The sequence below is a fragment of the Aphelocoma coerulescens genome, chromosome 17 (genome assembly GCF_041296385.1).
Source record: "Aphelocoma coerulescens isolate FSJ_1873_10779 chromosome 17, UR_Acoe_1.0, whole genome shotgun sequence".
Taxonomy (NCBI): domain Eukaryota; kingdom Metazoa; phylum Chordata; class Aves; order Passeriformes; family Corvidae; genus Aphelocoma; species Aphelocoma coerulescens.
This window is the reverse complement of record NC_091030.1, coordinates 6207245-6313693: the sequence shown is the minus strand read 5'-3', so window position 1 is coordinate 6313693 and position 106449 is coordinate 6207245. Positions and strand designations below refer to the sequence as shown.

The window sequence follows — 106449 nt, the reverse complement described above, 5'->3', positions numbered from 1 at the left end:
GTCTTTGATTCAAAAGAGGTGATGACACAGTCTTTACTCTGTGCATCTCTTTTCTCTCCTGACTTTTCAGAGCCAGATCAAAAGAACATGGAAAAGGGCTGCTGGCCTGGCTCTGACCATCCCACTGGGCTGAAGGGTCACAGTGAACCCCCCAAACAGGAACTCCTGGTTTTGGATGCAGAGTCTAAGGGGAGTCAGCTGGGTTGGGAAAGTCTCACTAACAGACAAACACAAATCTTCCTCAACATTGATTTATTTTTAAATATACTACGCAAGAGAGACTGGAATAAAAAACAAATCAAAAAAAAAAAGGAAAATAGAGAAAGAGAGAAGAAAGAATTGAAGTCGTGTACAGAAACAATCTGTACTGGACTAAATTAAAGGGGAAACGACCCCCTTAAGTATCACAGAGAGGAAGGACAGAGCTATTTACACACTGTAAAAAAGACAAGTCTACAAAAGTGTGTAATAACGAGATACAAATGTATAATATAGTGGCACAATATGTTATCAAAGTAAAAACAGTACCTCCAGGAAAGAGACAATTCAAGGGTTGGGTTTTTTCTTACGTTTTTAAAGGCAGCCTGTGGCAGAAGTGTGTATTTTCTTTTGAACATTTGTCACGTGTCATGTCATGGCTGTTTGTGAGGGCGAGAAGTGGCGTGAACACACACGAGTGAACTACTAGAAATCATATACAAAACAAACAGTTCCAAAGAGAACAGCATAAAATACAATTGAAGGCAATTAGTGTTTAAGATACACAAGAGGGGTCACAAGTTACAGGGGAACAGAAAATGGGAAATGTGTTTTTCTCATGTTTGGAACTGTTAAGAGGAGTTAAATTGCACTGTTAATAGCCCTAAACCTTGTTCTTTCACTATTGTCATGAGTCACAGTTAGTTCCCAGCATTAATTGGGAAGGTCACAAGACCTTGGCAAGGAAGGCCAGGAGTCTTGCTGTCAGCATGTTGTGGCAGTTTCCTTGGGAGATGCACCCCAGAGAAGTGTCTGCAGTCTTCACAGATCCTTTTTTGATGCTGGATGGAACCATGCTGGCATGAAGGTAGAAATGCTTTTAACCCGAGTACTGGCACTGGAGCTCCTCCCAGGGGGTTCCAGTGGCACAGAAAGGCAGGCACCACAACCCCTCAAAGCACAGGGCTCTGAAGGAGGGCTGAGGCCAGACTCCATCTCCCTTCACAAAACAAAAAGTTGGAAATTCAACCGGAGACACAGCTGTGTCTCAGAGCTCAGCCCAACCCATCCCTTCCCACTGCCACCCTCCCAGCTGCCCAAGCTCTGCACCCTCCACCCCAAACACCAGCCCCATCAGTGTCAGACATCACGAGAGTGCCACAGCACATCCTCCTCCAGACCTTCTCCAGGCCTGTTCTGCTGCCGAGGGAGCTCTGCAAACAGGCTCCTGGGCTGTGACATCCAACACTGTGAGCCCAAGCAATCCACTGGAGCTGAAGAACATTGAGAAACTACTGAAAACACAGAAATGAAGGGTAGCAGGTGGAATCAGAGGAAGAATTTGGGCAATCATCACTTGTAGCATTCTGTCATTAAAAAAAACTTACATTAATAATTTTTCCCCCTTCCCTCCCAAGCACCAAATCTGTTGCATTAGTGTCAGGCAAATGTCAGACTTGGGCCAGGGCCATGTGCTGGGCAAACTCTCCCAAGAAATGCAGTGGGTATATTGCTATCCAAACACTCATCCTCATGTATAGGGGGGCAGAAGGAGGGGACAAAAAAGCAGTACAAAGTCCTCCTGAGGAGGATGGCATCTCTGTGTCCACCAGTCTGGCTTCAGTCTTAATGGTCTGTCCAGAACAATAAAATATTAATAAAAAGGCATGGTGTGACATCAGCATTTAGACTTGTAGTCCACAAGGCAAGAACTCCACAGATAAGACGATTACAATTATATGAAACACAGGGAATCTGAGTTCAGAGGGTGGGAAGTGCCTCCTGAACACAGCCCTGCCCTTTGGAGCTGGGGTGTCCATTCACAGTCTGTGTCCATGGCACAGCCCTAACCTGAACGCCCTGCTCCTTTGTCAGTCCACACATTACTCCCTCCACAGTTGGCTTTGGCCCATTACAATTGATTGATTCACTTGTTTTGTTTTTCAACCTGGTTTCTTGCTACCTCTGAACAATGTCGCTGATTTCTTTCACTGAGCTGAGCAGTTTGCTAAAGTCCTGGGTGGCCGCAGGGCCGCTGCCAGCGGTCGCTGGGCAGATCTGAAGCTCCCGTAGGTTGTTCTCCAGCTTATTGATGGCCTCCCGAAAGGCAAATTTGTTCCTCATCTGCTGAATGGAGTCCACGTAGCTCACGCAGAAGGTGTAGAGGTTCTTGCCAGCCTCCAGGACGGCGCTGTGGCTGGCCATTTGCTCAGAGTTCTTGCTGATGGCGAGCCGTAGAGCCTCGGTGCTTTCCAGCACCACCCCTTTGGTGATGGTGCCACTGGCAATCCTCTCTGGGGGCTGCCGGGTCTTCCGCAGAGAGACCCTGGTGGATATGAGGGGGATGAAGGCTGTGGATGATGTCTGGTCCCCGCCTGGGGCAGAGGGTGCGGATGAGGAAGAGGCAGCTGGGGTTGCTGTGCTCAGCAGCAGCTTTGTAGAGGACTGTGGCTTTGGTACAGAGGGGATCCCCAGCTTTTTCACACCTTCCCCTGACTGGTTTGGCTTGACAGCATCACTGCCTGCAGCCTCTCCAACCTGAGTCAACTGTTTGGATTTCGGCCCAGACACCACATCTGCTGCTGCTTCATGGCTGGGACTGTGAGAAACCTTCCCAGGCTTGGCAATGGAGGATGAAGACAGTGGGAGCGGAGGGGCTGGTTTCAGCTTCGATAACTTCCCTTTGTCCTTCCCTGCCGACTCCGAGGTCTGCTTGAGCCTCCTCAGGCGTGGCTCCTCAGAGGAAGCCCTGCTGGCCCCCACAAACCCAGCAAGGTTGGGTTTGGCAGCAGAACCTTGGTCCATCGTCACAGTGGTACCTAAGGCACTGGATTTGACTCCATCGTCCTTGTGGAGCCCACTGGAGGAAGGAGGCGCAGCAGGTTGCCTACGGCCAAGTTTTGGTGTCAGGGTGGGAGGGCTGGAACCAGGGCTCGACTCTGCATCTTTGAACACGTCATCAGTGGTCTCTTCATTCTTCTTAAGCAGCCGTGGAGGAGGGGTCACTGTTCCCCTGACAGCAATGTCAGTCTTGGCCTCATTCGCCCGCTTCCGAGGCAGTGCTGGCTTTTCACTTTTGTGCCCTCCAAAAGTGGAGGAATCAAACTGGCGTCCCGTGGACTGCAAATCCCGAGGCAGAGTCACGGATTTCCACTCTGTGTCCTTTGCTCCATGGGGCACACAGGAGGCTGAGCAGGACCTTAGGAAACGCTTGCTGGAGTTGGAACTGCTCTCCTCCTCACCAGCCACCCCTCGACTGCTGCTCATCGTGCTGGACTTCTTCCGTAAGTGGGGAGATAAGAACCCAGAGTTCCCTGCCACAACCCCGTTGGTGACACCAGCCCCGTTGCTTGGGCTCTGGAACTTGGAGAGGTCAGCTGTGTCTGCAGCAGGGGCAATGAAAGCTCCATTGCCAGCATCCCTGCACTCCTCCTCCCCACCCGCCCTGCGCTCCGAGTGTCCGTCCATCTCCCTGAAGGAGCTGCTCCGTTTTGGAGGGGTAGGGGCAGTTTTCTTCTTCTTCTTGATCAGGGCACTGAAGAGGTTGTGTTTTTTGTCTTTTGGAAGCAGCCGCTCATCTTCATTCAAACTGCTCTCCAGGGCCACCCTCTCCTTTCGTGGGAGCAAGGGAGAAATAGCAGGTTCATGATCCAGGGGGTCTGCATGAGAAAAGGACAGAGGTTTTGAGCGTTGGTCCAAGAGCCAGAATAACCCATTTTCTTACAGGATCAAACCACTGCAAGCACCTCCAAAAGGTGCAGGCTTTCTAAACAGAAACAACTTCAGAGCAGAAATAAAGTTACGTGCAGCCACACTCACTCCTAGACTGAACATGGTCTGTGATCCTGCTGCATCCATTCATTCCTGAGGTGGCTTGCCAAACTACTTTCCCTGTGGGTTTCTGACTGGAAGAGTGACATACAAACACTACATGTTTGTGTTCAGATTCCCATCCTCGCATCTGGAGACTTGTCTTAACTTGACATTGTGAAGAAGATAAATACAAAGAGGCCTTTGCTTTAGTCCCTGTGCTATTGCTGTCTTTTGAATCACTGACCCTCTGAATTAATAAGGCACCTCTGTAACCCACCTCCATCCCCAGGCTCCTCGTTCATTTTCCTGATGTCATCCTTTGTGGGGAATGGAAATAACTGTTTCATGAGCAGAAATCGAGATCAAAATATGACACTTCAGGTCATACCACTGCAAAGATGCTCAGCTTTGTACCGTAACAGAAAAGGGGCAGTACCAGCCTCCTTCAGCAGCACTGCAGCAGAGGGAAGCGATGGGGTGACCCTCTCTCCACTTACAAGCAGTACTTAAAAATGAATAATGGTTTATAATAAATTCATACAGAGTCCTGAAGGTCTCTGTGTCTGACTGACAGAGGGGCTTGTTCCTAGGCCAGGCACTCCAATGGCATTCTAATCCAAAGGAGGAATGCCTGCAGGGCAGCATATACATTTACAGCTTGACTAGGCAGCAAGAAGAGAGATGAAGCAGAGTCATAAGGAAGGATGCTTCTTAGTCACAAACTGGTGATCATCGTGCTATGGGTAGGATTTTGGCTGAGGAATGGATTTTGGCTGAGGGGAGAGAATTTGAAAAGAAACAGTCGTGTGCTTTGAGAAGACAACACGTTTGCACAGGAACTCTGCAGTTACACCATTCCCACAGGACTCAGGGGGACCTGGACAGCCAGAAGAGCCAGAAGGCCGTGGCCCTACTGAGTACAGACACAGTGGAGCTGCAGAAATCCAGAGAAAACTAGCAGCTAGCACTGAGGATCAGCTTCCAGCTGCTGGACTTGCTATGGAAACACTGACAATTGGAAGGGAAACTGCAATAAAACTTTATTGTGAAAAAAATTCTTTCACAGTAAAGAGTGAAATGACTCCCAGCATAATTTTAAAATCATATTATGCCTGCTGTACTTGAATTTCTCAAAGCCCTCAAGTATTTAAATGAAATTATTTTACTTCAAAAGCTTGTAATAATAGGCAATTCTATTTCCTATATATGGTAAATAACCTTCCTTCCCGAGTCACTGATACTTCTTTATCCAACATTTTAAATACCCCCTTTTTTCCACCCCCCCTTTGTCTAGGTGGACATTGGTTACTGAGCCATGTACTGCTGGGTGAATCTAACATTACACAGAAAAGGTCGGTCACAAGAATGGTCAGAGGAGGCAACCTCAGCAGGAGCTGGAAAAAACCCCACTGTATTTCATTTTACATTCTTGTTTGTCAAACACAGAGCTAGATACAAATCTCCTGTACTCATTCAGCTGTTTACCACTGCTTTTATTACCTCGGAATGGAAGGTAAGTGCCTGAAGAAACTGATTGGAAGTTTAATTTTATGGAAGAGTCTGTAAATACCTCTTTGTCCCTTGCTGAAATTATATTTGGTGCCTGCCAAGAGTAATACTCTTCTGTGCTGCAAGCACAAATCTGGTAGGATGGAACAGTGAAGAAACCTCCCTGATGGGGCTTGCTAAACCCTAGCTATCACCTTGCTTTAAATTATGCAGTGTGGTAGTGTAAAGTGGCTTGAACACAGCAGATTACCCAGCACTCAGATGCAGTGGGAGATCCCACTGATAGCTCCTGCCAGGGAATGGGAAGAGGATATGATCAGAGAGCTCTGTGCTCAGGGTCTGGTCTTTAGGGAGCTGCAGGCAACAGCCATTAAGCTAAAAAAACTCCAAGGGCTTCTCTAAGCAAAGGCAGGGAGAGCATCAGTCCCTCAGCCAGTTAAGGATTCACACTCCCAGCTGCTGTGTGTATCTGGCCCCAGAATTAACAACCTACCTTTCCAAAAACTAATAAAAGCAGTTCTGGACCCAGGACAGCAAACTCAGCAGCCTGTCACCCAGAAACACGGCGCTGGTACAGAGAGATGGCACCTGTTATTAGGCACAGCTTTGCCTACATGAGGGCCTGGAGCTAGATGTGCATTTTGTTTCCCCCTGTATTTCCTGAAGGAATAATGACTTTAATTAAAACCTACCACATTCCCCCTGGCCTCGAGCATGTGCAGTCTCCAAGCCCTCGTTGGCATCTTTGCTTTCAGCAGCTCTCCTCGATGTTCGCGTTTTGGTTGGCAACTCTGGGGCTTGGAGGAAATTGCTCACTACACTCCTCATGCCCTTCTTTCCCAATTCCTTCTCCACCTCTGCAATGCACAGAAGAAAAGCAATCATTGCAATCAACTGAAGATAAAAAACTATTGCTCTGTTTGGAATTAATAGCTCAAAAGAAAAGGAAACAACATGAAACAGGGGTTCCTTGGGGTTATTCAGCCATTTGGCCCTTTAAAATGAGATGTTTGCCCAGAAAAAAAACCCCACATGTAAACAAATAACTGCTTTCTACATCATTTATACCAAGTTGTATAACAGAGGACTGAGTTTCATTGCAAAGCAGTCTATGAATAACGGGCAGAGTTAAGGATGCAGTCAGCCCTTTCCCCACCCCAACAGGGACCCAGACCTACCATCGGATATGCTGGATTCCTGAAACATCGTTTCAAAGGCCTGATGGATCTCAGCAAAGGATGGTCTATCAGAAGGACTCCACTGCCAGCCTGAAAAAAACCCACACCACCACTCAAAACTTCCCTCCAGCAGCAGACACTCAGAACTCTGCACCAGGAGGAGCCAGAAATCACAGCTCCCTTCCAATACACTGAGATAAAATACTGACACGAAAATCTGATTTACAGGGTGCTGGGTGTCTGCAACCACTTTGGCTCAGTGACAGCTGCAGACACCCAGCACTCCCTAAATCAGGTTTTGGTGTCAGTGTGTGACAGTAGGTGCTGAGCACTGCTGGGGTAAAGTGCAGGGCACTGAGTCACGTATCAAAAGGCCACAGTGAAGAGTCACAAGTCCTGCAAGAAGCCAAATGAAGCTCCTGCTTCATCCTTGGAACACAAGCTTTTCTTTAAGTTGTCAGGAAAAAGAAGACAAAGGAAGCATGGAGATCCACAACAAATCTCCTCTTGGAGCCTGTGGGCTCCCAGTGGAGATGAACAGCTGGTTTCATAGCGTGTTCATCCTCCAGGGAACGCAGTTTTAAATCAAACACTTCCACACAGCACTGCACCTTCCCTGCAACTGGCAGGGGGTTCTCGTGCCTTGCTGTACATAGCCAGCTCCTTGCACTTTTACTGCACCTCTGCAAAGCTAAAAAGCAGCATTTGCAGGGCTAAGAAACACTTACATGCTCTCATGAGCTCATAAACTTTCTCAGGACAGCCTTCAGGACGCTCCATACGATAGTCCTTCTCCAACAGCTCATAGACTTGAGACAGGTCAATCCCAGGGTAAGGGGACATACCGTAGGTTGCAATTTCCCACAGCAGAACACCAAAGGCTGCAGTAGAGAACAAGAGGGAAGAAAAAAAGAAAGGGAGGAAAAAAATCAATAAGCTTTGTTTTCATCTTGAATTTGAGAGGATGTTTAGTGGGAGTAGTCACTACACAGTGCTGCACACTTAGACCAGCTCTGGATGGCTCAGATCCCATGCTCAGCAGCAGTTTAAATGTTAAAGAAGCGTAACAAGCCTCTCCATCAGCACAGACAAGTCTCCTGCGATATGACAGGGTAGAATTAGACTAATTTTCAATGTATCAGTTGTCTCAAACCTGAACGCCTTGAGATCCTTCAAGTCCTATTAGAGGCACAATTAAGAGACTTCACAGTGGATTAGCTGAAACTGCTTCACTGCTGCACTGCAGTCGCTCCCTCAGTGTGACAGCTCCTCTCATTTGCAACCTCTCCCCGGAGGACTCGCACATTTTAATAGCTCAGTGTTTTTGGGGTGCCCTTGTTTAGCTGTAGCGTGGTCTAGAAGGGAAATCTGGGAGGCAGCAGTGAGAGGAAAGTTTCAGCAGTTGCTACCAACGAGATACAGTGAGGGTGAGACAGTTTGGTCCCAGGGAAAGCTGAACAGGAAGGGGAGAGCACAAAAAGGGTCTTGGAACAGGCGAGGCATTCAAGTGGCAGCAGTCAGTGGGGATGCAGGTCAGCAGCAGGGTCAGGCAGCTAACCCAGGAGTCAGGCACACAGAGTAAACCCAATACCAGTTCAACAACCTGCATGTAATTAGTTCAGTCACCCTATTCTCTTCTTAACCTGAAGAGAAAGCGATTACAATTCTGCATAAGTAAGGAAATCACATCACATTACATGGCAACGCCACCAAGGGTAATTTACATTAGACATTTCTGTGCACAATTTTCTTTGATTGCTGTCTTGAGGCAGTGAGGTGAAAACATCTAAACCCTGGCGTGCCCAGCAGCAGCCCTGGCCTCCGGGGACAGCTGATCTCTGATGAGATCACAAAGTCCCCTGCCCCAACTCTGCTTCCCAAGGTTACATTAACCCTAACTAAAGATACCCCATATTCCTTTGGGATCTTTCCTCCCCTAAGTACTCTGCTATTGAAATGCAACAGGGATCCTGCAGCCACCACAGCAGTACAGCAACATCCCAAGACTGTGGCAGATACTCCGCAGCCCACACCACATGGAAACCCAAAGCAGCAGAAACACCTTGGTCAGCAAGCACATACTCCTTGAGAGGCTGTTTTGGCTTTTCCTCCCTCATCTACAAAACATTTTACACCAGCCATCTACCTAAAAGTTTCTTCAACATGAAGCCTTTCTCTGCACATTTTCCCCCAAACTGCAGAAAACTTAATCTCTGCTTCACTACTGTCTGTTGGTTTATATATAGAAGATGCTCAGGATATCATTTTCCAAGTGCCTTTGGGACCACATTCCACAAACTTCTATCTCATGTCACTGGGCACTTCTGAGAATTTGACCAACAGCTATGGCAGAGATACAAAACCCAAAGACAGGCTGATAAAAGTACAATGAGATTTTCTGTGGTCAGATTTGATACAATACAGCTCCATTTAGCTAAGCCTACTCTTATCACCAGCACTTCAGGGCTCTTCAATAACCATTTGTCATCAAATTTTCCCTCTGCTTCTCCTCATCTCATTCCAAAGATTATTCTTTTAAAATGCAGAAAGACGAGCTTGGAGCTATCACTAGACAGATACACACATAATTATTTTTTTTAACATAAAACGAACCAGATTCCCTCCTCCTTGAAGTAGTTAGAAAGTTTTTGGCTTTATAACAATGTATCACTTCATAGTCTTGTGCCAGGGCTCCATCAAGGCAGTAGCACTGGTGCCCTCCAGCCCTATTTCATACATTTCTATGAACACCACAGTATCCTTTACTTTCATATTTGCCAACAACTCGGATATATATAAAATCAGGTCGGCATTCTCTGTGCTCTGCTCTGAGACTGCTCAAGCAGAGATTAGGTCCTGCACTCTGACAAGCTCATAGAACAACGTGGCTCAAACCAAGAAACCTGCTGCTCCCTCCTGAAATGCTCCACAACGGCCTAATTTCACAGCCCTGGAAAAGAAGACTATCATCTGCATTCATCTGTCCATGCAAATTCTTACCCCAGACGTCGGATTTAATGGAGAACTTGTTGTAGGCCAGGCTTTCTGGTGCAGTCCACTTGATGGGGAATTTTGCTCCGGCGTGGGCTGTGTAGGTGTCACCCGTCATTAACCTGCTCAGGCCAAAGTCTGCCACCTTCACCAAGTGGTTCTCCCCTACAAGGCAGTTCCTGGCAGCAAGGTCCCTAAAAAGAAGACCAAAAATAGGCAATGAGAAGTCTTTACCATCTCACTTTTAGCGATAGCAAGGAAGCCTGCTGTTCCCAAAGAAACCTGGGCCTGTGTGATTATTTTGATCCAAATATTACACAGAAATTCTGGAGTTACATGCACACACACAAGAGGGAAAGTTATTTTCCATTCCGTCTTCGTAAGACTGTCATTCGAACTTTTTTTTTTTCTTCTAATTTGAAGTGAGAGCTTCAAGAAGCCCCCTCACTTTCAATAAAAGCTGCCACCCTCAGGATAAAAATATTTCAAAGAAATGTCAGTGCTCAAGTTATCAATAGCTGGGGATGAGCACTGAATAAACCGAGTTTCAATTCCTCACTTCTTGCCCACCTCTGTAGTGCTTCAGTCACCCCAGTCAACACCAGTCATTCTCCAGAACTCCTTTTCCAGTCTTTGCACAAACACCAGAGTTACCTCTTAGGTCTGCTCTTCCTTCTCCCTGGTGTACCACCTTTTACCACACAACTTGTTCACAATCAGCATTTGGCCTTGCAAACCTGCTGTAGCCTCTGCTATCAGTGCTGGCATTTTCAAACAACTGGGCAATAAGCAAATTTAACTTTTTCTCCACTTTTTTTCCACCACTGGCTCCACCCTGGCAGGTGAGAGATCTGCACATTGCATTTACCACCTCCCTGGCTTGTACATGCTGTTTGCATTCTTGGAAATGCTTCAGGAGGATAAAAATGTAAAGCACAGAAACACATTTCTCCTAATATTAGGTTTTGTTAAAAACACTTTTCCAGATTATGTCACATTGAACTAAAAATTGATTGTACCAGGAAGCTGCTGTGAGATCTTTAGATATGAGGCAGACACTGCTGTTTCTGTTGCTTGTTCTGCTCAATCGGAATAAATTAAAAACCAGAAAAAAGTACATCTTACTAGATGCCCATTTAAATTTCACGGTGTTTTTGAATGTACTTTCTTATCAATGCTGATTACTACAATGTGTATCTAAATAAAAGCTCCTCTCCATAATCAAATTCTTCCTTCTTCCTGATTCATTAAATGAGGTCAGAGCCCAGCATTTGAATCCATGGATGTGAATTGTGACAACTCTCTTCAAATAATTGGGTAGGTGGTTATGGGGCTGGCTGATAAGGAAAAACGCTACTATTTATTTTAGATAAATGGGTCATCAGAAGTAAGAGGAAATGAAATGAATGGCAGAGAAGACAAATGAGATTCACACAACGGAGTTTTTAAAGTTTACTTCCTGTGGGCTGAAGGGACAAAATCCTTTCAACAAAGCAAATCAAAGGCTGGAAATTTTAATTGGCAGCATCACTGTTCAATTTATTGACTGATAGCAGCACTTAACCAGGCCTTTCAAGCAGCAAAGACAACTCATCGCTTAGAGGAGCACCTAGAACTTTACACACGATCTTCATATTTGTCTCTGTGAAAAAAACCACGTGCTAATTCCATATTCCAGTTAATTGGGCAGGAAAGGTCATGCTACGACACCCGAGAGCATCTTGTACAAAGCTCAGCCACTCTCCAGCCCTGCCGCAGGATGTGTCATTATATTGCCAGGAGCCCATTTCTGCAGATGAGGAACGCAAAGCTCCAGCCGTAATTGCAGCACACTTTAAAGGTCAGAGTCCCTGAGACTTTTAAGACAGCAGACATGCTTATTAAAGTGAATACACAATCTGGACAATAGCAGGGAACAATCCCTGCAGCAGAAAACAAAGCGAACCAAACCAGAAAGAACAGGGGCTGAGGTGGTGCTCCGAGGGTGATTCTGCTGCAAGGACCTGCACATACCCAGCATTGCCAACTGCAGCTGGTTTGAAAGGCTGTTAGAAACAAGGAAGTGGCTTGTCTGGTTCATTAAAAGTCCATTACTTTGGGCTTAAATTTACATTTAAGGCCTTGCCCAAAATAGGTAAGTACTGATGTGTCTTTCACCTGCATCTTGCCTTTTTCTCCAAAGGCAAGACAAAAACCCTGAGAGAAAACCCATCCTTTGGACAGGTTAATAGACTGTGTCAGATATGCACTAGTGTGTTAAATATATGACACCAATCAATGCTGTGATAGCCTGAAAGGCAGGAAAATACATCATGGGGTGTCCTGTGCTTGAGATTCAAGGGTGCTCGCTGTCTTTCCTACCTGTGGATGAAGTTTTTCTTCTCCAGGTACTCCATGGCAGAGGAGATTTGAGTTGCCATGTACAGCAGCACCACAGCATTCACCTCCTGCCTGTTACACTCACGCAGGTAATCCAGCAGGTTCCCATACGTCATGAACTCTGTGATGATGTAGAAAGGAGGTTCCCGTGTGCACACCCCTGGGGAACAACATAAAGCTGACAATGAATGTTGGAGAATATCAGTGAATCTTCAGGTTTTGTCCTCAAGGGCAATTTATACCTCCAGAAGGCAGAAAAATGGGGCTCATGGAAAGAATGGATTCTGCTTGGAAGTGGTTAACAGAGGGGTTTAATTTTCTGCTTCAGGCTCTGGCAAATTAAACGTTAGGGAGACGAGATCATTAAAAATCATGTATTAGTGGTACAAATTGTGAATTTTGCCAGACAATAAGTGTCTGTATTTAACGCCTTGGTATGGTAAGCAGCTTATCTGCTCCTTAACATCCATATCACTGCACAAGGGTTTAGTTCAAATCCCTCTGCTTGGTATTTATCACTTACCTAATAATTGCACCAAGTTCGGATGCTTGATCTCCTTCATTACTGCAGCTTCTTTCAAGAACTCTTCCACTTCCATGGTATCCTCCTGCAGAACAATGGCAAAGCTTTGGCAAAGGCAGTGTACACAAAGGAGGAACAGATTTTTGCATGAGGACACAAAAAGAACTACAAACTGACAACATAAGCCACAGTTCTTGCAAGGTAATTTTTCCCTGTAGCCACAACACAAAGCCAGGGAGTTAAAAACCTTAATTTTTTGGTATGATTTTTAAAAAAAATATTTTTGTAATTCTTATACTAGCTGAGCTTTCTGGGGCAAGAAAATCCATATCCCTTTTGTGAAGGGACTCTCACAGATCACTCACGAGCTGAAAAGGAAAAACAAGCTTGTTCCTAACAGGAAAAAAAAAAAAAAAGATAACATGAAATAAAAAGTACAGAAAAGGAACAAGAACGAACACAAAAGAAAGGATATACCACAATCAAATGCTTGAGAGGCTGCTGAAATGCAGGCCCTTGGGTTCACTGGGCAGGAATAAGAAATCCCCTCTCTCAGTCAGGGAGGCACGACCGATGGCAGCCACTGTGTGACTGAAAGCCCAAGGTTTCACAGATTCATTTCTGGCATTTAGAGCCTGACCCATGACATATCCGTTCTGGGCAGACGTGTCACTACCAATTTGTTGGGTGCCATAAAGTTACTTGGCACAGCACAGAACCAAGGAAGACACTACCTTGCTCAAAAGACATATTTTTCTGAAGCAAATACACCCCAAATGGCCGGAAGGTCATTTCAAAGTGGTGCAAAAATACAGATCTATTCCTAAAGCAATGTTTCTTTCAATATCCTTTTTTTTTTTCATTGATGGATTAATGTTGACAGGCTACATGGACAAAGTGTTTTAAGGAAGGATTGGAAAGGATTTACTGCTGCTGGTGAGAACGATAACAGTGGGCTGCCACTGTGAGATCCAGCCAGCTCCCTGCTCTGCACTTAGCACTGAGAACATTTTTCCAACACTTCCATTCAATCATTTACTATTCATTGCCAATTAGCTTGATTGACAGCTGCGATTTGCTGAACACACTGTCAAAACTAATAGTCCAAAGGTCCTTGTGAGCAGAACCTTAAACTGTTCTCTTTGGCAAAGGAAACTGGGTTAATAATCCAGGTTGCAAAATTATCCTAAATACGCCTTTGTCTTATTCATGCTACACAAACCGTGGAAGGTTTGTCCTCTGCATAGCTGCTCCACAGTTTGAAATGTCTTACCTCTCAGTGACCACATTAATAGGAAGGACACATACAGAGAACCACTGTAGCAATGATCTCTCTGAAAACCTGATCTCGTGCAAAGGACCAAGCTTAACCGGCTTCCAGCTCCCACTGTACTAAACCATGGCAGAAATAGAACAGTTCTGGCTGTACAGCATTTTCCCAGCACAGCACAGGGCCATGCCATGGCATTAAGGGACACCAGGGTTACATGTTGCCTAATTTAAAACACAGGCTACTCTGCTGGGGAAAAAAATAAAGAAAAAAACATCCAAAGAAAAAGCAGAGGCAGTCCTAGTGGCGGCAGAGCTGAGGTGAGCAGTAAGAAATGTGCTGAGCTGACCAGCTCACAGCAGCTCAGCAATTAAATGGCCCTCAGGAGAACCCGCTGTGGCCACAGTCAAGATCGGCTGCACTTGGTCCAGTGCAGGTCACAGAGCTCCCTGTCCCCACAGCCACTGACTTTTGCTCCTGTCCAATTTGGGGGTAAAAACACAAATTCAGAGCGTGTCCTGTTATAACAGACCCTGATAAATACTGATGTGTACTGTACAACTCACAGAGCTGCCAGGGATGAATTTTAATAGGCAACATCTCAGCACCAAAACATGGTCTTGCCCTCTCCAGTTAAACACTGAGGAACAGCACGAGCTGCTTCGATCGCTCCTTCTCCAGCTCTGTGCCAGCCATGAGCTATGTTTAGACATTTGATAGAAAACTGAACAACAAATGGGTGTTCGTAAGCATCATTATTCAAAAAGATGCTGGAAGGACTTTTCTCCCCCTTTCTCTTTTAGTCTTCGCTCTCCTTTATCTTTTGTATAGAGATATTTGAGGTAGATGGGGAAGGAGCAAGAAGAATCATACAAAGTTTTGAAAAACATTCTCTCAAAGGAAAATAAAATGAGTCATCTGCAGATTTGGGAAGAAGCTGCAAAAGGCTTGTTTTTCCCAGTAGAACTGGGATATAAATGTGATTTTAAAATGTTTCCCAAAACTTTGAAGAAAGCTATAATCCCACCTGTCAGGCAGTAGACTAATGGATTTAAAAAAGGTGGATTATAAATTTGCTTTTAAGGATGGTTTTAGCGTGCATAATTGCAGGTTGAAGTGTTTCTCAACTCTCTTCTTGGTTGTTCTTACACTCCCCAGTGGAACATGCTGCTCCATACTACATTATGAGCCATTTTAGTTGTGTTTCATTAAATATTTATTTGATATATTTGAAACAGCCATGGTCTGTATTAAGGCTTCTCCTTTGCACAAACAGATTTGATGGGATAACATGTAATTTGTCTTTGTTGATGGGTTTTAGGGAGAAGAGAACAAAAGCAACAACTTCAGTTTGGAGCAAGATGAGAAGTCTGAAAGCATCAGGAATCCTCACACTGCAACCAGCAGCAGGAAGATGTTACTGCAAGCAGTGCTCCGGGAAAGAGCTGAGCTCTCCTCAGTATGAGCAGGTGTTTTGCTGATCCTGGTCACATCCCAGCTCACCTGCACCGCAAGGCTCCGAGCGATCCCGAGCAGGGACAACACTAGATGTCACTCGCTCCCTGTGCAAGCGGCACTTGGACTCCCCCGCTGGGAGCAGCAGCAGGAACCTCCAGAGTACAGAAAAGGCCAAAGTGAAAATACTTTCTGCAGCCATGGCAACCCAGAAGTACTGAGGCAGCCGCTGCTCGGAGAGCAAGGAAGAAGTATTTTCCCCAAAACCAAGGGAAGGTTCTTCCCCTGACACTGAAGCGTCTACACAGTTCTCTCCACTTCAAAATTTCCATTGCAAAAAAACCAAAAAGAAACAAACGAAACCCTCGGTTCTGTTTGTTTCTGCAAGACCATACCATGTCCCCATTCGAGGAGAGAGAACATGGTGTCAAGTTCGCATAAACTCCTATTAAGCAATCAAATGCAATGTGTGCAGATGGTGCCAGAAGATCTCAAGACAGTTTTATAAACATAGATGAATTAAGCAATGACCTTATGAACTCACAGAGCACTATTTGCATTTCAAGAGACAAGGAAACCAAGATGCAGAAATCAGGGAGCAGAGCCAGAAACAGAACTGATTATCCAGTTCTTCATTAAAGCCACTTATGAATTTTAATATACCTTAGCTTGCATACCCTTTTTCCTCCTCTTGTGTCTTTTGATAAGAAGCAGCTGTGAACAGTTGCTTAAGACTTCAGGAATACAGGGAGCTTGTCTTTTGGGAAAGATGCCACATAAGACAGAAAATCAAAACATGTAAAGCCTCCCTGAAGCACAGCCTTTGAATTTTATGTTGACTGACTCACAATCCACAGTTTTCCTTAATACACCAGCTTGTGCTGGTGTGTTCATCCGTGAACAGCTCACCTTTACCACACCCTGAATGCGAGACATGGCAGCACTACTTACTTTTCTAAGGTTTCATCCTTTCTCCAGTAAAAATTGTGCTGTTAACATCCTCCTTTGTTTAGATACGAGTGTTAGAGGTATCACATAAACGGTAAGAGGATCAAGCTCTTTCAAAAATACTCTATTTCCAGCCTACAGCACACAAAGGGAGGGCCACCATCAACACAAACACCTAACCAGAACTGCGGGCAGGCAGCTAGCTCGGACGTGCTTCCTGCTGGATGGGGAATGCTCCCAGATTGAGTCCTACCTTGAGAGTCTTCACAGCCACTGTCAGGTTGTACTTCTTCCAGACCCCTTCATACACCTCTCCATACTGGCCTCCACCCAGCTTGTGCTTCATGGTGATGTCGGTGCGCTCGATCTCCCACTTGTCGTAGTTGGGGGACACGCCGTAGATGGTGGGCTTGTTGCGCTTGGGCGCCGGGTAGTGCAGCGTGGTGATGAGCCCATCTGCCACGGTGGAGTGGTGATGGACCAGCTCTGCCAAGGTGTTGAAGCGGCTCTCTGAAGACACATAGAGCTGGGAACCAAAGGGGAAGGGAAAAGCTCGTTCAGGTAATGCCCTTCCGTCAGAGAGCTCGTGCACAGGAACTGCATCATAAAATTGTGAAAGCAAAGTGTGCCGTTGCTTCTACTCGAGCCGTGGAACTGTGAGCTCCACAAGCTCTGTAACCAGCTCCAGAGCCCAGAACAATCAATGCTTACATGGGAAAGGCATGGATTCAGGAGAAAATACATGCACTTTGCCAAAACAACAGGGCAGAAATGGCTGCAAATTGCACTAGACTGGCATGCTGTTGCTTGAGATGTCTTTTTTCAAAAAGCTGGTCGGTAGAGATTGTGGGACATTTCCTGGAGAGTATGGGGGGGTTGTCAGCCTCAGTGTCTCTATTTCACTATTACTATTTGGCTTATGACATTTTCACCTGTCTAAATTCTCCTTGAAGTGTCACTGGCAAACCAGAGTTTTCCCTGCTTTAGGCCTTGAGCTTCTGCAGAGGTTTAGCATGAAGTCAGGGAGCTGGTCTGCTCCTTTCCTGTGACGGGCACTGATCAATAGCACAGAAGGAAAATCATTACCACTGAATGAAAACCTGCTGCGAGGCGTGATAACCCATATTTGTTACCTCCTTAACACTTATACAGAAGATCCATTTTAAGCCTAAAATCCTGCTAAAGATAACGGACAACTGACTCCCTCCCACCAGAGCTGGGTGTTTCCAGTTTTCATCCTCAAGCCCAGTCTTCTGCCAGGCAAGGTGAAAAAAGCTAGAAATATAATTATGAGAAAAGTGCTGGTTACACCTGAAGGAAAGGGAAAAATCTTTGCATCAAAATGCATTTTGCATCACAGTCTAGCCTAAAACACGGAAGATGGAAGAACTCAATTTCTCACAAAGGACCAAGGTCTGGCAAGGGACAAGCTCACAGGAAGAACAGCACTATGTTGGTCACCCAAATTCCTGTCCAGTCCACACACTAGTCCTACTGCTCACATCACATGCCAACAGCTATGATCAAACTTCCTAAATGCTTCTGACATGCTGGATGTACACTCAACAGTTTCTGCATGTGCACTGGCCATCTGTTTGGGATTTCAGGCTGGGAAGTTGATGGGGCTGCCAGGCATCCAAAAATCCCAAGACTTGGGGTCAAATTCTGCTTCTTTCACCTACACAGAATTTTTGGATGGAAAATGAAAATGCATCTGTGAAGTTCCAGCAATAAGAGAGTTATGTCCAACAAAAAAGGGAGCTGCATTTGCAAGAGAAAAAAAATGTTTGCAAGAAGGGACAAAACCACCCTCAAAGTTGATTAAAGTCTTTGTACTCTGGAAAATAATGGCAACCTCCTGGGGAGCATGTACACAACTCTCTACCAAAATGAGTCAGATACTCTTTTGGTAAAATAACTGGAACAAATCTCATTTCAACATTATGGCTTAAAAAATCCCCTCAAAACCCCCTACAAAAACCTACAATGCTTTTCATGGTCAAAGATGTGAAATCACGTTAAAACCAGGTGTTCTGAGAATAGAAAAGTGACAACATAAGAGGCTTTTACAGCTGCTTGGTGTGAGTGACCAAGCATTAGCCAGTACAACCACAATTTAAAACAAGCCATGCCTGTTGGGGAACGACTTGAAGTACTTGCAGTGGTATGAGCAGTTCCCATGTTACACTGAGAATTAAAATCTAAAAATATGGATGTAGAAAAAGCTGAACTCCAGGATTACTTGGAAGTATTAGAGAGGCATGGAGAAGGAAGCTCCCCCATGGTTTTATGACAACTTATATCTCACGAAAATCAGAGATATCTGTATTTAATGTGACAGATTGTATGATCCTGTTATAGAAGGAGAAAGAAGCTAAATAAATGGCTAAAGGTTTCAGAGAAAACCTGTAGCAGAATGAGGACAGGACTCACAAGAACAGGCCACAAGAACAAGACTCTATGCCTTAACACTCAGAAAGTTTTCCATTTACATTGAGAAAAACTTCCACCAGTAAACGTGTTTATTCTGTAGGCAGGTTTTTTCTAACCTCTCACTGATGACATCCAACCAGAAAACCATGTGGTGCTGCTGACTTGTACTCTTAGACAGGTGACAGACCCAGCACCTGAGTTTTGTAGGGACTCACAGTTTGCTTCCTGGCTACACTGTTGAGACATTATTTGGTCAATTTTTGTGTATCAAACAAACCGTAAACACCAGTCCTGTTCCAAGGGGCTCTGCTTGCACAAATGGGCTGCTCATCTGCACTTCTGCCACCAGAACACATCTCTTTTTCCTGGCTGGAGTATTTTATACAGGTGGTTAAACTGGCCCATGCTAGCCTCACTGTATCCTGAATCCAATGGCACTCCCTCTCCCCACTCAGCAGACGAAACTGAACATCCACACCAAAAAATGAAGATTCAAGTCTGCATCCAATTCGGCCACTGGAGGATCCAAGAGACTCAAGCAGGACCCCAGTCCTGCTTCCTTCATGCTAAGGACAGCAGGATTTGAAAAACTGGCTGTTTATTCAGTTGGGTTACTCAATAGGAGGCTTTGCCTCAAGTACTGTCAAGTCAGGAAAACCAAGTCCTCTGTACCACGGAAGTGGTTTACCAGATGACTGGCTGTAGTGTGCCAGCCAAATCGAGAAAGGTCAGTTTTAATACCTTCCTTTAAAAAACCCCAACCAACAAAACAAAACATTAGAGGGTGGTCCAGAAAAATATGACCCATCAAAGTGGGAAATAGAGAAAAAATTCCCAGAGGAATTTTTTTAAGTTGTTGAACACCAATGCATTCAGTATAATTTGTACTAAAATTAAGATGTACAAACCTCTGCTCTGTTTCTAGTCCCTTCAATCTTCCCCCAGGAAAAAGTCTGGGTAAGGCTTTGCAATGCAGGACACACCACCATGCCGAGCAGCAGCTGCTCCCCGTGTTTCTCTAATACCTCTTTCTCCCGAAGCGTGTTCTGTCAGGCACAGGATATGATCCCACCAAAGCCATTCATCCTTACTGCAGCACAGGGAGATATTAAATTCCCTGGACAGGCTGACTAATGATACAGCAGGCTGGGAAGGCCCCAGGTGCTCAGGGCAGTGAAGGTAAGAGCTCTCCTCCAGCACAGCCATGATCTGCTGCGAAGCCGGTAATAAATAGAGTGCGACACGAGCAGCTCAGAGCAGGACCGGCTCCAGCAGCCTCCATCACGCAGAGGGACAAACAGGGATACTGGCTGTTTCTCTTCCCAGCTCCTCAGCTTTGACAGCCAGGGACAGGGTGCTGGAAGAGCACAGTGTCCCCAGCCCAGCCACACATCTGCTGCTAAGATGTCGCAATTCCCTGCCCAGCTCGTTAATGCAAATTGAAACCGATGAGGTTTAACACGCCAGGCTGCAAACTGCAGCACATGATGCATGGACGTGGCAAACTGCCCCTTCTGAAGGGATGCTGGCACTTGGCACAGCATCAGCAGGACTGTGGCTACCCCTTTGCTTGATCCTGCAATGCCCAAAAGCCACAGGTCTTGGTCACCCCTGCTGCTCAATTTTGTATTTCCAACTACCATGAGCTGCAGATCTGCTTTAGTGAATTGTTCCAACCTGCATTTTTTCTCAAAAACACTAATGCAAGCAACTTTGTGGAAAATGAACAGTTAACCTGGCTAACACAGGCCTGAAAGGATTACTGGAGCTCTGCAGAACTGTTTTTCTGGGATAAAGACAGCTCTGCTGGGATGAAAGCCTTCATATGCCAAACCCTGTTACAGCTCAAATGGAGAACACGTGCTATCTCCTCACGGACACACGCTTATTTACACCAACCCAAGAAGCCTTCGGTTCAAAATGTTCACATGTGAGCGCTGCTCATCTGCCAGCATCTATGGGAATAGAAGGAATATCCACTACACAGACAGGAGGAGGAATAATATTCTAGATTGCCACGTAGTCCTTCAAGTATGCTGCATGTCAGCACTTCACAGAGCTGATGCTGACCACAGAGAGTGTCTACATGGGAGGGAAAAGGAAGAATCAAAGCACCCTAAGTTGGAAATATGTTGCCTTAAATAACATGGTCAGAATTGCCTCAGTTACAACCCATTTGCTAAAGCAGACAAAAAGTATTTCATCACTGAATAAAATCTGGTTATCTCATTGGAGGTCTTAGAGTGCTGAGTCTGATGAACAGGAAACATGGTATACTGGTTCTCCGTATTTTCATACTAAAGATTCTGCTGTCAGCATTGCTGTAAGAAGAGCAAAGCTCTCATAGGACAAGGGAAAATTGGGCACAGTGGGCTGCTACTATACTTGATTACTTTTATTTTTTTCTTTTGAAGACATTTAATGGCACAGAATCTGTCATCTATTAGATGCTGGCAAGAAGAGCCTCAGCAGCCATGCTCCAGACCCACACGTCAACTTCTGCACAGGATCTAAAGAGACACTGCTTAAAATAGATTTGTTAAAAAACAACATTTTCCGAAATCCAATGCCAGTAGAAATGTTTCCATGAAATTAAAACAAAAATCTGTGGAAAACTACACTTTTATGCTAACATTTCTCTGCAGCATCCACAAAGCACAGCACTGCCACACTGCTACAGCACACAACAATCTAGGGGAAAAATGAAGGAACTGGGGACAAAGCCCATATAAAAGTGAAAGTGCCTACCCGTCTCCAATGATCACGCTGAAATACTGTAGAGAAATCAAAACAGTAGTTAAAAATACTGCAGAATAGCTCAGAAAGCATTTTGTCCCTAATATTTACAGGATTATTAGCAATAGGTGCTGGCTTTTCTGATTTGGCAGTCAAAGAGATAATCTTTTGAACACAGGGGACAAGAATTCCCAGAATCTCTTATTAGTGATCTATTAGATTCTGCTCTAATTTAACTCTACTATTTTCTCCCTGAAAGTGTTTTACTACTACTCTGTATTACACAGTTTGCTAAAGGAATAAAACTGCTTTGCCCCAGCCACGTCAGAATCTCACAGTCTACTGTAACTAGAGACGACGAGCCCCGTGACCAGAGTTCAAAACCACTCAGCTCGATTGCTACTGCTCGACCTGGTGCAAGGCCAAGTATCCCAGCAAGGTTTGCACAGCCTGGAGCCTACCTTGCCGTCGGAGGCAGTGTTGATCCTGTAGTGGTAGACCCTTCCCTCGTAGCGCAGGGAGATGGATCTCTGGCCGGGGCTGCTCTCGCTCTCCCGCACCAGGAAGCTGCCGTTGATGCCGCTGCTCAGGAGGTACTCGGCAGCGTTCCGTGACACCGGTCCGTGATACCAGGAGTGCTTCTCCAAGCTGTTCACAGGGGTGATGTAGTTGCTGGGGACCCAGCCCTGCCCGTTCTTGGTCTGTGCCTCGCACCACTCCCCATTGTGGTTGTAGCCCAGCACACGGAGCTTTTCGCCTTGAGAAAAAGAAAATGTGTTTAGGCATGGCAAGCCCAGGAGCTGAGGACAAAGATAGGTTCTTTCTGCGTAAATGATCTCCTATAAGAATAGGTATCTGACTCAGCAGGGAGCATGTGTTTCTCTTCAAGCTTGAGTGGACCTCTCCAAGCCAAATAAAGTCACACACTTCAGATTTTTAGGCTCTCCTGCAGTTCTGCACCAGCTCCAATACTGCTCAAGTTTAAAAAATGAATCAAGCAAATTTTGTTTGAATTGAGTCGGCTTGTTGGAGCTAGGAAAGAACTGGAGTGGATAAACAATAAAATAATTTCAATTAGGAAGGTAAGTAGATGTGACTTGGCGTACGTACAGTGTTTTCTTACTCAATCCTTCTGGTCCTTATATCTGTACAGCCATTTTTCATACAGGGACTGTGTTTTGGAGAACTGTGAAAATAAGAGGCCAGCCTCCAAAGTCAGCTTAGGTTACTTTCTCAGTTCACATTTTTGCTCCAAATGGAGACTTTAGTTTTGACAGACAGTTTTTTGCCCAGTGCAATAGAGACGGTTATAACCTTTAAAAAGGTTATGACTTTGTGAAATATTTGTATTTGTTTAAGATGATTTCCCACAGTAAAAAAAAAAATTCCACAGGGTTTGGTGTAGAACTTAATTATTTCACAGCAACTCTCCTTCCTACACCTTTTCCCACACTCCCCGTGGAATTCTGGCCAGTGACCTTACCTTTAGTTATGCTGAGAGTGTTGTCCCCACTCGCCACAAAATCATACAGTGCAACAAAGAGATGGGGGTCATTTTCACTAGGGCAGGACAGAAGGTTTTCCTTGGAGTTCCAGCGAGCTGCTTCGCTCAGACCCTGCGGCTCAAAGTCTGACACTACCGGTCTCTGAAGGGCTTCTGGAGGAGAAAGAGGGAGAGAAAGGAAAAAGCAGGTTCATTTTGGCTGATAAAAGCCATCTGGCCAACCCACGCACTCTGACTTTCTAAGTTGCATTGTTTCATGACACGTGTGCTCCTCGTGCGTCAGAGGACAGATATGGACAGTGCCTTAATGCAGATCTCCTGCCACATAGGCAGGATGCTCTAGTTCCAGAGCTGTCCCCAGCCTTGCCAGAGCCCCCAGCTCCTGCCTCCCAGGACATGCAGGAGAAGGAAAGCCCCTCTCCATCCCTCCAGTCAATGCAGCTCACGTAGGCTGTTTGCTGCCTGTAAATCCTTTGGCTCACACCTAACTGCTGGAATGGTTAGATTTGAAAACAAACCCAGGACCTTTAAAAGGTAAATCCCTTAATTATCCTATAAATGAAATGGCCAGAATGTGCAGCAGATGGAGCCAAGCAGGGTGAGATTTGCAAGACATGGTATTTAAGAAGGAGCTAGGTCTTTCTGTTCTTCACAGTATTTTTAATCATTTCTCTTCTTATTTGAGGACAAGGCAGTGTCTTTTTTGTTGCCCTCTCTCCGGCCCTTCACTCTCAAACCACAGCAGTTGAGCACATTTCTACATTTTTAAGAACCCTGAGACACCTCCAAAGACAGAGATTCCTGAAAACTGAGCTTTACAGATGAGTAAAAACCAACCTCCAAAGTTTTTTGTATACTGGAGCACATTAGGCATGTAACATTCAGTAAGTATCAGGCAAGCCCAAATACATCAGGGAATTTTACTACAGTTGTTCCTGCAAGTCCTTCCCTTTGGAGCATGATTCTAGAGTTTGGAGCAGAAATGCTCCAGATACACACCACCCCCAGATGTGCTAGCAGCACCATGCCTGACTGTGCTGGCACAGAGCCAGGACAATAAGTTGTGAAACTTGTATTTTGAAGGGTCATTCTCCATCTGGATGAGTTTGTTGAGTGAGGTCACAGTGTTGCACACAAACCATTGCGTCAGCACGGCTCTGGGGACAGGAAACACGGCACTGTCACACCAGCCCCTTGCGCCACAAACTGCCCTTCATTATACAGCATCAGCCCCCATCTGCTGAATCCCTCCTCTGCCAACAGGGCTCTGGACAGAGAAATCCCATGCCAAGTGTTTCCTACACTGTCAGGTCACCTGGGAGCACAGTACTCTTTTTATACTTGCAATACTCAGTAGCACTGTGCTGCTATACAGATGCAATCCCATCAAAATATGGTTTTAACGCTACTGTTTGTTTGGCCTGGAAATCCAGTATAAGCTGTGCCAGTAAACCAGTGAAGAACTGATGCAAGTGACACCAGAAAAGGCATGGAAGTTTAGTGTGGATGTGTCCAAAGTTCCAAATGGGGAAATGCCAAAAAAAAATCCCACCAACCCCCCCAAATTCAACCCTACGAATCCTAACAATACACATTATTTTCTAATATTATCTATTATCGTTGATAGTGAAAGTGCAAATAGTAGTGGTGGCCACTATTTACCCAAAGACAATCTGGCATCCTCGATGTGTTGGTCAGGTGACCACTGGTAAAGGCTCTCTGGGTGGTTATTTATGTACGTGAATACTACTGTATTCTTTGGAAAATATATATGACAAATGTGAGCAAAATAGCAAATACAGACACTGCTGGGGCTGTTTTCCTAGCTAAACTGCAACTGTAGGGAGATATATTTCCATAGTGAATCAGGGCAGTTAAGTAATTCCACTTTCTAAATGATTCCACAATCAGAAAAAGTCGTAGTGTGTTGGGTGGTTATTTTGAAGCACCTTGACATCCTGGCTTCCTCCTCCTGTGTCCTGCAGAAGAATGTATTTTAATAGCCTGGGTTTCCCTCAAGAGTGACAATGAGAAAAGAAACAGAAAATCCACTTTCAGAAATTAAGCTATAATCATTTTACTATGAAAACGCTTTGATCCTGTCAAGCCCATTAAGCTCCCTTATCAAACACAGGGCACTGCAGTGACTGGAGATACTCCAAGGAGTTACACCATCAGTGAACACCTGGAAGGAACAGACAGCAGAGCTGCAAGTGGCAGATACACAACCCCAGCGAGGAGCAATGCTGTGATGCTCTCCCCCAAATACAGGACAAACCAGCACTCGCTGCTCCGTGGGATGGACCGTAACCTCTGATAGAAAGGAAAGTGACTCCCACACGGGGCACTGATTCTACAGGAAGGCAGGAAATCCAAGGAAGGCTCCCCTCCAACTCCAGTGTGATTGCAGCCCAGCAGAGGATGGCTCAGGCGCAGACAGGGATGGGGATGTGGGAGCAAAGCCAAGGACTCCACAAGAATCCCTCTCTCATGCCCAGGCTGCGGCGAGGCTGGGACTGACTCATTACACACGGATGCCAAGGTATGTGCTTCGATTCAGCTGTGAGACAACACCGTGCCAGCCGCCAACAACACCCACGAGCTGCGGTACGGGAGTCAGGGAAGGCTGGTTTTGCTCGATGACATTCCTACAGACACTGACTCAGTGCCAACACCTGCAAAACCAAGGACCGGCAAGAGCAAGGGCTGTTAAAAACACAAATGACAACTTGCTAAGCTGGAAAACCACACTGGTCCTCCAGTGAAATCAGAGGATGCTCATACCCTCTGTCTCTCCCAGTCTGACCCTCCTGTGCAGCCACAGGCACCCCAACAGAGGTGTGCACTGTGTGTGAACGTGCCATGCAGGAGAGCACGATGGGGAGATGCCAAACACAACTCTTGGGCTGAGTGGGGCTGGTTTTTCCAGGAGGCAAGAACCCCAAGTTAAGAACTGGGGTGGGGAAGGTGGTGAATGACGCTTGAAGAGTGTCCAGAAAGGAAGGACAAGGCCCTGAGTCAACACAGAGCAGAGCGTAAAGGAAAGAGCAGAACTGTGGTGACCCAAGTGTAGCAGAAGCTTGATAGACCGTGACAAAACACACTTTTAAAGGTCTGGGCCCCAAGAGGAGATTGTCAGCAGACTGAGGACACAAAACCATGAAGCGAGAGAAGCAGACAGGACATATCCATCTGGGAGCCACGTACAGCCGGCTGTCAGCAGCGTTTATCCCTCTGAGCGATTCTCCAGCAAATCTGCCCAGACATTCCAGTCCTTCAGAGCAGGAATTAGACATTGCTATTCCTACATATTGAGGGTCTTTTTCAACACGCAGCTTCTTCACCTCCTACTGCTGGCTTTAACTACAGTTTTACAGCACTGCTGAGATCTTCAGTGGGCCAGATTCCTCCTAATAAATCAGCCTGGCTGCTGTACCTACAGGAGGCCATCCTGGCACGGCGATGGGGCAGGAAGCGAGCGTAATTCAATCTGTTATCGCTGCGCTGTCGTTCCTTCCACACATCCACTTTGTCTTGTGCTGCAACCCAGCAAGGCTGCAATTTATTACTCTGATCATGCCGTGCTCTGGATGACACCTGGGTTCCTGATAGGAGTCCTAAAGCGGCACTGTAATTCAGTTCTCCACTAACACCAACTAAATGATGACTCTTAATTAAAGCAGTGCGGAATTTGATATAAAATAACAGCAGCTTGTATTTTGAGGCATTAGCCATAAGAACGTCATCATTTCCCCCCAAATTAGGTTTTTACCAGAAGGTATTTATGCTTGTACACTAAAAGGTTTCATAAGTGTAACTATCTCCTGCTCATTACTGTTCATACAAAGCCATGAATCATTGTTAGGAGCTGTGCGAGAAGTTCTCAGATATGAACAATTCTGGTCTAGATCAACGCAAGCAGATTTCCTTCACAACGTAAGGGAAGGGCTGGAAAACAGGCAGGAGTACAGAATTACACTCAGCTACTCCATAGCTGACTGCGAGGCAGTCCCGAGGGAAGGAGGAGACCTCCTGTCTCCCTACAAAACAAACATCCTGTGGGCTTACAAACTGTGCTGGCATTTTTTCCACAAGGTTTGTAGAGCAAGGGAGTGCAGAGCACATCCAGTAATCTCTTTGGAAGCACAGCACATGCCACCTAAGCCTTCTCCTTCCTCTACAGTCCCTCTACTATTCTTTTCCCCCAGAAGAAATTATGATAAATGGCAGAATAGCAATGCAGATTTAATACTTCCAAATATTCCTGACTCTGAGCACATATGATGGAGCAGCTGCCTCTCTGTTCCAGTATTTTTCCTTAGTGGCCCTCACGGATAGACTATGGATGATGGAATATGGATTTAAAAATAAAATTAAAGAACCTGTAAACCAGATCTTTCCAAAAAGAAGCAAGGTTTTGTGATTTATTTCAGATCCAACCCTTTTGTGAGATCAGGTTCAGCCTCTCCCGTCACCCACTGCACAGCCCAGGCCACAGACCCTTCTGCAACAATGGCAATTGCTGGTTTTCCTGCTATTGGCTGATACTTGTAAAGTCCACCTTCTTAGAGCCAGCATGAGGATAAACACCACTTTTTAAACATTGAGTATTTATACAGAGATTAAGTAGTGCAGAAACTGATCCAGCCTCTTCCAACCAGCCCCATTCCCCTGAGTTGGGCCAGTCTCCCCAGCTGTGCTGCCCTTTTTCCCCTCCTGCAAGTGAAGCACCTTCCTCCTGCAGACAGGCTGCACTCCCTCCACATGGACAACAGGAATTTCCAGTGTTCCAAGTACCAAACACCAAGACTGCTGAATGTCAGCATGAGAGAACAAGGGCACCCGTGGCTCCTGCTGGATTGTCCAGGCTCAAACAGACCCTCACAGCCAACTGCAGTGCTGAATCTTGTCTGAGCACCCCTGGTGATGTGACATCTCTCACTCCTCCAAATGATGATTCCATCATCTCAGAAGTTTTACTGTTGTTTTTTGTTTTGTTGGCTTGTTTGTGGGTTGTTTTGTTGGGTTTTTCTGCAAGTTCACTCTTACACAGACCTGCAAGCTCTACCTGAGCTTATTCACTGAGTTTGTTCCATTTATAACCCCTTAGTGACATGGCAAACATCTTTCTCCAGCCAGCTAATCACAGTTGCAGATAGATGGAGTGGAACAGGGGAATGGCAGAAATTTGAACTTTCTTCCTAGATCTGCCACTAAGTTCTGCCTGACCTTAGACAATAACCTCTGGGAGAGGAAGGGAGAAGAGTAATCAGATTCAAGTGAACTTCAGTGACACATCAGTATTTCTGACAACTTCGCTTTTATAGCTTTTGGTTTTGTTTCCTTACTAAAGGAGCAGAAGTAGGGAAGTGTGCCTGATTCTGAGCCCTGGGCAGGGAAAGCACCAAGCAAGAATCATCAAGATTTACTGTTATATTCCCTTGTTTTACGAAGCAGCCCCACAGACTGCTCAGGGAAGACTGACATGACTGTGGATGATCTGTTTTAGGTCTGAAAACAGTTACAACTTTTCCTGTGAAATGATAATCCTTTCCTAACCACATCCCATGGGAAACCATAGCAAGCACCATCAGCCAGATTTTTTAGTAACGATGGAACAAATAAAAAACACTGGAACAAGCACAGAACTAAGAAGCCACTACGAAGCCAGAATGTGTATAATAGCAAGAATTCTACTGAGTGGTGGTAGATGAGAGGCCGTGAGGTGAGGAGCAAAAAACAGTCAAGGAAGAGAGGAAACAGAAGGGAGGCAGCAACTCCAGGTTTATGCATTTTCTCTCCCTAACAGGGTGACCAAAGCCCTGCCTGCTGATCCCAGTGACACTGGGGCAGATGAGTTGCTGTGCTGCTGATTTAGGTCTGGCTTAATATGTGCCCAAATGCATTACAAAAATCCCTCTCCAGGAACAGGGAAATGGCTACAGGTTGCTGCTCCTCCCCAGGCTTGTGTACTCTAGCTGAAAAAATAAACTAAAAAAAAAAGGAAAGCCAGTCTGACAGCTGGCAGGACAGGAGTCTTTTCAGTGAGAAAACAAAAGGACTTTACTAGTGTACCCAAAATGTTTTTTTTTTAACTTCACAGAGGACACTGACAGGTTTTAAACAAGGCTTTTGCCTTTCAGTGATAGAGCCAAGCCCAAAAAGGCAGCAAGACTATTTCAGCCCCTATTTGGGACATGGACACGTTCTGTTTTCCTGATCAGATTGGCAGCAGTACTCGCTCTGCCTCTTCCCTTCTACTCTTTACCCTTTCTTGGTGTGAAGTGGGTGAGGAATTATTCACTTTGGCAAAGGCAGAAAGGAGAAGGCAGATGAGAGAAATTCAGATCTGTCACATTTTAAAATAATATTTACTAGTGGGAATAGAAATGAGGGCAAAGAAATGCCCAGCTCAAACACCCATATGAAAACTCAGTCATTGTAAGAAGCAGTTTGAACTTATTTTTGATCAACTTAAGAGAAGATTTCAGCCTTTTCATGGAGCAGGACAGTCTGCCCTTGCACAGCAGCGCATGGCTATGGGCCATAGCACCTGCCAGCCCTCCACACCACACACAGAGCATCTCCCAACAACCCTCATTCCTGCAAACTAACAGAGCATAAAAGCCTTTCAGAAGGGACCACCATGAAAAGAAAAAACACATTTCTGATTATCTGGTCAAAGGACATCTACACCTACACATGTGCCTCACACCAAATCCAGACTCAGAAAAGTATTCTCAAAAAGTGTGTTTAAAAATACAACAAATAGACTTGATTTTGCTACATCCCATGCTATTCATCAATCAAGAATCAAGAACTGAATTGTTTCTGTTAACATATAAATACAAAAATAAGGAATTAAGTAAAAATTCAGCTATTCCCCTGGCTGCAACTGGTTTTCCAAGCACCTAATGGACCTTTCAGCCTTTAAGCCATTATGTTTAAGGTTTCCTGATCTATTATAGTAAAGAAACTTCCAGCTTTCCATACAATTAAGATAACAACAGCAGAGTTAAATCCTCCAATGATATCACCACCATCTCATTAATTCTTTCAGAAGCTTCACAGAGGCTGAGTGATGTGCATGGAAATGAACTGGCCACCACAGGCTGTTCACAGGGATCCAGGAGCAATGATCTGGAGTTTCTGACCCTTGACACAACCCTGTCCCCTTCTCATGATCTGCCAAGCTTAAAATAACAAATCCGAATGTCAAAACTTGTTACATTCTTAAGGGCAACACAAGAAAATGGATTTCACTTGTGCTTTTGGAATTCAGAAGTTTGGGACAAGCCATCACCATTCTTTTGGAGGAGTCCTCAACAATGATTTCAACTTCATAGTAATATTTCCAAGAAAGCAGCCCAAGAATACATTCAGCTTTAAAAAGGAGTAACAGAAAATCCTACTTCTTTAAACTTCTTTTTTCTCAGATGAGTCTCTCACCCTGCTCTCCAGGAGTTCACCAATCAGTTATGGGGGTTCTGGGCTGTCCATGACCTGACTGCCACATTAAATTTGCAGTTGCCACATTTGTACACTTTTAACACCCATTCTGACACTGCCTTTGGGCTTGCCCCATGCTGAGCTGAGAAGTGAGACTGAGCTACTTCGAGAGGTCATTTAAAAGTAGTTTCAACGTGCATTTCCCATTCCATCATTAAAAAAAAAATGCAACCACAGTCTCAGGGAAGCAAAAGGTGGAAATACTACAATATTAATTGTGTCCAACGTTCTTAACTCATACTGCCTATACGGCCAAGTCAAACCATGCTCTAATCCTATTATGCAACTGCATTGCAAATTGGGATGGGGGGAGTGGTTGTAATGAACACAAAAGAGAAAACTTGCAAAAAGAGTCAGGGCAACACCCTTGTAACATCATCCTTTAACATTCATTTCTGCAGAGGGAAATGAGGCCCCAGATGCTCTGCCTGTTCTCCCAGGGCTGTGCTGAAAGATCCAGCAGCACAGACAGGAGGCCCAGAACAGCTTGGAGCTCCTTCTCAACACACAGCCTGAGCAATACCAGAGGCAGGGGACACAGACAGAGGTTTTGTACACTCAAAAGATCACAGAAGAATTCAGTCACATAAAAACATCAAAATTACTCATGCATCTGCCCACCATTTGGTTTCTGAAACTTTAAGTAAGCAGAAAAAGTCCTCTGGAAACTGTTCTTTGATTTTAGAGAACAGAAAATTCCTCAGAGTCACTGAATGTATCCAATAAATACAGACTCTTGATCCAAAACTTCTTCAAGTGAGTTTGCCATGAGCAGCCATTTGTAGATCTTGAGATTCCTAACTTACTGAATTTCCGAGGGCCGTTTCTGCACTGAATATTTGAGAGTTGAGCAACAGCGACTTGCGATAGGCCCCTGGAAATCAGCTGCTGCCTTTCGTGCCTCTGATTTGATGAGTTAGCACGGTCCTCCTGGCAGGAGGATTATTTTTACTGAAACAACATCCAGCAACACAAAAGGAGTTGAAGGAGCCCGGACCAGTGGGATGGACACAGCCCTGGGGATGCTGCAGAGGGGCTGAACAGAGGGACCACAACGCTGTTCCACAGGCAGGGTGTGAAGCCACGACAGGGTGAAGATCTTGCTTCAGGTCACGCCAAGCAAGACCTCAGCCCCAAGTCCCCCCGCCCAGCTTTCCATCCAAACCAGCTGAGTCCATATGTTTAACATCACAGTGTCTGCAAGTAACCACGGGTGTGACTCAAAAATCACTTTTTAAAAGCAAACATGCAAGAAAATTTGGTTAAATAAATGCCTGTGGAAAGCACACTAAGAAGGGGGATATCCAAAATGGACCAAGGCACTACATATTAACGCACGCTGAAAATATTTTACCGATGGACTCATCTAAATTTTCTTCTTGAGTATGGAGTTGGGTTTTTTCACGTCCAAAATAAGGAAGATTCCGCCCCCCTCCCCCCCCCAGGAAAAAAAATATAAAGCTGAGGCCTGAAGATAGGGATTTGTTTATGGGCTCGGCAATAAGATCACTTGACATTTTACAACCATAAATGGTAGAGCCGCGCTCCCTCTGTAACTGCATTAATGAAAGGCACCTGGGTCCGCACGCCGCCGACACCGCTCGGTTTTTCACCCCCGCACGGGAAAGCCCAGCCTGAACCTGGCCAGTTCCAAACATCCCCCCAAACCTGGCCCCAACTTGCAATCGAGGGATGAAACTCGTGTCCGGGATGGTGGTGATGTGATCGGGTTGTGCCCCCCGGAGCACGTCCCAACCCCGGCCCCTGTGGGTACTCACCTTCCAGGTAGCAGCTAGAGGAGGAGGAAAGCCCCTTCTTCGATTTGCAACCCACCAATTTCAAGCAAATCTCCAACATTTTCATTTGTTAGAGTTTGGCTTCGGCTGTCTGGTTTCCCTTCCCCCCCCCTCCTTCAGCTTCTTCTGTGTGGAATTATCCGTTAGAAGTCTAAATTAAAAAAAAAAAAAAATCTAAAAAGATCCGGTAAAAGTCTAAAAAGTCCAGGAGAAGTCTAAAACATATGCAGGAGAAGCCTAAAACAAAATATCCAGGAATATTCGACGAAATCCAGCGCTCCGCAAAGCACTACAAGGGCGAGCCCGAGAGGCGGAAAATCCAGGGGCCCCGCACCTCCTCTCCCGGGGAGTTAACTCCAGCCATCTTCCCTCCTTCCCAACTCTTTTGGCGGGAGAGAGAGGAAGGGAGGGGGAAAAAAAAAATAAAAGAAAAAAGAATAAAAGCAGAAAGAAGGGAAAAAGCGAAGCCAACCAAGTTGGGCAGAGTCAGTGGTGCCGGCCGTGCGCGGCAGCCGCCGGGCGCTGCTGGGGCTCCGCTGCCAACAAAGGGCCCCTCAGCCGCCGCCGGCCTCCATGACATCAGGCAGCCAGCAACGCCCTCGCTCCTTAACCTCCTCCTGCCTGCGCCTCTCCCAGCGCCGCGGAGGCCGAGGGGGGAACCAACAGGTTCGGGAAAGCGCGGAAAAGGCGGGATGGAGGCGGGATGGAAGCGCGACGCCGCCGCGCTGGCGCTTTGTGCGCGGCCGTGCCGCCCAGGGAACCGCGGGCGCCCGGCAAAGTCTTCAAAGCGCGTCATTCCACAGCCCATTAAGGGGCTGTTCAAACACCGCGCCTGCAGCGGGGAGAGGCAACCCGAGAGCGATGCCCATTTGTAACCCGGCTCAAAAACGGCGGGGGAGATGCAGCTCCTTCCCAGGGATCCTGTCGTAGCATCTCTGCGCTAATTACAGGCACAGGGATTCAGGTTTCGGCTAATGCGGTTACACACGGAGGACGCTGCTCCTCTGGCACACGGGCCCAGAAGTTCTCACTCTCCCACTACCAACTCTTCTTTTCCCCTACAAACTGTGCCCTTCCCCTGCATGTTTCTCAAGACTACACGCCAGTTAATGCTCTCTGGTTATGCATTTTTTATAGATTGTTTTCTGGCATTATTGTGTGTCCTGTTTAAAACAGCCATCATTTTTGTTATATATATTATCTATCTATCTATCTATCTATCTATCTATCTATCTATCTATCTATCTATCCATCTATTCATCTATCCCTCTCTAAAGGAGACAGCATGTTGGGTATGTATACAATTGCATTCTTTCCACTCAAAAATCCTCTTTCACCTCCCAAAGCTTGGGGTGCTTTTGCTACTTGGAGCAAGAGGTGCTCAAGGGTGCAGAGTTCATTAGGGGCACAAAACACAGAGCCTGGGGAAAACGGCCTGGGAAGCTGATCCCAGCACAAACCACACCGCGACATGTGGAGTCCTTGGTGTGTCACACACAGAGTCAACAGAGCAGCAAATCTTCGTTTTTGTCCCTGAAAACTTGCCTTCACATCTGACAGTTTATTTTGGCAAGGTTACTGACTAGTGCTCATGGTCTTTTGCCCTCCAACGTTTTCAAACATTGAATACTTTAGGGGAAACTCTGCATGCTTCCAGCATCTGAGGTCTGTGCCTCCGAAACAGCAAACATTGCTCAGACTCTTTAAACATTATTTTACAGCATCACTTTGCCTCAGTCTTCTGATCCATGGGATGAAAACATGAAAGACAGCTGGGAAAAAAATCCTTGATCTCTCAACCCATACTGAACTGCAATAAGAGCATTTGCTTTTTTTTTTTTTTTTAATACCACAAGTCACATTTCTAGCAAAGAAATAACAGTAAGGACAGCATGATGTTCAAAGTGCTTTCACACTTTTCTCAGAAAACATGAATATTCCCATTCAATACACCAGAAATACACCAGGTAGAGAACTTCAACATTTCCTCAATTCAGACAGTTCAGCAAAGAGCTGAGGCTCCAGATCCCATCCTCACTGCTGGCAGCCTGCATGGACATTGGGAAGACAACAATACAGTTCTCCCCACCCTCTCCCATCCTCTCTCCACTTCTGGAGAATTTCTGTTTTATGGCAGCACCAGAGTTTTAAGAAAAACCAACACCTATCGACTTGTTCCTTGCCAGCCTAACAGGGAACTTGTGTGCAACTGCACTGGGGGAGGGAAAAAAAAACAGAAAGAAAAAAAGGAGGAGTTAAACACAGATTTGGAGGAGAAAGGTTACACAAATCACCGGAGGATCTCGGTCCTCACGTGCTTCAGTCCAGTGTCATGTTTAGGGAACTGGGATGAAATGAGGTTTTAAGAGCGGACCAAGCATCTTGCATGCAACTTCTTTTCCACGTGACGAGCATCCCCATCCCTATCCCACTCCTCCTGCAGCTGTAGGAACACAGAATCCCCAAAGCTTTCCCTGGCAGTACAAAGGCTGCCCCCCATGAACACCACCCACCCATTACAATTAAGGTTAATACAATGAGTGCCAGCAGAATTAATGCGGATTACATTTGTGATGAACTCCTGGGGTTCTTATTCCTGAAGAAGAATGCCTCATCTCAAATTAAATTAACCCACTTGCAGAAGACCCTCACTGTAGGAGAAACACATCCACTTGGGGAGTTAAACACAAAGAGCTATCCGGAATAACTTCCTCTATAGATAAACAAATTAATTCCCTTTATGCTTCCAGGCAGGCACGCTTGTGTGGTCCCTGTGCTACAAACATCATCCTTCAACGTTTCCTCTTTTGTGTCATGGCAAACTGAGCTGTAAATACTTTGAGCAAATACCCTCTGCCTTTCCTGAATGCCATGAAATTAACTGGTGATACAGAAATAAAAGCCGTATTGGTAGTGTCAAACAACATCTGCCACTCTTACTGCTGCCAGCTATTAATCCCTCTCACATTTGTTTGTCATATACACATCTTAGAACAAGATCAGTCATGAAACATGTGCAGATTTCTGGACTACAGTGACTGATGAAACCTTCGACTCAGGCTCTCTGCTGCAGAATGGCAAAACAATTTGGTTGGGAGAAGGCTCAGAAAGTCTCCAGTTCCAGCTCCTGCTCAGAGGGAGGCTATCTCTCTATATCAGGATTTTCCAGGCTCTATGCAGCTAAACTTTAACCGAGTCTGCTGGGCAGTTAAACACTTCTTATCCTCTCATTCCTACCCAGCTTTGCCTTGTTGCTAGTTTTAATTGTTGCTTCTCCTCCTCTTGCTGTGCACCTCTGAGAAGAGTCTTCCTAGCCACCAGTTGGGTGCTTATGAAAGCATTGGGACCCCTTCCATCCCCTCTCTCCCAACCAGGCCAAGGCAGCTCCCTCAGACCCAGGGGGCACTGCCGGCTCCAGCCCCTGCCAGGCTCCCCTCCAGGGTCTCGGCATCTGCTACAGGGGAAGGAGCTCCAGATGTGGCTTCACGAGAGCCAAAAAGAGGGAAATAATCACTTCCCTCGACCTGCTGGCTCTGCTCTCACTAATGCAATCCAGTATCCATTAGCCTTTATTGTTCATGCTCCTACAAGAGCATAAACCTATTTAGCCAACAGCCTTCGTTTGAGCTGCTTCTAGCAGGCAGATATTTTATTCTTTACATTCTTAATGCTACCCAGAATTTGAGGACAGATTTTCTTCCAAAAGAGAATGATCACACACACACACGACAGCAGCAGCGAAAGGACTGGACTCCATGTACAGAAAGTGAGTTTTGGCATGATCCCACGTGTTAGCAGCTGGAGTGAATTTTGTTGCGATACCATTAAAAACAGCTTGAGTGTTCGTCACCCATTTAAAATCTGAGCTTAATTTTGTTTTCAAATTCTTTTCTGAAACATGGAAAGTTAACAGAGTTTCAAGTCCCAAAGGCTGGGCACTTTTTGATAGGCACATTCAGCTGATTTGGTATGGAAAAAGTCACTTGAAATAGAAATATCACAAACCAGTGGTTAAAGCAAAGGAGTAAAGGAGCATGCCATAAAAAGAGCAAATTTTTGCTTACAGTTAAGTTACCTGTCCTTATCTTTCTCTTCTATAAATGCAGTTGAGAATTTCCCCACAGGTCATAAAGACTAACTCAGTGTCAGCTGTAAAACAGTTCTTTTGTCTCTGGAGCAAAAAAATGTCAAATCACATAATTTATGAGATGCATTTTTCGTAGTAAGTGGTAAGACTACATGTGATTTGGGGCATTCATAAGTCACTTTCTTTAGGATTAAAAATAGGTCCATACCACAGAACACTCCCATGCTACACAGCTCTCTTCTGATGGCATTTTTCACATAGTGGAATAACACATCCTCCCACCATTACCTGATAAAAAATATGTGCATGTGTATATGCAAATGATCAAAGAAGCCTATGTTGAAATCCATGAATGACCACAGCATGTGCTACAGATGCAGCTGTAACAAAGCTGGGCTTTGATCCGACAGCAACATTGCCTGGTTTCCTGGGGGCTAGTCCTGCTTTGTCTGACAGGTTCCAGTTTTCCTTTGGGTTTTCAGATCCTCCACCATTAAACAACTTCATCCACTCTTAGACACAAAGTGCCAAAGGCTTAGGAAGATAGTGCTGTCAGATAGAGAGGACTAGCAGCTTTAAAATCCTGGCTACTAAACTCTACCTTTTTGGCATGTGCAGCACAAAAACTTTGGTGGAGTCTTGTAGAGCTGTTTGCAGTGAATGCAACAACTTCAGTGAGTCGAGCACGTTGAGTTGTGAGAGCTTTGTTATGGTCGAGAAATTCCTTCTGCCAAAGAAAGCACAGCAGAAGGTGAGTCCAAGATTGACAGGCTTAGAGGTGAGTGCACATCCCACACCCAGCCAGCTAAAAGCCACCTCAGATTTAAGCAACTGTCTCCTGAGTCAGTCACCTCTTAGTCTTAACTGATTGTTCAGACACCTTGTAGCTATGCCAAAGGACAAGTGAAAACAAGTCTTCCAGGATACTCCAAGGTTCTTCACTTGCTGGGCTATGACAGCACTACCTAAGAAGGCAATGACATTTGGGATCTATTTGTAATATCTGCCACGTAATGAGCAGAGGGTGAGAAAAGTCCTTGCTGGTGTTCTCACACAGAATGTGCTCTACATCACCCCAGTAAAACTCTCCAAGTGTGTTCACACACACCTCAAGAGAAAGCCCAAGTGACCACAATACTGAGGGATCTCCAACTACCACCTAACTTGGTGAGCTCTAGGAATCCATAATGCCACTGGCATTAGGAATGCACACCCAGAAAAACAGGGCTGGCGTGGTTTAACCACTCTGCCCAGATGAACCTTTGTGCCAGAGATGTGTGTAAATGCCAGCCTGACTTTCTCCACCAATGCCCTAACTCAGAACCACTCCACCACTGCTGCCAGCATCTCTCTTCCAGCTTTTTATGTAGAAACCTTGGTCTCTCCTTTTCCAATTCACACACAAAACATTTTTACAGACTGCTGTTCTACCTTCCTGTTTAAGCTCTTCTCGAGATCCAGCTGACATGTTTACAACAGCTAGTTAAAACAGCATGTTAAAAACAAAAGCCTCTTGCTACTACTCTGACCATTCTACAATAGGTATTATTGTAAATAAAATAAAAAAAAACCCCACACATGGATTTGAACAAAGGCAAGTTAACACCTGAGGGCAAAGAGTGTTTTTCTTCCTTCGGTCACCATCCAGAACAGCATGAAAGGCCCTGCAAGAGCACAGAGAGGTATCTGCACGTACAGGGAGATATTAAACACTTCTGGTACTTGGACTTACTAAGTCCCACTCTCATAAGTAGAAACTTCAAAAAAACAAGAAAAGCCAGGTTACAAAAAGTCCACTGTACACATCAACAGAAAGGCCAAGGATTTTTGCAATAAAACATGTGCATTTGTTGGTTTTTCTTCTTGATTTAACAGATGTTTGTTATTTGCAATTTTCATGAGCAAAGGAGGCGGCTGGGAAGTGGTGGGATTTCAGAGATGGGATGTTCAACTGTTTGAAATTCCTTTCAAGCAACAGAGCAGAATCCTTATTTTTTTAAGGTAGTAACAAGACAGAAGGTACTACTAAATTCCTTCAGTGGTGATCCGTCTTCACAAACTACTAAATTCTTGCAATGGTGATCTGTATTCACTGTACTCATGTGAAAACACAAGACGGGTCATGAGCTCTGCTGGGAATTGCTTGGAGTATTAGCATTGGAAGCCTGCAAGGTTAAATTCAAGTCCAAAGAGGCTCATCACACATCACTGAAAAAGTTTTGGGCCTCTTCCACTGAATGCTTTTTGAAACATCTGCAAGCAAAGAAAAAAAAAGAAGCTTCTTGCACTTTTCAGATCTGAAAGAAATAGCAGTGTACCTTAAAGATACAAAAATTGCATAAATGCCTACTGACTGTAATGACTGAACTGCCATTGTCCAGGCAGTTTATTAAGGTTGCAAAAGAGTGAGCAGGGACTGGAAGTTCCTGTGCAATAGGTAGAATTCCATCAGTTTAGGGATCCTGCTGAAGTTCCAGTATTTTCTGCCAGCCTGGGGAAGAGAGAGATCACAGACAGCCAGGACACAATCAGAAAACATACATGCTTGGAAAGGATCAGCAAATAAATTTTAGAGAAATATCTTTGCCAAATACTGACTCAGATCTTGAGTGGGAGCATTTCCGTATTTCTTTTAAATGAAAAGGCAAGGAAATGCAGATGAAAAAGTAAAGGTGAAAGAAGAGGTTAAAATGGGGAGCTCAGGGCTGATGACTTTGTGGGCTTTTCTTGTGTAAGTCCAAGCACATCCGCAGGAAGAGCCAGAGGGACCAGTGCACAGACCAGTGAACAGGGGTTAGTCCTGGCAGCAACTAAGTGGTTAATTTCTTCCATTCAAGAGCTGAAAAATCTGCCAAAGCAGAAGAGCAGGCCTCGGAGATCAAATTACACATGAGGAGGGGGTGGAAGGGGAGAAGAAGAAAAGAAAACAAGTATTACTGAACCACTGCCGCATGAGACCCAGCGGGGATTAGGAGGAACATGAAGGAGGAGAGGTTTATCCAGGGCTGGCTGTAAACACACGCCTGATCCATGCCCGCACCTCGCCATTCCCACTGCGGGAACACTGACCTGTCCTGAGCCCCTGAGCACGGCCCAACGTGGAAAACCTTCTGGGCATCAGCTGCTGAATTCCAGCGATGGGACCAGCTGGAACTCCTTTCTCCTGCTGGCTCTCCCCACCCAGGCAAAGTGGTTGTGCTGCATTTTCTCTCCCAGCTGGAGAGTTTAGGCTGGGGCACGGATCTATGGACGTGTCCTGCACGCTTGCCGCTGCCACAAGTGTGGGAATCACCAAAGTACTTGAAAAGCAAAGGGCTAAAAGCCATGCAGAGGAAATAATAATGCACAAATAAACAAATAGTCCATCAAACCTAGTAGCAATTCAACTCCTTTGCCTTGAAGTTGATCACACAAAGGAGGTCTCACAGCAGTATTAACATTTTCACAGCCATTTCAGGGCAGGTGAAGGTTCCCTTCCTAGCCACACATCATTTCTGGCCTCACTCAGCTAAGCTTTTTCAGCACTGAATTCAGCAAAGATTATCATAATTTACTGAATTGCAGAAAATTTCAAGTAACACACGCACACAGCAACAGGAGAATAGGATAAATTCAATTGCAGAGATCATTTTTCTCTAGGGATCTAATCCTAGACAGTAAGTGCCTTTGCACACTATCAATATCAATGGGCAGAAACCTTTACAATGTACAGATATTTTGACACTGCAATGAGTGTGCTTTTTTCTCTTCTTTTAAATTATTTTTTTTTTAAACCAAGGAAAAAAACCCTCAAAAACCCAACCCAAACCCCCAAATGCCAGTGCCTTCTGTTCAGAAATTCCAGGTGTCACTAATACATCCACAGGGGAATACATATTATTTTGAGAAAGTAGTAGAAGCCCTTTATAACTATAGAAATAAAAAAGCATCCATATAAGCATAAAACCCACTATATAAAGCCATCTACAGTCACTTGATTTGAATTACACTATTTATCCACCCTCAGGATCTACTCTCAGCTTCCCTCAGATGTGCAGGTAAGTGCCTAGTGCTCCATAGCACTAATTGCTTATTATTCCCAGAGTAAGAAATTAAATATATACTCCCAGAAAGGAAAAGCTTCCAGTTAATTAGAACTGCCTGCAGCAATGGTTCCCTCCAAACAGTTCAGCATTTTATTTGGTTGTCAGGACACAATATAAGAAGTTTTAAGAATCCTGCTGGGACTATGACGTAAAGGCAGGACCATATTTTTTCCTGAGAAGGCTGGGGCCGACAGGAAGAAACTTCAGACAGAAATGAGCTACTTCACCATGAGGAAAGGCAAAAGTAAAATGTATATATACACTTCTGTCCTGGTCGAACTGGAGCAGGGATGCAGGAAGAGGTCTCTAATTTGCTCATGCACTGGTGAGCATAGATGGATGCAGTTCAAGTGCTGAACTCTCACAAAGGTTGAACGCTCTTTTCCAATTCCCAAACATAAAAACACATTGAAAGAAGCATTTTAATTTGGATTTTTTTGGAAGAGATAGGGAACATTCTCCCTAGGTTGCACCATTAAGACAAAGCAAAAGACTGATGCTGAATTCATAAGGGGCAAAAGTTATTAAGCTGAGCCCTTTCAGGATGAGTTTTTTTGGTATGCTTAATCATGCTTGTCATAACTGAACAGAGATTTAGAAAATGGCATGGGACTGTGCACTACCTCTGTATGTTTTCTGCCTTTCCAGGCAAAAGTGGAAAGATAAAGGAAGGTGTAAAAAAGAAATCCAGTAACCCCAAAAGTTCCTTTCTATTCACTCCCTCTTTACCTGCCCATCATTAATCACAGCCATTCCCAGAGCAGGTATGTTACATGTGGCCCGAGGTTTCCAGCTGATTCTGTCTACCCACATACCAGACAGAAAATAGGGAGAAGTGCCAAGTATCAAGGAGTAACAACCACTGGCACCCTCCAAGCCATCCCACCACGCTTCAAAGGGTGAGCTGGACACTTCTCTGATGTCAGGCTCAGCTGAGTCACTTCACTGTTCAGGGAAAGAAGAGGATCTTGAGGATGTCCACAAATATTTAAACAAACAAACACAAAACTAAAATACCTGTGAGTGCTCTGAAAACTTGCACAATGGAGCAGCAGGGCAGGAAGCAGGCAAGTGCTACAGACAAACACTGAGATGAGCTGGGAAGAAATCCTGCTGACACAGAGTGAGGGTCCTCAGCCAGTTAACCCCATCTAAACACAGAGTGCCTCTGTCCCACCTTTCCCATCTTCTCCCTTTTGCTGGCACTGCTGCTCACACAACCATGTGGTGACCCAGTTCAAGAATGTGAAGACTCTCGTCAGTGTATGTTCACACAAATAACAGTGCTGGCATCATGAGGGGGCCAGCAAAGCTGTTCCTTAATTCAAAATGCTGAGTAAACCATCTGTATTGACAAGATGCATAAACAGCTTAATCATACCAACCTTTCCTACTGAGAGAGCTACAAACAAATCCCAAAGAAATAACTGTGAATATAGAACTGGACCAGCTATAGATAGACTTCATCAATCATTCAGAGACCCTCAAATAGACCACAGTTATTCAGTGCTGGGAGATGTGCTTCCACCTGAAATGGAAGTATTTCATCCAGCCTGAGTAACTGGCTGCACTCCAGTCTGGATCTAGGGAATGCAGTGCCTCAAATTCCTAGAGAGCTGACAGATACCCAGATATGCAGCAGTGCTGCAATACAGACAACAGTCCCTGAAAACACAGCTTGGTGAGAAGCCCTCTGGAGTAAGAAGTGTCCTCTGCAGCTCCACTTTAAGCCTCTCCTGATTCAGGGGTTGTTCCATGAAGTTCTAGATAGAAGACACCACAACTCTGTAGTTTAAGTCACGGCCTTTCCTATTTCTCATTGATTGCCAGTCCATACTGAGGTCTGATGCCAGTGATATGCAAGTTCCTCTGCCTGCCCAGCCAAGTTAGAGATGTCATACTGAGTTATTACAAGAATAAAGACTAAAAATTAGTGAACTAGCAAAAGCAGCCTGGAACATACAGGAGAAGGAAGGCTCTTGGCTTGAACTGACATCAGGTGGGAATACCCAGAGGAAAAGTCAACAAACTGGTTTTTGTTAGGCCACACATCCTGATTTCCTCCTTTCCTTGGTTCAGCTCAGTCTTTGCAAGTCCAGCGTGACCAGAGGATTTTCAGATGGTGAAAGAGCTGCTGTGTTCCTCTAATCCCTCCCTCCCACATGCACAGCAGTCAGGGTGCCAGGAGAATCTATTTTAAAATTAATCTCAAAGCAGAAGAACATTCATAGAAAGAATCAGGACTAGAAATCTTCAGCAGCTTTGGAGTCAAGGGGGATGAAGCAAAGGCACTGCATGGACAGTAGAGGATATTGAGGAGGTGACATAAAAGGATTTTAAGCCATGTAACACACCATTTATAAAATGGAAAAACTCCAGAGACCATGTGATCTCTCATTTTTTAATTCTACCTGAAGTGTTTATAAAGGACATCACAAGGTCACTGGGAGGATTAGCAGGTTATTGTTTTGGAAAGAGCTGATGATGGCTTGGGTCCCTTTTGCTTACACTGTCAACCCCTCAAGCAGGGCCTGGATTTTAAGAAAAAAATACTTTTAGGAAAAATAAAGAAATAAAATAAGGGAAAATTAACTATTCTGCTTCATCATATGAATAGACATGCTATGATTTTATTTCCAACTCTTCTTTAGATTTCTCCTATCACTGTGGATAAACAATTACCTGACTTGCATCTCCGTTTTTTTTCCAAATGTAACTACTACAAATCTACAAACTACAAATCAAGTCCCAGCCTCAGGACCCACTGTTAGAAGGTACTGCATGAATGTGAAACATTCAGTAACACACCCAATACACCAACTTCCAGCTTATAAACCACACTTCTCATGTACTTCAAGGGGCACTCACATTCTTTCCATCAAGTGGGGCTGCCTCGTGGCTGTGGCACAGGGCAGGATTTTAAGACTCCTGATGTTGAACTTGAGGGAGGCTTTTCACAGCTCACCCAGGGCGTGCTCAGCATCACCAACACACCCTGCACCACCTGCGAAATGTCTGCACATGTAGCAATTCTAACAGACATGAAAAGGAGATAGTTCCAAGCACAACAGACAATTTTTTCTCCCCTTGCAGAGAAACACTTTGTTTGCATCCAAGAGAAAGGAGGTTTTCATGTGTTGGAGCATCAAGAAGCCTATCCTGGGAGGAAAACCAGGTATCCCAGGTGACAAGCTGTTCCACATAAATGTGCTGGGACTTTCTGGGGTCTCCTAGCACAGACAGAGGAATAACAGAAGCACACTGAGCTTGACAGCCTGAGGACAAAAGTGCTCCAAACCACTTCAGTCTTGAAAGCTTGAGGAGTCGACATCATGTTAATTGGAAGATACAAAGGCTTCCACAAATGCCTGTGAACACTGATTACTGCCCTTTTCTGAATCCACTCTCTTCCAGCTTCTTATAATATCATAAGAAAAAGCAAACATGAACAGCAATGAGGAACAGCCTATTCTGAAACCACTTCCAGGAACAGGGATTGTTTAAACAAAATACATTAAGTGAAACCATCTGTATTAAGGGTCAAACGCCATCTGAGGCTGAATGTGCAGAAATAGCCATTTTACAAAATTTGGGCAATTATCCCTTTGTTGTTTTTGTTTTTAACATGAATAATCAGTGTGTTGGAGGTGTTACCACGGGGTCAAAGCTTGAGGAAGGAATTTAACTCCGCAGCTCCCAAGCTGACGGTGCCAAGAAATTATTCCTGTTAATCTTGGTGCTACCCTCTCCCAGCGTGCTGGGAGAAAGGTTTGCTCAATCCCATGTACAGAGCATCCTCTCCCCAAGCAGGGTGGGGATCTGGCCATCCATGGCCCTGGATTGCTCCCCACAGAAGGGTCCCCATCCGGCTGCCAGACGGTCATTTGATCTGAATCACAAGGGATGCTGCTTTCACAAGACTTGCTGGCAAAACAGAGGTGACAGAAGAGGCTCAGAGAAGGACAAAAAAAAAGGCAATTTAAAGCTGCAGAGGCACCAAAGATGAGTTTTAAGTCGTTTCAGCAGGAAGCACTAGTGCTGGAACTCAGGGGGATTCACAGATGGTTGGCCATTGCTAAGGATAAATACTAAGCTAAAATATTTGACATTTACGTGGAGCCTATAAATGGGCATCGTGTATGAGACTGACACATTGTACTGTTTCAAATACATGTTGATCCTTTCCCACCCTAAATCCATCCAACTTACCTGAACTTTAATCAGAGCAGCAGGGGAACCTCAGTGCCTCAAAGCAAAGGGAACGGAGCAGATCTTGGACACTAAGCTCCTCAAGTATTTATTTAATATAAAGTGTGAACTGGTATCACTATTCAAAGGGAGAAAGTGCCACGGAGGGAAACCCTCCTTCAAAGATCCTGCTTATTGCAACAACTACATCTGAGTATGGCCTTAGTCACCTGCTGTGGATTTGATAACATCCAATTAACTGCAGAAATATTTCCGTATTCATCACTAGTGAAGTCAGACTGCAATCAAATGTTGCAGCTGCAAAGGCAAAAGCTCATTAATCATTTTTTCTGGAAACCAAGAAGGATGATGATGGAAGGGAAAACTAAGATTCATTTGTTTTCAACAAAACTGCTAGCAAGGAGGCCAAAAGAATACCAATTTCTAATTTTTTTAAATTAATATTTACATGCTAACATGTTAATGCCTGCCAGCTCTTTAAGTGGACAAGTATTTAATGGATCCAACATAAATGTATATGCCAGTTATCAGAAGTCAAATTGCACAGCTATGATGTAATGAAATAGCTTTGCTTTATGAGAATGAGGTCACAGGTTTGAAATATGGCCTTAGGTGTAAAAAAAAAAAAAAAAAAAAAAAATTCCACAGAAGTTGCAAAACTGTAATGCAATTACTTGCCTAAGCCTAATATTTTATAGAAATTTAAATTCAACTCTAAGATATAAATGAGTCATCGATTTGCATTAGGATGGCTAGGAACCATATCACTCTTCAATCAACATGAACTAATGAAGCTTTCCTGGTCTGAATAAAACAGCTAAACTGTAGCACTGAGGTGCATACACATCACAGTCACAAAATGCTTTTATGTTCTTGATAATAAAGTGTCAGAATAGCTCTGAGGGAGCCCAGGGACTGAGCTGCTCCTGCTCAAAAAAACCCCAGATGAATGGCAAAAGCCAGGTTTTCTCATTTTTCTTCATCCTCTCCAGAAACTCATTCTTTTATTTACAGAAAAGTCACTCTGGAAGTTCATCTTGCCTGTAAAGGGCCTGCTTGCTTTGATGCCTCCTACCCTGTCCTGCTCAGATAAACCAACAAAGTTCAGCACCTGAAGTTACTCTGTCCCTGCAGGGAAACAGCCTACCTGGAGGGGAGATTTTTCAGGACTTTTTGCTGTGTTCTACTACCTCTGCCGGGAGGAACAGCTTTGTTCTGCTAGCCTGGTAAATGAGGAAAACGGGCTCTCAATTCTGAAGCAGAACCAATAGGAAATATATGAAGCACAAGACGCTGTCTTTGACTTCCATGCTAGGCCACTTTCCCTCTTTTCTTCGTATTTTTTCCCTCCAGAAACAGACCATAAGGATTAATTCATCTTTGGGTTTGAGGCACCCAAACACTACAGTGGTTCACACCCCTGAAAGCTTTCAAATAAAACAACCAGCACACCAACATAGTTACGACAGACCCTGGCTGTTTCATCTACAGTAGGAACTGAAAGCACTTTAAGGAGGGTACACCTAATCCCTGAAATGTCCTGCTGTGGATCACTACTGGCTTTGAAGGAAGGAGATATACCATGTCCCCTTTGTCTAGCTGGGGGTGGACACGGACAAAGAGCAGCATCCACTGACAGCAAACCTCCCCATGGTGGTGACACAGCTCAGCGAGGACCTGGGCACGTCCTTACAAACCACACAAGGTTCTGTGACAGGACCTGGGGCATCTCCTGGGCCAGATGAGCTGGGCTAAGAGCAATCCCAACACAGCTGCACTGCAGCAACACGCAGCTCGTAATGCTGTGGAAACCATCCCAAATCTGAAGGCGGTTGAAAACGTTAAGGAAAAGGATGAGTGGGGGCCAAACCAAGAGGCTGCCCCCACCTTCCTTCCTGTCCCTCCCCATAAGTTATTCATTAACATACCAAAATACACATATCAATGAAGAATTCATGGAGATTCCCTGAATACCAAATTACTGAGTATAATGGCAAGGAGAACTTGCTTAACACCCCCTTCCAGTTCCACACCCTGTCCCGGGTGGATCACTCATAAAGCTCCACTTGTATTTTACAGCAGCAAAGTCCTTCCTGAACCCCTTCCTCACCAATGCCTTCGATGAGTGCAGACCATCTCTGAAGAGAGCAGCAGCCACAAATGCTGTATCTTTAAATCCATCCCCATTTCGTTTTCCGAGTTTCTGTTTGAGCTGTTACAGCTCCCTCAGGACTCCACTGACTCACTGCATTTTCGGGATGACGCAAGCATGCTCTTCTGCACGGCTTCAAAACAGGCTCCAAACATTTCCAGGCAGAAAGTGGCCACCAAAGAACCATGAAAATTAGGTGTTCTTCCTGAGCAGGCATCACCTCACGAAGCAGGGGGCAAACTTCAGTTCCTATCCTTATTGCAAATGGATTAATCACTGGCACTTCTCCCTGGGAATACTTCTAGGAAAGCTTATGTTTCCACTCTGAATCCTGTGGAAAATATTTTGGTCCTGACAGAACACCTACAAGCACTGGTTCACCACTTCCTCTGACCCATCTAGCTCTGCCCCTACTCCCATGGGCTTATAGTTCTAGCTCTATTATTGAGTGCAAACCTCTGCTCTCAAGCTGCACCCTTTCAAAGCACCCTGAAAATTTAAAATGACACTTAAATTTTCCAAGCTGATTCCCGCCCTCGCAGTTCTATCTTCCCAGCAAGGGCAGGCAGGTAAAAGAAAAGAAAATCTATTCCAGGAGGGAATGTTTAGGGAACAATCCAACAGGTTAAGCATACGTGCTTTTGGGTGGACTCTGTGAAGAGACCTGAAACCACCATGGGGAGAGATGCATGCAAAAAACACTGGATTGGGAAAAGCATTTTCCATGACTCAAGACTGAACTCTGTTTCTCTTCTTCTGAATCCCTTCACTCAGCTCTTTGTGTTCTCCCAGTCACTGCAAGTCAGCAAACAGCCCTTTTATGTACATTTTTTTTTATACAGGAATGGTAACAAAAGCAAAATAAACACTGGACTTCTGACTGATGTTTGCAGCTTGATAGCAAAGGCAGCTGAAAAATTCTGGTTTCTTGCTTGTAGCCTTCGGCTTTTATCCACTGTGAAAGATTTCACCATGATAAGAGAACTGGAAGTGACATAAAAATGTAAAACTGGATAATGAAGTGGAGAACAAATTTAGAGAGAAAGATGGGTGTCTTGTTTTATCATCTCCACTAACATCGGTAACACACATCTTAGGGAAAAGGCCTTCTTGCTGGAGAGCCTGCTCATTCCATTCAAGCCAAGTTAAGGAAGATAAATGTCTAAGACAAACCTGTTCACACTTCACTCTCTAGAGCAGAATGTGAAAAGCCTTTCCCTACCAGAGGGTTCCTGATTCCTGCCTTGCAGGGAGCACCTACCACTCATTTCCTCACACTGCAGAGTAACACGTGTTATCACAAACACTGCAATATCTGAGCCTAAGAATATGGAGCAGATGAGGAGCTTGGAGACACCAGGAGAAGAGCAGGCAGCAGGACGATGTACGTGCTAAGAAGTGCAGGATGGCTTCAGTGGGCCAAGAGTTCAGAAACCACAGCCCTGGCTCCATTACTACTTCAAAACGAGGACTTGGAAGGTACCTGCAAAACTTGCTTTAATCCTTATTTTCAGTCATTCATTTAAAAAAAAGCACACAGAGCTTTGCATTCTCTGTACAGACATTGGGAGCTTTATGTTAAACCACATGTGAAAAAGATATCTAGTGTTAATATATGCAAACAACTTTATTTAGATATAGATTTTTAAATTAGTATTTGCACTATCTTGGAAAGACAGAGGAGTGAGGATCCTGCCAGTTCTTAACAAAAAGAGCAGATTTTCTATCAGAAAAACACACTCGGTTTTACAAACTGTGAACTGAAAACTGCACACAAGGAATGCTTTTGCTCACTATCAAGTTACTGGTCATTTATCACATTTCTACAGCTAACTAAATTTCTTTTTCAAATTTTTTTGTGTCTCCTGGTTCACTCAAAGCAACAGAGAAATGAGCCACAGAGTCCTGATGTGGGATTAATGCATTGGTGTAGGAATCTGGCAAACTTTTAAACTGCTTGAAAGCTCTTTTCTTCCAATCAGACTGGATTGGCAGCCCGTGAACCAAGGACGCACTAAGGACAGCGATTAGAAAAGTGTCAGGAATTATGATTCAGAGAGGTGAATCACCAGCAGCTCCCCTGGGGGGTGGATTTGGGATAAGCATACCCAAACTGCAGCCCTATGCCAGATTACACAACCGCGGGCAGCAAGCGCAGGATCGTTTACTTGGAGACAGAACTCAGGTCCTCGTTCCCAATCCTCTCCCGGCGGAACAGCACAAGGCGCCTGCTGCTCTCGCTGGGTTGTTTCCACTTGCAGCCTGAGGTTTCTCTTGCCCAAAGCCCACACACCAGCACGGCCCCGCTGCCAAGCACGCGATGGAGCCCTGGCATGGAAGTTGGACTTGATCTTCTCAAGAGCTGTTTGTTATTCAACAGCCACAGATCAGCCAACTTCACTCTGACTTCACACGGGAAGAGCAGCAGTGGTGTGCTTTAATCCTGGTGTGCTCCACTCCACTCTTTCCATTGTAGACATTACCTTTGCACAGCACAGGCTTTGATTTTGCCCAATAGTTTTGCCTCTAAGAAAAGCACATCCCAAGCTCAGCACTAGGTCAAATAATCTGCAACACTTTCAGAAAGTGCGTTTGGTTTCATGGGAAGCTCTAAGATGCACTTTTATGAGGGGCCTTTGAATCACAGGTGTGCAAACAGGGAGAGAAATTCTGCAGCCCATATTTGAAGACAGGTGATGGCTTTTTGCTCAAGTAGGATCAATGGAATTTGGCCTGCAGTGCTTCATCCAAGCAGCCATCTGATCTCATGACTAAGTGCATGCAGAGCAATGGGGGTGGTGGGAAGGAAGAGATGCAGGAAGATGGAGCTCTTCTAGTAAACATCTGAGCTCTCTGGAATCAAGGCTGTGCTATTAAAATGAAGCCACTGCTGGTTTTCCAGTATCTTTCCCTCTGTTTATCTCAGTTGCCATGGCTCTCACTTGAATCATCTGCACAAATTGCATACACATGTCCCAGGCCACATTATTTCCACTCGCTCCACAGCTCCAGATCAACTTTCACTCACCTGGCAGCCGCTCGTGCCAAGCAGTGTCATCGTGGCCAGCGACGGAGCGCTGCTTCACGGACACCCCTGCTTGGAAAACGATGGCAGTTATTTCAAAAAGGCTGATTAATGTTTCAGGCATTGCAGAAAAGGGGAAGAACTCAGAAAAAATGGCCTCATGCTATCCTTCATGACCTGGGTTCCAAGAGAGTTGAGTCTCTGGTGTTGACACAACCAAGAGCTCTTCTGGAGCAGCTGGAGCAGGCCAGCTTTGAGCTGCTGAAGCTGCTCCCCTACTCCTCCAGTGTATGAGCAAGATTGAAAGGAATGGAGTCAAAATTCATCTCCCTGGCACATCAAGCTATCTAAATAATCCAGTATATTGTCCTCTGGCTATGGTTCTGTGCCACGTGTTCCAAACTAATTATTTACACAATCCAAAACTAGGCACCTACCAAAAAAGGGTCAGACCCTTGGTGCTGCTGATCCACAGCTCTGAGAAATACACTGTATTATGCTGGAAACTTGGAGCTTGACAAGGTAACCCTAAAGCATCCTACACCTGCAGTAAATAAAGATGTGTTTTCTGAGTGTTTCTCTTTGCATCAGAGAATTTACAGAAGGGAACCACGCCCTGCCTTAAACACAGAGCATGAAAACCAAGCTCTACCACTGCTGCCATGTCAAAATCAGGAATATGGAAGATTTCTGCCCTCTCCTCCCCCTTCCATCCTCTCCAGACCATTAAGAATCAGAAGGCGAGATCTGACGCTGTTTGAAAGCAGCAGCTGAGGCAGCACTGCAGACAGGATCCTCTGCCCAGACAGAGGATCTACTGCTGCTGGAGACAGAAAGACGGCTTAGAGAGACTGCTGTCCTGTGTCAGAGACAGACAGCAGACACCCACACCACCAGGACAGGCTGCTGCAGCTCAGGTTGCACAAAAACAAGTATCCCTCAGAGTTTGTCTTGGGAATGACTTTTTGCCTGGAACTGAGCAAGATGGAAACATAAGAGGACTGCTGTCATGGTTCCAGAAGCCAAATTTCCCCTGCTCACCTGCGTCCAGCCCGCAGCTCAGGGAAATCTCGCTCATCCAGCCAGTGCTGTGCAGGTACCTGTACTCCCCGAGCTCAGAAACAGCTCTGAGGTATCATGATGCTGAAAATGGAAAATCATTTTCTACAACACCAATGTTCCCGCCCTGGGAATTTAAGAAACGAGCAAAATACAACAAGGAAACTTCCACTGTAATGTTTAATCAAAACACTGTAATGTTTTAATCGAAGGTTGCATTAGGTGAGGAGCAGGCCCACCATCAAAATCTCTCTGTTGCCTTCAGCAATCCCATTAAGCTGGTTTATTCTAGAGGAAACTAGCCTTTACCAGGTTTTCTTTCTGTCTGTTTTATAATCCTGCGATAGAGCTGCAAATTAATAAAAACCACTAAAAGGGACAGTTGTGGCCTTGGCAGTGCAGGGTTAATGGTTGCACTTGATCCTGGAGGGCTTTTCCAACCTCAACAATTCCATAATTCTGTGAAAATCACTAGTACTTTGACTTTACTGGGTACCTCTGCAATTCTGCTCTGATCTGAACACAACACAAATTATCTCACTTTGCAGCACACCAGATTTCAGAACCCAAGAAAATTGATCCAAAATTCTTGAGATTACTGATTTGCTTCAGGACTATCGCTGCTAGAAAGGTTCTCCTGGCACCAGCAGCATGAAATCCACTAAAATAACTTAATACTGGATGGATTCATGAATGTTTCAACAGGCAAAGTGTTGCCGTAGAGCAGCACAAAAAGAGCAAACTTAATTTTTTATTTTATTCTACTGCTCTGACATTCTGGGAGAATTTTGCCAGATTTGAATGGAAAGAGAAGATAAAGTGGAATGATTCAATGAAGATATTCTGTGATTAGTCCAGTACAGTGTATGTGCTGGTCTCACCAGCTTCTACTGTGCAGGAAGATTGACAGATGAGCTTTCCCTGCTTCTCCCTCTATTCCTGGGTTAAATTTGGCTGCCAGTTATTAGGTGTGGACCAGCTACCATGCAGACACTACCCAGGAAACCTGCCTGAAACATATTTTCTTCACTTGAAAAAAGGCCAGCTAACAAATTCACTGTCTAGAATAAATTAGCAAAAACCTCACCAGCACCAGGATTGTGCTTTTGCATGGAAAGATGAGCAGCATGGCCTGAACAGCCTTTAAGACACTGCTCACAAGGTGTGAACGTGTGGATATGTGTCACCCCTGGTGACAACCTGAGACACATTGCAGTGATGGAGACCTGCCATTTACCGCGTTTGACTGCTCCACAAAAAAGTCCCACCAGCACATGATATTCCAGGGAGTGATTTAATGAGAACTGATAACATGGTATTTAGAGCAAACTGGCATTGAGGAGCTGAACCCCTGCACTCTATTTCACATGCAAACAAATCCCTGAACTGCATCCTCCTTTACTCTGAGATTTGCTGTGGAGAAACACACACTGGTCAGTTGAGCTCAAACCTTCCCTTTAGTGGTGATGATTTTATTTTAAAAGACTGTCACCAAGTGGCAGAGCTCCGAATGGCTGCACAAGGTCAGCAGAGCTGCAAACACACCATCAGCTGGAGCAAGACAACCAAAAATCCACTGTCCCAAGACATCTCAGCACGCTGAGGGAAATGTCGGGATAGGTCGTGCAACTAAACCAAAATAAGCCATGGAAAAAAAAAATTATCTCAGAAGGAAACTTCAAATACTGCGAGGTTTGTTCGTTCAGTATAAAAACTGGTAGATTCAGTTTCTGATCCTTTCCTTTGAAGCACAAAATTCACTGACAACAAAGCCTGATGACACTGTTTCATGTGAAACAGCCACCCTGGGGGCTGTAAAACAAAAAGAAGGAAAGACACAGCCTCCCACTTTAATCTGCAGTTTGAGTCAAAATGCAATGTTTTATACCTGACATGAAGTGATACAAGTTATTTTTAACTATTATACTTAGTGTTTTCCCAAAGCACTACAAAAGGCAATTTTTAAGAGTACATACATCTAAGCAAAGCAGGCATTTGAGGATTCATCTATTAATCAAGCTGGAGCCTGGCTGGTGAAGCTGCTGGCAAAACCATTGTGCCCACAGGGATGGGAGACATCCTCAGCTGCATCAGGCACACTGTGATCCGTATAGGAAGTACAGGATCGATTTGTTTCATCCCATACCTGTAAGTAGCCATCTGCACTACAACAGTAGCCAGGCTGTGCTTTTTGTTACTCCTCCAAGCAAAAACGCCACAGTTTCTCTTTTAAGTTGTTTATGATATTAATTCATTTGAAGTTGCGATTTCTCTACATGTAACTGAAGGTGAATAAAGACAGGGAAGGGCACTGCCAGGAACCACCAAGATTTACATCAACAACAACCAATTTTCGTGGGTTACTGCTTATATACAGACTATATCCAGAGAACAGAGACCATCAGAGCACACTGATGGAGCACGTGATACCCAAGTAGTCTCTTGACAACTGCTGTCAGTGCTTTAGAAAGAGCTTTGATGCACCATCATTAAAGCTACATCAGCTCGCTGGGTCTAAACTTGCAGCAAATCACAGAATCACAGAATATTCTGAGTTGGAAGGGACCCATAAGGGTCATCAAGTCCTGAAGCTTGCAGATAATTTAGGCTACCTGTGCCTGCTTTCCTGCTAGAAACGTACCTTCTAGTTTATTTGGGGAGTAAACTGAGTTAACATGGAATTTCCTTTGCACTCTCTATTCGTTACCCAGAAATCCAAAACAATGTTAAAGATCTGGGAAGACCTTCAAGAGTAAATTGGAGGTAGTGACTTTCTTGCAAGCCTCCCAGCACAAAGCTGATGTTTATTTAGGCCCGCTGTAGGGTTTTCTCTTCAATCAACAAAGTTTCCCGTCTCTCAGAAGTTACACAAGTTTGACAGATTTCCATCTTCTGTTCCAGGCTGGCAGGCCCAGCTGCAAAGGGCCTGGATTTACCAGCCTCCCACAAAGGAATTGCTCTGAACAAAGAGAAGATGGTGCCACATTTCTTCTGCAACTGACAGCGTAGCTAAAAACAGCATCACCTGAGAGAGGAAAACATCAAATCTGCAAACTGGAGTCTCTGCGCTTCTGCTGTGGCTGCGCAATGCAGTGAAAAACACAGTCTGCCAGGCTGAATGAAGCCTGGTATTTGTTACAGCACAACACACCTGCGTGCCAGGGCTGAAAACAGGTCAGTTTAGCTGCCCCTTGGCTGCTTCCAGCACCGGAGTTGGCTGCCACAGCCACAGGGAACCCATCAGACCCACACTCCAGGGCATTGACACAGACAAGGACATCTGTGGATTCAGGAGGCTGGGAGCACCAAGGAACCCAACTCATGCCACAGAACCCACAAAACAATGACTCCACTTTACTAATTGCTCTATTCTAGATCCCAAAAATGATGCAAAAGAAACAGCCGCCAGCCACGCCCTGAAATAACCCATCATTTCCACCATCCTTCTTGTCTCTCTCAAAAAATAAATCCTCCTGCTACAGCAAACTGATCTGGAAGCTTTACAGCTCCTGAAGGAAATCTTGCCTCATGCCTAGAGACCTTTAAAAAAGCACTGGCAGCAGAATAAATTATTTACAGTACTATTTCTGACAATATCATCTCCATAAATGATACAAGATTGAAGGGTTTAAAAATGTGTGCATGTGGCATAGAGCCCAAGCATGTGTCTGATAGAAATATTGATTAACTCTATTTCTACAGACTCTGTAAACAGTCTGATGAAAACAGAAACTGCAAGTAGATTGTTTTTTTTCCTTTGCTGTAAAGTAGGACAAAGCAATCACTCCACCCGTTCAAACTAAGCCAAATTAAAGCAGTTTTGGACATTTACAAAATATTTTCTCTTTAAAGCAATTCAATCTACATGTTGTTTACCTGATTCTAATTCACAACTTAGTCCATTTCCCCAGAATAACTCAGTCAGTCGAGGCTTCTGGCTTGCAGCAAGGTTCCTGCTGTTTACTTAAGTTTTCCAGCTGGGTTGAATGATATGCAAAGAGGTCTGAGGACTTGCTGGAGGTCATACAGAGAGGAAAGTCAGTTGGCTCCGCTGGCGTAATAGCCCTGCACTTTTACAGCTCCCAGGACTTTGCTCTAAGCACCAGGCTAACCTTCTCATCAAAAGATACTAAATCTGTTCTCAACATTTCAAACATTCCCCCGTTCTTAGGAAAAGGCACTTCCCTTCATAAAGAGTTCGAAGCAACCCTGCTAAAGGGCGCGATGAAAATCTGAAGGCACTGAGTGCACATGCTCACAATAAGAAAATTCAGTGGAAACTGCAAATGTGCAGTTTTCCATTTTCAACAGCAGAACTTCAAACTTACTTAGGCAAGTAATATAAAAGAAAGGAAGCTGAAGGGGATGTTTAAATAGAGCCTGCCTGACTATTTTGTTTAAAGGAACTATTTTCATTTTGGCTAGAATTTATAGGGCAAAACATCCCAGGCAATCCATAATGGCCATCAGCCTTCAATTCATCCCAGTCTGGACTCCCTGCACGACCAAGGACAATCCAATGCATTTCCCGATGCCTCTGTTCCTGCAGAGCCACAAGGAAGGTAGGGAGTCCTCCCTCAGGTTTTCTCACCGCTGCAATTCCACCAGGATAAACTGGTCTGCTAAGCAGGGCTCTGGAGCATTGGAATGGCTGCAGAGCTTTTGATTTGTGATGTTTGGTGGCGTTGTCCCCGAGCAGCAGCAGGGGCACCAACCACTGGAAGAGCAATTTACCTCTCTTGTGCCACTGCAAATGTGCTTGACATAAACAACCCCCCTCCCGCCAAAGCACTGACAAGACAAGGGCTGTAAACTCCTATTTGAACACAGCACTGACACTAAGAGAGAGTAACAATGATATTTTGGAGAAAAGGCATTTTGCTAGCAATTCAACGCCCACTCCCATCCATTGGGGCAGAACCATTACAATCCATTCTCCAAGAACTGCAGGGCTCTCCAGCAAAAGACCTTCCCACTTCATCGCTTCATCCCAACTGGCCTCTTGCCCTTCAACATTTATACTTCTGTCATCTAAAACCCACTGATTTTCACTTCCAAGCTCTTCAAATTCATGCCCTGATGTTCCTCAGCTCCTCTTCTCTTCCATCCCAGAATAATTCAGGCAATTGTACTTCTGAGATCTGCTCTGCCAGCTCAGCTGTTCTAATGCCCTCTGGCTCCAGTGTGGTTCCTCAGCCCTTTCTTTTGCTCCTCCATTGCACCAATATTGCATCAGCTCCCATTTCTCAGTTTAGTATTCTTTAAACTTTCTTCTTCTTTTCAACCTTCACAGTTTATTCTCTTTATTTTCTCCCAGTGTTCCTTACTCTATTCTCCTAATGGACATCACCAATTAAACCTTAATTATATCTCATACCAGCAGCTGTTCTCAGGCTGATGAGCACACTCTAGAAGAAAACCCAAGGCAAAAGGTCTTGCCTGTTAGACACTTTGCTATAATCCAAAGGTCACACATACAGACACATAACCCAGTAATTTACACTTACTCCAGCATTACAGGTGTCTTTTGCTGTTTAAATTACTTTAGAAGAGGTTACCCTACCCTTAACAAGGTTAAGTATCTTTGCATGGTGAAGACTGCACACATCTAAAGCTTGGCAAGCTGTGTTGCTAGGACAGCAGTGCTGGCTAGCTGGTTTACCACATCGGTGACAGGATGAGTCTTTTCTAGGTGCCATCCCCTCCTGACACAGCATTCCTGCTGTGTCGTGGTGGGCTCAGGCCCTGAGCTGGTCTCTAGGCTCCAAGCACACAGTTAAGCAGGCCTCGGGTCTGGTTCTGGGGTTACCATGGTTCTCCAGCCTGACCATGAACCAGCCAGGACAGGGGGTGGGGATGGAGAAGCCAAGTTATGCCAGGAATGAGCCTGGGGAATGCAGCAGAGGTCACATTGCAGAGCGGGTACCGACACATGCCGCTCGTTCCAGCCCGCAGCTCGCTGAAACTCCTGGATGGAGGGCTCTCCCAAAGCCTGGGAAACTGGCAGTGGGCGATGACCTGCACCCACTGGATCCTCATCCTGCTTAGCATATGCCAAATACAATAAGAAGCATTAAGTCAAGTCTTCGCTCTACCCAGCGCATGATGTGATCGGCAGAATAACCTTTTTTCCCCCTCTAATTCTGCTGATAGTATGTAATTCTGTTCATCCCTTTAGCCTTAGCCAAATATTTATGTCAAGCTGGGAAAAAAATGCCAGGCACAGAGCAGGGGGTGGAGGGAAAGCAATCTAGAAAAGGCTTATAAACCAATTTCAGTGCATAAAGAACTAAGTTCTGCACAGTCATACTCAGATTAACAATCAGGTCCCTATGCTGGCCATTCCTATTTTTAATTAACCTTCAACAGGTTAAACAGCCCAAGACAACGCTTTTAGATGATCAATAAGCCTAGGTGCTAATTCCATACACACAACACAAACGTTTTACTGGGTTAGGATAAAACCTCAATTGCTTGTTAGACACAGCAACTACCTGCTAACGGGGGGCAGATGGACCCTAAAGTAGTAATGATCCCACACATTCATGGGTACTCCAGCCTCCCCGATCTGCGTTTGATTCTTCAGTCACACTGCTGCTCCCAGGCAGGGATCTAACACATACATCACTTCTAACACTTACCCGGTTCTGGATGAATGGGAAAATTCATTATTCATTTAATTTTAAGTAACAGCCAAATGGCCCAATCATCAGCAGAGTGCCCCAATGCTGTGCCAACACAGATGAGGAACAGCTTCTCTCTCGTGCAAAGAGCTCAGCACTGTAGCTCTTGGGGTAAGAATATGCCATCATTTTCTTAGGAGATTCAAAAGCAAAAGCAAAGCCATAAATTATTTTCTAATTGTTTAGCACTGAACAAAGGCAAAATGGGCCTGCTGTGTCGCAACTCTTCCAAAGGCACACGTGAATAAACAGGACTGCTGGAAGCCTAACAAACTGACAGCCTGTCCCAGGGAACACAAAGAGGAATGTTTGCCTAAACACTGTCTTTCAGCAAGACCGTAATCAAAGAAAAAAAAAACATGTATGATAAGAAAGATTCCTGGTGGTTCTGGCACAGTGATTATTCTCTACGTAATTGGGAAAGTTTTGAAACATTTGACTATGCTGTTCTGATGGCATGCTTTCAAAAAACACTAAAAACCCAAATGGAGTAGTTCAAACAGCAAACAAGGCCCCAAACCAGTTACTAAACCAAAGTACTACAGATTGACAGGAAAAAACCACATTTCTTCACATTTTCTGCACTATGAATGGAGAGATAATGGAAGCCTGTGCAGATACCTGGTATTAGCCTGTCCACAGGACAGGGGTGTAACTATTACAAGTTGAAATAATCAACTTGCTTTTATGGAGGAGTCAAACAAAAGGGCAGAGAGGGGAGCTCCAGCTGCACATCTCAGCAGGAACAGGACTGGGCAATGTGACACCGCCAGGTATTGTGGCCTGAACACTGGCCCTCCTGTGAGGAGCCCAGGAGGTCCGTATTTGATGGCTTTGAAACTGATCCATGAGCTCTACTAGGTTTGCAGGAAATCAAAGAGCCAGAAAGATCATGGAAACAGGGAAAAAAAAATCAGGAAGAGCAGTAATACCAGTCAAAACAAGTCAGTAATAGAAAGAGAGGAGGATAAACTGGCCTTCTCCTTCCTAGAGAAGTAGGAAGATCTTGCTTAAAAGCTTCTTTGAACTATGGGAGCACCATTTCAAAATCCTATGAAAAGACAGCATGTCCTGAGAAAACTATGTTCTCCTCACAAAAAGATGAGTCCAATCAAAATTGCTCCTGAAAACCCAGGGATCATGGGTCACTCCTGTACTGCCCATCAGCTCTCCCTAGGGACAGCTGCCTGCAGGGAAAGGATTTACCTTGGTACAACTCACCTGAGCAAGGCAAAGGCAGCACAGCCTATGCACACAGGGTGTGGGGTTAAATACAAGCTAATACTGTTCATCTGAACTAGGCCAGAGGCAGCTGTGGGATATAATGAGATTGTGACAGAAAGAAATGCACGGCCTGAACTTCTAAGCCACAAAACTGAGCTAAGCCAACAGTTCATTAGTTACTTTTTCTAAAACTGGTGGGGGCAGGGGGGGTGATGAATATCTACTGAAATATGAGCTAGATCACTCAGCAGGTATTTCTCAGATGCATGGGAATAAAACATCCTGCAAGGCATTATTAATGTTTATTATGTAGGGCTGTTACAATACCGTTTGTCACCAGCTATCTTCAACAGGCTCAACACCCCAGCCGGAATTAGCCTGGAGTTTTCCAGAAAACAAAACACGTGAGTGCACAGCCTGAAGGGGATCTCCCCAGGCAGAGCTGTGCCACTGCTCCAGCAGTAAAGTCTGTAGACTGGCACTCTGCAGACTGACACCCACAGAACCCCCAAAATGCCTCCACGTGCAAGAGTGTATCCGTGAAAGGAAAAGAAATGCATAACCCTTTCATCAGTCATATTGACAAATCAGAAATAACTCAGGATATCTTAATTACAAAGCCCAAAATTCACTTTTGTGGCTCTCTGGGAGTTGTCAGAAGGGAATCAATCCTTCAATGGAAAGGAATGAGCTGGTTCAGGTTCTTGGGGATGATAAAGGGGCCACAGATGCTGATTTTAACTCAATAAGAGCATTTTAATTAATCATTCCTAAGAATAAACTTTTCTTTCCACACTGTTATTTTATTTTGAAGATGTTTGCTGTCCTGTAACAACTGGAATAAAGAGATCACCCTGAATTTTCCCACTAGCACCCACAAGCCCTCAAGTAGACATCCCAAACCCATATACCCTGAGTTACTAAACCAACAGTCACAGCACATTTAAGAACTCCTTGCATAAAAGCCCTACTGAAGGCAGAGGGACCCTGCACATTGACCCCAGACAGACGTGGCTTCCCTGGCCTGAAATGGAGAAGTCTGACATAAAAAGGTGTTTTGTCCAGGAGGCAGAGAAACCCCCCTACCCAAAACACACCTCCCACAAACAGCTCTACATCACGCAGCTCTGCAACAGCAGTGCTTTAAGGCATTCACAGAGTTAAACAGCCATAGGAAAGCCTGCTCAAGCCTCCCCAGAGCAAACAGGGATTCCACCAGTCGCCCAGATCTAATATAAGCTGTAAAACTAATTTCAGCTTCGAACAGGGAGCCGGCTCCTCTCTATCTCTCTAATTGAGTAGGAGAGCAAGCCATGGGGACAGGAGAGGAAACCTGCTCTTGTCCTCTCGCAGGTAATGACATGATGGCAGAGCGTTTCTATCAGCTCCCCAGACTTCCAGAGCACCATTCATCAGGAGAATGGACCAGGAGAACAATCAGAAATCCATTAGCAAGCTGCCGCTCCGCCTGAACTCCTGATCAAATGTCACAGCGCTGAATGGCTTCTGTCGCTCGAGAGGACGGAAGGATCAGGGAATTGTTCCAAGGCAATAAAGATATTATTACAATTTTTAGCTTATATTAGCATGAGGGCAACCATTTGCAATCTACATTGTGCCTTTAGGAAAGTTTCTCAAATCCGGGACAAAAGCTTCCAGAGTAATTAAAATGGAAAGAGATCTCCTCCGGTACCACCAACTGGCACCACAAGGAAAACAGTGGGGGAGAAGGAAAAGCTGGAGATGGAGGGAGCGCTGCTGGATGGTTGCGATCAGTGCTTTTACTGCCTCTATCCAGCAGCCAGGGCTCAACTAGGAAATACTGCAAACTTGCAAGAAAATAGCAAGAATTACCAACGCTGCTATTTACTAGCAGGGGAGTGACCCCACAGGAATAAATCAGCTCATCAGCAGCATTTCGCCCTGCTCTTCTGCAGGCTCAGTCCTGCCCTAAGTAACACTTCATTGTCCACCTATCACAGCAGGAGACAGAGCCAAAACCAATCTGCTCAAAATCTACCCCAGTTACTTCTTCCCTCAGATGAAGTGTGATCAGCCCATTTAAAAAGCAATGCAAATAACCAGGTTCATAAATACGTTTATCCATTAAAGAGTCTGCACCATCTCTCTGCAATGTTATTTACGTGTCTGAAAGCTGTTATCCAAGCTATTATCCAGCACAGAGACTAGAAAAATATATTCTGAGTGTATTAGCAGCATATTGAAATGATTTGTGCAGATTCCTTCCATTCAGATACTGTTGATGCTTGAAATATAATGAAGGGTCTCAAACAGGAAACTTGCACATGTACTATAAGCAGGGAAAAAGCAATAATTAAAAAAAAATTAGGAATTCTCCAGTGCAAATATTTCCAACTGCAAACTGATTCTCATTATCTTTCATCTGCCAGAAAACCAAATTAAAATATCAATCAAATGTAGTGATCCAGGTAAAAGTCTTAAACTGCATCTGTGGTTCAATAACAGCAATTACTGTGTCACCATTTTCAACTCGTTGAGCTCCTCAAATGAGATCAGAAATGACTACAGAAAAAAATCCAACAACACAAAATCTGAAAACAATCTGTCATCCACAAGACCTGAATTACATTTGAACAATGACATTTTTGTCTCCAAAACAGGTAACAGCAAAATGAAATTAAGGTTGTCAGCACTGCTGTTAAGAAACGTTAGCCATAAAAACTGCTATTGTAGAATTTTCATTTGGTTTATTTACTGGAATTTTTCTTTTCTTTCAAGAGAAAATCAGTCTGAAGCTTTGAAGTGTGTGAAAACAACATGTCAGTATCAGATTCTGGAGGAGGAAAGGCTGCTGAGCATGGCTGAGAGACATTTACTGTGACACTGCAAGTCCACCGTGGGTACAGTGTTTGTTTTACACCAGGGTACGGAGCTATCACGAGTTACACGCAGGAGTAGATCTTAAAGCTCTGTTTGTTTTCCACCAAGACAAGAGGAAATGCATATCCAGCAAAACAACACTTGGATCCACATGAGTCCCAGCAACTTTCCTTCGTCTGCACTGATCAAACCATACACATAAAAATTAAAATACTGTCAATTAATGGAAAGTACTAGAACTAGCAGCAAAACTCTTCCTGTAATGTGCAGCTCCAGGTCTATTTGTAGTCCCAATGCTTTTCAAGTTGAGATTTCCTAAGGAAATTCCCTACAGCAATACCTCCAATATTATCTTTATTCTGGAAAAGCCACTTAGGGGTATTCAGACTGATCTCTCCTATGCCAACTGTCGGCTGAGCGTGAATCCTCTTTAAAACAATAGTGAAGCACCAATGGAGGAAGGGTAATTTCCTTACTGGTACGAGGTCTGGTTTTCCCATAGCCCATCCTGACAGGGATCAGCCATCACAGGCATCCAAGAGCTGTGGTGTGGCTGCTACCAGATGAGATGAGCTATTAGTTATGGCCCAGCTCCTACAGGACAGATGTCCTCCCTGCAGTCCATAAGCACAGCCATCAGCCTTGCTGACAGCATCAGCAGCTGGGGAAGTGGGCAGGACACACTAAAATGCCCTTTCTCTCCCTAAAATGGCCAGAGCTCTTCCCTCAGGCACCACACCCACACTCTCACTATCACTGCCTGTAGATCTTTCAGGGACTCCTCTGCCAGGGGTTTCAAACCCACACCTTTTGAAGTGCTACGTTCATGTAAATAAGCAGTTTTTTTAAGAACGAATTAGTTGAGCATATTCTATGAAGTTATTTCATTTGTTTTTGGCCCTGTTCATTTATTCCAATCTGCTGCACCTTCCCTTGGAGAGGTTATTAAATGCTCTGCTAATGGGCGCCAGCACTCGTTTAATTCTTCCTAATGAATGTATGAGTGAGTAGTGGAAGCTATTATGTAGGGCTTAATAAAGGGCGGGAAGGAATTTCCTAAAATTTATTGCCACAGGCTGCTGCTTGAAGATAAAATAAATGGTAATTGCTTGGAACAGGAAAGAGGAGGATGATAAAATGTCCCCAGACATGAGGTAAAAAAAATACCAAGTGCTCTGAACCAAAATCTCAAAGCCCGAAGGATCATGAAGGCAAGATGGCCTCCTCCAGCTTTAGCTTTTTGATAATCCTTAAGACTTTTCTTTGAATATAGATGCTGAAGGATGAACTCGATCTCAGCTGGAATGGTTATTTTATGACACAAAAAAGCCATGTAAAAAAAAAGCATTAATTCAGATTGCATCTTATGAAAATAATATTTGTAGGAAAGAGACAATGTAGAGGAAATGGAAGGACAATGTTTCTGGACTATTGAGTCCAGAAATACAATTTTCCCTCAAATACAGGCTTTGAAGATTGAAGGAGACACGTGTAACATTTCGTTACAATTATGTTTCTTCTTTCCCATCGCTGTGTTGGTCAGGGTTCACGGAAGAAGAGATATTGCCAAGACATGAACCTGTGCATTGTTTCTTCAATTTCTGTGTCTGTTTGTTAAAGGAGATAAAAATCTGCAGGCTGGATGAGAAAAAGTGTCTGAACTGGAAGTCCCCAGTGCCTGTCCTGCTCCAAAGTGCTGCAATCACACCGCCAGCCTCCTGGCAAGCTCCAGGTCAGGCCTCAACAACTGGTGAGAACAAAGTGGAAATCTAAGCCCCATCCCCTGTAATTGCAATGTAGGAGAAAAACAGAGGTTTTCAAAACAAAGCTTCTTGTTATAACTCACAACAGCCTCCTGTCCACATAATCCTTCAGGCTTCGTTCAGACAGAGGGATCCAGTCATACAGATGAGTTTGGCTAAAAACTTTGATCCATCTCATCAAGAAAGCTAAAAGTTTCCCAAGAACAAGTCTGATTTTCTGGTTCCACTGAGCTGTTGGAGGGGTATTTTGCACCTTAGAGATTGCAAAAGTGTTCTCTACCATCAGGCTGTTCAGGAGTTACACCAATTATAATTACAGAAGCAGTGATCAATAACTCAAGGGTCACAGGCTGTGGTGGGACAGGAGAGCAGGGATGTCAGGGATGTCTGGATGTCACTTTATCCAAGTGCCACCGGCCTTTCCAGTCCAGCTGTCCCAAAAAGGACACTGCCAATCTCTAAGGACCATCCTCCCAAAATGCAGCAAGAAGGAACAAGTACAGAAAGATGCCAAAATATCGATTTGAGTGGGCAAAGCAACCATCTCCCTTTACTTAAAGGGGCAGAAAGAAAGAATTACTATTTTCAATAGTAAGCTAATATATCCAAGAATTTAAAAGCTGACCTGAGAAGAAAAACAAGATTAGGTTTGCTCTTTTTTGCTGCTTTGGGAAGACAAAGCCCCTCTCAGGAAACCACCATTTTTCATGCCAGCTTTAACTATCTTAAAACCAGGGAAAAAAGGATAAAATCCAATTTTTCTTTCTTAAATCCTTGGCAGGTCACCTGCAGGAGCAGGCCAACAGCTTTTCTAGGAGGCAGTAAGAAATTAGTACTTTCTTTTCTAAACAAGGATTTCAGTTGCTTCAGCTCAACAGCAGGATTTCCATAGTCTTACACAATACAAAGGAATCACTCAACCTGCAAGAGCATCCAATTTGAAAATGGACAGTTGTTTCTCCAAGAGAAAAAGCAACAAATTGACAGAGACAAAGAAAACCAACAACAAACAACCCCAAAATAATCAAAACAAATAAAAATAATCAGCTTTAGCACACTGGAAGACAAAAGGTGAGCAGTTACGAGATGAGTGAAATATCGGGGGATATACAACACAGATTTTTGAAGGATCAAAAAGGATCAAATTTGGGTGGCTATAGGATAGGCATCTACTAGAGAGCATTATCCAGGAACAGTTTAATCTTCCCCCACTCCAATGAATAAATCAAAGCCAAATAAACGTGCACAGCATTCTATTTTGGCATCAATACCTGTACAAAAGGCAGAGCTTCCAATTTAAACCAGCAAACACAAACTATTCCATCTCTGAGGACCTTCAAGCACTTCCACACTTTTAACCCTCTTCCCCTCCTACAAAGAAATCTTACAACCAATTTATATGGGTTATAGAGCAAGAAGTTGCAGCTTTATGATGATAAAGAACATAAAGATGAAGGATCTGGTTTTGACTTAGGAACAATCCAAGCAGGTACTTGTTAACTACCTGTGATGCTGTTCCCTGCTGCAAGGAATAACACAGCATTTCATCTGCCTCAGCACCGGTGCACCCCTGGAATCACTCCCTACACAAACCTCAATTACCCAACCTGAAAACACACATTTTACGTATCCAAGGACAATCCCAGCACTGAGGAGAAATTACTGAAAAAAATCTCAATTATTCTTCGCAACATAACACTGATGTCAGGAGCGAAGAAAAAGCTGCTTTTCTTTCTGTATTATTTGGTCTGCGTTTGGTAGCACATCACGACCATGTGCAAGAGCCAGATGTGGGAGGAAAAAGTGGAGGTGGCACAAGGGAAAGCAGGATCCAAGCTCCCAGTCGTGGTTTATCTGTGGTCTCACAATAACAGGAGCTCTGTCACCCAGGCTGGCTCGCAGCCACCCCCACAGCAGGAAGCGGCAGAAGAGCCCGGGAGAAGCCGTGAACATTTCCATGGCTCTCCTCCCCCATCCCTGTTATCTGCTTTTACTTGTGCATCTCATAAAACACCCCCAGGCCAACCCCTGGCAAGGCCAGCTCCTCAAGCCAAAGCTTCATAAAACATCCCAGGTATGATCCCGGGCTAAAAGCAATTCCCTCACCACAGCTGCAAACCTTGGATGCTCAGATTGACATGTCAGCCTCTGAAACCAAGAGTCAGGACGGGTGGTTTGTACTCCAGAGGAGTGGGAAGTGCTGCATGGCATGAGGAGGTGAATTCCAACATCCCTGGCTCCAGCGGGGCTTTGTTTGGGCAGGAGCTGCATTCACACAGCTTGGCCCCACCACAACATGGAGTCAAGGTGTGGGTGCACTGACAGAACTTAGCAAAAGCTCTCCCACAGACCTCCTCTTCCACCCTTTTTTTGCCTGAAGTATTGCACTCAGATTGGTTTTTTTAAACACTTTTTAATGGGGGGAGAAGCACAAGGGGAAATGTCCAATATACTCGAATCCAGTTTGCTGTAGTCAAAAGAAATCCATTTGTTCAGCTTTGCATTCAGCATCCTTGTGATGATGATTTTTAATAGCACTGCTTATCTCGATCCATTTTAAATAATTCAGAATTTGGTTACAAGTCAGGAATGCACCCTGCAATTACCTTTTGAGTGAGTCCTCTCAGGTAAGACCTTACTCTCCAGAGGAGGCTGCAGAGCTCCCCTGGACTCATCCCTTATGGATCCTGCACAAATTGACACCTCCACGTGGCTGACCACGGATACCAGCAGAACACACTGCAGCAAGACAAAGAGAATTCAAATCCAAGTGTGATTGTGTAAGACTGTAGTAAAGAGGTCTTGGAGTAGAAAACAGCACCTTTACTTGCACAAGGTTAGTTTTACTCCTAAAAATTTTAGAAGTTAGTACATTTTTAAAATTCAGCTGCTAGCAATTCCAATTTGAGAATCATAAAAAGTACTATATTAATAATTGAAATGTAAAATGCCTGTCTGATTCACTCCAGCCCTCAGTCCCCCTCCCCAAAGGGCTTGTTTGCCTTAGGGGAGCATTTCACAAGCAGCACATCAACTTTCTGAAATACGACTTCAGCAGATGAAAGCCTCACAACCACAGAAGAGCCGCCGTCCTTCTACATCTGGAATTTTAAAAGCTGTGACATCCACGGAGCAATTTAAAGGTAGAATGGCCAAAATAGTTCAGCCCAACCAAGCACTGTGGCTACCATACCATGTAGTTATTTCAGAAGTGGCTCACCAGCCATCTGCCCATTTCAGCCACAACATCCACCCTTTATCTCCCGGCAGACAAAGTTCCACCGCCGTGACTCACGGGCACCGGGGTGACGAGGCACCCTCAGCACCGGCTGATTCAAGACTGTCCTCGGCCAAGAAGTGTGTCTCATTCCAGGGGCTCCACATCATCCTGCTCCAGAGTCCTGCTGAAGCCCACCACTTCCTAATTTGGGAACGCGGCAGATGACATAGATGTCTGAGCTGGAAAGCGACTGCTCTGCTGGTCTGTGTCTTTCACCTTGATGTTTTTAATGCCTCTGCAGTTATGCAGGACTAAATGATGTGGGCATGGCCAACACAATGCAATACTCACTTTTCTGGGGAAAAGTAACCCAAGTTAATAAATTAGAACAAAAACACCTCACTGGATTTGTGCTACTTATTCCTATGAGTGGAATGTAAATATTTCAAGTTAACATTTCACGGTTCTTTGAATCCTTGCCTAATAATAAATGCAGCACTGATCTATTTTCATTTAATGTTTTTTCAAATCCTGTGTTTTTAACCACAATTACAAAGTCACACTGCTGCTCAGTGAAGTTCACGATTCCTCTCAGGAGAGGTCAGCTTATCAACATTGCAGCAGGTCTTCAATGAAATGTCATGCACTGCCTTTGCTTTGCAGAGGCAAAACTGCAGTCACCAAGATGATTACATTAACATTTCAAGCTAGCATTTGCCTCCAAAAATCCAACCTTTCTTATTCTAATTCATCCTTTTGGTTGGCTCAAAATATTACCTGCTTAAGAGGTAGCTGAGGGTGTTTTGCTAACCAGCCACAGCCTTCAGGATTTGGCCCTCTCCAGACCCATTGCTGCAGCAAGTCCACAATTAACTCCCAGGTTATGTCTCCAAGTTGTATTTAGCAAGCACAACAACCCCCACCACACCTGGTGGTGTACCTAAATAAAAAGCCTTTTCTACCCCCACTTTTCAGCAGAGCAAGGTAAAACCCACCAGCAGCTCTCACAGTGAGGGCTAAATTAGACTGAAGCTTCCCCAACACATTTTTTTTTTTCCTAATGACATGGAATTTGAAAGCTTGAGCAACACTTACACTGTCTAATGTGATCACCTCATAACAATAATTACTACTTAATACCTGAAACATGATAGCACCTTGACATCCAAACCTCAGTGTGGGAGGCACTATTTAGACACAACAGACAATCTGCAGAGCCCAGGGAAATTGCAGCTTCTATATGAACATCAACAGTATCAAATGATGGGAAGAGCCTTGTCTTCCCTCCAGTTCATTTCCTGTAAAGGACATCTATTTTCTATTAAATAGCTCCACGAAGAGAAAAAAAAAGAATGTATATAGCAAACACATTTAGTGCAATCCATCAATAAGTCTCGTAAGAAGTAAAGGTTTGACTGCAGAGACTTTTAAATGCAGCTTCTTATCCATCCAGCTAAATATATTAAAGAAGAATTCATTGGCATTCATTCAAAATTTTTCATTTGAGCTTTCCTAAGTTATTTGCAAACATGAGGTGTAGCCAGACAACAATAGCTCTAATAGCTGTTCCAGTTATTCAAGCTAAAATGGGACATCGTTTTTAAATGAACATTACATGTAGTCAGACTTATATAAGGAATGAAAAGAACTTAGAGCCAAGAAAAATAATAAAAATAAAGCCCAATTTGCACATACATATTTATAGCTTAAACTATTTTGCTAGATACACTAAATCTTCTTCATTATTATAAAATCCTCCCACCCAAAAGAGATTTGAGTAAAATAGAGTATTACTAGATTACAGCTTTGCATTTGTAAGCATTGTTATGACTTCATAACAATTTAACTCCACAATTAGCTCTGTGAGAGCAATTCTGACATTCAGACAACACCAACTGTGTAAATAATTGTCACAGGCTGAATTTGTTTCCAGATATTCCCTCAGCATCCTTGCCAGCAAAAGCTCACGTTCACAAATGCTGAACTCAATGCTACAAGAAGATTTATCAAATCAGTTTCTAAACCAAGAGGAATCTAATATTTAATATTAATATTAGGAAAGTATTTCTGTTTTAAAAAAGTCAGTGCAGCATAACAAAAGAAGTAGGGGGATTAGATCAAATGGAGAAGATATCAATAAGTGAAAAGCAATGCAGAACTGAAAACTATTTCTTTTTTTTTCTTTTTGAAACAAAGAACAGGCTGAAATGGAGCTTGAGAAGATGAGGGAGCAAGATTTTCCCATTAACAATGAAAGCAAACATCACCTACCAACCTTTTTTTTCATCAGCAAGCAAGCACACAAAGATTACAGGTTCTAATAGTATCTAAAAAGACTTGACAGCCACAACTTCTGAAACCCACGGTTGTCACTTCTGACCCTGGTTCTCACCATTAAACTTTTGCTCATTTCCAAGATGCTTCTCACGGCAGGGATTGTTTTAATCAGAGCAAGTTAGTGAAGAGTCACAGAAGACATCTGGTGGCCAGTGCCCCAAATAACAATTTCATTTGCTTTACACCTTTGTAATAAACCTTACATTTTAATTAAGTAAATAATTTTAAACGCTTTAAACTAATTAAATAATTTTATTCACAAAAATCCAAGTGAAAACAGTTGTGTTTACTGCATAACAGCCCTGTGATAACTCTCTGTGGTCAGGCCAGGAACTGAGAACTTGGGAACAGCCCTTCACCAGGTATGTTAAATGAGGCAGAACCTAACAAGCAGCCTTTGAATTTGGGCAGCTTGAACATGAATGACATAGCAAATATTTCCTGAAAGCCCAAAGAATTTCCTATTTAAAGTTTCCATGTCTTTATCCCCTACCATTTCACACATTCAGCCTCTGGAAAAACAACCTTGTTTATTTTGGGAACACACACACACAAAAAAAAGGCTGTGAAATAGCCATCAGTTCCCCCAGGTGTGGATTGGCAGGAGATTAGCTCACTGGGGTCACTATAAAACCTGACAGAGCTCATGTGTGTGTGTTTTGGTAGATTCTGGATGCACAGAGCAAGTGAAATTTCCTCCTCTACAGCGTCAGCATGAGGGGAAACACAGGGAACATGCCCAGGTCACTCTGTACTTCCAGCAGAGATGGACATTGGACAGGGAACAAACAGCAGGTCAGCAAACAGGGGAATCCTGTCCTCCAGCAAGCCTTGCCATCCAAAACCCAGGCATTTAACAGGCAGCAGAGTATGTAATTCAATAAAGTCTTCATCACACATTATTCCCAGTTTCTGAGGCCATCGCTCCCTCTTTGATGCAAATGTGGGGTGCAAACCACAGCAGAGGAACATTGAGCCTTTTACTATTTCATGAGCTCTAAGGAGAGACTGGACTAAAAAACACTTGCTACTGCTCAGACAGCACTTCAAAGGAGGAATCTACAGAGAGGCAGACTGGACACAGCTCAGGCCCCAGGAAGATGTGGCAGGAATAAGGTAGGAAAAGTCAGCTGAAATGATAAATGCACCAGAATGCCTTAGAAAAGCGTCACTAATGGATAAGCAGCTTCTCAAGGCAGGTGACGTGTAGCAATATTGATTCTTTAATACACACAATGAAACCAAAGTCTTAATGATTAATAATCTGTTGTGAAACTCTATTCATTAGGTAAAAACAGTGCTCAGAGATGACACAACATAAATCAGGCAGTCTCCTCACTCATGAAAGAATGATGAGCTCACTTGCGTCCATGTAAATTAGCAGCAATCACTCTGCATAAAAGCAAGCTCCTGCTTTTCACAACCCAGCTGGTAACAGCCAGGAAAAAATGCTGGGAAAAAAGAAAAACAACACACACAAAAAAACCCCCCTAAATCTAATTTCAACACTAATTTCAGAAAGTACTTAAGCACAAACTAAAGCAAGCTGGTATTCAAGAGGCACTTGTCCTGGCATTACAAGGAGATGTGTGGAAAGGGATTCCTCCCAGAGCACAACACACCATTTTAGCAGAATTATATCAAATCTTGTCATGAGCATGATGAAACTTCCAGCCATTTCACAAAAATTTATACTTAATATCTAAGTGCAACACTCGCATTAAACACAGAACTTTAAAGAAAGGCCAAAGTTAAGAACTAAGATCTAAGTAAGAACTAATTTAGTTAAGAACTAAAGGAAAGACATTGCCTTAGGCAGCTTTACTCACTAAAATTGAATGTTCATTACCTTTTTGCCCAAGAATCCTCCTTAAACCAATTAAACGGACACTCTGGCAAGCAGATTAATAACCTCTACAGATTGTTTAGATCGATCTTCAATCAACATAGAGCAGAGTAAGAGCTGACTGATAAGAGAGTCACAGAAGCAAAGAAACAAGAGTCCCTCTTGCTTCTGCTGGAACTGCTCTGGATATTCCTACAGCAATGGACTTCTGGGATTCACAGCAGACCTTTTCTAAGGAGACTAACTACTTCTCACAAGAATGGCACAGCATGGCTGAGCGCTGCTGGGTGCAGACACTGGTGCTCCTCACACGGCTCTTAACAGACACAGCAGAGAGAAGGCAGCCCCTTCCCCTGACAAAGAAAAAAGAAAGCAAAGTCCATCTGCAACAATAACTCCAGAAGGCCATTAGCATTTCAGACACTTCCTTCAGTCTCTGTAAATGCAAATCAGAATGTTTTATACAGCTGAAAGAGATGGCACCTGCAACACACCCAATGTCCACCCACACAGTACCATGGTCATCCAGGTTTTAAACTTTACAGGGTGGATCAAGTACACTGATGGAGCTGCAGGAATGTCCTGGTGATGCTAAAATACTCCAAACAGGGCCCAAAACTCAAGGCAGGGTGCTATGAACTTTACTGACCACAACGCTGATATCAGCTGGGTGTTAAGAGCTGGACTAACTCCTGCAGCCCTGCACCCCCCTGTCTGATGTCAGCTAAGAGCACTCCTCACCTGGCACCTGCCAAGGCACTGGTTACAGTCCCATTCACACCAGGGATATCAAACCACTATCCCATTATTTCTTGTCTGCTTTACCACAGTTCCTACAAGCACAGCTGGAAACACATCCCTGTTGTTCCAAGGCACAACCCAACAGCATCCCCACCTTGAAGTGACAGTCAACACCACAGGACTTTCCAAGGCCACTTTCACCTTTCTGCACCCTCATGATTTGCCACATGCCACAGAGCCTGACCCTGAGAGCATCAGGGATGAAATTCAGGATTCTCAACTCTCAGCAACAGGACTGTGTCAACTTCGCACTTTCAAGCTTAAGATTTAAACTTTCCAATGGAAAATACTGCAAGCTTGATGGTAAATGTTGAGGTGTGCTGAAGAGATGATCATCTACAAGGAAAGATTTCTATTCTAACACCCTGCAGCTTTCTCTTGCCTCCCTGTCCTGATTTCCTACCATAGCCTTCCCTATTAAAAATTGTAAATAAGAAGCAGAACTAGCATAATCTGTTCATGAAAGCCTGGCATATGAGCAACTGCTACCTATTTGTCATGAAGGAGATCAACTGCTTAAATATGGCAAGTTATCAAAGATTAGTCAGTGCACAAAACAGAACTGCTTTTGCCCAGGAAAGGGATTAGCCTTTCCCCATCATCAACATCATCCACCTCGGTCTGTGGAAAAGCAGTTTAGAAAGTCTTATGTCTCTTTCCAAACATATTCCAACCACAGATCAAGTTTTGTGGAGGAGCTTCTTAGCAAAACCTAGTGGTATTTGATGATTGGAGCAGTCAAAAATACAGCAAGTGTTTTTTATCATGAAAAGGGATATAGTCAGAGGCCATAAACAAATCTGCATTCGGCATGCAGCAGATGTCAGCATTAACCAGGCTAATACTGAGGCACAGTGAAGTTGGATACAGAAGCAATGATCCCAAAAGCCAGGGATAAGTCTCTCCTAATAGAGATGGAAATTGAAATTTGGGAGCTGCCAAATCTCCAGCCTAACAATGAAGAAAGTTTTGTCAGTTCAGAACAAAGACCTGAAATACCGAAGGCAGACTCTAAAAAATGGATTCCAATTAGGCCAGTGCTAACAATCCAATTTCAGGTGAATGGTCTAAAGTGGAGTCCACAGTAGTAAAGCAGTTTCTTTGAAGTCTCAGGTTTTGCAGTTGGTGAAGCAGAGACAAAGTATAAAAATGCCCTGAGGTACAATGGAAAGAGATAAATGCAGGGGGGTTTAAGTACATGGGATTGAAGAAACAGTTCTAGTATGGAAGGACTCTCATTTAAATCATTTCCATGTATGGGCAATTGACTATCTAATAAATGTATATTGCATATAAGGAAGACATATTGAGCTCGCCTGTAGGATAAAGGATAATGAGTACAAAAATCAGACCTTGAAGATCATCTTGTTCCAAAACCCTGCCATGGGCAGGGACACCCCCTACTACCCCAGATTGCTCAGAGCCCCATCCATCCTGGCCTTGGACACTGCCAGGGATCCAGGGGCAGCCACAGCTTCTCTGGGCACCCTGTGCCAGGGCCTCCCCACCCTCACAGGGCAGAATTTCTTCTCTATATCTAATCTACCCTCTATCAGTTTGAAGCCATTTCCCCTTGTCCTGTCACTCCAGGCCCTTGTCCAAAGTCCCTCTCCAGTTCTCTTGGAGCCTGTTTAGGCACTGGAAGGGGCTGTAAGGTCTTCCTGGAGCCTTCTCTGAGGCTCTGAACACCTCTAGCTCTCCCAGCTGTCTCCAGAGCAGAGGGGCTCCAACCCCTGGAGCATCTCCATGGCCTTCTCCGGACTCTTTCCAACAGGTCCATGTCCTTCCCATGCTGGAGACAGCACTGCAGGTGGAGTATCAGCACAATGGAGTAGAGGGGGGAGAATCTCCCCCCTTGCCCTGCTGCCCACACTGTGGGATGAGCCCAGGATATGGTTGGAACTGATTATAATGTAATTTATTTGCTTTCACAATTCAAACACTTGAAACATGAAATTTAACAGCATAAAACAAGATATATTATTAAACATAAAGACCCTTAAAATTTTATTTTTAATCAATAATGTAGGAAAGGGTACTTTTAATTGTTGAGATTTTTCCTCACAGTGAACTGTATAGGGCACATCTCCAACTGGCAGCTGTGGCAAGCTGGTGCTATGGATCCATTTTGCACAATTGCTTCCTAATTAAAGCAGTAAAACTTTCAGCACCGTTGTAAGAAAAAGAGTTCAGATCTAATATGACAGAGACTGTAGTTGGCTGACTTCAGCTATATTCAGCACTAAAGGTATAAGAAAAATGGATCCAGTTCTGCAGTTTATCTCTCTTTACAGTGAGGTAAACAGCTCATTTAAGCTTCCCTATCACTCACCTGCTGGAAGAGAAACTCTAAGACCACATTTTATCACTATGAAAGACTATGAAAAGGCCATTTTTGTCTGAGTGCTTTATCAGTCTCTTCCTCACCTCAGCATCACATATGTAATGATTAGACTTCATTTTTTAAGCCTTCAAGTGCTGCTTTTGCTTGGAGACACTGTTCAGCCAAGATGCTTCAGGGAATCTGCTCATCGTTCAGTGCAGCAACACCTCCACAAGACAGTCAGAGAAGGTGTGGTGTTTGCCAGTCACTCCAGTCAACTCCTGCCTACTCTGGGACCAGAGCTGAGCCCTGTGGGAACACACCTTTCTTTTCAGAAGTTTGAGTTTTGCCAAAATTAACGTTCTGGAAAGGCACAAGATACACTAGTGTGCAAATTTCAAGGTGCACTGACAAAGTCTTTCCCATTAACTGTCTCTACTGACCACAGCTTTTCTTTCAGCTGGATATTCCCAAAAAGCAGTAACTATAAACTCATTTCTCACCAAGCAGAGAGAAAGAAACAAACTTTGCCTTTATAATTCCTCTCAAGTTCAAGCTTGCAAGCAAAATGTGAGCTGGAGTAATCTGCAGGGTGAAACTTGTAAAATCCCAGCAAGGGCTACTCTGCTGCCCAGGGTAACGACACGAGCATGAACTCCAGCTTGTAAAACACCCTCCGTGGGGAAAGTAACAGCACAAAGAGAGAAGACCAAAACTTGCCCATAGATTACTTTTTTCCCCTTAAGGCACTCCTCAATTGTCAGCTCATGACAAAATTTAGAGCCTTTCTGCATTATTCTCACAGAACATTTGAGCACCAGCAGAGCTGATTTCTGGCCAGTTGCCTCCTTGGCTTTTCAGAAGCCTCTCAATGTGTTGCTTTGGGTGCTACGGAGAGTGCGACGACCGAGAAATGGAATTACTTTCCTGAAAGTTATTTTGCCTTATGCAGTTAGTACCTGATAATATTCACTAACCCTTTCAGCTAAAATCTGAAGCAGTCCAGATCTTCCACTAAGTGCCTGCTGAATGAGCCTCACTAGGACTTTGCAGGTAGTGGTCTCACCAAAACAGGATCATGAATACCTTTATAAAAACACAACCCTAAAAGAAGAGCCCTGCTACCAAAAGTTCCACTTCTTTTGTTTGTTTTATCATGGGCTTTAATATACAAGAACTTCAGACAAGTATATTTAAGAATTCACCTGTCTCTAGGGGGTTAAGTGGCCCACCATGGAATTTCTCCTTAAGCATTTCTTAGTTACGAAAAGCCAGAAACACAATTTTCCTGGGACAAGCTAGTACTCACAGAGTGACAGAGAAGCCAGATACAGTGTCTGGTGTTTAGAAGAAACTGTGTAATGACAGTACTGAAAGGCAAACGTGCAAATATTTAAGCCCTGAAAAAACACCGATTTTATTTTTATGAACAACAGCCCATGGCACATTATCTCAACAGGACTGAAGGCATTAAATACTGATCTGTTCATTAATTATAAAGTATGTCAGTCTATGTATTTCAAAGACAAACTACTGAGAGGAAAAGGAAGAGCTTTCTAAAATGAACTTTCTTCCCCTCTTAATTTGTCCAGATATTTTAATATAGCATTTTTCAGGACAGGAGCAGCCCAAATTCAAAAGAGAGCTAAATAAAAAATGGTGGTACTGCCTTCTACTGCCAGGACTTGGAAGAACCTTTTCATCCACTCAAAGGAAGAAACTTTTCCTCATGTGTATAAGCGAGGCTGATCTTTTGCAGTTCTCTTAACAGATGTCCTAGCCCTGATGTCCTCTTTCAAGTTTATTCTTTTCTAAATCAAGACACCACGGTCTCTCGTGGACATATGGCACACGGACATTAGAGATGCCATTTTTCCTCGTGAATGTGCTGGGATCTGCTGACCTCAGGTCACACTGGCAAGAAGTTACCATCTGCCTATTGCTGTTAGATGATCAAAAAGGAGTGTTTCTGGCTCTTCTGCTACAGCAAAACACCAAAGGGACTAAGAATATTGTATTGCTTGCAGCTAGTGCTCTGGCTGTATCTCATCTGACCTTGAAACTGTGTCCAAAGTAGGAAAAGCAGGAACGGAACTGGGGGTGAAGGAGTGGGTATATCACAGGACTGAAAGCAAGAAAAAAATCCAGCAGCAGGTTTAACATCAGAGGGCCAAGTCAGCCTTTATACTCTCTAACCTTCCCTTAATTACCTCAAGTTCCTCAGCGCACAGAGATTGTAGGGGAAAATAAAACACTAAAGTAACTCAAACCAGTATTTCAGCAGAGCAGTACAAACATGGGATCTCTGTGTGTTTGTTGAACACTGCAGAGAATTTCTTGGGCCCTTCTAGAAACACAGAATGAGAAAAAGTTTGAAAGCAAAGCCCTTAAAAGTAAGAACAAATCAAAACTTTTCCCGCAACTAGATTCTGTTCTCAGACACAGCAAATATTTCAATTTTTAGCTATATGAAGATTACAGATGCAGTTTTGTTTTGTTCACAGATAAACCTCCTCTGCAGGACAAAACTGTCACAGAAGCTTTGTCAAAATCACATTCTCCAGCCAAAGACAGCGGCCAGCAGCACATCATCTCCAAGAACATTAGAATTAAAAAAGTGTTGTGCAAACACAAGGATTACTGCAGAGAGTTTCAGCAAAACAATGCATTTCTGCACCTCACTTCTGTAGAGATCCCTTCAGTTTACAATTTCTTTGTTTTCAGGGTGGATTTTTGATTGTTTTTTGTTATTTGGGGTTGGGGGGCAGTTGGTGTTTTTGGTTTTGTTTTTTTGTTGTTGTTGTTGTTGTTTGTTTAAGGAAGAAAACATTTGATGCAGTCACTAAATATACCTCTGAGTCCCACTGAGTTTTTCATCTGGCTTCTTTTCTAAGATTCTGAACTCCCCTCATACTTTGCAGCAAGTGACAGGGTTGCTCTACCCCAAATTTTTGGCCTCTAGCACTTCAATCCATCACAGCACAGGATGAAGGTTTAACCAGCTATGAGAAATCACTAAACAAAGGTGCTTCAAATGCAACAAGAAACTCTTTTCACAACAGCAGTAAGTTCACAAACTTTCCAAAATAAGGGGTTTTTTTTCCCCTTCCAAGTAGCAAAGTCTCTTCGGTAAAGATAATTAAAGAACACCTGTCACTGACCACAGCATCACCACTGGCTGAGACTGCTCTGTACTCTGACACAGACAATTCAAAAAGGATCAAACACTTTCCCAGACTGCAAACCAGGACATAACCAAAGCAGAAATGAGATACTTGTACATCGTTAAAAAGTTACTTCCTTGCATTTCACTTTTAGCTGTACAATAACCTCTCCTTAGGTTTCAGGCAATCGGACCCAAGTATTTTCTTAATAAGCAATCACAGAAGATTTGCATTAAGCAGGAAGGGAAAGAAAACAAGACTTCCATAAAGTACATGTCTGCATCTGTATCTGCTCCGTGGTCTTGAATAAATCGGTATTGTACCTAGCTCAACAAACCCAAATTAAACCAAAAACCAATTGAAACTTCTCACCATGTTCCACGAAGACGTTGCAGTGTGGGCCCGCATGCCTCGATGACTCCTTCTTCCCTGCTCCTTTGATGAAGTGCAGGGCAGGCAGACTTGGCCTCCTTTGGTCCCCAAGAACTTTTCCAGGCTGCTGCCCCATAAAGTAACTCTGGGCAGCCTTTCCCAGGACGAGAAGTTTTCGAAGAAGTCTGTGATCCCTGATCTTCCAGGCTGGGAAGGAATTTTGAAGGAGAAGGTATTTAGGTGGGTGCACTGGCCGCACTCACGGTGGGATAAAGTCACTTGAGGTGAAGAATTAAGACAGACAAATTCCTTCAATGCTCCTGAAGACAGCAACAAGGCTCCTTAGGTGACTTTATGCAAAAAAAAACCGAGTAAAAGTTCCAACCGCTCAGCAATGACCAAGCATTACCAAAGTTTCAGGTTGCCATCTGTAGTGTGTCTTCCACCGGGTAAAGGAGAATTAGTTCATCTCACAAGCAAGAAACGACACATAGGCTCACCCAGGGCAGGAAACAGCCATTCCCACCACAACCAGTGTCAAGGTTTCTTTTTTTTTCCTCCTTTTCTTTTGCATAGCATTGAGTTAGCAAAGGCCAAAGAGCCACGGATTTGGCTTCAAGTATCGCTGAAGTCCAGCAGGGCCAGGTGCGCTGGAACCATGTCAGCTCTCCAGGCGAAGCAGCAGCAGCAGCTCCGGGTGGGCTCCGCACGCTCCCTGGGGAGCGGGGATGGGACGGGGGCTCCTCGGTCACCGGGCTTCGGCTCCTTCCACCGCCGCTACCTCGGGGCCGGGGGGCCCGGCGGGGCCATGGCGGTGTCGGAGCAGCGCTGGGGCGGCCGGGCCGGCGCCCCGTGCCCGCTGCCTCAGGCGGAGCCGGGCGCGGGGCTGCGAGGCCGGGGAGCTCCGGGAGGCCGGTTCCTGCCCAGCAGCCGGGCCAGGGCAGGCGGGAGGGACCTCGCCGGCCGCATCCCCGGGCGGGCGGGCGGCGGCGGGAGCGGGGCCGGGCGGGAGGAGCGGGGCGAAGGGCCGCGGGTACCCCGGGGCTGCGGGACTGGCGGGGGGCGGCGGAGGCGGCGAGGGAGATCCCGGAACCCCCGGGCCGGCGGGCGGGCGGTCACATCCCCTTCCGGCCCCTCCTCCTCCACCGCCCCCGCCTCCCGCCCGGCGCTGCCTGATCCTGGCCCAGCTCCCGGCCCCAGGGACCGGCCGGGCGGGGAAGGGCAGCGGGGAGGGTTCCCGGGGAGAAGCCTCTGAGGAGCGTGGCCGGCAGGGCGAGGGAAGGGAGCCTCCCTTTACTCGGCCCTGGTGAGGCACATCTGGAGTGCTGTGCCCAGTGCTGGGCGCCTCAGGACGAGATGGGCAAGGAGTTGCTGGAGAGGGTCCTGCGGAGGGCACAGAGACGATTTGGGGGCTGGAGCATCTCTCGTATGAGGAGACACTGCGGGAGCTGGGTCGGGTTAGTCTGGAGAAGAGGAGGCTGAGAGGGGATCTCATCAATCCATGTAAATATCCACAGCGTGTCCGAGGATGGTGCCAGACTCTCTTCAATGGTGCCCGGTGACAGGATGAGGAGCAATGGCCATAAACTAAAACACGAGAAGTTTCCTCTCAACATGAGGAAGAACTTCTTTAGGTTGAAGGTGGCAGAGCTCTGGAACAGGTGCCCGGGGAGGGTGTGGAGTCTCCCTCCATGGAGACATTCCAAACCCACCTGGGCACATTCCTGTGTCACCTGCTCCAGGTGACCCTGCCCTGGCAGGGGGACTAGACAGGATGATCTCCAGAAAGTCCCTTTTCAACCCCAACTAATCTGTGATTCTGTGAAAAAAACCTCTGAGGGGAGTGAGGGACTGAGCAGGGGTTGGGGGTCAGTGAGAAGTGGGGATGAAGAGGAGGGTAAGGTGAGCCATGAGGAGGCAGCGAGGGGGGAGATGAGGGAATGGGGCTGGGGGAGATAAAAGTGCCATGAAGGTCTAAGGGGAAGGAGCGGTGGATGGAGAGAGCATGAAGGGGAAGGTGAGGAAAATTGAAGCCAGATAAGGCCCCAAAAAGCTCAAGTGAAATTCCCTACCGCTTTACAAAGGTCACCCAAGTTGTTTTCCAACCGATCTGGCTCTGCAGGCGTCTCACAGCCCCTGGCCAGCTCCAGACCCAGGATGCTTGCAGAGATGGACAGGGAAGAAGAGATCCTTACTGGATCAGCTCTGTGCACAGCCATCAGCTTTCCCACAGCCAGGAATCTGTATCCCTGCTTGCACAAAGGACTTCACTTCCTTATTAATGCTGTCAGCATATGCAGAACTCGATACCAAAACCAGCCATTGAGGCCAGTGAATGTGACAATTAAAAAAAATATTTTATTGACCTATCTTTGTGCACCATTTGGTACAAAGATGGAGGTAAACTCCTGAATTCTTCAGCATGCACTGAGGGTTCCCTAAGCTAAAGAGCAGATGGTGGTGCTGAAGATATTTCGTTTTTCAAACATTCTCCAGTTCACCTTGGGGATAGAAGAGGGTCAAGGCAGCAGCTTGAGGTCAAGGTGTTTTGGTCAAAGGTCTGTGGTTGCTCCCACTCGACAACAGGAGAACACACAATTGCAATTCTGTGCTGTAGCCTCCTGCTCAGGGCAACCATCAGGACACAGAGCAGCTTGTTTATGCTGACTCTTCCCTTGTGACAAATCCAAACACACTCCATGTCTCCTACGCCATATTCAAGGTCTCTGGCAGACCTGTATTTTTCATCTTCTAACAATAGCATCCAAAATGTAGCACTTCATACAGCCCTGCAGGGTCTTCCACCTCTGCTGTGCCAGGCTGCTCCTACATCACCAATTCTTAGTCAGGAGACTGAGCTCAAACCATTTCTATTGGATTTCTCCATCAATGGCTCAGTTTGCAGGTACTGAGGCTGTTTGTGCTGCACACACACACAGGAGAGAGAAATTCTGATACATCGTGCTGAGACAAATCCAGGGTCACATCTCTTGAACTCTGCAGAATTTCTCCAGGTTTATCTCAGTAATGGAGATCAGCCTCTCACCAAGGTGATCTAACCCCTTCCCATGGATTGAAGTAAAGTGAGGAAATGAAGTTGTCTGTCAGCACAGGCCAAGCAGTACAAGAAAAATTTGTTACAAAACTTGGTACCAACCACTCTTCACTGAAGAAGTTATTCTCTTTTGGGCCTGACTGGAACATCCTGGATAATCTCTCCTACCACGGCAGGGCTGAAGCAGAGTAAACTCCAGAAGACAACCATGAGTCCACGATACTCAGAAAACCTTCACCAAATTAAGCAAAAGTAATTGCAAATACGCTGCACTTCATAGAATCACAGAACTGTTTGGGTTGGAAAGGACCCTAAAGGCCATCATGTTCCACCCCCCTGCCACAGGCAGGGACATCTTCCACTAGATCAGGTTGCTCCTTGAACACCTCCAGGGATGTGCTGTGGATGGTACAGGCTGTAACTATGCTCTTCCCTGGCTCACCTGAGATCTGTGCAGATGAATGCATTTACTTTTTATTTAACAGACCAGGTGAGTTTGTCATTCCGGCCAGCAGGCAGTTATTCCTTCCGATGCTGTGCAAGCATAAGCAGCAAAGTGGGGCAGGTTCTTTGCCAGCAGTTCCCAGCCTCTTTCCACTCAGCAGTTTCTCCAAAAGCATTTCCTGTTTCCCAGAGCACTGCTGTAGTTAATGTGGGACAATATGCAGGCAGATGAGTCAGCTGGTCACTCCCAAATGTCATAGCAAGATACCTGCCTTCTTCCCCTTCCTGAAGGGTATTACATTTTCTGTCCCCAACCCTGCTGCCAGTTTTTGTGAACATGGTTGTCTCATGTTAAACTTGGAAGTTGCCCAGTAGATTCAGAAATTGTCAGAGAAGACAGAGACAGAAAAGTTGTGCGAATCCAGAATAAATAAAACAACAGAGTGTTTTTTCAATCAAGCCTGTGTACAATGTATGATTTTTTTTCCTAAGAGATACTTCAGTACTTTTTCTGTTTACCTCCCATTAAGCATGGTATACTTCACCCAACAGCTGCAGTGACGTTTTCTTCATAACAATACCTTAAAAGCTTCAACCTCTTCACCAAATAATAAAACTTAGCATGTTAATTAACAGTCCTCAGGAACCTGAGACAACTGTTTCAAGATGTCTCTAATCTCAGTGGGATTTCAGTCTCAAGTCTGCTCAAAGCTTTTTATTTGTACCATTCTCAGCTGAACAGCAAAACTGTGCACGGATGAGACAGAAGTAATGCAATAAGCAGCAGTAATTGGATTAATAACCCATTAGCACAAATTTTAAATCCCAGTGGTTATTCCTAGGAGTAAATGAATTCTTCCTATTAGTACATGAACACTGGCACCAAGAAACAAGAAAATTATTTTTGCAGATGAGTGATGTTGTGTTCTCATTCCTACAGGCAACACTCACCAGCAAGGGAACTGGTTACTAACTCTACTTCTGAGCACATCTGCACCATATATTAACCCTGGAGTAAGCAGCACAGGAGGTGCTACAGCTGCTTTACTAACAGTGTCAGACTGTTTAATAAAGAAATCAAGTTGGTCTGAGCTGTTTTAATGCCTGCATGGGCCTTTTAGTTCCCCGTATAAAAATGAACATTTACTAGGTTTTCCCCCCCACTGCTTTCAACTACTTCTTTTTTTTTTCAAATCAGAGAAGCCATAGTTTCTTCCTTTTCATCCTTCCTGCTTAGAAGTTGCCCAGCAAAATCCCACAGACTATTTCAAGAATTCAAGGGGACGCTGCTGTTGCTGGTTTGTTGTTACCTGCTGGTTTGCAGAGCTGTCCTGGATAGGGTTGCAGGAACTGCCAGCAATGACCTTGCTGAAGCCTTGTTACAGAATTTAGGTCTTGGCACAGCACTGGCTGAATGTGGAAAGATCAATAATTACCTCTCATGGTCACGGGGGAAAATGCTGAGACCTTTGGTTCCCGCCCATCAGGAAAGATCCATAACCAAACCTCACCAGCTGGTGTTCTTCTTGGGTTTAAAAACAAAAATGCCAGGTATTCAGGAATAAGGGAACTGGATGAGTCACATATTTCCCCCCATTTAACACATCATTAATGCCAAAACATCAGGAATGCTACAGCAAGCAGGAGGAATCAGAAAGCTCAGAACTGAAGCAGTCCAAATCTTGAATTGTTTTTCAGTAGAAATCCCTGAATCTCCCCCTGTGAATCTTACCATGTGGTAATAAGGTAAACAGCTGCTAAACTACAGCAAATGGGTAGGGGCAGGGGGAGGGGGGGAAGTACTTTTCTAAGTAAAGAAAGCAGACTGTTAAAGCTTTTTTAGCCTTTTTGAACCAGTCTTGTCCATGCTGGTGTAGGTTATGTGGCTACCAGCAGCCTCATGGAAACCTGAAAGTCACCATCAGGCTTTGGTTTTCCAATTTCCCAAGTCATCCTGAGGATGTGATTGTTGCAACACTTATTAGGGAATGCAAAAATAACAATTCCCAGGTCTTGTGTGGAGCATTCCAGCAATACCCCCAACAAGTTCAGTACTATTTTCAGAGGCAGCACGGGCAGTTGTGCAGCAGCAGAACGGATTAGCCATGTCCTTGCTTGTCCTTAGCCCCATTATGCTTTAGGATTTGGGCAGCAGCGCTGGTGGCAGCCGTCCAGGCCCTGCTGTTTGGCAGGGCAGCGAGGCGGAGCTGCTGGCGAAGGGAAGTGCCACAAACGCGATCCAAAGGTGCCATCTAGTGCCTGCTCGGGACCCCAGGGAAAGCAGCCCGAGCTGGAGGGACAACAACGAAGGGAATTTCTAGTTCCCAGGAAAACACCGAGTAAAGGATTTTCCCTTGTGCCTGAGGCAAGAGTGCAAATTTGCAACGTGCAATTGTTTTCACGGACAATTGGAGCAGAAGTTTTACCATCCTTTTTAAGAATTACAGTGCTGTGGTGCAAGGATGTATCTGCAATACAAATAAGATACTATAGAGAATACAACAGCTCTAATATGGCACCTGGAGCTGAGAGGATGCTTCAGGGAAATCCTCCATTCTGCCCAGAGAACGTGACTGACTGCCTGCCAACACCTGGTTCAACATGTCCATCCCTAACACTGGCCTGAAGATCTTCACCAGTGTCATACTGGGCTCCCTGTCATCCTCCAGTCACCTCTGCTTGACTCACCTCTCCCAGGGATCCTGCAAGGAAGCAATGCTTGGAAAGCCACTGTGAACACCACCAGGCAATCCTTACAGAGGAACCCTGTAAGGGCTGAAGAGGAAGGTCAAGTCCTGCTGGAATGAAGGGCAGCAGCTGAAGGGGAGATAAGACTGTGTAACCATTCCAAGTGTCCTGGCACAAGGAAACTTGAGCCAACCATAGCTCTCAAGCTAGACCAAAAACAAGCCAATGCACACACTGCTGAAGGACTGATTTGTTTGAAAAAATTTACTGAATGTAAAACACTTAATACAAAACAATACTGGTGCCTCCTCAGAAGAGAAGCTCACCACATCAGGCATAAAAAAAACCCCAGCAGGATACACACAAACCAGGACATTGCTTGTGCACAGCTCCTGGATCATATGGACAGCCACATCCCATCTCATACCCCTGAGACATTCAAGCCATGAACAGCCAGACCCAAACTATGGTCAGCAAGGGTGTGGATACTCCTGTTCTCTAAACACCTGTGCCTGGATCTACATTCTTAAAAACAAGGGCTCTCAGTCAGGGGACAGACTGGCAGATCTGTATCACAAGTAAATTAAAATCCAAATCATCTTTTGGGGAGAGAGAAACATCACAAAATGTATCCCTTCCTCTCTGTCATTCTGCACAAAGTTCTGGAGCACTAGACACAGCAACAGGTGCTAGGAGACATGTCCCAGTTGCATCTGCATATTTATAAAGGCCAGATATCAATTTTTCAGGCCATTGCACTAAAAGGCTATGGTACTTAAGTACTACCGTGTACTAAAAGGACACAGGAGATATCCTAGGAGTGAGGAATTTTGGTGGTTTCTGAAGTGTGGAATGAATGTTGGGGACTAGAACACTGAAAAAAACATATAATACTGAGAATCAAAGCTGCCATGCTGGGATTTCAAATGATTGCTTCTGGCCTTGTGCCCTATCCCTCCAAATCCAGCAACCTCTGTCGAGCTTCCAGAACGATCTCCTCTGTCACCTCTGGTTTGAGGATGTCCTTGATCTGCAGTGGAAAGAAGAGCAGTATTAGCACCAGGAAGCAACTCCTACTTTTGCACACTCTTGTGGGGAGACAAAGGTCCCTGATACAGGGCAGTGACCAGCAAGGGAGTTTAGAGGGTTGTGGTGAAAAAAGACCTATGGCAGAGGGTCCAAGGCAAATCAACTCTGCCAGTCGGGAATTCTTACAAAGCCCAAAGAAAATCAAAGGAGCGGCTACTAACCCTCCTTAATCTTCCCTAGAGGACACACACTGTATTTGGGAAGGGCAGAGATGACTTAAACACAATTATACTTCAAAAGAATGCCTCATTGGGAATGAAAGCAGAAGACAATTCAGATCTCATTTATTTATGGGAAGAGAATTCCCTGTGATTGTGTTGGCAGGAATCACAGTGAAAAGCTGTACAGCAAGAGGTCAAATGGAGGCAGCCTTCCAGCAGGGCAGGATATGGATACAGACATGACACTGCTCTCTGTACAATACATGACATTTACTTTTTCATTGCTTCATAAAATGCACTGTACCCTGACACAATGCTAAATTTAAAAGTGTTTTCACAGGAATTAAAGGGTCCATAATCCCAGCAAGGGATACACAACATCTATCAAAAAAGGGGCTGATCTCTCTATAGGAATAGTTAGACTCTGCCAGAAGCAGAACTCTTCAAACAACCCCTGAAATTGTGCAAGGCAATTTATGTTATGCAGAAGGGGAGAGCTCATACCATCACTTACTACAGGATGCTTTGGAAACTCAAAGGAAACTCTGACTTCAGCAGCAACTGATGCAGCCGTTCTGTTCCCTCCCCTCAGTGTGGAATAAACACCACTGGTTCCTGTACCTGATGAGGAAGGGATGCTTCATAGCAATACAGGATGCTGGTGTCAAAGAGCATCATCTTGTGAGTAACCAGAGCCATGATGCAATTTCGGAGCCGTGAGATCACCTCCCGGTCAGACAAGGGAACTGGCTGAGGAAGGACAGAGGAAAAGGGATGAATGTACAGGGAAATAATGCAAGTAAAAAAGTCTTGCTGTGAACCTAACACAAGATCCTGAAAGTCTCAGCTTACTTATATGCCTCTGACTATGTCAGACTAAAAACCATCACTGGTAAGAGAAGGCTCACCTTCCCTGAACACTCACCTCCAAGTTGGTGGTGTAGCCTCCAGCCTCGTCATCCTTCTGCTCTGGAGTTGGGTAGATCCAGATGAAGCCATTGTTGCCAAGGATCACGGATGCACCACAGGGCAGGTCATGGAAATGAGTCTTCTGGCGTTTCACAAGGGAGGGAGAGACCTGAACCAGCACACCCTGGGCAAGCTGGAGAGGAGACCACGAGCTTCAGCATGAGAGACATGAGCCACCACAGATCACACCATGTCACTGACACACACTCCATTCCTGGCCTAGGAACCACTCTTTTTTAACACCTTTTCCTGTGAAACAGTGAATATAAAACCTGCCTGCCTCTGGGAGCGCTGGGAGGATTAGCTAATGCCTGTGCAGCCCTTTGAAGACAAAGAATACTCTAAGTGCTTAGCACAAATGTTCATAATATCTTGATCGTAACTACACATCAACCATCCCTGCAGAAAAATGAGGAGTCAGAGGCCCAATTTAGCAGAACACTTTCCCTCGTAATCCAATCACTGTCCTTCACCCTCTGTGCAATAAGCACACTTCCCTTTCATCTTTTAAGTGCTAATACCCTTGGTCTGGTAATCCCAAACTGCAGCCTACGCTCCAACGGCCCCTTGGCTTATTTCAATGCACAAAACCAGAGATAAATGCCAACTGTGTAAAGCCTAAAATAGAGCCCTGGGGAGAGGAACAAGTCACAGGGGCAACAGCCAGCAGAAGAGGAGTGAGGAGATTTCTCCCCAGGATTTAATTCCCAAGTGGCTAGTGGGGGAAACAGGACTAGCAGGCTGGAACTGTGGACAGCGAGAGCAGTGGCTCAAAGGGCAACTCAAGGACACCTCCTCTGCTTCAGGGAAACTGCTTGGTGCTCCCATGTAGGAGCTGAGAGTCTTCCTATCCTACAGGAATGGGTTATAACAACATCCTGCTCTACTCCAGAGCTCTTTTCTTAAAAAAGCCTCCAAAAGGCCTTATACAAGTCAGCTGGTGCAGAATTATCCCAGGATCAAGGGCTTTGGAACAACTCACCTTCCCGTATTTCAGGCTCCGGGTGTGCAGCGATACAGCCCCATCAGAAAATATAGACTGGACCTCTGCCTGTTGGTGCCACTTAAGGAAACAGGGTCCCTAAGGCTGCCCAGTGCCACCCTGGCACAGCTCTCACCCCCAGCCAGGCCAGCCAAACTCTGCCTGTTCTTCCCATACCCTTGGCTGTTCTGTCAATGGGAGCAGCAGAAGGATACACTGATGAGATCCCCCTCCTGCAGGTAGTCCCTCATTGCAAGCTCATCTTCTGCCGATTTCCTTCTCTGAAACATCACAAGAAAAGTTACATGGAGCCCAGAATGAGAAAACAACCGTCAGTAGCTCATTGTGGGGGACCTTAGGATGCCAAGTAAAACACAACCAGCTACACTCACCAGCTCCCCACCAGGTAAATTTATAGACGACAGCAACAGGACTGAATCCAGCCTGGAATTAGTTTCCACTTTCCATCGCTTCTGCTGAACCTAAGGGAAAAAAAAACCCCAAAACCTATTGGTACACACTCAAAAAACTGAATGGGAGCTGCAGCTCACCAAGCTGCAGAAGGGGACATTTCTCCTGGCTTTTTCCAGCCTCATCGCGGTTAAAATCCACACGCTCCCAGTACCCTGCGCAGGGACACTGATGTGTATCAGCGTTTTAGGAGCCCGGGAAACGCTTTGGGTCGGACTGAGCCACGACCACTCTCCTCCTCCTCCTCGGCACCGCGGCAAACACCGGGCTTTACCTCCGTAATCCTCCCGACCACGATGTCGCCGATCTCGCCGTTGTACCTGGCAGAGAGAGCGGCGGTCACACACCTCACGCTGCCGAGCCAGGCCACGCCGCCGGCCCGCACCCGCCACGGCCGCGCTCACCTGGCCTTCAGCGCCCTGACACACACCAGCTTGTTCACTCTCTCCACCACGCCGGCCACCGAGGCGATCAGCTTGTCGTCCTCCACATAGGTACCGTGGCCCCTGGGGAGAGAGAGCAGCTACCAAAGGACAGCCCGAAGCCGCGCCACGCCGCCGACGCCTCCCCTCCGCCGCTGCCCGCACCTCATATATCCCGTGTCCGTGGTGATCGTGTCCCCCGGTGCCACCAGGTGCTTCTCGCCGCCCCGGGGCGCGCTGGAATCCACGGGCGCGCGGAGCGCCAGCAGCCTCATGGTGACTGCCGCCATCTTGGCCCCGCCGCACGCGCCTTCCGCCAGCCATGATGGCTGCTGGCGAGAGCGCGCCTGAGGGCTCGGGCGCCGCCATCTTGAGTGAGGGCAGCGGGGAGGGCGGTGACTGGGCAGCCATGCTTGTTCCTGGCAGGGAGAGGACTCGCGGGCTTCGTCCCGTTGGGGCCCAAGGGGCACCTCGGCCATCTTTAGTATGGGCAGGGTGCGGCCCTCTTCGGGCAGCCCCTGGCGGTGACCCGCTCCCCCAGAACCCGCCCGGCAAAGCGGGAGGACCCTGCGGGCCTCCCCCGGGGCTCACCGGGCCCCACAGCCCGGGCCGGGCTGCAGTGCTGTGGGTCAAGGCGGGGAGCAGCACCCCCAGTTAGGGGTGCCCCTCACACAAGGTATCCCCCTGAGGGCAGTCATCTGATGCCCTCCCCAGCTGGCCGGTGCTTGGCTTTAACATCCCCGCGGGGCTCCGGATTGACCCCTTCCCCTCGGGGAGCTTTGCCAGCAGGAGCTGATAAGTCCGTTGAAAAGTTCTACCCATTTAGTTCAAGCACCGGTTCGGCTCCCAGAGCTGCGGAGGAAACACCACGGGAAAAGCAGTCAGCGATAACCGTCAGCAAATGTGTCGCTTCCTTCCCGCAGGGCTTGCACCTATATCCCATCACAGCCAAAATATGGGCACTAATTCATGGAATGTATCAAAGGATAGCAATAGCTGTGGCTTCAAAGAGCGACTGTACAAGTTCACAAGAGTAGGGACTGGCAGGGTGGAATGCGTAGATACCACCTGCTTGGGAGTGAGCCAGCACTTACCCCAGCTTTCAGACCTGAAAAGGGGCTTCTTTAGCCAAAACCTGGGGTTTTTCCCCCTCCCAGATGCACTTCTTGGTCTGGCAGATGACACCACATCTCACTCACAGATTATTGTGTTAATTAAGACCTTCACTCACCCCAATCCCCACATCCTTCCCCTGGCACATAATATAAAGCTTTCCCTTTTCTAAATGATAAATGTTCCAAGTAATTTTTATTTAGAATACAAGAGAGGTACAAATGTATTTACACTGTGTACATATACAATCAAATAATATATAATATCAAAGTCTTGTAAATAATGTTTACATAAATATTTACAAAGTTAAAGTGACGGTTTTGGGGTTTTTTTTCTTTTCTTTTGTTTTTGTTTATTTTCTTCTGGAAGTGGAACACGGTTTGTGAGAACTTTATACATCTTAGACTTATAATTAATATTAGAATACCTTCTTTTAAGATTTATGATACACAGCCTTCCTCCGGAGTCTGGGGACTCCAGAGGGCGCTTAGAGTTGTCCTTGGGGACAGAGCTGGCCCGGGGACAGGTTTTCTCTGTCCCCAGAGGGCAGTAGCAGTTCTAACCAAAATGTTCCTTCACAGCTGGGAAAGGGATGGGGAGAAGTGCTGCCAAGGCTGGAACAGGCACAGCCTGGCAGAGCTCAGGATTCCCGCAAAACCTGCCTGTGGATGGGCATTCCCAGCTGGCACTGTGTCCCCGTGGCACGTGGCCTGTCCCCTCTGCCCACGGCATTGCTTGGAGCTGTGACAGACCCCACTGCAGGGCTTGGGCTGGAGCAGGGCAGGCAGAGAGGGCTCGGGTGGGAGAAAATGCAAATGTTCACTAACTCGGGGCTCCCAAGGAGGAAAAGGTGTCCCTTGAAAGGAGCCACCAGGGCCAAAGCCACTCCTGGGGCAAACAGGCATGACAGGGATGGCCACATCAGGGCTGTGCCAGCTTTTCCATGGGGCATATGTCTGCTGGAGCAGAGGAGGAGGGATAAGAGCAATGTTTCTTTCCACCAATTTATCTGTAAAACCCAGATGTGACTCACCTAGGCCCAGCTTTTCAGCTGCCCCAGTCCTTCCCCAGTGCACTGGCAAACCCACACAGCATATCCCGCTGAGTCCCTTTTCCCCTGCCAACCCCAGGGGCCACCAGCCCACCCTGTGCCCCATCTCCCTGGGGATGATGCCGCACAACTCAGCTGCAGAGCTGGGGGTTCCCCTCCTGCTGTACCCGCACAGTCAGTGATGCCCAAAAACAGCCCAACACCTCTCCAAGACACAAAGCAGCTCTGCCTCTGCCCCCCAGCTCAGCCAAGGGCCGCCCCGCCAGTTCATCGCGTGTCTCAGCATCAGTCTTTGCTGTCCCAAATCCTGCTGCCGCACCGGGGCTTCACAGCACCATGGTGGGGATGTGATGGGCCAGGGAGGCGGGATGGGGCACGGGCAGGGCGGGCGAATGGGCCTGCAGGGAGGCGTTGGGGGGCCGGTGGCGGGCGCTTTTCTGGTGTGCCCGCAGCCCTGCGAGCTGGGAATAGGCACTTTGGCAAACCTGGCACTTGTAGGGCCGCTCGCCCGTGTGCAAGCGGACGTGGTTGCGGAGGGTGGAGGACTGGCTGAAGCGGCGGTTGCAGAAGCGGCACACGAAGGGCTTGTCCAGGGTGTGGATGCGCATGTGGGAGCGCAGGTTGCTGCGGGAGTTGAAGCCGCGGTGGCAGATGACGCAGCGCATGCGCCCCGTCGTGCTGGCCCCCGTCTCCACCGCATGGAAATCCTCTGGGGACGACAGGCGACAGTCAGGCACTGCCCTCCAGCACAGCAGCTCGTCCCACCCCAAGGCCCTGGCGTGCTGGGTGCCCTGGAAAGCCCCCAGTGCCTTCTTGCTGGCTCCCTGCTGCTGAGGTCACCTATCTTGGGCAGACTGGCATCCAGGCTGGCTCTTAGGATTTTGGGATGCAGACAGTGCTAGGAATGGGCTCACTCAGATTTAGGTAATGGGAACATTCAAGCTGAGCTGAATGAATCCCTTATAGATGGACACAAAACCAATTTTCTCCTGCCTGGACTGCAGCAGAGCTGGAAGGGGGTGGGTGTAGGCACTCTCAGGAACCCCCAACCATGCTGTCCAGCCCCTGCACTGGTCCCAGCTTCTCCCCACACTCTGCTGGGCTCAGACGTGGCTCTTTCAGCGTCAGGAGTAGGGTCAGGGAGCACAGAAGTGGCTCCAAACACAGCCTGAGCTGTGCTGTGCCACAGAGAAGCACCTCAGGGAGCCACTGAGACAAGCAGAGCGAAGGCCCAAGGAGAGAAAAGCCTCCTGTGTTGGTGGTTAAGGTCCCTTAAATGCAGAGTGGGGATGTAGAAGCTGCATCCAGTTGGTGTTTCGCAGAGTGTTGGGGCTGCCTTCCACTCACACCCTACCTGGCTGGGTCAGGCAGCAACTGCCAGACACCCCACCAACAACAGCTGTGGCTAAACTGGCCTGGAGGCATCACCCTGAATTACTGAGGGCCTGCTCAAGCTGTATGGATCATGTCATAGCCCTGTGCTTGTCCATGGACAACTGAGATGTCTGACATACCCCTGGGATGTCCCTGCCTTGTGCCCGCCCTACGGCCTCAGAGCTGGGCACAGGGTGAACAGGCAGGGATGTTGCACCCTTGGCTCTTTCTGATGTTACCTACCGTGTTTGTTCTTCTTCTGCTCCTCTTCTAGCCCCGGCACACCTGGGATGCCCAGGAAGGTGTTGTGGGAGTTCCCGTACCAGACCAGTAGCTCTTGGTCTGGAGGAATCATCTAGAAAGAGAGATGAAGACAGGGTAGTTGGGGGGGGGTGATGAACATCCATTCCTGTGCTGATCCATTCAGATCTACCCTGGCTGTGTCCCATTTCTGTGAGACCCTTCTGCCATCTGGGACCTGCCAGCAGTCCTCAACACCCCATGCAGGCACAGAACAGCTCAGCATGCAGCACTGGAGGTGGTGGCACAGTTCAGCACCACCCAGCACCAGCACAAACCCACTCCAGGCTCTCCCCCAAGCTGGGACACAAACAGGGTGATGGACAAATACACAGCTCCAGAGCACAGGGACAGATCTGGAGTCTCTGGAGTGCAGGACCCAGAGGTCCCAGCAGCTTGGGGAGACCAGGACAGGGCAGAACACAGAGACATGGAGAAATAAATCATTTGTGGAGCCACAACCAGCATGAGTGGCAGAGACCAAAGCAGGGACCTGGGACATGGAGCCCCATCTCAGGGCTCCAGCAGAGCATTTTGTCTTTGGATGGAGCCATCAGCAGCCTCCTGCTGCAGGGCACAGGCAGCAGCTCCCACCCACCCCTGCTGGGGCTGATTTTAGAAGATGGAAATGCAGATCCACCAGCAAAGGGCTCATCAGCCCGCAGAGCAGAGGAGAGCTCGGGGCTGCTGTAAGAGACCATGGCTCAGGTGTGAAACGCTGCTTATATCCCACACCAAAGCTGCAGTGCCTGAAAGAGCCCAAGGACAGCTACAGGACCAGGGCAGGGGTTTTGCATCCTCCACGCTCCCATTTCCCTGAAGCGATGGCACTTCTCCTGTCCCTGCTGTTCCTGTCATGTTCCCGCGTGGCCGAGGCGAGCGACCAGGAAACGCCGCTCAAGGCTCCCCTCCTGCAGCAGCCGTGGCTGGGAAGATGGATCCTCTCAGACCAGTTCAAACAACACTAATAACAACATCACTTTATAAAAAATACAAATTTTCCCTAGCAGTCCCTACTGTTAAGAACCTAATTTAGAAATAGGAACGTCCTGCATTTCTGTACACTGAGCATGTTAGATCCAAGTAAAACAACATCCACATGAACACACAGATCCTAAGTTCAATCACCTCAACACTGAAAATGTATTAAATTTTAGGCATCTGAAATTAATAGGAATTTGACTTCATATATTTGTTCATCTGCATAAAGACATCACTGGGGCTGCAGAGGAGGAATTTGGGAGGCAGAGGAAGCTGATATCCTTTTGCATCCCAAACTGATGATGCTGTTTCTTGATGCTATTTGCTCTTAACAGAAAATTAGCATTTTAATACAAGCAAATAAAATATTGCTGAAAGGATAAAACAATCTGCATGGGTGCATATGTGTGTGTGATTTATTCTGCTGAAGCTGCTGCAGCCACATCAGCAGCAGGTGATCACCCATGTGCACACATCCCAAAGCAAATTCAAATTGCCCCCCAGAAATCTTGTGGCCTTCAGATCAAAGGCCAAAACTTTCTGCCCTCAGTTTATTTCCCAGCAGCAGCAACTTGGTATTGCTGAGAAAGAGGACGGGAAAAACAAATCAGCAAATAAGGGCAGGAACAGGCAAAACGCATTAAAATATTAAAGGCAAATAGGGGAAAAAAGCACCAAATAAATTTGATTTTTTTGGCAGGTAGGCGAGAAAGGCATCCAAAAAGATGCTTTGCTGGAGCCCTGGTGCAGCGGACGTGGGTGCAGAGCAGTAGGAACCAGGGAGCTCACTGTGCCCACTGTGCTCAGGGCACGGCGGGCATGGGCAGGAGGCTGTACAGGGGGACAGGAGGTGGGGAAGCCACCAGGACTGGCAGGGGATGGAGGGTGACAATGGCTGCACACGGACACCTGTGCTGCTGAGCAGGGCAGCGCTAAGTTCAGGTCCGTGTGTGCGTGCCCTGCTGAGCTTGAGGAGCAGTGTGACAGCAGGGATCCTTCGTGCCCACCTCCTCCCACACATCACTTGGGGTTCAGCACTCTCAGCATCTCAAATTCACTGCTTGCGCCAAGGGAATTAAACTCATCCTGCTCCGCTGCTCACTGCTTCAGCCTCAGGAACAAGCCCACAGATGGATCATGGCTATACCCAAATATTCACTCACTCACCCCCTCATCTGTGCCTGCACAAGGTGTAAAATCCACAGCTGTGTTCCTAATCACACCACGGCTACCTGGAACTATTTTATTTACTTACATAAGTTAAGAACAGTAATAAAAAATACTTCAGGTGCTGTCACAACATGCACAGCTGCCCACAGGAATATCAGGTCTTAAACTGGGAACAGCTGAAGGGGTGATCAGCATGAAAACAGCAGGGAAGTGCATGGAGCTCTTGTGAAAGGTGGCAGAGCCCAAGGGTGACACGGGACTCTCCTGCAGCAGGAGAGAATATCTGATCCTCTTCCTACCCACCCATTCACCTTTCCCAACCAACTGCAGCAATCCCTAACCCAGCCCTGCTCACTCAGTGCAGGATTGGGTTGTGGTCCTGTGCCATGGAGCATTTGAATTTGTGCTTCTCTGTAAGCCAGTGCAGGAGCACTACCTGGATAGATCTGGAGAGCTGCCGGTGCCCACGGAACCAGCAGGCACTCATGGTTGTTCCCGGCTGACACCCTCTCCCAGCTGCAAACGCTCCTCAGGTGAGACTCTGAACCCAATACTGGAGGGGGACAATCCCATAGTGCTGGTCTGGGATGGACTGGGACATGTCCCCTCTTGTGACTCTTAAAGCCAAAGCTGCTGCACAGGGACATCTCCCTAAGCCATCACCTTTCTCCATTGTTGTGCATTGGGTTGTGGGGACACTGCACACAAGCAGGGCTGGTCCCCACCATCGCCCCGCTCTGGCACTGTCATCAATATGTATGCACGTGTCATCAATAATGCCAGGGAGCCAGTCACCCACCTCCATCCCAGAGTCTCCTGTAGGGAGCTGTGAGCGTCCTTCAGCCATCACCCCACTGCATGGCAGACTTGCCATCCCTGGGACCCTGTACCTGCTCCAGTGCCACGCCAGCACCAACCAGCACTTCATACAGGAGCACAGGGATGAGGGGGGCAGGAAGAGTCCCTTCCCTGCAGTGTAAAGCACAAGGCACAACTGCACCAGCACCACTCCCTGCCCGTTCCATGGCTCCATGGCTCCCTGCTCCCTGCACAGCCGGAGTGTGATGCCCAGGCAAAGCAGTGTGGAGTCAGGCTCAGCCTGCGCTCAGCACCTGGGTTTCACAGAACCCCCCAAACTTTACCCTCCTATAAAGAAGCAGGTTCTGCACAAGATCCTGCTTTTTCAATAGAGCATCTAACCCCTGTCCTTGTCCAAAGCCCCATCTGGGCCAGAATCACAGCTCTTTTCATGCTTTACACCCCAAACAAAGATCTATTCTCCCTCTGTTCAACACACATCACTCCATGAGCCCACAGAAAGGGAACAGAGAGGAGAAGGGATCTTTACTGCTCTCTGAAGCCTGTGCAATGGCCCTTCCCTGTGGTTTCAACCTCTCCTGGTGGATCTGAGTGCCAAGGATGGAAAAACTGCCATGTCCTTCCACAGACACTCCACCAACAGCCCAAAGAACAAGGGAGAAAAAGTCTGTAGGGTGAGGGATCCCACCACCCTGCTCCTCTATTGCAGATGCCGAGTTGCCCTTCAGCCCCACTTACCTCAATGGCCTTGTAGAAGATGTTGTTCCCGATCTGGACCACCTCAAGGTTCTGCTCCTGCTCGTTCCGTGCACATTTGATGTAGGTCATCCAGCTGCGGTGATCCTCCTGGCTGGCATCAATGAAGTACCGCACCGTGCCATCCTCGTTGAACACCTGCGAGGGGAGAGAGCACTTGGTAGCGATGCTGCCACAGTGGGCTGAGCCCCTCCACCTCCTGCCTTTGGGATAAAGCCTGGACAGGGACAAGCTCAAAGCCAGCACAGCCTCAGGGCTGAGACCCTGACAGCAGCTGGGAGATGCCGAACCCTTCCTGCTTGTGGTGCTGGACTGTGATTCTGCAGCGGGGCTGAGAAATGCACCCTGCTCTCACTGGCATGGCTGGTCCTGTCAGCCCCTATCTCCCTGGATAGCCCAGCTTCCTTCCTCAATCTCCCTTCTCATCAGAGCCCCACCGGCAGCTCAGCCCCAGAGGAAGGGGCTGTTCATCATCCTGCACCTGCCTTGGGAGCGGGACAATGCCTTGGGTGGAGGGAGAAGGGGCCTGCCAGGCCTGGAAAGATGCTTTGCAGGGTGGTAGGAAAGATGAGACAAGTTTCTATTAGGCATGAAATTATAATAGTAATTAAAAATAATTAAGAAGTGCAAGTCTGAGTCAAACAAAGGAAAAAATAGGAAACAAAAAATTGGCTGTGCACAATGTCCTGGCATCTCAGATCGCCCCAAACCCCACAGTTTTGTTCGTGGTTAACCTCACCAGGGCTGGGGCAAAGCAGGAAGCAGGGGACAGGGTAGAGATGTTTTTGCCCACTGTGGCCAGTGTGGGCAGCAACCAGTCGGACAGGGATGGGCAGGGCAGGGTGTGATCCGGCTGTATGGGACATGAACAACAGCATTTCGGGGCTCCTCTATGGGCTGGCTGCACCGGAGGTCTGAGGAAACCTCATCCTTCTCCTGCAAGGGGTTCCTAAACCCACCTGCCCAGATATTTGCATGAATGGGGAAACTGAGGCACAAGGACGGTGCCTGAAAGTGCACAAGCACGGCACAGATCCCCAGCACCCGTCCCTGCTTTTTGCCAGACCACTCCAGTCTCGGGGTTCAGGGGGCTCGTTACCTCCCACATGAGGTTGTTGTTCTTGCACAGGTCCACATGCTCGGGGGAGATGACCCTGCCCGTGAACGGCCCCATCTCTGTGCCAGCCTTGATCCAGGTCTTGGAGAAGATGCCGAGCCCTTCCCCGGGGATGGAGCTCTGGGCGATTATCACTTCCGACGGCAGCACCAGGCTGGAGAGCTTCTGCACCTCTGCGAGGGGGGAGACGGCTCAGAAAGGGACGGAGGTGGGGGAGAGGGGGGAGACCGGGGTCGGCGGGGACCCCTCCCAACCCCCGCCCCAGCCCAGACCCCGGGGCTGAGCCTTTTAAACGCCCAACCGGGCTCCCACAAAGCGGTACAAGGTTCCCCCGGGGCATTGAGGAGGTACCTGGGAAAAGCATCCCGGGCTGGGCGAGGGAGCGGGGCTGGGAAAGGAGGTTAAATGGTGTCTATTTCGGCCCATCCAGCAATTTGTCATGCTGTTAAAGTGATCTGCATTCATTAAACTCAACTAGAAAGAAATTGCTAATTCTAAATTCATTAGTCCTTTAGGAATGCTGTAGCGGTACATTGTGCCTGAATGGCGCGAGGGCTTGTTTAAAAGGGCCCAGGAATTCCTCTTACAAAATGGGGAGATGAGATGGTTGACATATCGTGAATGGAAATGGAATTAGCCTTCATGGTAAATTAAGAGAGGAACAGAAATCCGAGAGGGGGAAAAGGGAGCCGGGACGCCCCGGCGATGCCGGGGCGAGAGAAAAGATATTGTCCCGAGCGGCTGAATGCGGGACGGCCCCGGCCCCCCCAGCCCGCGGTTTAAGTGGGAACTTTCTCAGGTCAAGCCCAAGTTAACCAAATGAATTTAAAGCCCTTTTTCCCCAGTCCCACGCCTGGGGAGAGCGGGGCGCCGGGACCGCATCCCGCCGCCGGGCACCGGGAGCCGGCCCGGGGCCGATGGGGAAAACCGGGGGGATCGGGGAGGGTCCGGGGGGGTCACTCACCTCCGGAGAAGGACTGAGCCAGGACTTCGGCCGTGAAGGCGGTCTTGGGGCTGCTCTTCTCCTCGAAGAGCTGCTCGCCCAGGACGTTTCTCCAGCGGCCGTAGAGGAAGCTGTGCAGGATGTCGGAGGTGATCACCTCGGCCAGCGAGAGCCCCTGAGGCTTCAGCCCGGGCTTGAGGACCAGGGCCTCGGCGGGCAGCACCGAGCCCATCATGGGGGCGAGGCGGCGGGGCCGAGCGCGACGGGGCCGGGCGCGGCGGGCGGTGGGCGGCGGGCTGGGCTCCGTTCGGCTCGGCGGCTCCCGCCCGGCTATATATGAGCTTCATTGACCCTCCTAATTGGTTATTAATGACCTCCCTGACGTTGGCGGAGAGACTGGGGCTGCCGGAGCGAGGCGAGCCGTCGGAGCCCCCCCCACCATCTCCTCCTTCCCTCCCCTCCCGGGGGTGGGGTGGCTGGAGGGAGGGAGGGACACGGCGGGCGCGCACACACACACACACACACACGTATACACACATACACACACACATATACAAATATACACGCACCGGCTCGGCCCCCCGCACCTCCCGGCCCGGCTAAACCCAAACCCAGGCACCTGCCCCCGGGCACGGCCGAACAGCAACGGGACGGGCAGAAATGTCCCCGCCGGTGTCCCACGGACGAGGCGCACCCTCGGGCATGGTCCCGCTCCCCACCTGGCCCCCGCGCTCGTTTTTGGGGCTGAAAAGCTGCGCTTTAGGGCCGTTGAGCACCACAACGAAATCGGCGGCCCCGAGCCCGACAGCTCCCGGTGCTCTCCGGAGTTTGGCCCTTGCGGCCCTGAGGGAACGAGCTGAGGCTCCCGCAGTTGGCTCCGACCGTGCTCGGCTCCCCGCTGCCCCCCGCCTCCCCGGCTCTCCCGGCCAGGACCGGCAGCACCGGGAGGCTCCGGCGCTGCTCCCCCAAAACCCAGGAGAGGGTCCTCAAGCCCGGGGCAGGTGGGACGCGCTCCTGGGGTTGATCCCCGCTTGACCCCAGGACAGGGCTCACCTGGCTGCCGCCGCCAGCCCGGCAGGTCCCCAGCCCCACATCCCTGTGAGAATTGTGCCCAGGGATGCCCGAGGACAGCTCGCGGATCCCCTGTCTACTTGCAATAGCAACCATGTCGTGCCGTGTCCCCCCAGGGCCGGACCCCGAACCCGGGGGAGGCTGCAGTGTCTCCGGGGCTCTGCCGCCGCATGGCCCCCGTCCCCACACCCGAAGACAGTCCCCGGCCAGCCACAGCGCCCATCCCCGCCTTGACGAGCCCAGGAGCTCCGCAGCCACCACTGCTCCCCAGCAAGGTGGCATCAGAGCGGTGCCCCCAAACCCAGCGCTCCCTCCGGACCCGAGCTTTGCCGGCTCAGCAAAGGGTTAATCTTTCCCGGATTTAAACCCAGTCCTGCTGTGTCGGAGCTTAGAGCCCTCTCCTTAGCCTTGTTCTTTTGATTTTCATGGGGACGAGGGGCTGTAAAGGGCTGGGGGAAGAAGGCTGGGCCCCCAAAATCCTCAGGCGCTCAAAGGCCGGTTCCCGCACCCCGGAGTCCCGGGAAGCCCCGCCGAGTCTCACCGTGCCCGGAGCAGCAGCCAAGCACAGCCCAAATCCCCACCCTATCCCCTGGGTGAGTGTCTTATAGGGTGAAGCTGTGGCGTGTCTTCTGGCCTGGGTGAAATGATGTTACAACCCATGTGCAATTATTTCTATTAATCCAATCAAGAAGCAACGCAGATGTCAGGAACGCACCCAAACCTGCGCTTACTTCGGATCTTTGCCCGGCGAGAGGCAGCGCTGTCCTGGAAAGGGGAGGTTAACAACCTGCCAGGGATTGGTTTGGGGTTTAATAAGCGTAAAAAATAAGTTTATTTTCTTTTTCTGGACTTTGGCTAGAGGAGCCATCAGAATATTTCAGCCTTGCGAAACATAACGCATCAGGTGGAAAGGTTCCAAACCCCGGCTCCCTTTAGCCGCCGAGGCAAGCCAGCCCTCGGATTGCCTTTTTTTTTTTTTTTTTTTTCCCCAGGAAAACCCTTCAACCTTCAAGTTATCCCGGGACAAAAAATAATAGATGCTCTTGAACCCCCTGCGGCTCTGGTGCGGACTGCGCTGAACCTCGCTCCCGGCTGCGGGGGATCGGCGGTGCGGGGGGGAGTGATAGAAAAAGGTGGAAAAAAAATTCTTCCATTTTCTGCGTGGTTTTAAATATCCCCAGCTGTTTCCCAAAGCTTCTTCCCGGTCCTAGGAAGGTGCTTTGCTGTGTGCCCCCCGCCCCCCCCCCCCCTCGCTCCTCATTTCTCTTTTTTAATATCGCAGCTATCCCTCCTTTTTAACATTTAAGAGGAAACAAGTTTAATATTCATGGCTGTTAATAGAGAAGGGCCATTATCGCCGCCCCATTGTTCTGAGCCCCTCACAATGCTGCTTGTATTTTCATGTGTATATTCCCAAAGTTCCTTCTGAGCGTTTAGTGAGCACTTTAATATTCATGGGTGTTAATAGAGAAGCCCTCAGTATATTGGCATATTGTTGGGAGGTGTACATATTGGTCTGACTCTGAATAGCCACAGTCCTCTTTTCTTTTGCTCTGTTTTGCAGGGTTGATGGGCCAGGAGTAAATGGGCATTTTTCCCCCCCGTCTCCCCCTTACAGAGAGAACATCTTTATTCCAGTCCCAGACTTTCTGGTTTCCCATTCAGGACCCTCAGAAATAATGTCAGGCAGAAGAAAAGTGGAGCAAATCAATCTTTCATGGTCTTTTTGAGACCAATTTGACATCCATGGACTCTTCTTTTCTTTCACAGCCTACAAGGGGATGGTCAGGATCTGGACAAGGTTGGGGTCTGATGAGGGGAGACATGGGATCATAATGCAGCAAAGAGAGAAAAGAAAAGCAAAACAAGAAAAGATTGCAGGGATGGGGTGATGGAGGAAAAATGAGGGTGAATGACAGTGCAAGAAAGGAGATTAGAGCCCAGCAGCTGCTTTTTGGGGGGCGGGGGGGAGGGGGGAGCTCTCTCCCCTCTTCCAGCCCTTCACATGAATAGGATTTGAACAGAGCGGAGATTGATTTATAGTTATTGCAGTTGAACATTTATTGCTATTAAAGAGTGGCGGGGAGAAAAGAGAGAAAAGGGGTTTGAAAAGCTCCTTTCTGTATTAAAGAGGTATCAAATGAAGACTGCTGAGATAATATACAGTGGCCAATGGGAATTTGATTTGCTTTAAAATTTAACTCTTGTGGGGCCGCCGGGGATGGAGCCGGGATGCGGGGATGCAGCCGCCGCTGCCCCGGGCCGGTGCAGCCGCGATTCTTTCCTCAAACCCTGCATTCACTGCCCGGCTTCACTGCAAAGATCTGCGGCGGCTCCTGTGCGGCGGGGAAGAGCTGCAGCTCGGAAGGAGGATTAGTGCTTCGTTAGCACAATTTTGTAATATTTTAATTTTCTTTTTCGTAGAGGGTGAATGAAGGAGGGATGCAGAGCTACGAAAATAACCGGCGCAGGGAAGAGCTGCGCAGGGAAGAAGCTGAGTTTTTCTTGCCCTAAAACCGGAGGTTTCTCCTCTCCGGCAGCAGAAACGCGATCGCAGCCGAGTCCCCCCGGGCGCAGAAAGGAGCCCATTGTTCAATGGGGAGAAATACATTTTTAGCGGTGATTGAAAGCTCCCCTCTCGTTTGAACTTTAGAAGAAAGTCCCTGGCAGGGAAGTGCATCCCCCTCCCTCTGCCCCAACATCTGTTTGGAGCAATCCAGGCTCTAGGGCAGAGCCGGGCTCTGCCCCCTCCCAAAGTCATTAAAAAGATATTAGTTGAGCTGAGAAAAGTCCAGCGCAGCCCCCGGTCCGGGGTGGGGTGGGGGGGTGGTATGTGTCATTAAAAACGATTTTGGATTTGCCAGCGCTAATACGAGGCGAAGGGACCGTGGGGTCCGAGTTCAAAAGCCGCCTGGCCCCCGCTGCCCCGCCCGCTGCCCGGTGCCCCGGTGCCCGGTGCCGGCGCAGGGCGGCCCGGCCGACTCCATCACCTGCTCCGTGCGCCCCCCGAGCGCCGGCAAAGGGGGACGGCGGCGAGCCGGGCTGGGAGCCGAGGCGGTCAGCTGCTCCGGCCGCAACTCCTGCGCCTCCACGGGCTGCAAATGCCCCGGGAGCCGGAGGGAAAGGGGGGCAGGAGGGATCATCGCACCCCTGCGGGAGCCGGGGGAGCCGGGGCAGGAGGGATCATCGCACCCCTGCGGCTGCCGCAGGAGCCAGGCGCCTCCGAAGTTGCTAAATGTGTCATTTATTAAAGCATTCAGGGGGCTTTTCTTTGGCGTTTGCTTGCAAACTCACAAAGGCCGAGCTGCTGTTTGGGGGTCTTTTCTGATGGAAAAAGGGCTCGGAGACCCCCGGCACAAAAGAAATCCTGGCAGTGCTTTCAATGGCCAGGACTCAATGAGGGGGACCCTGCGCAGAGCGGGCGGGGGCGAGGGGCCGCCCGGTGCTGCCTGAAAGGCAGGCCTGAATGTAATGGGGAGATCTGCGTTTATTTGTTGGGATCACATTTAATTAGCTTAGTACAACCCTTGAAAGACAAAGGGACCTCAATCTGGATCCAATCTGAAGCTCGTTTGGAGAGCGAGGGCTCCTGGAAAAGTCAAAAGAGAGAAAGGAGAAAGAAAAGGGAGGCTGGGAGAGAAAGGGGCTGGGGGCCCAGCCAGGTGACTGGCACGCGTGAAACAAGGGGGCCTTTTGGGCACAAGGCAGGGCTCAAAAGGGAGGGAGGAAAATAGCCTCTTCCTCAGGTTTTACCTACTTAAACCCCCTGAAGGGGCTGGAGCTGAAAAGCCTCAATGGGGGCTAAGGAGGCTGCAAAGCAAACAGCAGCACTGGAGAGGGACTCCGGCCCTGCCGCCGCAGCAGTTGGTGACACTCGGTTATGGGAATGTGCCCAAATGTTACCTGCGCCCGGGAACGCTCCCACCGGCGGAGCAGGGAGTGCAGGAGGACAAGGCAATGCCCAGGGTGAGCCTGGGCTGAGGGGTCCGGTGGATCCTTCACATGTTCCCTCTATAGGGGAACAGCTGTGCCTTCACCCACCCCACGCAGCACCCCTGCATCATCACTCGGGGAGCTTCACCATGGGCTAGAGGGGCCGTGGCTGGGCTGGGACACCAAGGAGGGGTGCACCCCTTGCTTCAGGGCGGCCCCCAGCATCCCCCATCCCTGTGCCAGCACAGGGCACAGGCAGGTGCGTGGTGAGGGGGATGCGCTGCCACCTCCCCAGGGGCAAAAAGGAAGAGAGTGACCGTCCCCAAGGTGCCACATCCATGGATGAAGCTGAACGGCCCCTTGTTTCCCTCCAAACCGAGCACTGCTGATGCGTCCCTGCTGCCCTCCGAGGGCGCCGGGAGCGGTGGGGAAGGTTCGGGTGCCCCCGAGCACTGCCGGCCCCTCGGCGGTGCCCAGCGGCTCCGGGCAGGGAGGGTTTGGTGCGGTGAAGCCGTGACCCTCCCGGCCCTGGACACGGCAGCCCCTCGGAGCCGCGGGCTGATTGCACTGCTCGGGGAAGGAGCTTTAGGGCATTATTTGCCTCCATTTCACTCTGCGGGAGGCCGCGGAGCCGAGCAGAGATGCTGAGCGCTCTCCCCTCCGCTGTCTCTCGCTTTCTTGCCTTTCTTCCCCCCCTTCCTTCCCGTCAAGTATTATTTCCAGGATTATTTCTGCGAGGGTGTCACGGCACGTAAGAGCAAGAGGAAGAAAACCACCTTCCCAGCTGAGTCCGAGCCCAAGCGGCCTCGAAGGGGAACACGGTTGTGGCGAATCGCGGTGGCGACTCCTCGGCCACCTCCGCGGTGCCGCGGCTCGGCAACAGGGGCAGGTGGCACGGGGTGGCCGGAGGGAGAGAGGAGGGATGTGGACTGCAAAGACAGGAAAATCTCTGCGCCTTTTCCTCCCTTCTGGCAGTGACCTGGGGATGGGACAGTCACATCCCACCGGCGTCTGTCCCACATCCCGTCCCTCCTGCAGCACCAGCTCCAATCCAGCTGTGACCCGGAGTGGTGACTGCGCTGAGACATCAGCCGGGAGAGGTGCCCAAGGGGGGAGTGTGTGGGGGTGTGTGAGCCCCACTGCTCCTCCTGCCCTTCTCTGCTCCTCACAGCCAGGGCCACGCTGGCCGTGCCTCTCCAGCAGCTGCCAAACCCACGGGCTGCAGCGGGGGCATTGCAGGAGCCGGCTGCGGGAGATGGCAGCTAAGGCTGGGCAGGACCAGGATCTCAGCATCCAGCCGCAGCTTCCCCGCTCCACGGCTGGGCAGCGTCGCCAGGGCCAGGGCGGCGGGGCCGGACGAGCCCTGGCACCCCGGAGGAGGCCCCACAGGCGAGGTGGAGGACAGGGGTGGGTGACGGGAACGGGGCTGCCCGGCAGACAGGTGACCCCTGCGCGGGGCTGTGGAGTCCTCCCGCCGCTCCTGCCCTTCACCAGCCCTATTTCCCCCAAAACAAACAGAGCAGCAGCTCCAGCCTCCCCGTGGAATGACTCCGCGGCAGCAAAGTTTAATATTGCCTGGCGAATGATCCGAGCAAGGAGCCCCGTGTGGCTCACCGGGCACGGCCGCGCTGAGTGACGGCTCCCACAAAGGGCAGGGACCGTCTAATCCCCGGGACCGCGGCACCTGCACCCCGGCCCGGCCGGGATTAAAGGGGAGCAAGCCGGGCTCTGCAGAGATCAGAGGCTTCATTAGAGCGGCCTTGAAATAGGATTTCCTCAAGTGACAAGGGGCAGGGTGGGAAGATAATGTGGGGGGCTGTTGGTACCTGCCCCCATATCACCCCCAGAGATGCTCTTTTGGGTCACCTGCCTTGAATATGGTGCCCCAGACCTGGAGGGAAGTGGCAGGGCAGACCAGGGCATCCACTGCTGCAAATCCTTCATCGCAGGGATGGCTGGTTCCCCTCTGCCATCTTCTTCCATCTCCAGCACCCACTGAGGAGCCACCCAGACAAGGATGGGACTCGCTGCCCCTCCCACTGCCCTCGGCTCTGGGGTCCACCATCTCCTCCTAGGGCTCCCTAGACTAGGGAGCTGTGCCTCTTTCAACTCATCTTAACATCACATAACACTAATTTCTGTCATTAAAAGTTCTGGAAAGTTTCTTTTGTGTCTTTTCCAGCCTCATGAGAGCAGAGAAGCACTGTCTGCCATGGCTACCCTGCACTGCTGCTACCCACAGCAAATCCAGCGAAAAAACCTCCAAGCCAGCCAATTGAAGGATAAACAGCTCCCTGCATGGAATAAACACCCATGTGCTGCTTGACAGGACACACTGACATTGCAAGATCCCAATTCCTCACCCTGTGCCACAATCCTACAAACACCAACAACCCTGAAAATCCCCCTGAGAGTGGGAGGAACCAGGTGAGTTTAGGGGAGAAGCAGCAGTGCAGGTGGGACCTTGCAAACATCCACATCCCATTGGAAAGCTCCATGTTAAACACCAGGAGCTCTCGCCCTGACCACGCTGCCCATTACTGTAAACACATCATTCCTTTAATGCAATTAAATATTTAATACTTGGAGAAGGGGAAAAAAAATGGTCCCACATCTTGTCTCTTTCAACAGTCATTTCAGTCTAACTCGCAGTGGCCATAATGCAGTTTGTTCTCAAATCATGCAAAATTAAAGAAAGTATTTTAGACATCTCAAAGTCTCCCACTCCTAAAAGAGCCTTACCTGTTCAGGCTCACTGAATATAGAGCACGGGAGAGCATCAGGGTCATCTCGGACTCAGTGAGATGCTTTAGCGATGGGGTTTTTAGGGCTGCTGCTCAGAAAGGGTTTGCAGAAGTACCACAATAACGTCTGCTCAGGATTCAGGCTCTGTCTGCAGAGGGGGGTGGGTGCTGCCAGCTTGGGGGGTCCTGTGGGACATGGTCCAGACACCCACACACACCCAGCAAAGCTGTGCTGCTGGATAGACCCGAGATGGATTAATTCTGGGGGGAGCAGAGCCATCGTGTGCCTGAGCCAAGGACTCTGGAAAGCGACTGAGGGAAGGAGCACTCTTTGTCAAAGGTAGGAAAGAACAGGGGCTGGACACCTCCTGCCAGGGCCGTTGACTCCAGTTTCTCTCTTCCCAGATGTCACACTCTGGAGGGCCAAGCCTTCCCCAAACTGAAGGTCTTCTCATGGGATCACCTCACTGCCCCTCAGGATGCTGTCCTGGCATGGCCTTGTGCTGGGCTCTGGCTCCCTGTGAGGAGGAAATGGCTGCACCATCCCCATCGCTGTTCATGGACCCCGAGGTCCCAAACGTGTCCCACCTGCCAGCTCCTGCACAGCCCTCAGGGACTGCTCCTGCTCCATGCAGCATCCAGTTCCAGCCAAAGGGACAGACAAACCCCCCCCGCCTCAAAACCCAGTGCAGCCAGGGCTTAACCCACATTACTGGGGGTTAAATTTGCCCAGAGCAGAGCAGGAGATTCGGTTCCCCTCCTCGACACCAGGACTTGGCTTTGAAGGCACCACAGCATCTTCTGGGCTGCACCACACACCTGAGCCAGGGGACACGAGGAGCTGCCTGCAGACCCCAGACTGAAAAGTGAGGGGGCCTGTCCAGCCCCGGGGTGGGACTGACCATCAGACCAGTCCCAGGACCCCCTGGATGGACAGAGACCAGGAAGGCAGCAGGGCTGGAGGAGGGTTTGGAGGAACCCAGGGGCTGCCAGCTCCTCATGAAGTGCTGAGGCATCTCTGCCTCAAACCCTGCCCCTCTCCAGCCCGTCACGGACTCACAACAGTTCAACATCCGTGGCCTCTCCGCCCTGAGCAGGCAGCAATAATGGAAAACAAACTGGTGAACTTGGGAACGTTTCAAGCACTTCATCCTTCCAGGACACCAGACTGCTGATGAAACCCCAGCTTTGCAGGCACCATCTTAATGACAGGCCAAATTTCAAAGGCTTGCAAACTATTTCTTGTGCTGCTGCCCCACCCCCTCAATAAAAGGTTGCATCAGAAAGAGATATTTCCATAATTTATAGTACAGGCATTTCACTGGGGAGACTCACTCATCTG

General features: G+C 47.0%; 3 protein-coding genes across 4 annotated transcripts; all 3 read right to left on the bottom strand.

The window, feature by feature from the left end:
- Positions 1 to 235: 235 nt before the first annotated feature.
- ABL1 (ABL proto-oncogene 1, non-receptor tyrosine kinase) lies at positions 236 to 78489 on the bottom strand. Of its 2 annotated transcripts, none has more exons than XM_069031510.1 (11): positions 77455 to 78489; positions 22917 to 23090; positions 21895 to 22190; positions 16518 to 16790; positions 12592 to 12676; positions 12051 to 12228; positions 9699 to 9883; positions 7427 to 7579; positions 6699 to 6788; positions 6213 to 6377; positions 236 to 3857 (listed from the first exon to the last, which is right to left on the bottom strand). In XM_069031510.1, the coding sequence occupies exons 1-11, from the start codon at positions 77588 to 77590 to the stop codon at positions 2158 to 2160; spliced, it is 3435 nt and encodes a 1144-aa protein (XP_068887611.1). In that variant the 5' UTR covers positions 77591 to 78489; the 3' UTR covers positions 236 to 2157. The 2 variants fall into 2 exon arrangements, with proteins under 2 accessions (XP_068887611.1, XP_068887612.1); XM_069031511.1 differs by lacking the exon at positions 77455 to 78489 and adding an exon at positions 32225 to 32797.
- Positions 78490 to 83887: 5398 nt separating this feature from the next.
- EXOSC2 (exosome component 2) lies at positions 83888 to 88067 on the bottom strand. Its single transcript, XM_069031991.1, has 9 exons — positions 87901 to 88067; positions 87718 to 87819; positions 87588 to 87633; positions 87235 to 87324; positions 87058 to 87123; positions 86843 to 86911; positions 85817 to 85993; positions 85513 to 85641; positions 83888 to 84671 (listed from the first exon to the last, which is right to left on the bottom strand). Exons 1-9 carry the CDS (start codon positions 88023 to 88025, stop codon positions 84591 to 84593), a joined length of 885 nt encoding a protein of 294 aa, XP_068888092.1. The 5' UTR covers positions 88026 to 88067; the 3' UTR covers positions 83888 to 84590.
- A 2158-nt stretch (positions 88068 to 90225) lies between these two features.
- Positions 90226 to 97625, bottom strand: PRDM12 (PR/SET domain 12). The gene is made up of 5 exons (XM_069031918.1): positions 97381 to 97625; positions 96399 to 96589; positions 95282 to 95437; positions 91517 to 91628; positions 90226 to 90608 (listed from the first exon to the last, which is right to left on the bottom strand). The coding sequence occupies exons 1-5, from the start codon at positions 97592 to 97594 to the stop codon at positions 90226 to 90228; spliced, it is 1056 nt and encodes a 351-aa protein (XP_068888019.1). The 5' UTR covers positions 97595 to 97625.
- Positions 97626 to 106449: the final 8824 nt, after the last annotated feature.

What these genes read in the sequence shown, in the direction of transcription:
- ABL1 (XM_069031510.1), bottom strand. Translation starts at nt 77,590, where the DNA reads ATGGGGCAGCAGCCTGGAAAAGTTCTTGGGGACCAAAGGAGGCCAAGT. An exon ending in TGGCTGTGAAGACTCTCAAG is followed by an intron (nt 12,677 to 16,517) that starts GTAGGACTCAAT and finishes ATTGTTCTGCAG; the next exon opens with GAGGATACCATGGAAGTGGA. An exon ending in TTATGAGCTCATGAGAGCAT is followed by an intron (nt 6,789 to 7,426) that starts GTAAGTGTTTCT and finishes GGTTTTTTTCAG; the next exon opens with GCTGGCAGTGGAGTCCTTCT.
- EXOSC2 (XM_069031991.1), bottom strand. Translation starts at nt 88,025, where the DNA reads ATGGCGGCAGTCACCATGAGGCTGCTGGCGCTCCGCGCGCCCGTGGAT. An exon ending in GTCAGGGCGCTGAAGGCCAG is followed by an intron (nt 87,634 to 87,717) that starts GTGAGCGCGGCC and finishes TCTCTCTGCCAG; the next exon opens with GTACAACGGCGAGATCGGCG. An exon ending in AAGCATCCCTTCCTCATCAG is followed by an intron (nt 84,672 to 85,512) that starts GTACAGGAACCA and finishes TTTCCACTGCAG; the next exon opens with ATCAAGGACATCCTCAAACC.
- PRDM12 (XM_069031918.1), bottom strand. Translation starts at nt 97,594, where the DNA reads ATGATGGGCTCGGTGCTGCCCGCCGAGGCCCTGGTCCTCAAGCCCGGG. An exon ending in GGCTCAGTCCTTCTCCGGAG is followed by an intron (nt 96,590 to 97,380) that starts GTGAGTGACCCC and finishes CCCCCCTCGCAG; the next exon opens with AGGTGCAGAAGCTCTCCAGC. An exon ending in ACAACAACCTCATGTGGGAG is followed by an intron (nt 95,438 to 96,398) that starts GTAACGAGCCCC and finishes CTCCCCTCGCAG; the next exon opens with GTGTTCAACGAGGATGGCAC.